The sequence below is a fragment of the Pseudophryne corroboree genome, chromosome 2 (genome assembly GCF_028390025.1).
Source record: "Pseudophryne corroboree isolate aPseCor3 chromosome 2, aPseCor3.hap2, whole genome shotgun sequence".
NCBI lineage: Eukaryota > Metazoa > Chordata > Amphibia > Anura > Myobatrachidae > Pseudophryne > Pseudophryne corroboree.
This window is the reverse complement of record NC_086445.1, coordinates 14,161,470-14,305,648: the sequence shown is the minus strand read 5'-3', so window position 1 is coordinate 14,305,648 and position 144,179 is coordinate 14,161,470. Positions and strand designations below refer to the sequence as shown.

General features: G+C 48.5%; 2 protein-coding genes across 2 annotated transcripts; both read right to left on the bottom strand.

Annotated features, from left to right (window-relative positions):
- Window positions 1-58,994: 58,994 nt before the first annotated feature.
- LOC134988935 (olfactory receptor 52B2-like) lies at window positions 58,995-94,449 on the bottom strand. The gene is made up of 3 exons (XM_063950580.1): window positions 94,352-94,449; window positions 60,170-61,106; window positions 58,995-59,078 (listed from the first exon to the last, which is right to left on the bottom strand). Exons 1-3 carry the CDS (start codon window positions 94,447-94,449, stop codon window positions 58,995-58,997), a joined length of 1,119 nt encoding a protein of 372 aa, XP_063806650.1.
- Window positions 94,450-120,544: 26,095 nt separating this feature from the next.
- Window positions 120,545-121,471, bottom strand: LOC134988919 (olfactory receptor 52B2-like). Its single transcript, XM_063950579.1, has one exon. It carries the CDS (start codon window positions 121,457-121,459, stop codon window positions 120,545-120,547), a length of 915 nt encoding a protein of 304 aa, XP_063806649.1. The 5' UTR covers window positions 121,460-121,471.
- Window positions 121,472-144,179: the final 22,708 nt, after the last annotated feature.

The following is a 144,179-nucleotide window of genomic DNA, read 5'->3' as shown; positions in this document are numbered from 1 at the left end:
GAGGGAAGAGCAGGAGCAGAGCATTGTGTCCTCCTGGAGAGGTCATGTTGGGAGGTATGACATAGGTATGAGCACTGGGTCAGTATTAGGGTACAGCACAGGTGATGGTAATCATACAGTAAGAGGGAAGTGCAGGAGCAGAGCATTGTGTCCTCCTGGAGAGGTCATGTTGGGAGGTATGACATAGGTATGAGCACTGGGTCAGTATTAGGTTACAGCACAGGTGATGGTAATCATACAGTAAGAGGGAAGAGCAGGAGCAGAGCATTGTGTCCTCCTGGAGAGGTCATGTTGGGAGGTATGACATAGGTATGAGCACTGGGTCAGTGTTAGGGTACAGCACAGGTGATGGTAATTATACAGTAAGAGGGAAGTGCAGGAGCAGACCATTGTGTCCTCCTGGAGAGGTCATGTTGGGAGGTATGACATAGGTATGAGCACTGGGTCAGTATTAGGGTACAGCACAGGTGATGGTAATCATACAGTAAGAGGGAAGTGCAGGAGCAGAGCATTGTGTCCTCCTGTAGAGGTCATGTTGGGAGGTATGACATAGGTATGAGCACTGGGTCATTATTAGGGTACAGCACAGGTGATGGTAATCATACAGTAAGAGGGAAGTGCAGGAGCAGAGCATTGTGTCCTCCTGTAGAGGTCATGTTGGGAGGTATGACATAGATATGAGCACTGGGTCAGTGTTAGGGTACAGCACAGGTGATGGTAATTATACAGTAAGAGGGAAGTGCAGGAGCAGACCATTGTGTCCTCCTGGAGAGGGTCATGTTGGGAGGTATGATATAGGTATGAGCACTGGGTCAGTATTAGGGTACAGCACAGGTGATGGTAATCATACAGTAAGAGGGAAGAGCAGGAGCAGAGCATTGTGTCCTCCTGTAGAGGTCATGTTGGGAGGTATGACATAGGTATGAGCACTGGGTCATTATTAGGGTACAGCACAGGTGATGGTAATCATACAGTAAGAGGGAAGTGCAGGAGCAGAGCATTGTGTCCTCCTGTAGAGGTCATGTTGGGAGGTATGACATAGATATGAGCACTGGGTCAGTGTTAGGGTACAGCACAGGTGATGGTAATTATACAGTAAGAGGGAAGTGCAGGAGCAGACCATTGTGTCCTCCTGGAGAGGGTCATGTTGGGAGGTATGATATAGGTATGAGCACTGGGTCAGTATTAGGGTACAGCACAGGTGATGGTAATCATACAGTAAGAGGGAAGAGCAGGAGCAGAGCATTGTGTCCTCCTGGAGAGGTCATGTTGGGAGGTATGACATAGGTATGAGCACTGGATCAGTATTAGGGTACAGCACAGGTGATGGTAATCATACAGTAAGAGGGAAGAGCAGGAGCAGAGCATTGTGTCCTCCTGGAGAGGTCATGTTTGGAGGTATGACATAGGTATGAGCACTGGGTCAGTATTAGGGTACAGCACAGGTGATGGTAATCATACAGTAAGAGGGAAGAGCAGGAGCAGAGCATTGTGTCCTCCTGGAGAGGTCATGTTGGGAGGTATGACATAGGTATGAGCACTGGGTCAGTATTAGGGTACAGCACAGGTGATGGTAATCATACAGTAAGAGGGAAGAGCAGGAGCAGAGCATTGTGTCCTCCTGGAGAGGTCATGTTGGGAGGTATGACATAGGTATGAGCACTGGGTCAGTATTAGGGTACAGCACAGGTGATGGTAATCATACAGTAAGAGGGAAGAGCAGGAGCAGAGCATTGTGTCCTCCTGGAGAGGTCATGTTGGGAGGTATGACATAGGTATGAGCACTGGGTCAGTATTAGGGTACAGCACAGGTGATGGTAATCATACAGTAAGAGGGAAGAGCAGGAGCAGAGCATTGTGTCCTCCTGGAGAGGTCATGTTGGGAGGTATGACATAGGTATGAGCACTGTGTCAGTATTAGGGTACAGCACAGGTGATGGTAATCATACAGTAAGAGGGAAGAGCAGGAGCAGAGCATTGTGTCCTCCTGGAGAGGTCATGTTTGGAGGTATGACATAGGTATGAGCACTGGGTCAGTATTAGGGTACAGCACAGGTGATGGTAATCATACAGTAAGAGGGAAGAGCAGGAGCAGAGCATTGTGTCCTCCTGGAGAGGTCATGTTGGGAGGTATGACATAGGTATGAGCACTGGGTCAGTATTAGGGTACAGCACAGGTGATGGTAATCATACAGTAAGAGGGAAGAGCAGTAGCAGAGCATTGTGTCCTCCTGGAGAGGTCATGTTGGGAGGTATGACATAGGTATGAGCACTGGGTCAGTATTAGGGTACAGCACAGGTGATGGTAATCATACAGTAAGAGGGAAGAGCAGGAGCAGAGCATTGTGTCCTCCTGGAGAGGTCATGTTGGGAGGTATGACATAGGTATGAGCACTAGGTCAGTATTAGGGTACAGCACAGGTGATGGTAATCATACAGTAAGAGGGAAGAGCAGGAGCAGAGCATTGTGTCCTCCTGGAGAGGTCATGTTGGGAGGTATGACATAGGTATGAGCACTGGGTCAGTATTAGGGTACAGCACAGGTGATGGTAATCATACAGTAAGAGGGAAGAGCAGGAGCAGAGCATTATGTCCTCCTGGAGAGGTCATGTTGGGAGGTATGACATAGGTATGAGCACTGGGTCAGTATTAGGGTACAGCACAGGTGATGGTAATCATACAGTAAGAGGGAAGAGCAGGAGCAGAGCATTGTGTCCTCCTGGAGAGGTCATGTTGGGAGGTATGACATAGGTATGAGCACTGGGTCAGTATTAGGGTACAGCACAGGTGATGGTAATCATACAGTAAGAGGGAAGAGCAGGAGCAGAGCGTTGTGTCCTCCTGGAGAGGGTCATGTTGGGAGGTATGACATAGGTATGAGCACTGGGTCAGTATTAGGGTACAGCACAGGTGATGGTAATCATACAGTAAGAGGGAAGAGCAGGAACAGAGCATTGTGTCCTCCTGGAGAGGTCATGTTGGGAGGTATGACATAGGTATGAGCACTGGGTCAGTATTAGGGTACAGCACATGTGATGGTAATCATACAGTAAGAGGGAGGAGCAGAGCATTGTGTCCTCCTGGAGAGGTCATGTTGGGAGGTATGACATAGGTATGAGCACTGGGTCAGTATTATGGTACAGCACAGGTGATGGTAATCATACAGTAAGAGGGAAGAGCAGGAGCAGAGCATTGTGTCCTCCTGGAGAGGGTCATGTTGGGAGGTATGACATAGGTATGAGCACTGGGTCAGTATTAGGATACAGCACAGGTGATGGTAATCATACAGTAAGAGGGAAGAGCAGGAGCAGAGCATTGTGTCCTCCTGGACAGGTCATGTTGGGAGGTATGACATAGGTATGAGCACTGGGTCAGTATTAGGGTACAGCACAGGTGATGGTAATCATACAGTAAGAGGGAAGAGCAGGAGCAGAGCATTGTGTCCTCCTGGAGAGGATCATGTTGGGAGGTATGACATAGGTATGAGCACTGGGTCAGTATTAGAGTACAGCACAGGTGATGGTAATCATACAGTAAGAGGGAAGTGCAGGAGCAGAGCATTGTGTCCTCCTGGAGAGGGTCATGTTGGGAGGTATGACATAGGTATGAGCACTGGGTCAGTATTAGGGTACAGCACAGGTGATGGTAATCATACAGTAAGAGGGAAGTCCAGGAGCAGAGCATTGTGTCCCTCCTGGAGAGGTCATGTTGGGAGGTATGACATAGGTATGAGCACTGGGTCAGTATTAGGGTACAGCACAGGTGATGGTAATCATACAGTAAGAGGGAAGAGCAGGAGCAGAGCATTGTGTCCTCCTGGAGAGGTCATGTTGGGAGGTATGACATAGGTATGAGCACTGGGTCAGTATTAGGGTACAGCACATGTGATGGTAATCATACAGTAAGAGGGAAGAGCAGGAGCAGAGCATTGTGTCCTCCTGGAGAGGTCATGTTGTGAGGCATGACATAGGTATGAGCACTGGGTCAGTATTAGGGTACAGCACATGTGATGGTAATCATACAGTAAGAGGGAAGAGCAGGAGCAGAGCATTGTGTCCTCCTGGAGAGGTCATGTTGTGAGGCATGACATAGGTATGAGCACTGGGTCAGTATTAGGGTACAGCACATGTGATGGTAATCATACAGTAAGAGGGAAGAGCAGGAGCAGAGCATTGTGTCCTCCTGGAGAGGTCATGTTGGGAGGTATGACATAGGTATGAGCACTGGGTCAGTATTAGAGTACAGCACAGGTGATGGTAATCATACAGTAAGAGGGAAGAGCAGTAGCAGAGCATTGTGTCCTCCTGGAGAGGTCATGTTGGGAGGTATGACATAGGTATGAGCACATGTCAGTATTAGGGTACAGCACAGGTGATGGTAATCATACAGTAAGAGGGAAGAGCAGGAGCAGAGCATTGTGTCCTCCTGGAGAGGTCATGTTGGGAGGTATGACATAGGTATGAGCACTAGGTCAGTATTAGGGTACAGCACAGGTGATGGTAATCATACAGTAAGAGGGAAGAGCAGGAGCAGAGCATTGTGTCCTCCTGGAGAGGTCATGTTGGGAGGTATGACATAGGTATGAGCACTGGGTCAGTATTAGGGTACAGCACAGGTGATGGTAATCATACAGTAAGAGGGAAGAGCAGGAGCAGAGCATTATGTCCTCCTGGAGAGGTCATGTTGGGAGGTATGACATAGGTATGAGCACTGGGTCAGTATTAGGGTACAGCACAGGTGATGGTAATCATACAGTAAGAGGGAAGAGCAGGAGCAGAGCATTGTGTCCTCCTGGAGAGGTCATGTTGGGAGGTATGACATAGGTATGAGCACTGGGTCAGTATTAGGGTACAGCACAGGTGATGGTAATCATACAGTAAGAGGGAAGAGCAGGAGCAGAGCGTTGTGTCCTCCTGGAGAGGGTCATGTTGGGAGGTATGACATAGGTATGAGCACTGGGTCAGTATTAGGGTACAGCACAGGTGATGGTAATCATACAGTAAGAGGGAAGAGCAGGAACAGAGCATTGTGTCCTCCTGGAGAGGTCATGTTGGGAGGTATGACATAGGTATGAGCACTGGGTCAGTATTAGGGTACAGCACATGTGATGGTAATCATACAGTAAGAGGGAGGAGCAGAGCATTGTGTCCTCCTGGAGAGGTCATGTTGGGAGGTATGACATAGGTATGAGCACTGGGTCAGTATTATGGTACAGCACAGGTGATGGTAATCATACAGTAAGAGGGAAGAGCAGGAGCAGAGCATTGTGTCCTCCTGGAGAGGGTCATGTTGGGAGGTATGACATAGGTATGAGCACTGGGTCAGTATTAGGATACAGCACAGGTGATGGTAATCATACAGTAAGAGGGAAGAGCAGGAGCAGAGCATTGTGTCCTCCTGGACAGGTCATGTTGGGAGGTATGACATAGGTATGAGCACTGGGTCAGTATTAGGGTACAGCACAGGTGATGGTAATCATACAGTAAGAGGGAAGAGCAGGAGCAGAGCATTGTGTCCTCCTGGAGAGGATCATGTTGGGAGGTATGACATAGGTATGAGCACTGGGTCAGTATTAGAGTACAGCACAGGTGATGGTAATCATACAGTAAGAGGGAAGAGCAGGAGCAGAGCATTGTGTCCTCCTGGAGAGGTCATGTTGGGAGGTATGACATAGGTATGTGCACTGGGTCAGTATTAGGGTACAGCACAGGTGATGGTAATCATACAGTAAGAGGGAAGTCCAGGAGCAGAGCATTGTGTCCCTCCTGGAGAGGTCATGTTGGGAGGTATGACATAGGTATGAGCACTGGGTCAGTATTAGGGTACAGCACAGGTGATGGTAATCATACAGTAAGAGGGAAGAGCAGGAGCAGAGCATTGTGTCCTCCTGGAGAGGTCATGTTGGGAGGTATGACATAGGTATGAGCACTGGGTCAGTATTAGGGTACAGCACATGTGATGGTAATCATACAGTAAGAGGGAAGAGCAGGAGCAGAGCATTGTGTCCTCCTGGAGAGGTCATGTTGTGAGGCATGACATAGGTATGAGCACTGGGTCAGTATTAGGGTACAGCACATGTGATGGTAATCATACAGTAAGAGGGAAGAGCAGGAGCAGAGCATTGTGTCCTCCTGGAGAGGTCATGTTGTGAGGCATGACATAGGTATGAGCACTGGGTCAGTATTAGGGTACAGCACATGTGATGGTAATCATACAGTAAGAGGGAAGAGCAGGAGCAGAGCATTGTGTCCTCCTGGAGAGGTCATGTTGGGAGGTATGACATAGGTATGAGCACTGGGTCAGTATTAGGGTACAGCACAGGTGATGGTAATCATACAGTAAGAGGGAAGAGCAGTAGCAGAGCATTGTGTCCTCCTGGAGAGGTCATGTTGGGAGGTATGACATAGGTATGAGCACTGGGTCAGTATTAGGGTACAGCACAGGTGATGGTAATCATACAGTAAGAGGGAAGAGCAGGAGCAGAGCATTGTGTCCTCCTGGAGAGGTCATGTTGGGAGGTATGACATAGGTATGAGCACTAGGTCAGTATTAGGGTACAGCACAGGTGATGGTAATCATACAGTAAGAGGGAAGAGCAGGAGCAGAGCATTGTGTCCTCCTGGAGAGGTCATGTTGGGAGGTATGACATAGGTATGAGCACTGGGTCAGTATTAGGGTACAGCACAGGTGATGGTAATCATACAGTAAGAGGGAAGAGCAGGAGCAGAGCATTATGTCCTCCTGGAGAGGTCATGTTGGGAGGTATGACATAGGTATGAGCACTGGGTCAGTATTAGGGTACAGCACAGGTGATGGTAATCATACAGTAAGAGGGAAGAGCAGGAGCAGAGCATTGTGTCCTCCTGGAGAGGTCATGTTGGGAGGTATGACATAGGTATGAGCACTGGGTCAGTATTAGGGTACAGCACAGGTGATGGTAATCATACAGTAAGAGGGAAGAGCAGGAGCAGAGCGTTGTGTCCTCCTGGAGAGGGTCATGTTGGGAGGTATGACATAGGTATGAGCACTGGGTCAGTATTAGGGTACAGCACAGGTGATGGTAATCATACAGTAAGAGGGAAGAGCAGGAACAGAGCATTGTGTCCTCCTGGAGAGGTCATGTTGGGAGGTATGACATAGGTATGAGCACTGGGTCAGTATTAGGGTACAGCACATGTGATGGTAATCATACAGTAAGAGGGAGGAGCAGAGCATTGTGTCCTCCTGGAGAGGTCATGTTGGGAGGTATGACATAGGTATGAGCACTGGGTCAGTATTATGGTACAGCACAGGTGATGGTAATCATACAGTAAGAGGGAAGAGCAGGAGCAGAGCATTGTGTCCTCCTGGAGAGGGTCATGTTGGGAGGTATGACATAGGTATGAGCACTGGGTCAGTATTAGGATACAGCACAGGTGATGGTAATCATACAGTAAGAGGGAAGAGCAGGAGCAGAGCATTGTGTCCTCCTGGACAGGTCATGTTGGGAGGTATGACATAGGTATGAGCACTGGGTCAGTATTAGGGTACAGCACAGGTGATGGTAATCATACAGTAAGAGGGAAGAGCAGGAGCAGAGCATTGTGTCCTCCTGGAGAGGATCATGTTGGGAGGTATGACATAGGTATGAGCACTGGGTCAGTATTAGAGTACAGCACAGGTGATGGTAATCATACAGTAAGAGGGAAGAGCAGGAGCAGAGCATTGTGTCCTCCTGGAGAGGTCATGTTGGGAGGTATGACATAGGTATGTGCACTGGGTCAGTATTAGGGTACAGCACAGGTGATGGTAATCATACAGTAAGAGGGAAGAGCAGGAGCAGAGCATTGTGTCCTCCTGGAGAGGTCATGTTGGGAGGTATGACATAGGTATGAGCACTGGGTCAGTATTAGGGTACAGCACAGGTGATGGCAATCATACAGTAAGAGGGAAGAGCAGGAGCAGAGCATTGTGTCCTCCTGGAGAGGTCATGTTGTGAGGCATGACATAGGTATGAGCACTGGGTCAGTATTAGGGTACAGCACAGGTGATGGTAATCATACAGTAAGAGGGAAGAGCAGGAGCAGAGCATTGTGTCCTCCTGGAGAGGTCATGTTGGGAGGTATGACATAGGTATGAGCACTGGGTCAGTATTAGGGTACAGCACAGGTGATGGTAATCATACAGTAAGAGGGAAGAGCAGGAGAAGAGCATTGTGTCCTCTTGGAGAGGTCATGTTGGGAGGTATGACATAGGTATGAGCACTGGGTCAGTATTAGGGTACAGCACAGGTGATGGTAATCATACAGTAAGAGGGAAGAGCAGGAGAAGAGCATTGTGTCCTCTTGGAGAGGTCATGTTGGGAGGTATGACATAGGTATGAGCACTGGGTCAGTATTAGGGTACAGCACAGGTGATGGTAATCATACAGTAAGAGGGAAGAGCAGGAGAAGAGCATTGTGTCCTCTTGGAGAGGTCATGTTGGGAGGTATGACATAGGTATGAGCACTGGGTCAGTATTAGGGTACAGCACAGGTGATGGTAATCATACAGTAAGAGGGAAGAGCAGGAGAAGAGCATTGTGTCCTCTTGGAGAGGTCATGTTGGGAGGTATGACATAGGTATGAGCACTGGGTCAGTATTAGGGTACAGCACAGGTGATGGTAATCATACAGTAAGAGGGAAGAGCAGGAGCAGAGCATTGTGTCCTCCTGGAGAGGGTCATGTTGTGAGGCATGACATAGGTATGAGCACTGGGTCAGTATTAGGGTACAGCACAGGTGATGGTATTCATACAGTAAGAGGGAAGAGCAGGAGCAGAGCATTGTATCCCTCCTGGAGAGGTCATGTTGGGAGGTATGACATAGGTATGAGCACTGGGTCAGTATTAGGGTACAGCACAGGTGATGGTAATCATACAGTAAGAGGGAAGAGCAGGAGCAGAGCATTGTGTCCTCCTGGAGAGGTCATGTTGGGAGGTATGACATAGGTATGAGCACTGGGTCAGTATTAGGGTACAGCACAGGTGATGGTAATCATACAGTAAGAGGGAAGAGCAGTAGCAGAGCATTGTGTCCTCCTGGAGAGGTCATGTTGGGAGGTATGACATAGGTATGAGCACTGGGTCAGTATTAGGGTACAGCACAGGTGATGGTAATCATACAGTAAGAGGGAAGAGCAGGAGCAGAGCATTGTGTCCTCCTGGAGAGGTCATGTTGGGAGGTATGACATAGGTATGAGCACTAGGTCAGTATTAGGGTACAGCACAGGTGATGGTAATCATACAGTAAGAGGGAAGAGCAGGAGCAGAGCATTGTGTCCTCCTGGAGAGGTCATGTTGGGAGGTATGACATAGGTATGAGCACTGGGTCAGTATTAGGGTACAGCACAGGTGATGGTAATCATACAGTAAGAGGGAAGAGCAGGAGCAGAGCATTATGTCCTCCTGGAGAGGTCATGTTGGGAGGTATGACATAGGTATGAGCACTGGGTCAGTATTAGGGTACAGCACAGGTGATGGTAATCATACAGTAAGAGGGAAGAGCAGGAGCAGAGCATTGTGTCCTCCTGGAGAGGTCATGTTGGGAGGTATGACATAGGTATGAGCACTGGGTCAGTATTAGGGTACAGCACAGGTGATGGTAATCATACAGTAAGAGGGAAGAGCAGGAGCAGAGCGTTGTGTCCTCCTGGAGAGGGTCATGTTGGGAGGTATGACATAGGTATGAGCACTGGGTCAGTATTAGGGTACAGCACAGGTGATGGTAATCATACAGTAAGAGGGAAGAGCAGGAACAGAGCATTGTGTCCTCCTGGAGAGGTCATGTTGGGAGGTATGACATAGGTATGAGCACTGGGTCAGTATTAGGGTACAGCACATGTGATGGTAATCATACAGTAAGAGGGAGGAGCAGAGCATTGTGTCCTCCTGGAGAGGTCATGTTGGGAGGTATGACATAGGTATGAGCACTGGGTCAGTATTATGGTACAGCACAGGTGATGGTAATCATACAGTAAGAGGGAAGAGCAGGAGCAGAGCATTGTGTCCTCCTGGAGAGGGTCATGTTGGGAGGTATGACATAGGTATGAGCACTGGGTCAGTATTAGGATACAGCACAGGTGATGGTAATCATACAGTAAGAGGGAAGAGCAGGAGCAGAGCATTGTGTCCTCCTGGACAGGTCATGTTGGGAGGTATGACATAGGTATGAGCACTGGGTCAGTATTAGGGTACAGCACAGGTGATGGTAATCATACAGTAAGAGGGAAGAGCAGGAGCAGAGCATTGTGTCCTCCTGGAGAGGATCATGTTGGGAGGTATGACATAGGTATGAGCACTGGGTCAGTATTAGAGTACAGCACAGGTGATGGTAATCATACAGTAAGAGGGAAGAGCAGGAGCAGAGCATTGTGTCCTCCTGGAGAGGTCATGTTGGGAGGTATGACATAGGTATGTGCACTGGGTCAGTATTAGGGTACAGCACAGGTGATGGTAATCATACAGTAAGAGGGAAGTCCAGGAGCAGAGCATTGTGTCCCTCCTGGAGAGGTCATGTTGGGAGGTATGACATAGGTATGAGCACTGGGTCAGTATTAGGGTACAGCACAGGTGATGGTAATCATACAGTAAGAGGGAAGAGCAGGAGCAGAGCATTGTGTCCTCCTGGAGAGGTCATGTTGGGAGGTATGACATAGGTATGAGCACTGGGTCAGTATTAGGGTACAGCACATGTGATGGTAATCATACAGTAAGAGGGAAGAGCAGGAGCAGAGCATTGTGTCCTCCTGGAGAGGTCATGTTGTGAGGCATGACATAGGTATGAGCACTGGGTCAGTATTAGGGTACAGCACATGTGATGGTAATCATACAGTAAGAGGGAAGAGCAGGAGCAGAGCATTGTGTCCTCCTGGAGAGGTCATGTTGTGAGGCATGACATAGGTATGAGCACTGGGTCAGTATTAGGGTACAGCACATGTGATGGTAATCATACAGTAAGAGGGAAGAGCAGGAGCAGAGCATTGTGTCCTCCTGGAGAGGTCATGTTGGGAGGTATGACATAGGTATGAGCACTGGGTCAGTATTAGGGTACAGCACAGGTGATGGTAATCATACAGTAAGAGGGAAGAGCAGTAGCAGAGCATTGTGTCCTCCTGGAGAGGTCATGTTGGGAGGTATGACATAGGTATGAGCACTGGGTCAGTATTAGGGTACAGCACAGGTGATGGTAATCATACAGTAAGAGGGAAGAGCAGGAGCAGAGCATTGTGTCCTCCTGGAGAGGTCATGTTGGGAGGTATGACATAGGTATGAGCACTAGGTCAGTATTAGGGTACAGCACAGGTGATGGTAATCATACAGTAAGAGGGAAGAGCAGGAGCAGAGCATTGTGTCCTCCTGGAGAGGTCATGTTGGGAGGTATGACATAGGTATGAGCACTGGGTCAGTATTAGGGTACAGCACAGGTGATGGTAATCATACAGTAAGAGGGAAGAGCAGGAGCAGAGCATTATGTCCTCCTGGAGAGGTCATGTTGGGAGGTATGACATAGGTATGAGCACTGGGTCAGTATTAGGGTACAGCACAGGTGATGGTAATCATACAGTAAGAGGGAAGAGCAGGAGCAGAGCATTGTGTCCTCCTGGAGAGGTCATGTTGGGAGGTATGACATAGGTATGAGCACTGGGTCAGTATTAGGGTACAGCACAGGTGATGGTAATCATACAGTAAGAGGGAAGAGCAGGAGCAGAGCGTTGTGTCCTCCTGGAGAGGGTCATGTTGGGAGGTATGACATAGGTATGAGCACTGGGTCAGTATTAGGGTACAGCACAGGTGATGGTAATCATACAGTAAGAGGGAAGAGCAGGAACAGAGCATTGTGTCCTCCTGGAGAGGTCATGTTGGGAGGTATGACATAGGTATGAGCACTGGGTCAGTATTAGGGTACAGCACATGTGATGGTAATCATACAGTAAGAGGGAGGAGCAGAGCATTGTGTCCTCCTGGAGAGGTCATGTTGGGAGGTATGACATAGGTATGAGCACTGGGTCAGTATTATGGTACAGCACAGGTGATGGTAATCATACAGTAAGAGGGAAGAGCAGGAGCAGAGCATTGTGTCCTCCTGGAGAGGGTCATGTTGGGAGGTATGACATAGGTATGAGCACTGGGTCAGTATTAGGATACAGCACAGGTGATGGTAATCATACAGTAAGAGGGAAGAGCAGGAGCAGAGCATTGTGTCCTCCTGGACAGGTCATGTTGGGAGGTATGACATAGGTATGAGCACTGGGTCAGTATTAGGGTACAGCACAGGTGATGGTAATCATACAGTAAGAGGGAAGAGCAGGAGCAGAGCATTGTGTCCTCCTGGAGAGGATCATGTTGGGAGGTATGACATAGGTATGAGCACTGGGTCAGTATTAGAGTACAGCACAGGTGATGGTAATCATACAGTAAGAGGGAAGAGCAGGAGCAGAGCATTGTGTCCTCCTGGAGAGGTCATGTTGGGAGGTATGACATAGGTATGTGCACTGGGTCAGTATTAGGGTACAGCACAGGTGATGGTAATCATACAGTAAGAGGGAAGTCCAGGAGCAGAGCATTGTGTCCCTCCTGGAGAGGTCATGTTGGGAGGTATGACATAGGTATGAGCACTGGGTCAGTATTAGGGTACAGCACAGGTGATGGTAATCATACAGTAAGAGGGAAGAGCAGGAGCAGAGCATTGTGTCCTCCTGGAGAGGTCATGTTGGGAGGTATGACATAGGTATGAGCACTGGGTCAGTATTAGGGTACAGCACATGTGATGGTAATCATACAGTAAGAGGGAAGAGCAGGAGCAGAGCATTGTGTCCTCCTGGAGAGGTCATGTTGTGAGGCATGACATAGGTATGAGCACTGGGTCAGTATTAGGGTACAGCACATGTGATGGTAATCATACAGTAAGAGGGAAGAGCAGGAGCAGAGCATTGTGTCCTCCTGGAGAGGTCATGTTGTGAGGCATGACATAGGTATGAGCACTGGGTCAGTATTAGGGTACAGCACATGTGATGGTAATCATACAGTAAGAGGGAAGAGCAGGAGCAGAGCATTGTGTCCTCCTGGAGAGGTCATGTTGGGAGGTATGAAATAGGTATGAGCACTGGGTCAGTATTAGGGTACAGCACAGGTGATGGTAATCATACAGTAAGAGGGAAGAGCAGTAGCAGAGCATTGTGTCCTCCTGGAGAGGTCATGTTGGGAGGTATGACATAGGTATGAGCACTGGGTCAGTATTAGGGTACAGCACAGGTGATGGTAATCATACAGTAAGAGGGAAGAGCAGGAGCAGAGCATTGTGTCCTCCTGGAGAGGTCATGTTGGGAGGTATGACATAGGTATGAGCACTAGGTCAGTATTAGGGTACAGCACAGGTGATGGTAATCATACAGTAAGAGGGAAGAGCAGGAGCAGAGCATTGTGTCCTCCTGGAGAGGTCATGTTGGGAGGTATGACATAGGTATGAGCACTGGGTCAGTATTAGGGTACAGCACAGGTGATGGTAATCATACAGTAAGAGGGAAGAGCAGGAGCAGAGCATTATGTCCTCCTGGAGAGGTCATGTTGGGAGGTATGACATAGGTATGAGCACTGGGTCAGTATTAGGGTACAGCACAGGTGATGGTAATCATACAGTAAGAGGGAAGAGCAGGAGCAGAGCATTGTGTCCTCCTGGAGAGGTCATGTTGGGAGGTATGACATAGGTATGAGCACTGGGTCAGTATTAGGGTACAGCACAGGTGATGGTAATCATACAGTAAGAGGGAAGAGCAGGAGCAGAGCGTTGTGTCCTCCTGGAGAGGGTCATGTTGGGAGGTATGACATAGGTATGAGCACTGGGTCAGTATTAGGGTACAGCACAGGTGATGGTAATCATACAGTAAGAGGGAAGAGCAGGAACAGAGCATTGTGTCCTCCTGGAGAGGTCATGTTGGGAGGTATGACATAGGTATGAGCACTGGGTCAGTATTAGGGTACAGCACATGTGATGGTAATCATACAGTAAGAGGGAGGAGCAGAGCATTGTGTCCTCCTGGAGAGGTCATGTTGGGAGGTATGACATAGGTATGAGCACTGGGTCAGTATTATGGTACAGCACAGGTGATGGTAATCATACAGTAAGAGGGAAGAGCAGGAGCAGAGCATTGTGTCCTCCTGGAGAGGGTCATGTTGGGAGGTATGACATAGGTATGAGCACTGGGTCAGTATTAGGATACAGCACAGGTGATGGTAATCATACAGTAAGAGGGAAGAGCAGGAGCAGAGCATTGTGTCCTCCTGGACAGGTCATGTTGGGAGGTATGACATAGGTATGAGCACTGGGTCAGTATTAGGGTACAGCACAGGTGATGGTAATCATACAGTAAGAGGGAAGAGCAGGAGCAGAGCATTGTGTCCTCCTGGAGAGGATCATGTTGGGAGGTATGACATAGGTATGAGCACTGGGTCAGTATTAGAGTACAGCACAGGTGATGGTAATCATACAGTAAGAGGGAAGAGCAGGAGCAGAGCATTGTGTCCTCCTGGAGAGGTCATGTTGGGAGGTATGACATAGGTATGTGCACTGGGTCAGTATTAGGGTACAGCACAGGTGATGGTAATCATACAGTAAGAGGGAAGAGCAGGAGCAGAGCATTGTGTCCTCCTGGAGAGGTCATGTTGGGAGGTATGACATAGGTATGAGCACTGGGTCAGTATTAGGGTACAGCACAGGTGATGGCAATCATACAGTAAGAGGGAAGAGCAGGAGCAGAGCATTGTGTCCTCCTGGAGAGGTCATGTTGTGAGGCATGACATAGGTATGAGCACTGGGTCAGTATTAGGGTACAGCACAGGTGATGGTAATCATACAGTAAGAGGGAAGAGCAGGAGCAGAGCATTGTGTCCTCCTGGAGAGGTCATGTTGGGAGGTATGACATAGGTATGAGCACTGGGTCAGTATTAGGGTACAGCACAGGTGATGGTAATCATACAGTAAGAGGGAAGAGCAGGAGAAGAGCATTGTGTCCTCTTGGAGAGGTCATGTTGGGAGGTATGACATAGGTATGAGCACTGGGTCAGTATTAGGGTACAGCACAGGTGATGGTAATCATACAGTAAGAGGGAAGAGCAGGAGAAGAGCATTGTGTCCTCTTGGAGAGGTCATGTTGGGAGGTATGACATAGGTATGAGCACTGGGTCAGTATTAGGGTACAGCACAGGTGATGGTAATCATACAGTAAGAGGGAAGAGCAGGAGAAGAGCATTGTGTCCTCTTGGAGAGGTCATGTTGGGAGGTATGACATAGGTATGAGCACTGGGTCAGTATTAGGGTACAGCACAGGTGATGGTAATCATACAGTAAGAGGGAAGAGCAGGAGAAGAGCATTGTGTCCTCTTGGAGAGGTCATGTTGGGAGGTATGACATAGGTATGAGCACTGGGTCAGTATTAGGGTACAGCACAGGTGATGGTAATCATACAGTAAGAGGGAAGAGCAGGAGCAGAGCATTGTGTCCTCCTGGAGAGGGTCATGTTGTGAGGCATGACATAGGTATGAGCACTGGGTCAGTATTAGGGTACAGCACAGGTGATGGTATTCATACAGTAAGAGGGAAGAGCAGGAGCAGAGCATTGTATCCCTCCTGGAGAGGTCATGTTGGGAGGTATGACATAGGTATGAGCACTGGGTCAGTATTAGGGTACAGCACAGGTGATGGTAATCATACAGTAAGAGGGAAGAGCAGGAGCAGAGCATTGTGTCCTCCTGGAGAGGATCATGTTGGGAGGTATGACATAGGTATGAGCACTGGGTCAGTATTAGGATACAGCACAGGTGATGGCAATCATACAGTAAGAGGGAAGAGCAGGAGCAGAGCATTGTGTCCTCCTGGAGAGGTCATGTTGGGAGGTATGACATAGGTATGAGCACTGGGTCAGTATTAGGGTACAGCACAGGTGATGGCAATCATACAGTAAGAGGGAAGAGCAGGAGCAGAGCATTGTGTCCTCCTGGAGAGGTCATGTTGGGAGGTATGACATAGGTATGAGCACTGGGTCAGTATTAGGGTACAGCACAGGTGATGGTAATTATACAGTAAGAGGGAAGAGCAGGAGCAGAGCATTGTGTCCTCCTGGAGAGGTCATGTTGGGAGGTATGACATAGGTATGAGCACTGGGTCAGTATTAGGGTACAGCACAGGTGATGGTAATCATACAGTAAGAGGGAAGAGCAGGAGCAGAGCATTGTGTCCTCCTGGAGAGGTCATGTTGGGAGGTATGACATAGGTATGAGCACTGGGTCAGTATTCGGGTACAGCACAGGTGATGGTAATCATACAGTAAGAGGGAAGAGCAGGAGCAGAGCATTGTGTCCTCCTGGAGAGGTCATGTTGGGAGGTATGACATAGGTATGAGCACTGGGTCAGTATTAGGGTACAGCACAGGTGATGGTAATCATACAGTAAGAGGGAAGAGCAGGAGCAGAGCATTGTGTCCTCCTGGAGAGGTCATGTTGGGAGGTATGACATAGGTATGAGCACTGGGTCAGTATTAGGGTACAGCACAGGTGATGGTAATCATACAGTAAGAGGGAAGAGCAGGAGCAGAGCATTGTGTTCTCCTGGAGAGGTCATGTTGGGAGGTATGACATAGGTATGAGCACTGGGTCAGTATTAGGGTACAGCACAGGTGATGGTAATCATACAGTAAGAGGGAAGAGCAGGAGCAGAGCATTGTGTCCTCCTGGAGAGGTCATGTTGGGAGGTATGACATAGGTATGAGCACTGGGTCAGTATTAGGGTACAGCACAGGTGATGGTAATCATACAGTAAGAGGGAAGAGCAGGAGCAGAGCATTGTGTCCTCCTGGAGAGGTCATGTTGGGAGGTATGACATTAGGTATGAGCACTGGGTCAGTGTTAGGGTACAGAACAGGTGATGGTAATCATACAGTAAGAGGGAAGAGCAGGAGCAGAGCATTGTGTCCTCCTGGAGAGGTCATGTTGGGAGGTATGACATAGGTATGAGCACTGGGTCAGTATTAGAGTACAGCACAGGTGATGGTAATCATACAGTAAGAGGGAAGAGCAGGAGCAGAGCATTGTGTCCTCCTGGAGAGGTCATGTTGGGAGGTATGACATAGGTATGAGCACTGTGTCAGTATTAGGGTACAGCACAGGTGATGGTAATCATACAGTAAGAGGGAAGAGCAGGAGCAGAGCATTGTGTCCTCCTGGAGAGGTCATGTTGGGAGGTATGACATAGGTATGAGCACTGGGTCAGTATTAGGGTACAGCACAGGTGATGGTAATCATACAGTAAGAGGGAAGTGCAGGAGCAGAGCATTGTGTCCTCCTGGAGAGGGTCATGTTGGGAGGTATGACATAGGTATGAGCACTGGGTCAGTATTAGGGTACAGCACAGGTGATGGTAATCATACAGTAAGAGGGAAGTGCAGGAGCAGAGCATTGTGTCCTCCTGGAGAGGGTCATGTTGGGAGGTATGACATAGGTATGAGCACTGGGTCACTATTAGGGTACAGCACAGGTGATGGTAATAATACAGTAAGAGGGAAGAGCAGAGCATTGTGTCCTCCTGGAGAGGTCATGTTGGGAGGTATGACATAGGTATGAGCACTGGGTCAGTATTAGGGTACGGCACAGGTGATGGTAATCATACAGTAAGAGGGAAGAGCAGGAGCAGAGCATCGTGTCCTCCTGGAGAGGTCATGTTGGGAGGTATGACATAGGTATGAGCACTGGGTCAGTATTAGGGTACAGCACAGGTGATGGTAATCATACAGTAAGAGGGAAGAGCAGGAGCAGAGCATTGTGTCCTCCTGGAGAGGTCATGTTGGGAGGTATGACATAGGTATGAGCACTGGGTCAGTATTAGGGTACAGCACAGGTGATGGTAATCATACAGTAAGAGGGAAGAGCAGGAGCAGAGCATTGTGTCCTCCTGGAGAGGTCATGTTGGGAGGTATGACATTAGGTATGAGCACTGGGTCAGTGTTAGGGTACAGAACAGGTGATGGTAATCATACAGTAAGAGGGAAGAGCAGGAGCAGAGCATTGTGTCCTCCTGGAGAGGTCATGTTGGGAGGTATGACATAGGTATGAGCACTGGGTCAGTATTAGAGTACAGCACAGGTGATGGTAATCATACAGTAAGAGGGAAGAGCAGGAGCAGAGCATTGTGTCCTCCTGGAGAGGTCATGTTGGGAGGTATGACATAGGTATGAGCACTGTGTCAGTATTAGGGTACAGCACAGGTGATGGTAATCATACAGTAAGAGGGAAGAGCAGGAGCAGAGCATTGTGTCCTCCTGGAGAGGTCATGTTGGGAGGTATGACATAGGTATGAGCACTGGGTCAGTATTAGGGTACAGCACAGGTGATGGTAATCATACAGTAAGAGGGAAGTGCAGGAGCAGAGCATTGTGTCCTCCTGGAGAGGGTCATGTTGGGAGGTATGACATAGGTATGAGCACTGGGTCAGTATTAGGGTACAGCACAGGTGATGGTAATCATACAGTAAGAGGGAAGTGCAGGAGCAGAGCATTGTGTCCTCCTGGAGAGGGTCATGTTGGGAGGTATGACATAGGTATGAGCACTGGGTCACTATTAGGGTACAGCACAGGTGATGGTAATAATACAGTAAGAGGGAAGAGCAGAGCATTGTGTCCTCCTGGAGAGGTCATGTTGGGAGGTATGACATAGGTATGAGCACTGGGTCAGTATTAGGGTACGGCACAGGTGATGGTAATCATACAGTAAGAGGGAAGAGCAGGAGCAGAGCATCGTGTCCTCCTGGAGAGGTCATGTTGGGAGGTATGACATAGGTATGAGCACTGGGTCAGTATTAGGGTACAGCACAGGTGATGGTAATCATACAGTAAGAGGGAAGAGCAGGAGCAGAGCATTGTGTCCTCCTGGAGAGGTCATGTTGGGAGGTATGACATAGGTATGAGCACTGGGTCAGTATTAGGGTACAGCACAGGTGATGGTAATCATACAGTAAGAGGGAAGAGCAGGAGCAGAGCATTGTGTCCTCCTGGAGAGGTCATGTTGGGAGGTATGATATAGGTATGAGCACTGGGTCAGTATTAGGGTACAGCACAGGTGATGGTAATCATACAGTAAGAGGGAAGAGCAGGAGCAGAGCATTGAGTCCTCCTGGAGAGGTCATGTTGGGAGGTATGACATAGGTATGAGCACTGGGTCAGTATTAGGGTACAGCACAGGTGATGGTAATCATACAGTAAGAGGGGAGTGCAGGAGCAGAGCATTGTGTCCTCCTGGAGAGGTCATGTTGGGAGGTATGACATAGGTATGAGCACTGGGTCAGTATTAGGGTACAGCACAGGTGATGGTAATCATACAGTAAGAGGGAAGAGCAGGAACAGAGCATTGTGTCCTCCTGGAGAGGTCATGTTGGGAGGTATGACATAGGTATGAGCACTGGGTCAGTATTGGGGTACAGCACAGGTGATGGTAATCATACAGTAAGAGGGAAGAGCAGGAGCAGAGCATTGTGTCCTCCTGGAGAGGTCATGTTGGGAGGTATGACATAGGTATGAGCACTGGGTCAGTATTAGGGTACAGCACAGGTGATGGTAATCATACAGTAAGAGGGAAGAGCAGGAGCAGAGCATTGTGTCCTCCTGGAGAGGTCATGTTGGGAGGTATGACATAGGTATGAGCACTGGGTCAGTATTAGAGTACAGCACAGGTGATGGTAATCATACAGTAAGAGGGAAGAGCAGGAGCAGAGCATTGTGTCCTCCTGGAGAGGTCATGTTGGGAGGTATGACATAGGTATGAGCACTGGGTCAGTATTAGAGTACAGCACAGGTGATGGTAATCATACAGTAAGAGGGAAGAGCAGGAGCAGAGCATTGTGTCCTCCTGGAGAGGTCATGTTGGGAGGTATGACATAGGTATGAGCACTGGGTCAGTATTAGGGTACAGCACAGGTGATGGTTATCATACAGTAAGAGGGAAGAGCAGGAGCAGAGCATTGTGTCCCTCCTGGGGAGGTCATGTTGGGAGGTATGACATAGGTATGAGCACTGGGTCAGTATTAGGATACAGCACAGGTGATGGTAATCATACAGTAAGAGGGAAGTGCAGGAGCAGAGCATTGTGTCCTCCTGGAGAGGTCATGTTGGGAGGTATGACATAGGTATGAGCACTGGGTCAGTATTAGGGTACAGCACAAGTGATGGTAATCATACAGTAAGAGAGAAGAGCAGGAGCAGAGCATTGTGTCCTCCTGGAGAGGTCATGTTGGGAGGTATGACATAGGTAGGAGCACTGGGTCAGTATTAGGGTACGGCACAGGTGATGGTAATCATACAGTAAGAGGGAAGAGCAGGAGCAGAGCATTGTGTCCTCCTGGAGAGGTCATGTTGGGAGGTATGACATAGGTATGAGCACTGGGTCAGTATTAGGGTACAGCACAGGTGATGGTAATCATACAGTAAGAGGGAAGAGCAGGAGCAGAGCATTGTGTCCTCCTGGAGAGGGTCATGTTGGGAGGTATGACATAGGTATGAGCACTGGGTCAGTATTAGGGTACAGCACAGGTGATGGTAATCATACAGTAAGAGGGAAGTGCAGGAGCAGAGCATTGTGTCCTCCTGGAGAGGTCATGTTGGGAGGTATGACATAGGTATGAGCACTGGGTCAGTATTAGGGTACAGCACAGGTGATGGTAATCATACAGTAAGAGGGAAGAGCAGGAGCAGAGCATTGTGTCCTCCTGGAGAGTTCATGTTGGGAGGTATGACATAGGTATGAGCACTGGGTCAGTATTAGGATACAGCACAGGTGATGGTAATCATACAGTAAGAGGGAAGTGCAGGAGCAGAGCATTGTGTCCTCCTGGAGAGGTCATGTTGGGAGGTATGACATAGGTATGAGCACTGGGTCAGTATTAGGGTACAGCACAGGTGATGGTAATCATACAGTAAGAGGGAAGTGCAGGAGCAGAGCATTGTGTCCCTCCTGGAGAGGTCATGTTGGGAGGTATGACATAGGTATGAGCACTGGGTCAGTATTAGGGTACAGCACAGGTGATGGTAATCATACAGTAAGAGGGAAGTGCAGGAGCAGAGCATTGTGTCCCTCCTGGAGAGTTCATGTTGGGAGGTATGACATAGGTATGAGCACTGGGTCAGTATTAGGATACAGCACAGGTGATGGTAATCATACAGTAAGAGGGAAGAGCAGGAGCAGAGCATTGTGTCCCTCCTGGAGAGGTCATGTTAGGAGGTATGACATATGTATGAGCACTGGGTCAGTATTAGGGTACAGCACAGGTGATGGTAATCATACAGTAAGAGGGAAGAGCAGGAGCAGAGCATTGTGTCCTCCTGGAGAGGTCATGTTGAGAGGTATGACATAGGTATGAGCACTGGGTCAGTATTAGGGTACAGCACAGGTGATGGTTATCATACAGTAAGAGGGAAGTCCAGGAGCAGAGCATTGTGTCCTCCTGGAGAGGTCATGTTGGGAGGTATGACATAGGTATGAGCACTGGGTCGGAATTAGGGTACAGCACAGGTGATGGTAATCATACAGTAAGAGGGAAGAGCAGAGCATTGTGTCCTCCTGGAGAGGTCATGTTGGGAGGTATGACATAGGTATGAGCACTGGGTCAGTATTAGGGTACAGCACAGGTGATGGTAATCATACAGTAAGAGGGAAGAGCAGAGCATTGTGTCCTCCTGGAGAGGTCATGTTGGGAGGTATGACATAGGTATGAGCACTGGGTCAGTATTAGGGTACAGCACAGGTGATGGTTATCATACAGTAAGAGGGAAGTCCAGGAGCAGAGCATTGTGTCCTCCTGGAGAGGTCATGTTGGGAGGTATGACATAGGTATGAGCACTGGGTCAGTATTAGGGTACAGCACAGGTGATGGTAATCATACAGTAAGAGGGAAGAGCAGGAGCAGAGCATTGTGTCCTCCTGGAGAGGTCATGTTGGGAGGTATGACATAGGTATGAGCACTGGGTCAGTATTAGGGTACAGCACAGGTGATGGTAATCATACAGTAAGAGGGAAGAGCAGAAGCAGAGCATTGTGTCCTCCTGGAGAGGTCATGTTGGGAGGTATGACATAGGTATGAGCACTGGGTCAGTATTAGGGTACAGCACAGGTGATGGTAATCATACAGTAAGAGGGAAGAGCAGGAGCAGAGCATTGTGTCCTCCTGGAGAGGTCATGTTGGGAGGTATGACATAGGTATGAGCACTGGGTCAGTATTAGGGTACAGCACAGGTGATGGTAATCATACAGTAAGAGGGAAGTGCAGGAGCAGAGCATTGTGTCCTCCTGGTGAGGTCATGTTGGGGGGTATGACATAGGTATGAGCACTGGGTCAGTATTAGGGTACAGCACAGGTGATGGTAATCATACAGTAAGAGGGGAGTGCAGGAGCAGAGCATTGTGTCCTCCTGGAGAGGTCATGTTGGGAGGTATGACATAGGTATGAGCACTGGGTCAGTATTAGGGTACAGCACAGGTGATGGTAATCATACAGTAAGAGGGGAGTGCAGGAGCAGAGCATTGTGTCCTCCTGGAGAGGTCATGTTGGGAGGTATGACATAGGTATGAGCACTGGGTCAGTATTAGGGTACAGCACAGGTGATGGTAATCATACAGTAAGAGGGGAGTGCAGGAGCAGAGCATTGTGTCCTCCTGGAGAGGTCATGTTAGGAGGTATGACATATGTATGAGCACTGGGTCAGTATTAGGGTACAGCACAGGTGATGGTAATCATACAGTAAGAGGGAAGAGCAGGAGCAGAGCATTGTGTCCTCCTGGAGAGGTCATGTTGAGAGGTATGACATAGGTATGAGCACTGGGTCAGTATTAGGGTACAGCACAGGTGATGGTTATCATACAGTAAGAGGGAAGTCCAGGAGCAGAGCATTGTGTCCTCCTGGAGAGGTCATGTTGGGAGGTATGACATAGGTATGAGCACTGGGTCGGAATTAGGGTACAGCACAGGTGATGGTAATCATACAGTAAGAGGGAAGAGCAGAGCATTGTGTCCTCCTGGAGAGGTCATGTTGGGAGGTATGACATAGGTATGAGCACTGGGTCAGTATTAGGGTACAGCACAGGTGATGGTAATCATACAGTAAGAGGGAAGAGCAGAGCATTGTGTCCTCCTGGAGAGGTCATGTTGGGAGGTATGACATAGGTATGAGCACTGGGTCAGTATTAGGGTACAGCACAGGTGATGGTTATCATACAGTAAGAGGGAAGTCCAGGAGCAGAGCATTGTGTCCTCCTGGAGAGGTCATGTTGGGAGGTATGACATAGGTATGAGCACTGGGTCAGTATTAGGGTACAGCACAGGTGATGGTAATCATACAGTAAGAGGGAAGAGCAGGAGCAGAGCATTGTGTCCTCCTGGAGAGGTCATGTTGGGAGGTATGACATAGGTATGAGCACTGGGTCAGTATTAGGGTACAGCACAGGTGATGGTAATCATACAGTAAGAGGGAAGAGCAGAAGCAGAGCATTGTGTCCTCCTGGAGAGGTCATGTTGGGAGGTATGACATAGGTATGAGCACTGGGTCAGTATTAGGGTACAGCACAGGTGATGGTAATCATACAGTAAGAGGGAAGAGCAGGAGCAGAGCATTGTGTCCTCCTGGAGAGGTCATGTTGGGAGGTATGACATAGGTATGAGCACTGGGTCAGTATTAGGGTACAGCACAGGTGATGGTAATCATACAGTAAGAGGGAAGTGCAGGAGCAGAGCATTGTGTCCTCCTGGTGAGGTCATGTTGGGGGGTATGACATAGGTATGAGCACTGGGTCAGTATTAGGGTACAGCACAGGTGATGGTAATCATACAGTCAGAGGGAAGAGCAGGAGCAGAGCATTGTGTCCTCCTGGAGAGGTCATGTTGGGAGGTATGACATAGGTATGAGCACTGGGTCAGTATTAGGGTACAGCACAGGTGATGGTAATCATACAGTAAGAGGGGAGTGCAGGAGCAGAGCATTGTGTCCTCCTGGAGAGGTCATGTTGGGAGGTATGACATAGGTATGAGCACTGGGTCAGTATTAAGGTACAGCACAGGTGATGGTAATCATACAGTAAGAGGGAAGAGCAGGAGCAGAGCATTGTGTCCTCCTGGAGAGGTCATGTTGGGAGGTATGACATAGGTATGAGCACTGGGTCAGTATTAGGGTACAGCACAGGTGATGGTAATCATACAGTAAGAGGGAAGAGCAGGAGCAGAGTATTGTGTCCTCCTGGAGAGGTCATGTTGGGAGGTATGACATAGGTATGAGCACTGGGTCAGTATTAGGGTACAGCACAGGTGATGGTAATCATACAGTAAGAGGGGAGTGCAGGAGCAGAGCATTGTGTCCTCCTGGAGAGGTCATGTTGGGAGGTATGACATAGGTATGAGCACTGGGTCAGTATTAGGGTACAGCACAGGTGATGGTAATCATACAGTAAGAGGGGAGTGCAGGAGCAGAGCATTGTGTCCTCCTGGAGAGGTCATGTTAGGAGGTATGACATATGTATGAGCACTGGGTCAGTATTAGGGTACAGCACAGGTGATGGTAATCATACAGTAAGAGGGAAGAGCAGGAGCAGAGCATTGTGTCCTCCTGGAGAGGTCATGTTGAGAGGTATGACATAGGTATGAGCACTGGGTCAGTATTAGGGTACAGCACAGGTGATGGTTATCATACAGTAAGAGGGAAGTCCAGGAGCAGAGCATTGTGTCCTCCTGGAGAGGTCATGTTGGGAGGTATGACATAGGTATGAGCACTGGGTCGGAATTAGGGTACAGCACAGGTGATGGTAATCATACAGTAAGAGGGAAGAGCAGAGCATTGTGTCCTCCTGGAGAGGTCATGTTGGGAGGTATGACATAGGTATGAGCACTGGGTCAGTATTAGGGTACAGCACAGGTGATGGTAATCATACAGTAAGAGGGAAGAGCAGAGCATTGTGTCCTCCTGGAGAGGTCATGTTGGGAGGTATGACATAGGTATGAGCACTGGGTCAGTATTAGGGTACAGCACAGGTGATGGTTATCATACAGTAAGAGGGAAGTCCAGGAGCAGAGCATTGTGTCCTCCTGGAGAGGTCATGTTGGGAGGTATGACATAGGTATGAGCACTGGGTCAGTATTAGGGTACAGCACAGGTGATGGTAATCATACAGTAAGAGGGAAGAGCAGGAGCAGAGCATTGTGTCCTCCTGGAGAGGTCATGTTGGGAGGTATGACATAGGTATGAGCACTGGGTCAGTATTAGGGTACAGCACAGGTGATGGTAATCATACAGTAAGAGGGAAGAGCAGAAGCAGAGCATTGTGTCCTCCTGGAGAGGTCATGTTGGGAGGTATGACATAGGTATGAGCACTGGGTCAGTATTAGGGTACAGCACAGGTGATGGTAATCATACAGTAAGAGGGAAGAGCAGGAGCAGAGCATTGTGTCCTCCTGGAGAGGTCATGTTGGGAGGTATGACATTAGGTATGAGCACTGGGTCAGTATTAGGGTACAGCACAGGTGATGGTAATCATACAGTAAGAGGGAAGAGCAGGAGCAGAGCATTGTGTCCTCCTGGAGAGGTCATGTTGGGGGGTATGACATAGTTATGAGCACTGGGTCAGTATTAGGGTACAGCACAGGTGATGGTAATCATACAGTCAGAGGGAAGAGCAGGAGCAGAGCATTGTGTCCTCCTGGAGAGGTCATGTTGGGAGGTATGACATAGGTATGAGCACTGGGTCAGTATTAGGGTACAGCACAGGTGATGGTAATCATACAGTAAGAGGGGAGTGCAGGAGCAGAGCATTGTGTCCTCCTGGAGAGGTCATGTTGGGAGGTATGACATAGGTATGAGCACTGGGTCAGTATTAAGGTACAGCACAGGTGATGGTAATCATACAGTAAGAGGGAAGAGCAGGAGCAGAGCATTGTGTCCTCCTGGAGAGTGTCATGTTGGGAGGTATGACATAGGTATGAGCACTGGGTCAGTATTAGGGTACAGCACAGGTGATGGTAATCATACAGTGAGAGGGAAGAGCAGGAGCAGAGCATTGTGTCCTCCTGGAGAGGATCATGTTGGGAGGAATGACATAGGTATGAGCACTGGGTCAGTATTAGCGTACAGCACAGGTGATGGTAATCATACAGTAAGAGAGAAGAGCAGGAGCAGAGCATTGTGTCATCCTGGAGAGGTCATGTTGGGAGGTATGACATAGGTATGAGCACTGGGTCAGTATTAGGGTACAGCACAGGTGATGGTAATCATACAGTAAGAGGGAAGTGCAGGAGCAGAGCATTGTGTCCTCCTGGAGAGGTCATGTTGGGTGGTATGACATAGGTATGAGCACTGGGTCAGTATTAGGGTACAGCACAGGTGATGGTAATCATACAGTAAGAGGGATGAGCAGGAACAGAGCATTGTGTCCTCCTGGAGAAGTCATGTTGGGAGGTATGACATAGGTATGAGCACTGGGTCAGTATTAGGGTACAGCACAGGTGATGGTAATCATACAGTAAGAGGGAAGAGCAGGAGCAGAGCATTGTGTCCTCCTGGAGAGGTCATGTTGGGAGGTATGATATAGGTATGAGCACTGAGTCAGTATTAGGGTACAGCACAGGTGATGGTAATCATACAGTAAGAGGGAAGAGCAGGAGCAGAGCATTGTGTCCTCCTGGAGAGGTCATGTTGGGAGGTATGACATAGGTATGAGCACTGGGTCAGTATTAGGGTACAGCACAGGTGATGGTAATCATACAGTAAGAGGGAAGAGCAGGAGCAGAGCATTGTGTCCTCCTGGAGAGGGTCATGTTGGGAGGTATGACATAGGTATGAGTACTGGGTCAGTATTAGGGTACAGCACAGGTGATGGTAATCATACAGTAAGAGGGAAGTGCAGGAGCAGAGCATTGTGTCCTCCTGGAGAGGTCATGTTGGGAGGTATGACATAGGTATGAGCACTGGGTCAGTATTAGGGTACAGCACAGGTGATGATAATCATACAGTAAGAGGGAAGTGCAGGAGCAGAGCATTGTGTCCTCCTGGAGAGGTCATGTTGGGAGGTATGACATAGGTATGAGCACTGGGTCAGTATTAGGGTACAGCACAGGTGATGGTAATCATACAGTAAGAGGGAAGAGCAGGAGCAGAGCATTGTGTCCTCCTGGAGAGGTCATGTTGGGAGGTATGACATAGGTATGAGCACTGGGTCAGTATTAGGGTACAGCACAGGTGATGGTAATCATACAGTAAGAGGGAAGAGCAGGAGCAGAGCATTGTGTCCTCCTGGAGAGGTCATGTTGGGAGGTATGACATTAGGTATGAGCACTGGGTCAGTATTAGGGTACAGCACAGGTGATGGTAATCATACAGTAAGAGGGAAGAGCAGGAGCAGAGCATTGTGTCCTCCTGGAGAGGTCATGTTGGGGGGTATGACATAGGTATGAGCACTGGGTCAGTATTAGGGTACAGCACAGGTGATGGTAATCATACAGTCAGAGGGAAGAGCAGGAGCAGAGCATTGTGTCCTCCTGGAGAGGTCATGTTGGGAGGTATGACATAGGTATGAGCACTGGGTCAGTATTAGGGTACAGCACAGGTGATGGTAATCATACAGTAAGAGGGAAGAGCAGAAGCAGAGCATTGTGTCCTCCTGGAGAGGTCATGTTGGGAGGTATGACATAGGTATGAGCACTGGGTCAGTATTAGGGTACAGCACAGGTGATGGTAATCATACAGTAAGAGGGAAGAGCAGGAGCAGAGCATTGTGTCCTCCTGGAGAGGTCATGTTGGGAGGTATGACATTAGGTATGAGCACTGGGTCAGTATTAGGGTACAGCACAGGTGATGGTAATCATACAGTAAGAGGGAAGAGCAGGAGCAGAGCATTGTGTCCTCCTGGAGAGGTCATGTTGGGGGGTATGACATAGGTATGAGCACTGGGTCAGTATTAGGGTACAGCACAGGTGATGGTAATCATACAGTCAGAGGGAAGAGCAGGAGCAGAGCATTGTGTCCTCCTGGAGAGGTCATGTTGGGAGGTATGACATAGGTATGAGCACTGGGTCAGTATTAGGGTACAGCACAGGTGATGGTAATCATACAGTAAGAGGGGAGTGCAGGAGCAGAGCATTGTGTCCTCCTGGAGAGGTCATGTTGGGAGGTATGACATAGGTATGAGCACTGGGTCAGTATTAAGGTACAGCACAGGTGATGGTAATCATACAGTAAGAGGGAAGAGCAGGAGCAGAGCATTGTGTCCTCCTGGAGAGTGTCATGTTGGGAGGTATGACATAGGTATGAGCACTGGGTCAGTATTAGGGTACAGCACAGGTGATGGTAATCATACAGTGAGAGGGAAGAGCAGGAGCAGAGCATTGTGTCCTCCTGGAGAGGATCATGTTGGGAGGAATGACATAGGTATGAGCACTGGGTCAGTATTAGGGTACAGCACAGGTGATGGTAATCATACAGTGAGAGGGAAGAGCAGGAGCAGAGCATTGTGTCCTCCTGGAGAGGTCATGTTGGGAGGTATGACATAGGTATGAGCACTGGGTCAGTATTAGCGTACAGCACAGGTGATGGTAATCATACAGTAAGAGAGAAGAGCAGGAGCAGAGCATTGTGTCATCCTGGAGAGGTCATGTTGGGAGGTATGACATAGGTATGAGCACTGGGTCAGTATTAGGGTACAGCACAGGTGATGGTAATCATACAGTAAGAGGGAAGTGCAGGAGCAGAGCATTGTGTCCTCCTGGAGAGGTCATGTTGGGTGGTATGACATAGGTATGAGCACTGGGTCAGTATTAGGGTACAGCACAGGTGATGGTAATCATACAGTAAGAGGGATGAGCAGGAACAGAGCATTGTGTCCTCCTGGAGAAGTCATGTTGGGAGGTATGACATAGGTATGAGCACTGGGTCAGTATTAGGGTACAGCACAGGTGATGGTAATCATACAGTAAGAGGGAAGAGCAGGAGCAGAGCATTGTGTCCTCCTGGAGAGGTCATGTTGGGAGGTATGATATAGGTATGAGCACTGAGTCAGTATTAGGGTACAGCACAGGTGATGGCAATCATACAGTAAGAGGGAAGAGCAGGAGAAGAGCATTGTGTCCTCCTGGAGAGGTCATGTTGGGAGGTATGACATAGGTATGAGCACTGGGTCAGTATTAGGGTACAGCACAGGTGATGGTAATCATACAGTAAGAGGGAAGAGCAGGAGCAGAGCATTGTGTCCTCCTGGAGAGGTCATGTTGGGAGGTATGACATAGGTATGAGCACTGGGTCAGTATTAGGGTACAGCACAGGTGATGGTAATCATACAGTAAGAGGGAAGAGCAGGAGCAGAGCATTGTGTCCTCCTGGAGAGGGTCATGTTGGGAGGTATGACATAGGTATGAGCACTGGGTCAGTATTAGGGTACAGCACAGGTGATGGTAATCATACAGTAAGAGGGAAGTGCAGGAGCAGAGCATTGTGTCCTCCTGGAGAGGTCATGTTGGGAGGTATGACATAGGTATGAGCACTGGGTCAGTATTAGGGTACAGCACAGGTGATGATAATCATACAGTAAGAGGGAAGTGCAGGAGCAGAGCATTGTGTCCTCCTGGAGAGGTCATGTTGGGAGGTATGACATAGGTATGAGCACTGGGTCAGTATTAGGGTACAGCACAGGTGATGGTAATCATACAGTAAGAGGGAAGAGCAGGAGCAGAGCATTGTGTCCACCTGGAGAGGGTCATGTTGGGAGGAATGACATAGGTATGAGCACTGGGTCAGTATTAGGGTACAGCACAGGTGATGGTAATCATACAGTAAGAGGGAAGAGCAGGAGCAGAGCATTGTGTCCTCCTGGAGAGGTCATGTTGGGAGGTATGACATAGGTATGAGCACTGGGTCAGTATTAGGGTACAGCACAGGTGATGGTAATCATACAGTAAGAGGGAAGAGCAGGAGCAGAGCATTGTGTCCTCCTGGAGAGGTCATGTTGGGAGGTATGACATAGGTATGAGCACTGGGTCAGTATTAGGGTACAGCACAGGTGATGGTAATCATACAGTAAGAGGGAAGAGCAGGAGCAGAGCATTGTGTCCTCCTGGAGAGGGTCATGTTGGGAGGTATGACATAGGTATGAGCACTGGGTCAGTATTAGGGTACAGCACAGGTGATGGTAATCATACAGTAAGAGGGAAGTGCAGGAGCAGAGCATTGTGTCCTCCTGGAGAGGTCATGTTGGGAGGTATGACATAGGTATGAGCACTGGGTCAGTATTAGGGTACAGCACAGGTGATGATAATCATACAGTAAGAGGGAAGTGCAGGAGCAGAGCATTGTGTCCTCCTGGAGAGGTCATGTTGGGAGGTATGACATAGGTATGAGCACTGGGTCAGTATTAGGGTACAGCACAGGTGATGGTAATCATACAGTAAGAGGGAAGAGCAGGAGCAGAGCATTGTGTCCACCTGGAGAGGGTCATGTTGGGAGGAATGACATAGGTATGAGCACTGGGTCAGTATTAGGGTACAGCACAGGTGATGGTAATCATACAGTAAGAGGGAAGAGCAGGAGCAGAGCATTGTGTCCTCCTGGAGAGGTCATGTTGGGAGGTATGACATAGGTATGAGCACTGGGTCAGTATTAGGGTACAGCACAGGTGATGGTAATCATACAGTAAGAGGGAAGAGCAGGAGCAGAGCATTGTGTCCTCCTGGAGAGGTCATGTTGGGAGGTATGACATAGGTATGAGCACTGGGTCAGTATTAGGGTACAGTACAGGTGATGGTAATCATACAGTAAGAGGGGAGTGCAGGAGCAGAGCATTGTGTCCTCCTGGAGAGGGTCATGTTGGGAGGTATGACATAGGTATGAGCACTGGGTCAGTATTTGGGTACAGCACAGGTGATGGTAATCATACAGTAAGAGGGAAGAGCAGGAGCAGAGCATTGTGTCCTCCTGGAGAGGTCATGTTGGGAGGTATGACATAGGTATGAGCACTGGGTCAGTATTAGGGTACAGCACAGGTGATGGTAATCATACAGTAAGAGGGATGAGCAGGAGCAGAGCATTGTGTCCTCCTGGAGAGGTCATGTTGGGAGGTATGACATAGGTATGAGCACTGGGTCAGTATTAGGGTACAGCACAGGTGATGGTAATCATACAGTAAGAGGGAAGAGCAGGAGCAGAGCATTGTGTCCTCCTGGAGAGGTCATGTTGGGAGGTATGACATAGGTATGAGCACTGGGTCAGTATTAGGGTACAGCACAAGTGATGGTAATCATACAGTAAGAGGGAAGAGCAGGAGCAGAGCATTGTGTCCTCCTGGAGAGGTCATGTTGGGAGGTATGACATAGGTATGAGCACTGGGTCAGTATTAGGGTACAGCACAGGTGATGGTAATCATACAGTAAGAGGGAAGAGCAGGAGCAGAGCATTGTGTCCTCCTGGAGAGGGTCATGTTGGGAGGTATGACATAGGTATGAGCACTGGGTCAGTATTAGGGTACAGCACAGGTGATGGTAATCATACAGTAAGAGGGAAGAGCAGGAGCAGAGCATTGTGTCCTCCTGGAGAGGTCATGTTGGGAGGTATGACATAGGTATGAGCACTGGGTCAGTATTAGGGTACAGCACAGGTGATGGTAATCATACAGTAAGAGGGAAGAGCAGGAGCAGAGCATTGTGTCCTCCTGGAGAGGGTCATGTTGGGAGGTATGACATAGGTATGAGCACTGGGTCAGTATTAGGGTACAGCACAGGTGATGTAATCTGACATAAGAGCATCAGGATTCCGCATGTCGCTTTATTTATATGTTTATTTGTTTATTTATTTTGTGATATATGTTTATTGTTTTCAAAGGGGGTCATTCCGAGTTGATCGCTAGCAGCATTTGTTCGCTGCACAGCAATGAGGCAGAAAAATGGCAGTTCTGCGCATGCATATACGGCACAATGCGCACGCGCGACGTACTATTACAACAAACGATGTCGTTTCGCACAGGGTCTAGCGATGCATTTCAGTCGCACTGCTGGCCGCAGAGTGATTGACATGAGGAGGGCGTTTCTAGGTGTCAACTGTCCGTTTTCAGGGAGTGTTCGAAAAAAAGCAGGCGTGCCAGGAAAAACGCAGGCGTGCCAGGAAAAACGCAGGCGTGCCAGGAAAAACGCAGGCGTGGCTGGGCGAACGCAGGGCATGTGAGTGACATCAAAAGAACTGAACAGTCTGAAGTGATCGCAAGCGCTGAGTAGGTTTTGAGCTACTCTAAAACTGCACAAAAAAACTTTGCCGCCGTTCTGCGATCCTTTCGTTTGCACTTCTGCTAAGCTAAAATACACTCCCAGTGGGCGGCGGCATAGCGTTTGCACGGCTGCTAAAAACTGCTAGCGAGCGATCAACTCGGAATGACCACCAAAATCAGTTACAAAACAACCAGACACAGTGCATGAAAATGTAACATAAAAGCCGCACACAACACACAATACTGTAGACTAATCATAAAACTAAACAGCAAAAACTCCAAAATTATCCTGTACAATATAAACTAAATATTAGGCACATACAAAAATCCAACAAAGGTACTGTAAGGACAGAGCACAAAAAGATGGGGGGGCACAGGAGGGGAGGGAAGGAGGAGGAAGGGAGATGCGCGCGACATTCTTTCACAACGGCCGATGCAGTTTCACACAGGGTCTAGCAAAGCATTTCAGTCGCGCTGCTGGCCGCAGAGTGATTGACAGGAAGTGGGCGTTTCTGGGTGTCAACTGACCGTTTCAGGGAGTGATCGAAAAAACGCAGGCGTGCCAGGAAAAACGCAGGGTGTGGCTGGTGAAATGTAGGCGTGGCTGGCCGAACGCAGGGCGTGTTTGTGACGTCAAAACAGGAACTGAACAGTCTGAAGTGATCGCAAGCGCTGAGTAGGTCTGGAGCTGCTATGAAACTGCTCAAAATTATTTTGTAGCCGCTCTGCGATCCTTTCGTTCGCACTTCTGATAAGCTAAATTACACTCCCAGTGGGCGGCGGCATAGCTTTGCACGGCTGCTAAAAGCAGCTAGCGAGCGAACAACTCGGAATGACCCCCCCTGTTCCTACTGATGAATGTCACAGGTGCAAAAGTTGTGAATTTTCTTTATATTTTGATCCTTTATATCTCAATAACTAAATGTTTTTTAAATGTGTATGTGAGACTCGCCCTTATGGTATAATGTGCGCAGAGAATAAAGGGGGGCAGTGAATGGACAGCGGATTTTCCAGTGCCCAGGGTGAGAAGTACCACACGTCATTCCTCTAATGACGCACTACGCACTCTGCTCGTGTTACATCTCCTATTTTGTCATTCTCTTTCTGTTTTCTTCTCACAGCTACTTATATAATACTCTCTGTATATGGTTCTGGATTCACATTCCCGTCCCTGAGTCTCCTACGGACTTCCCATACAGTCCTGTGCGCTGTGTGCTTACAATCTATGGCCCTCATTCTGAGTTGTTCGCTCGCTACCTACTTTTAGCAGCCGCGCAAACGCATAGTCGCCGCCCATGAGGGAGTGTATTTTTGCATAGCAGGAGTGCGATCGCTTGTGCAGCCGAGCGCCTGCAAACACATTTTGTGCAAAACAAGACCAGCCCTGTAGTTACTTATTCTGTGCGATGATTGCTGCGACGAGTGATGCGGTATTAACGTCAGATACCCGCCCGGCCACGCCTGCGTTTTTCCAAACACTCCCAGAAAACGGTCAGTTTACACCCATAAACTCCCACTTCCTGTCAATCTCCTTGCGTCTGCCACAGCGACTGAAAGCGTTGCTAGAACCTGTGCAAAACCACGTCGGCCATTGTACCCGCATTGTGGTGCATACGCATGTGCAGATTTGCCCCGTTTTGCCATGATCGCTGCGCTGCGAAAATCCGTAGCGAGTGATCAACTCGGAATGAGGGCCTATAATCCTTCAGTCTTTCCCAAGGGCGGCACCTGACACTGCTGCCAGGGCTGGATGTGTTCTAATATACTGCATTACCCTCCCTCTGGCTGACGGGCTGCGATTGCCCTGAGTGTGCAGTGCTCATGTAATATGGTATCTGTATAACGTATATGACAGTGAAAATTAAAACTGAGGGGGGGGGGTTTCTGCGATGTTTCCATTACCGTATATGTATGGCCGATATGTACACAGCCGGGCATTGCGGCGATGAATTGAATCACCATACCGACGCCGGGATCCTGACATTTAGATGGCCAGCGGGGGAGCGCAATGAAGCCCCTTGCGGGCTTGCTGCGCTCGCCCAGCAGCGGGCTCGGTGTCTTCCTGCACTCGCCACAGGTTCTAGTCATACTCTATGGGTATCGTGGACCCCAGGAGTGGGAATAGTCCCTGTTGGTTGACATGCCGACTGGTGGACTATTGAGCGTTTGGGATCCTGGCGTCGGTAATGTGACCGGTGGTCACATAACTGCATCTCGTATAATATATACGTCTGAATGACGTAGTGTATTATGGATGATTTCAAGCTGCGTGCATTTATTCATTGTATCTACACTAGATGTGCGAGGTGACTGTAACGGCGTGCTCACATAGACAATGTAACTGCGTGCCATAGAGAGTCAGACATGGGCCTATCTAAGCATATGTCCAGGTATTGCAGTACTATAGGATCAGGGTGCACTAACGAGGTTACATTTACCTACTAATTGGCACTTTAAGTCTTTCATCTGCAACAACAAAATCTCACTTCTGATCGCATCTCGCTAATGAAGCAATACAATTAGTGTCAGTGCAATCATTGGAGCGGACAAATCTTTTAATCAATTTTCTTCACTTTTCTATCTGAGTGCACATTTCTTTGACTTCTCTTTCAATTTTAACCCTATATTTCGCATATGGCCCAAATTTGGGTCTCTTAATATAATAATAAAAGTTAAATTTTAATATATTTCTGTGTGCACCTTACAGTACAACCCCATTTCCTTTTTTTGTTTAATAGGTGTTGTTTATGGTTGTCAAGGTAGCACCCCCGAAAAAAACCATTGGATTTTCCCAAATAACTTAATCGGGGTATCCTCAATTTATTGCTTAAAAAAATTTCTGAGAGTGCAGATTTCCCTTCTATTGTCTGTTGTCGCATCTCGCTAATGCCCAGATTTATCACGCCTTGGAGAGTGATAAATTGCACGGTGGTAAGGTACCAACCAATCAGCTCATAACTGCCATGTTACAGGCTGTGTTTGATAAATGACAGTTAGGAGCTGATTGGTTGATACTTTATCACTGTGCAATTTATCACTCTCCAAGGCTTGATAAATCTGGGCCAGACTATCACATTTGGGCCCATAGTCAGATTAAGGGGGGATGCAGGGCATAATGTACCCCGATCCCCCCTCTGTCAGGGGCCCCCAGCCAGAGCACACTGACATCCCTAGCTTTCCCTCTTGTGCAGCAGCAGAATTAGGCACCCAGAATGTGAGCAGGACAGTATGCAGTGCAGGTAGAGACACAGGAGTATCAGGTTTCATGAGCTACCGACAGAGCTTCCCAACCAGAGGAGAGATAGGAGGGAGGAGAGAGCTGTGACACAGGGTGGGATCACGTCACCTGGGTGTCTGAATCCTGTGTAACTTGTTATTTAATGAGGGTCTAGAGAGCGAGACACACACACACACACACACACACAGACACACACACATACACAGTCCTCCTGAGTTCTGTCCCAGTGTGTAAGTAGCACAGAGGCTGCTGCTATTTTTGCATTTGACAAGATAAATAATACATTTTCTTTTTCTATGTGTATTTTAAGGTTGTTTAAGTTGTCTTTGTTCCACTGCAAGAACATTTTATAAAATAGTTGTCTTTCAATTAGGTGTTTAGTTTAAATCTAATATTCACCATTGGGCTAAATTTAATATACACAATCCATACCTCCCAACATGACCCATTTCAGGAGGGACAATGTGCTCTCTACCTGGACTTCCTTCTTAAGTTATGATTGCAATTGCCTGTGTTCCTTTCTTAGCAATTAAATAGTTCAACACAGGTGACTACAAACAGTAAGAGGGAAGTCCATGAAAAGAGCATTTTGACCCTCCTGGAATGGGTCATGTTGGTGGGAGGTATACACAGTATTATATACACATACCTCCCAACATGACCCTCTCCCGGAGGGACACAATTCTCTGCTTCAGGACTATTCTCTACAGGTTAATGGATAAGAAAGGTGTTTCAGCACAGGTGATGGCAATCATAAATTAAAGGGGAAGCCCAGGAGCAGAGCATTGTGTCCCTCCTGGAGAGGGTCATGTTGGGGTGCATGTGTACAGCGTCCCCCCCTTCCACTGGGGCAACCCTGTCTAAAGTTCGCTGAGCACCCCCAAGGCTTAATCCGGCTCTGTTTGGGCCTCAGAGTCCTTAGAAGTGATGCAACTCAGGGATCAAACTATAATCACACATTATGTCACACGTTATGTACTAAAGTTACCTGTACTAATCTCACCTGAGCTTTCTCTGGGACACTGGGAAGCTCCAGGAACAATTTCCAGCCCAGATCAGGGCGGCATCTTCGGAAGAGCCTTTTATAGTGTCCATCTAGACAGAGGAGTCTGTTGGGAATCTGTGCAGATTCATTTGCTAATTGGTTTATTTATAATCCGTGTTGTCCATCCTTAGTCCTCTGGGTCATTATCCTGATAGAGGCTCATTCTGTCTCTAATGGACTGGTGTGAGTACAGAGATGGCGCATTAAGGGTATGATGAAACACCCAACTCCAAATAATAACTCATTTATTTACATCACAGGACATATGTATTATAATAGCAATCGCTGTATTTTCTAAGATTTACTAAGGGTACAAACAAATATCCTAAAATAATGAACACGGAAGTTGTGGGGGTAGATTAGAGAAAGTGGGAGATGCAGCGTCTTCATAGAAAAGACGTAACCATATATTTTGTGGGAAAATTATTTTAATGTGATCAAATAAAGTGTAAAATGATTTACAGGCAGAAATTCTCTGGAGACAACATCCTGGAATAAAGTTCACTTCACACAACTTTTGCAGAAAATGGCTCTTCTTAATCGCTGCACAGCCTATGGCTTATGGCTTATTCTTGTCTGGAACCAGCCATTTTAGTAGCTTGGGCAAGAGAGAGCAATTCCCAAATCTGATTTCGAAGACAGGCTGGAGAATGTTGACTGGGCAGAAATCAGGTAGAATGTTGCCTCCAATGATTCAGATGTGTGCTCAGATAGTTCTAGATTCTTCTAATCATTGACGGTGGGGTTGACCCTTAGATGTCTTGTTCATATACAGTACATTTGGTAGGACTGGCCAAAACTCTCTGGTTTCTGTCTCTTGTCTTCAGCTTCCCATCATAAACACAAAGTTATAAAAACACAAATTCTCTGCCACCACCTGCCAGCTTACTGCCAAGTGAAACAGCCAAATCCCCACAATGCCATTGACACTCAATAGGACTTGGAACGCTAGCCACACATGACTAACATCACCAGAAACTTCTCTGTATAGTTCAGTAAAACTTTGAGCCCTTTGTCACCATACTCGAATCCTACTGAAGGAGAACCCTCATGGAGAGGAGAGACTGGGACAGAGCAGATGAGATCAGTGGAGGACCTGCAGCAATGTAGGACACTGCTGTGCGGTCACAGCTTGCCTGTCACACAGGAGTGGCAGAGCAGCAACAGTGTATAACAGGGAAGGCTTCTCTACAGTCCAGCACTGTGCTGCAATGCTTGCCCTGGTCAGGAGCTCCACACCTGAATCCTGACCATAGCCCACTCTGTGGCAGGAGATCTCCTTATCTCAGGTCCCTCACACTTCATGCACCTTCTCTAGCATTTCCCAGCCCACAGTCTGTTAATTTTTCCCCCATAACCAAGGATCAGGTCTTCAGACTTATTTCTTCTCATCCCACAACCTGACCCCTCAACCCTATCCTGCCTTTACCGCTAACTAACCCTAAAAAGGTCATGTCTCTCCAACTACCCCACTAATGTAAGCCTCACTTTTACCTCCATACAACACCCACCTACTGTACCTTCTATTCTCTGCTGGTTCCTATGATAGGACAACCACCGCTACCATCCCACTGAGACTCCCCTCAATGATCTCTTATGATCACTGCTTCATACTCACCCTTCTGAATCTGCTTCCACCCTGGTGATCATCGTCTCCTGCAAAACCTTTACTATATTCGCCATTGTACCATAGGACATGATGCAGAAGTGAATGCAGTACTGATGTTTGTGCAGGCGAGCCATGTTCTGCTACTCTGCAAGTGCCCCTCCTGGGGCTTTACACACATCATGTTGTGTCAGATTACAGGGAAAAGGACACAAAGGGCGACATCTGAGTGGTTTGTACACCGGCAGCAAGTAGATGGCGCCCAATGGAGCTATTCTAATAATGTAGATCCGTTCGGGAGCGATTAGCTGCCGGCGTCTACATTTCAGCTCGCACCCTCCGGGGAGTGGCGAGCAGAAATGTGTGAATAGTGATCCAAACGGCACTTTCCCCGATCGCGCCCATTAGTGTAGCCGGGTCTACGCGGCTAAACCTGACATTAATGGGAATGATCAGCGCGATAGGGGACATCAATTATATATCACCCCCTGCGATCTTCGGTTTTGAATTCCCCCCATAGTCTTCAAACTTTTTTAAATTGTTGTCTGAAGAGAGAGGCTGATGCGGATGCACCTAGGCTAGTTTGGGTTACGTATCTTGCATTCATTTGCGCCTCGTATGTTCAGAACGTAGTGCAATGTAAGTGCGAGCTGAAGAGACAAATAATCTTCTGACACTTACACTGATGGAGCGGGAGAGGGAAGAGGTGATTTCCTGCAGCCATAGTTAAGGAGAGGAGAGTTCATGTGAATACGACCCATGCACTCCAGCCCATCAGCATATATACACCTGCCCCCGTTTTCCCAACACCACCCCTGAAACACCGCATTGTCACCCCAACAACCCCAAGAATGCCGCTCGCATCACTGAGACACGCGCAGTGCGGGTCCTGCACGTGCGCACTGCTCAGGAAACCAGGGAAATGCGAACGCATCTCAGATACGTTCACTGCTGAATAGGGCCCATCGTGCAGAAGTTCGTACACACTGGTAATGATGGGGGTCATTCCGAGTTGTTCGCTCGCAAGTGAATTTTAGCAGATTTGCTCATGCTAAGCCGCCGCCTACTGGGAGTGAATCTTAGCATCTTAAAATTGCGAACGATGTATTGCGATTACACACCTCGTAGCAGTTTCTGAGTAGCTTCAGACTTACTCGGCATCTGCGATCAGTTCAGTGCTTGTCGTTCCTGGTTTGACGTCACAAACACACCCAGCGTTCGCCCAAACACTCCCCCGTTTCTCCAGCCACTCCTGCGTTTTTTCCGGAAACGGTAGCGTTTTTTCCCACACGCCCATAAAACGGCCTGTTTCCGCCCAGTAACACCCATTTCCTGTCAATCACATTACGATCGCCAGAACGATGAAAATGCCGTGAGTAAAATTCCTAAGTGCATAGCAAATTTACTTGGCGCAGTCGCAGTGCGGACATTGCGCATGCGCATTAAGCGGAAAATCGCTGCGATGCGAAGATTTTTACCGAGCGAACAACTCGGAATGACCCCCGATGTCTTGTAATATACTAAGTGCTTATTCTGCTGATGAAGAAGCACGCGGATCCCAGGATGAAATACCCTCTTTTCCCATGTACGTTTCCCGTGAGTAGTGAACGCACATTTTTGATAACATCTCGGTACCTACCCTGTAATATTTAAAATAACATTTGAAAATTTTCAAATAAAACTCCACAGTAACATGACTGAGGAACCCGTATGGCTGGACATTAATGACAGGCACTGTATCTTATAAATAAAATGTTATAATAAATGTATTATCTATAATTATTTATTAACAGCTACTAATATAGGGGGTCATTCCGAGTTGATCGCTAGCTGCCGTTGTTCGCAGCGCAGCGATTAAGCTAAAAATCGGCACTTCTGCGCATCCGTATGCAGCTCAATGCGCACGCGCGACGTACTTTCACATAAGCCGATGCAGTTTTACACAAGGTCTAGCGACGCTTTTCAGTTGCACTGCTGGCCGCTGAGTGATTGACAGAAAGTGGGTGTTTCTGGGAGGTAACTGACCGTTTTCGGGGAGTGTGTGTAAAAATGCAGGCGTGTCAGATAAAAACACAGGAGTGGCTGGGGAAACGTAGGCGTGGCTGGGCGAACGCAGGGCGTGTTTGTGACGTCAAAACAGGAACTAAATAGTCTGAAGTGATCGCTAGCTAAGTGTAGGTCTGGAGCTGCTCAGAAACTGCTCGAAAATATTTTGTAGCCGTTCTGCGATCCTATCGTTCGCACTTCTGCTAAGCTAAGATACACTCCCAGAGGGCAGTGGCGGATTTAGCGGGGGGCGATCAGGGCGAACGCCCCCCCTACATATACCGGCAGCGGGATGGAGGCCGGGTCCCGCTGCGGTATTGGGAACGGGTTGGAGAGCTCTGCAGCGCGGCGGGGGACGAGGAGAGAGAGGAGCGTCCTGACACGCGTACAGTGACCTCTGATCTGAGCACGCCCCCTCCTTCCTGTACGCGCGTCAGGAGGACGCTCTCTCTCTGTCTTCGTCCTCCTCCTCGCTGCACCGCTCGGCACCCGTTCCCAATATCGCGGCGGGACCCGGCCTCCATCAATGATTAGGTGTGTGTGTGTCCCATTTCTCCCCCCTCCTCTCTTCTCCCGGCATTATGTCCCTGCATTCTGTTGCCTCATTCAGCGTGCTATAATGTGCACTTCGGCTCATACAGTGTGCTATAACGTGAATTTTGGCTCATACAGTGTGCTATAACGTGAATTTTGGCTCATACAGTGTGCTATAACGTGAATTTTGGCTCATACAGTGTGCTATAACGTTGGCTCATACAGTGTGCTATAAAGTGAATTTTGGCTCATACAGTGTGCTATAACATTGGCTCATACAGTGTGCTATAACGTGAATTTTGGCTCATACAGTGTGCTATAACATTGGCTCATACAGTGTGCTATAAAGTGAATTTTGGCTCATACAGTGTGCTATAAAGTGAATTTTGGCTCATACAGTGTGCTATAATGTGCACTTCGGCTCATACAGTGTGCTATAACATTGGCTCATACAGTGTGCTATAACGTTGGCTCATACAGTGTGCTATAACATTGGCTCATACAGTGTGCTATAACGTTGGCTCATACAGTGTGCTATAACATTGGCTCATACAGTGTGCTATAACGTTGGCTCATACAGTGTGCTATAACATTGGCTCATACAGTGTGCTATAACGTTGGCTCATACAGTGTGCTATAACATTGGCTCATACAGTGTGCTATAACGTGAATTTTGGCTCATACAGTGTGCTATAACATTGGCTCATACAGTGTGCTATAAAGTGAATTTTGGCTCATACAGTGTGCTATAAAGTGAATTTTGGCTCATACAGTGTGCTATAATGTGCACTTCGGCTCATACAGTGTGCTATAACATTGGCTCATACAGTGTGCTATAACGTTGGCTCATACAGTGTGCTATAACATTGGCTCATACAGTGTGCTATAACGTTGGCTCATACAGTGTGCTATAACATTGGCTCATACAGTGTGCTATAACGTTGGCTCATACAGTGTGCTATAACATTGGCTCATACAGTGTGCTATAACATTGGCTCATACAGTGTGCTATAACGTTGGCTCATACAGTGTGCTATAACATTGGCTCATACAGTGTGCTATAACGTTGGCTCATACAGTGTGCTATAACATTGGCTCATACAGTGTGCTATAATGTGCACTTCGGCTCATACAGTGTGCTATAACATTGGCTCATACAGTGTGCTATAACATTGGCTCATACAGTGTGCTATAACGTTGGCTCATACAGTGTGCTATAAAGTGAATTTTGGCTCATACAGTGTGCTATAAAGTGAATTTTGGCTCATACAGTGTGCTATAAAGTGAATTTTGGCTCATACAGTGTGCTATAATGTGCACTTCGGCTCATACAGTGTGCTATAACATTGGCTCATACAGTGTGCTATAACGTTGGCTCATACAGTGTGCTATAACGTTGGCTCATACAGTGTGCTATAAAGTGAATTTTGGCTCATACAGTGTGCTATAACGTTGGCTCATACAGTGTGCTATAACGTTGGCTCATACAGTGTGCTATAAAGTGAATTTTGGCTCATACAGTGTGCTATAAAGTGAATTTTGGCTCATACAGTGTGCTATAAAGTGAATTTCTGCTCATACAGTGTGCTATAAAGTGAATTTTGGCTCATACAGTGTGCTATAAAGTGAATTTTGGCTCATACAGTGTGCTATAAAGTGAATTTTGGCTCATACAGTGTGCTATAAAGTGAATTTTGGCTCATACAGTGTTGTATAAAGTGAATTTTGGCTCATACAGTGTGCTATAAAGTGAATTTTGGCTCATACAGTGTTGTATAAAGTGAATTTTGGCTCATACAGTGTTGTATAAAGTGAATTTTGGCTCATACAGTGTGCTATAACGTTGGCTCATACAGTGTGCTATAACGTTGGCTCATACAGTGTGCTATAAAGTGAAGTTTGGCTCATACAGTGTGCTATAACGTTGGCTCATACAGTGTGCTATAATGTGAATTTCAGCTCATACAGTGTGCTTCAATGTTGAATTTCTTTGTAAGAATATCCTTATGTCTATCCCATGCATGTTTAAATTGCCCTACTGTCTTATCCTCTACCACCCCTGATGGAAGGAATGGCGATTTGGCAGTCTGTATCACCAGTGCGCAGGGTTCTCTCCACTAACTGGCAACATTTTATTAGTAATGGCAACAATAGGAAATTTTAGAAGCGAACGGGAAGGGCATTACTAAGTGGGAGGGGCTATGATTAGGGGGAGGAGTCATAATTCTTAAACCGCCCCCCCTAAAAGTTAAGTCTAGATCCGCCACTGCCAGAGGGCGGCGGCATAGCATGTGTACTGCTGCTAAAAGCAGCTAGCGAGTGAACAACTCGGAATGAGGGCCATAGTGCAGCAAATTCCGTTGCACATTAGAATCTGAAAAAGTGATATTACAATACTGGGTAATAACAGACAAACATAGAGGTCGGAGGGCCCTGCTCACAAGCTTACAGTCTATAGGGAAATAGGCATGGATACACAAGGATAGGTGCTGTCTATTGCATAATGGTCCACAAGGTTGCAAAGGTTCTTGGTGGGCTGTATGATGTGGTTGTAAGAGACCTGGTGGGTGGGGTGCTGCCGATTGTGCGTGAGCGCAGTTACTCACCTCGCCTTCCGCTGGCTCTTACCTTCGGGTCGGTGATGGTCCCGGATCCCTCTCTCTTCCCTGTCGGCTGCATTCCCGTCTGAAAGAGAAGAGAAGTCTCTGGCAGGGGACTGGGGAAAGTCAATTTGGGCGACGCGTGCTGGACTAAAGGATGGTCATCATTGGCACTTGTGGCCTCAGACTGGTGACACCCGTGTGCGAGGCACGGTGGGTGCAACCCGGACGGAAACGCCCTATGAAGCAGGGGGAGGGTGGGGGAGGGGTCACGTACGACACAGCAAACAGACTCAACACAGATTATTCTCACCGAGTATATGCTTGTCCCCTTGATAGCCAGAGGTCTTGGTATCGGCACCTGGCACAAACTTCGAACAACAACCCAGAAACGATACCCTACCTTTGATAAGAATCTACCGGTGGAAGGCCCACGAGCAGTAACGAGCAATGCACATCGCAATATGAATCAGTACGCGACAACGCTCAATATTAGCGCACCAGCAAGACAATGTGATACAGTGGGGTAAATTTACTAAGATTCGTAATTTCCGAAAAAAGGTCAAAGTTCAATCACGAATGACATCGACAGTGTAAAACTGCAACTTTTTGAATTGATTACGATGGATTTACTAAGCTGTCGTATTCGGGTTTTTCTTTTCTTCCGATGTCGATGTCATTCGTGGTTTTTTACCTATTTTTACGGCAGTGATTAGCAAAACACTGCCGACTTTTTTTACAATCAATCTCGGCCGGATCTGTGTGATCCGTGCTGGGGTTTATTTTATTTTTTATTTTTAAATTAAACACTGTAAAATAATAAAAAAAAATGCGTGGGGTCCCCCCTCCTAAGCATAACCAGCCTCGGGCTCTTTGAGCCGATCCTGGTTGCAAAAATATGGGGTAAAAAATGACAGGGGTTCCCCCATATTTAAGCAACCAGCATCGGGCTCTGCGCCTGGTCCTGGTCCCAAAAATACGGGGGACAAAAAGAGTAGGGGTCCCCCGTATTTTTAAAACCAGCACCGGGCTCCACTAGCTGGACAGATAATGCCACAGCCGGGGGTCACTTTTATATAGTGCCCTGCGGCCGTGGCATCAAAAATCCAACTAGTCACCCCTGGCCGGGGTACCCTGGGGGAGTGGGGACCCCTTCAATCAAGGGGTCCCCCCCCCAGCCACCCAAGGGCCAGGGGTGAAGCCCGAGGCTGTCCCCCCCCATCCAATGGGCTGCGGATGGGGAGGCTGATAGCCTTTGTTGTAAAAGAAAAGATATTGTTTTTAGTAGCAGTACTACAAGGCCCAGCAAGCCTCCCCCGCATGCTGGTACTTGGAGAACCACAAGTACCAGCATGCGACGGAAAAACGGGCCCGCTGGTACCTGTAGTACTACTACTAAAAAAATACCCAAAAAAAGACAAGACACACACACCGTGAAAGTAAAGATTTATTACATACATCCACACAAACATACATACTTACCTTAAGTTCACACGCAGGTCGGTCCTCTTCTCCAGTAGAATCCAAGGGGTACCTGTTGAAGAAATTATACTCATTACTCACGAGATCCAGGGGTCCAGGCTCCTCGGGAAATCCAGGGGTAATCCACGTACTTGCATAAAATAAGAAAACGGAAAGCCGAGCCACGAACTGAAAGGGGCCCCATGTTTTCACATGGGACTCCTTTCCACGAATGCCAGAAACCCACTCTGACTGATGTCTAAGTGGGTTTCTTCAGCCAATCAGGGAGTGCCACGTTGTAGCACTCTCCTGATCGGCTGTGTGCTCCTGTACTGAGTGACAGGCGGCACACGGCAGTGTTACAATGTAGCGCCTATGCGCTACATTGTAACCAATGATGGGAACTTTCTGCCCTGCGGTTGACCTAAAGTGACGTCACCGCTGAGCTGAAAGTTCCCATCATTGGTTACAATGTAGCGCATAGGCGCTACATTGTAACACTGCCGTGTGCTGCCTGTCAGACAGTACAGGAGCACACAGCCGATCAGGAGGGTGCTACAACGTGGCGCTCCCTGATTGGCTGCAGAAACCCACTTAGACAGAAGTCAAAGTGGGTTTCTGGCATTCGTGGAAAGGTGACCCATGTGCAAACATGGGTCCCCTTTCAGTTCGTGGTTGGGACACCGTTTTATTTTTTTTTTCAAGTACGTGGATTAACCCTGGATTTGCCGAGGAGCCTGGACCCCTGGATCTCGTGAGCATAATTTCTTCAACAGGTACCCCTTGGATTCTACTGGAGAAGAGGACCGACCTGCGTGGGAACTTAAGGTAAGTATGTATGTATGTGTGTATGTATGTAATAAAATTATACTTTCACGGTGTGTGTGTCTTGTCTTTTTTTGGGTATTTTTTTAGTAGTAGTACTACAGGTACCAGCGGGCCCGTTTTTCCGTCGCATGCTGGTACTTGTGGTTCACCAAGTACCAGCATGCGGGGGAGGCTTGCTGGGCCTTGTAGTACTGCTACTAAAAACAATATCTTTTCTTTTACAACAAAGGCTATCAGCCTCCCCATCCGCAGCCCATTGGATGGGGGGGGACAGCCTCGGGCTTCACCCCTGGCCCTTGGGTGGCTGGGGGGGGGGACCCCTTGATTGAAGGGGTCCCCACTCCCCCAGGGTACCCCGGCCAGGGGTGACTAGTTGGATTTTTGATGCCACGGCCGCAGGGCACTATATAAAAGTGACCCCCGGCTGTGGCATTATCTGTCCAGCTAGTGGAGCCCGGTGCTGGTTTTAAAAATACGGGGGACCCCTACTCTTTTTGTCCCCCGTATTTTTGGAACCAGGACCAGGCGCAGAGCCCGATGCTGGTTGCTTAAATATGGGGGAACCCCTGTCATTTTTTTCCCCATATTTCTGCAACCAGGATCGGCTCAAAGAGCCCGAGGCTGGTTATGCTTAGGAGGGGGGACCCCACGCAATTTTTTTTGAAAAAATAAGCACTTTCCCACCCCTTCCCACTGATATACATGCACGGATCTCATGGATCCGTGCATGCCTATCCAATCACGAATAAAAAAAGCAGGTCTGTTTTTTTTTAGCACTTTTTTACGAGTTGTAATTTTTCACGGCAGTGTTTGTTCTTTTTTTGCTTTGCACTTCTTAGTAAATGACCGAGATTCATACTTAAACAGCCGCGTTTTGACCGATGGTGTATTCATTCGTAATTTTTTACCTGAACTTGCAAAAAATTACGAATGCCCTCATCACTGCCGTGATTAGTGCTTAGTAAATTACCGAGATGACACTTTGATGAAAAAACGGCATCTCGGTCAAAATCGGGAGCTTAGTAAATTTCCCCCAGTGTATGACAAGGTGAATGGTGTACAATAATAACAAACACGGAGGTACAATATAAAACAGTGTGCAACGACGTGTGTAATGCACACCCAAAGAACCACTGGCGGGCCTAGCGCCCTCTGCAGCTCAGGCCTGGGGCCTGCCTAACCGTGGTGGAACAATGGGGGGCTTAGCGCCCTCTGCAGCTCAGGCCTAGGGCCTGCCTAACCATGGGGGAACAATGGGGGGCCTCGGCCTAGCGCCGACATTGGTGGTGCGGTGGGAGAAGAGGAGAGGAAACACAGATGCAGGCTGTGGAAGGAAAAGGGGCCCCACTGAGGGCTTACCTGGTCCACCGACGTCCGGATGTTCGACTCCAGTCCCAGGTTCTCCGCAGGGTCGCCTCCGCTGACCGCGCCGATGTCCTCCATCTGGTTCCCGCGACGCCGCTTGCCGTCCGGATCTCTCCCTTTCCCGCCACGTGCGGGCGTTTAAAAACCCCACCGCGCAGCCCTCTGGGATGGGTGACACGGCAGGTCCTCATTGGCCCGCCACGTCGCCGAGTGATGACGCGCCACAGCACGTGCGCGCGCCTGCTAATGCGGCAGCCGGTAGCGGGGGTGCGAGGCTCCGGAATGGCAGCCGGGGGCGAAGTTGGTCTCGCCAGTACTCCCACACGGTCACACAGCAATGATGAACCAGGATCAGGAGGAAGGGAGAGTGAAGAAAGAAAATATTTGAGGATATGAATGGACTGTAGAGAGGAGATGTAATTGGATAGGAAGGTTTATGAAGGTTATGTGAGCGGTTCTGGAATGTGATACGCTGCCTGGAGAGGGTAGTTTTCAGGGAACGCTTGAACATTTGGAGACTAGGGGAGAGTCTTATTGTGCGTGGGAGGGCATTCCACAGAGTGGGTGCAGCCCAGAGAAAGTCCTTTAATCGTGCATGGGAGCGAGTAATGACTGTGGACGAGAGACACAGATCTTGTGCAGAGCGGAGAGGTCAGGTTGGGAGATATTATGAGATAAGGGAAGAGATGTATGTTGGTGTAGTTTGGTTAATGGCCTTGTGTGTCAGTAACAGTATTTTATATTGAATGCGATAGAATACCGGTAACCAATGGAGGGACTGACAGAGCGGATCTGCAGACGATGAACGTCTAGTGAGGAAGATTAGCCTCGCAGCTGCATTCAAAATGGATTGTAGAGCAGTGGTCAGAGGGGGTGATGCAGAGTCCATTGTAGATGTGCTAAATTTAGCACAGTTATGATCAGTCACACTGACATGTGGGGGGACGCCCAGCACAGGGCTAGCCCACCCCACATGTCAGTCTCTGCCCCGTCGCTCAAGTACAAAAGCGCTTTTGTACTTGAAGAGTAGCTCCCAGCCAGCGCAGCTCCTGTGCCGTGGCCCGCCCCCCCAACGGTCCGGGCATGCCTGCATTGCCCGGACCATGCCCCCTAAACAGTGGACAAATGCTGCCGGCCCACCCACTCCCACCCAGCAACCGCCTCTGCCTGTCGATTAAGCAGAGGCGATTGCTAGCTAAAGACAGCGGTCAGCTGTCTGGCATGTGCAGGTGCACTGCGGTGCCGATGCATGCTCAGTTCAGACCCGTTCAGGCTGCTGTGTGAAAATGTACAGCAGCGATCGGGTCTGAATGACCCCCAGAGTCTCTTTTTGGTAAGACCAGTAAGAAGACTATTACAATAATCAGTGCGGGAGATAATGAGAGCGTGGATTAGAGTGTTTGCTGTGTCTTGTGTAAGATATGGTCGTATTTTGGATATGTTTCTTAGATATATGTAACATGATCTTGAGACAGATTGAATGTGGGGATAAAGGACAGATCAGAGTCAGGGATGACACCTAGGCAGCGAGCTTGTGGGGTAGGGATGATTGTTGAGTTCTCAACAGTGATAGAGATATCAGGTTGGTAACTACTGTTGATTGGTTGAAAATATTATGTTTGAGGTGACACTACAAGAGGAAATTGCAGAAAGGCATTAAGTGACCGGCCCAATACAGATGGTGACATACAGTATATATAGGCAGATTTGAGTATCATCCACATACAGATGATACTGAAATCCAATAGAGCTGTGTAGCTGGCCAAGAGATGAGGTATAGATAGAGGAAAGCAGAGGGCATGAGACTGAGCCTCGTGGTACTCCATCTGATAGAGGTAGCAAAGAGGAGGTGGATTCAGAGAAACGGACACTGACATAACTATTAGATAGGTTGGATGAGAACCAAAAAAAGGCCGTGTCCTGGAGACCTAGGGATTGTAGTGTCTGTATGAGAAGAGAGTGGTCAACTGTGTCAAAAGCAGCAGAGAGATCTAGAATACTAAGAAGTGAGCAATGCTCACTTGCCCGTGCTGCACCCCTTCAGTGGTACGCGCTCCCCCACTCCATTAGACTCTCCCCTACCTTGCAAAGCTTCAAACGGGCACTGAAAACCCACCTATTTATCAAAGCGTACCCCTCCGATGCATAACCCAGTCCTGAGGCTGTTCCTCCATCCCCCTGCCTCATGCCGTGAACATCTCAGCTTTGCTTACACCCTGCCATCAGGCTATCTTCCGCTTGCCTGCACCTCTTGTCATCTGTCTGTCACCCCTCCCCACTAGATTGTTAGCTCTTCTGAACAGGGCCCTCTTTCCTCTTGTTATCTAAGCCCTCTTCTCAACACATATCACTCACAGCTCTCACCTGCTCAGCGACCATCTTTACCGCTTTTTCTCCTGCTGGTAAAGGCTCATCTCTATCTATGGCCGCCAGCCTCTAGTAGTACGCTGACCACTCCCTCACTACTTACACCTTAGCTGTATTATGTCTTGAGAATGTGTGGTGCTCTGTGTTACCTGTACTCTATTTCTGTTATTTATTTACTGTAATGCTAAGTTTTGTCTCCCTGTACTGACCTTTGTACGGCGCTGCGAAACACTTGTGGCGCCTTATAAATAAAATGTAATAATAAAGTCCCTTTAGCCTTAGCAGCAACCAGATCATTCACTACTTTAGTCAGTGCTGTCTCTGTGGAGTGCTGGGAACGAAAGCCTGACTGAAGTGGGTCCAATAAGTTGTGTGAGTTAAGAAAGTGTGTGAGGTGAGTGTAGGCAAGTGTCTCAAGTAGCTTGGTGGGGCATGGGAGCTCAGAGATGGGATGGTAAATTGAGAGAGAGTTTGGGTCAGAACTTAGTTTTTTTTCAGAATGGGAGTAATCACTGCATGCTTGAGTAATAAAGGAAAGATACCCGTAGATAGATGTTAGTTAGGGTTGGGATGAACCACCAGCTTTTGTCATATATAAATATGCAAAAAAAATTGTGTAAATTGGAGTTTGTATGTACTCCCTTTTTATTTTATTTTATCACTTTCCTTGAAAGTTTGAGGTGATGTATGTGTTTCCATCCAAAGGAAGCAAAGGATCGACGACCCAGCAATGCCGGACCGCGCACTGCCCAGGAGGAGGGACAGTTTGTCGAGCTTGTTCACTAGTGAGCGCACATTTGAGAGCAGGATCATGGGGAGTGCTGACTGGAGCCCCTTCTGCCGCCACTTCACAAGGGCGCCCACGCGATGCCCTCTCATTCTAGCCCATGGTCTCCTGCAAGGGCCAATGTTGGGACTTCCATGGCGGTGACAGGGGATGCGTGCCACGGGGCAATCGCCAGGACATTCATGCAGGGATTGTCTACTTGGGGGCTGTAGTCGCTGTGGCATTTGGGCCCTCCTCTACTAACCCGGGTGTCGCCTCTGTCTGCGCAGCCGCGGAGTGCACCTCTATGGGATCTTCTGCATGGGCAACGGAAGGTCGTGACATCAAGTCTGAGGGGTGCGGAGAGGGGCTCTGCCGCATCGGGGGGCTGCTGTCGTGCCGGCATAGGGTCAGGACTCACTGGGGCATTGACCATGTTGGCCAGGTGAAGCGCCATGGCGAGGGGGGGCCGTGGCCAAGTCGGCAGTAGGCTGGAGCCTATTTTGGCTGCTAGATTGGGGAGTGCGCAGCCGGACTGGTACAAAGCCTTCACTCACCGGGGAATACATGCTGTCCGCATTGGCTGGGGGAAGCGCAGTGGCTAGTGCTCTCACTACCATGCCTGCAGTCCATCCATCGGAGGCCGCATGAGGGGTTGCCGGATGCTGGGTCACCTGGGGGCCAGATTGACCAAGGAGTCATGGCTTGCAGGGGGATCACTGCCCCGCCGCATCTCCGGACGGTTTGTCTGGGATGATGTTCAGACCTTCAGCTGGAGAGTGCTGTGTGCTGTGCTGCATGGTCACCAGCATCCTCTGCAGTGGGAGCCACCGATCCACCCGCCGGTGGCTTCGACGGGCTTAGCCGGGAGGTGGTCAGCAGAGCAGGGTGCTAGGGGCCGCGTGGAGGATCGTATGCAGCGGGAGCAGCCGGGCTTCGGGAGGTGAGCAGCAGGGCTGGGTGCTGGTGGCCGTGCGGGAAATCCTCTGCATTGGGAACCATCGGGCTTAGACGGGAGGTGAGCAGCAGGGCTGGGTGCTGGTGGCCATGCAGGGAATTCTCTGTAGCGGGAGCCGCCGGGCTTAGCTGGGAGGAGAGCAGCAGGGCTGGCTGCAGGGGCCGTGCTTGGGATCGCCGGGAGCAGGTTCGTCTGGGGGCCAGGATGGACCAGCCAGCGGGTACCGCCACCCGAGCAGCCTGGATGTTGTGTGCTGCAGGGGCTGCAGCTGGGCCGTGTCGCAGCCAGGGACTGCCACGCTGCCCGAAGGGATCATCCCGTTGCCACCAGCTCTTTGATCACCTCACCGGGGAGCCGATCCGCCTGCCCGCCGCAGCACGAATTCCCGGGGGCCTTGGCAGCCGCTTGGCCGGCTACATCTCCTGGCTCATTAGCGACCAGGGCAGCAATGGCAGCATGGGCTGCGAGGGCCGCCGATCCACCCGCCAGCTTCTCCGGGGACAGCCAGGAGGTAGGCAGCGGGGCTGAGCTCCAGCTCAGGAGGACATCTCTGTTGTGCTTAGTTATTCCTTTCGCAGGGAGGGTAGACAAGGGCTGGGGGAGACAAGAGGGTCTGAGAGTGGAGAGTTTGGTGGAGCTGCACTGTTCTGAGGCAGCCATCTGCGGTGCCATCTTGAGTAGCCAAACTCATACGTACGTTTTGCTAGCTGGAGCTTGATCACTGTCGCCTAGTGACAGACCTCCTGGCATCAGTATAAATGTATCTCGGCAGTCATTTTGGCTGTAATTACTGCATATTACACAGACTGTTTCTTATCCTTATTTTGTACTTCTAGTGAATGTTAGTGTTATTGTACTAATACACTGAAAAAAACCATACCTTATCATCTGTTCTATTAGGACGTAAGCAGATTTAATTAGGCTACATTGAATGTTTTTGTTTATTTACCACCAGACTGAGAAAAGAGTTTTTAAGGTTTATATAAAATGAAAAAATATAATAAATAAGGAAGGGCAAAACAAGGCGCTCAAAGAAGAAGAGGAAGGGAAAAATGGGGCTCCCTTTCACTAAATCCGTGCCCGTCTCGCAGGAACAGATAACAGGTTCAGACACCACAAAATTAAAAATAATTAACCTATGAAAGCATTCCCTTATGGCTGATTAGGAGAATGTCAAGCAAAGGGTCTAACATTTCACCAACAAAACATTTTGACATCTTCAAATGGCAAACAAATTTGCAGCTATTTGGTAGAAAGTTATTACTGTCAAAATATTATTCTAAGGCTAACATTGAAGCAACCACAATAGAGGGTGTAGATGATGCACCACAATCTGTTTCTGCAGAAGATGCACTGAGAGATGCATTACAATTGGATGTAGCTTCAACTCAGGAAGAGAAAGCCCTAAGAACTTAGAAGAACTATCAGCATTAGGAACAACTGCAGTCAATAATACCAGTAGACCGCAGTGCAAAAAACCTCAATGTTCTTTCCCAATGATAACATCTGTCCAGACGTCAGAGTTTTATTCATTTAGTATCACAAGATTTTGACAAATTATATAAAAAAAACTCTATACCAACGAACACAAAAGCAATTTACCATATTTGGAGAGGATGGCACTTAAAGAAATTAAGTCTTGACATGACATAGTGGTCAAACCGTCAGATAAGGGCTGCAACATAGTCATCTGGCCAAAGTAGCAATATTTAAAAGAAGCTCGCAGACAACTGAATGACCATGATTGTTATACCAAGAGTTTGTTTGAGATCCAACACAATGCTATTTATTTCAATATATGTCTTTGATCAACGGGGCATACCAACAGGGAACAATTACCAAAGCAGAACATAAATATTCGGAAGTCACAAATCCAACTACACCAACATTCTACATGCTACCGAAGGTGCATAAAAACATCTTATGCCCACCCGGCAGACCAATAGTTTCGGGCAATGGAGGACTGTTGGAGAAAACCAGTATTTTTCTGGATCTGCACCTTAGGGACTATGTGTTACAATTACCATCGTACACAAGGTACACTACTGATGTCCTAAGAAAAATAAATGGTATACATTTGGATGATGGCCATATCTTGGTGAGTCTGGATGTGGAAGCCCTCTATTCCAGTATTGATCATAATCAGGGCATCCAAGCTGTAAAGTACTTTGCTGAAACAGGAGAAGTGGAGAACTTTAAAAATTTCCTTTTCAAACTTTTGAATATAGTAATTCACAAAAACGACTTCATATTCGAAAACCATTTTTATACCCAGGTAAGAGGTACAGCGATGGGGGCGGCATGTGCCCCCACTTATGCAAACCTCTTCCTGGGTTGGTGGGAGAAGGAAGTAGTTTTCCAGGATAATTTGGAGAACTACAACAGACATGTCTGTTTGTGGACACAGTACACTGATGACATATTGGTCATCTGGGATGGTACACCAGAAAATCTCTCTGAATTCATTGCTGTCCTGAATGTAAACAATTTAAATCTAAGATTTACATGAATGGAGCAGAGACAGCATATCCTTTTTAGATCTGAGGATCTATAGAAGTACCAACAATCTTCTGGCCACAGAGATTTTTAGAAAAAGTACCTCCACTAATACTCTTTTACATTGTCAAAATTTTCACTTTCCTCCCACAATTCAAAACATACCTAAAGACAAATTTCTAAGATTGAGAAGAAATTGCTCCAATGACGAGATCTATGAAGCAAGGAGCAAAGAGCTGATTACCAGACTCAAAGAAAGAGGTTACAGCTCTAGAATGATTAAAAAAGCTTGGAATGCTCTCAATCATGTTACACGAGAATCTCTTATTTTTAAGGACAGACCTGATAGACAAGCAGACAACACAATTAGATTTGTGGGAGATTTTTGTACTGAATGGAGGACAATCAAATCCATCATACAGAAACATTGGCCAGTAGTTCTCTCAGACCAAGATTTGAGCGCACAACTCTAAACAAATGTGGACATGAGTTGGCGACGTGCCCCCAATATAAAGGATCAATTGGTAAAGAGCCATTTCAGCATGAAACCTCCGAAGGAACCAACATTGACAGGCAGTTTTTTCTGTGGGAACTGCAAGATTTGCTCACATATATCCCAGTAGCAAACGCAGGATTTCTAGAGGGGGGTTTCCAAATGTAATTCACAATTTCTCATTCTCCGAAACATTGGAGCAAGTGCAGGACTCTGGGGGAGCGGCAGAAGACCATAGTAACAACCCTGGCTATTAATGTAAACAATGGTCTTTTTATACACAGGATACTGTATGGAATACTGTGTAAATATTTAACACTATTGATTGGTCTCTATTATAGGCTGTAGCAAACATATTTAAATAATATAACTGAGTGGTCAGAAAAAGGTTAAACATACCATAATAAAAAAATACACAAAGATAATAGAACTAGTACTACACTTTCTAAGCACACATTCTCCCATCACCTAGTAAGGCTCCTGTCTCTTCTTTCTGGCAGCTACTCTCTGGTCCAGTGCACTGATTGAGGACTCAGATCCACACACACAGCAAACTTGGAAGAAAAAACTGCTACCATTGGGCATGAAAGTAGGGGGGTTTCTGAGCAACCGGAACTCCCCCCCCCCCCCCCGCCCCTTTCTACAAAAAAAAAGAAAAAATCACAACGATGGCTCAACATTTTTGGAAACAACATTCTCTCTCACATGAAAGTTTTAGGATCTTTGGACTCGAACAAGTGAGCCTGGGCTTTAGAGGTGGGGATACAACAAGAGCCCTACTTAAGAAAGAGTGTGAGTGGACATTCAAACTCAATACGGTTGTTCCAAAGGACATGAATGAACACATAAATTACAGTGTATTTTTACCTTAAACAATTTTCTCCTCTCCGTACATAAATAAGTATTCTCTTCTGTGAACAATGCTACTGTATACTTGTTCTAATACAGTGGTTTCCTGACACCCTTTTTTTCCCCTTCTTATTTTAAATATAATCAATAATTCTTTTAGTAGCTCATCTTATAACCAATTAATTTTCTCCCAATACAAATTTTCTACATGATTTCAGACACAAGACTTAATTCACAACATATACATCACCATCACTACTATTCAGTTCACATGCATTTATTCACACCCTCTTTCACAATTCACATTCACTATATACATTTGCATACCGGAGATTAAACATGCACAACCAACATCCGTAACAAACACTTCCCCTTAACCCCCCACCCCCCATTTTTTCACTCCCGTTTTTCCTTTCCCTTTTTCATCAGGTCCCACACAATTATCAATTTACACATAATTGTTCACCACACAATAATTCCCCCATAATTTGCATATTATTTTGCAAAATGTATTCACACAGCACTTTCACTTATGTTTATATATTCTTTTCAAATCTTTTGTCACCACTTTTCAACACTGATACAGGGATTTCTAGAACCACATTTTTTGTCTTTCTCACCTTTGCACATAACTCACACTATCAGCATACCTTTCTGTACACACACCATTCAATAACCATATCCAACACTGACCTTATATGCTATATACACCCATCAGTCAACTATCTACATCACGATATATTTATAATATCAACTTATTGATCAAGATGGCATGAATCCCAAATTCTTTAGTCACAGCTACAAATGGGATTTACATCTAGCCTACAATGACAAGCGCCAAGAATGACATTATAAGGAGAAACAAACTCCCGTTGTTCCACATTTGTATGTGCATTCACACATATGGATATATAATGTGAATCAATGGTTTTGCAAAGTTGTATACTTACAGTACCTCTTTTTCCCAGAAATGCCTCTACAAATTACTTTTTGAACCCAGATCCGGGTGTGGTTGTGCCAATACAGGTAAAATTACAATCTGTTCTCCAGGGATTTATTGTATCTTTATTGTGGTTTTAATTTCAATTTAACGTCCTTTATTATATTTTTTTATATTGTATAAACCTTAAAAAAAAAAATCTCAGTCTGGTGGTAAATAAACAAAAACAGCCAATTAAATCTGCTTACGTCCTAATAGGACAGATAATAAGGTATGGGCTTCTTTTCAGTGTATTAGTACAATAACGCTAACATTCACTAGAAGTACAAAATAAGGATAAATAACAGTCTGTGTAATATGCAAGAATCACAGCCAAAATGGCTGCCGAGATACATTTAAACTGATGCCAGGAGGTCTGTCACTAGGCGACAGTGATAAAGCTCCAGCTAGCGAAACGTACGTCACTTCTGGTTCCAACTGCTGGTCATCGGAGACACGGACGCCGGCGGTCGCTCCTCTCACCACCATGACTCAGTAACCCCTCTCACTTCAGACATGGCGGTATCATTTACAAAAGCTATTCAAACTCAATGTGTTTAACATTATTGCACTTGTGTTATACTCTCTTTTTTTCATACAGGAGTGGGCTCTCTCATCTTAGCAGCCGGGATACCTTGAACTGCAAATTTTAGCATCAGAGTTCCCAGTGCAGCACTATAAGAAAGAAGAATCAAGCTCCTCTCTTTTATTTCAAAAAAGGGTGGCAGTTTTGTTGTCTCTCCCATCCTGGATTCGATGCTACGGCAGATACAGGACAGCAGAAGACTCATCACTTCCATATACCCGAGTTTCTATTGTCCAATCTTAAACACCCAAGCTGCATCACGCACACTATGTTTAGTGCAATTTAGAAGGTATTCCCAGTGAGTTCCATGTGTTTTTAATAGAGACAAACCATTAGCAACATTTCTACCACATTGAATGAATTGAGGATTATTATCAAACCAATGTTGCCATATTTTCATCATTTCATTTTTTTCTGAGTGAATATTTGCCGATGAGATCTCAGTATATAACTGCACCATTTATGTTCTATTTAAAGCATATTTAATGTTTACACCTTTGACACTTATGTTGCTGTCTGGCAAACTACAATCTCAGATAGTGGTTTGCTGTTGTGGTGCTGATTAGACTGCAGGATTTTTTGAGGTGCTTGGTGGCAGCTTCTGTTGATCAGATCTCAGTTAGCAGTGTATAGTTGCACTATTCATGCTGTATTTAATACAGGTTTAATGTTCCATTCAATGCATATTCAATGCAATAGCTGCACCTTTTACTATCTATCAAATGCACGTCTAAAGAACTGATGTTTTTGCTGTCTACTATCTAATGAATGTGGTTACAATTGCACCTTCGACATTAATTTTGTAGTCTGGGAAATTACAATCTCAGATAGCTTTTGTGACTGTTGTGCTGCAGATTAGACTGCAGGAACTTTGGGAGTGCACAACTGTACTATTGTATCCAATGGATCACCAGGGCATGTTTGAATAATTTATGTTGTATTGTATACCAAACTTGTTTTGACAGGGGTTATTTTTAGTCTATTTGTTATATATAAAGGTGGTGTACCATCCACACGACTTACAGGTGGTGTGTTTTGAATGGAAACACATACATCACCTCAAACTTTCAAGGAAAGTGATAACATTTAAAAAGGGAGTACATACAAACTCCAATTTTCACATTTTTTTTTTGCATATCTATATATGACAAAAGGTGGTAGTTATAGCATCCATATTTCCCCCTATAAAACTATTAACAGTGCAATTTGGGGGAATTTACCTTCCGAATACCTAATCTTCATATTTTCGCTACTTTATGAAGCAATTTTGATGCTAGATGTGTTAATTGTAGTAGTATAAACTTCTATATGTTGTATAAAGCCTAGTATTTTAAATGAAACTATCAAAAGTTAATTATTAACAAAATAATTTACAAATGTGCCCCAGAACAGGCATATAGTCTCTTTTGTTTTTACATCCCTGTAAAAAAAACTTTTTCTATTTTCATAGAGTCGGTTTGACTATTTATCTGGGAGCACCACCAACCTAGTGTCATAAAGAATTTCTATCTATATATAGACCTCATGTTGATTTATAATATTACTCAATAATATTACTCAAGGGTCCTGTGCGGTCTCAAAATACTTTTGTTGTTTTTAATAAACTTAGCATAGTCTGGTGAATTCAAGATCAAGGCAGTGGCCCTCCTGATGAGTGGAGGAGTCAGTCCATTAGGAGAAGCTGAGAGAGGAGGTTAAAGAGAGTAGTTTGGAGGCAGGAACAACAGATTTTGGACTATAAATAATGATATTGAAATCACCCATGATTATGGTGGAGATGTCAAAGGATAGGAACTGAGGGAGCAAGGCAGAATTTTTATTTTACAATTGTTTGGGTTGCCCAGGTGGGCAATATAGAGATTTGCAACATGCAGAGAGAAAGGAGTGTACATTCTGATAGAATTTACTTCAAATGATGTGAATGTGAGTGACCGAACCTGTGGTAGAAGTGTGTGTGTGTGTGTGTGTGTGTGTGTGTGTGTGTGTGTGTGTGTTTGTGTGTGTGTGTGAGTGAAAGATTGGGAATTTAAAATTCCAACCCCACCTCCTTTACTGTTACTGGGCTTGGAGGTGTGTGTGCAGTGGATGTTACTGTCAATGTATAAAGATAAGTAACAAACTTATGAGTGTTAATAACACGGGAGTGGATAATTGAGGAGATAATGTGTACAGATGGGTGAGTTGCAGGGAGAGTGAATGATGTAATTGTTTTGGAGAAAATACCATGGTGCATTATGAAGAAAAGTGTTGGAGATAAGCCTCCTCTAGCAAGTCCCTTCAATCATCTGTATGATACCGGTTGGTTACCAATGCATTGGGAATCCCAGGATGTAGACAACACACGTAGTTATGTCCACCAAATGAGACTGGCTTCACTTTATTTAGCATGACATTATATAGAGAAAAAAGGTACTTGCACGAACACTTGATAAACGTCACATTTCAAAAACAATAATGCATCTCTTCTCATAACTCCTCTCAGGCTGACACCCTCCTACATGTCCTTCAGAAGAAGTCTAAACACACAGAGACTAATAACATGTTTTCAAGACTTATAGCTACGACCTTGCTTCGCACAGAACGTACTAACTGTGAAATGTCAGCATTATTATGATTTACTCAGCAAAGCATACTTCTTATTCACTACATCATGGCTGCTACTAGACAAAATGGATGACATGATTAAGCTAAATACATCTATCTTCCTCAAAAGCAATTTGTGGTAAATGGTATGTTTGAAGGAAAACTATAGTTATTTAGACTTAGAGCATAACGAAGTTTCAATTGTTAAAGTTAAATGTTTAAATACTTGTTTACAGATGTTGTATAGCTGTTCATTTTCAAACGCTTAGTATTATGAACGCTTTGTGTATGTGACTGCACATTGAGCAGCACAGCTGTCCCTAGATCTAAAGGAATACTATTGCAAATGAATAAAGTCTACCAGTGATGCAAATGGTTAGCTGAGGAAAGGTGATAAATTATACTGTATATGATTATGCAAACACTATGTCTTCATGTAACCTAGCATCACTGAGCAAAATTCCAAACACAGGTATTTACAATTGCAAGCAAATCATGATATTACAACTGTTTTTTCATATATACAAATTGGTTGCATAGCGTTCTCAGACAGCGTGAGGATTTCAGATCGAAAGATATAAACATACATTTGCATACACAGATGAGTTTGCATGAGGGAGAAAGGCAGGTTGATTTTCTGATAATTCCTTAGCTGCCAAGATGATTGCATTTATATTTCCATCTTATTTAATTTGGATTAAGTCATGAATAAGTCTTACATTTATGTAATATTTCATAACCCTTTAAAAAAAACAAAAACCCTTATCATAAAAACCCCTAGCCAGCCAAACAGCTGACCGGACTAGCAGTTCTCCTTAATAATGAAACAATATAAGCTAAATATATCCCCCGAAAATAAGCCGTTTAATTGCTGTATAACTGCAGATATGTCACTTTACCATATAGCAGCAATAAAGTCTCAGGTATTAGTATGTCATGCCCCGCTCCAGAGTTGTAATGGCCTATTATCCCCACAGAGTCCCTGGCATTTGGAAATACGGTCAGTCACTCATGGAATGACGCATCATCACAATGTATGGACCAAAGTAAGTGAGATCTCTACTCTATCCTTGTTAGCAAGAGAGCATCATTGACACCCTTTGTTTAATTTCCTTTGTCCTAATACCATAAATTAATGGGTTCATCATGGGAGGGACGATGACATAGATATTGGCCAACAGTATATAGACGTATGATGGGATGCTGCTGTGGGAGGTCCTGTGTGTCATTATGAATGAGAAGAAGGCCGGAACGTAGAGCAAGGTTATCACACAGATGTGGGACACGCAGGTACTGAACGTCTTATGGCGAGCGTGCACAGAGGAGAGTCTGAATACGGCCCGTACAATGGAATAATAGGACATCCCAATAAGCACTAGGTCTATTACAGAGGTAAGAATGATAATAGCCAAGCCATACACAACATTAGCCAGTATGTCTGCCGTAGCCAGCCGGGCCATCCCCATATGTTCGCAGTATGTGTGCTCTATGACATTGCTCTGCTGGTATGGCAGCCTCCTGAGGAGTAGAATGATTGTGGTTATAAGAATGAGGCTCCTAGCCACAGAAATAGATGTGACTGCTCTTATAAAAGGTGCAGTGAGCGTTGTGACGTATGTCAGAGGGAAGCAGATGGCGATGTATCTGTCATACGCCATGGAGAGCAGGATCCCTGACTCGGTCATACAGATAAAGTGAATGAAGAATATCTGTGTGAGACACCCATCAAAGGAGATTGCATGTGCATTGAACCAGAAAATGCAGAGGGTCTTTGGCGCAGAAGAAGAGCTCAGGATGACGTCACAGGCTGCCAGCATGGAGAGGAAAATATACATGGGCTGGTGAAGGCTGCTGGTTCCGGCAATGACATAGAACAAGATAACGTTTCCCATGAGAGCCAGGATGTATATGATGCAGATTAGAATGGAGAGCAGCAGATAATAGCTCTCCAGACCTGGGATTCCCATCAGCAGGAAGTAATCCGGGTGCATCTTGGTGGCATTTGATGTCCTGCAGGAAACATTTAGTCTGGAACTGGAATTATAAACACAAGAGGTCAGTGACAGCAGACTACAGTAGCTCTATGCTCCAGTTAAACACGGCATGGGGACCGTCGTACTTCTAATGCTCAGACTATTGACTGATAGAGTGTTACATTGGAGTGGATTCTTCTACTAATCAGTGTGGGAACACACATCCAAATGGAGAAATCCATATATTAGGACTCCCTGTATTCATCAAAAGTTAGGATTCTACATCCATTGTGATGGTAAAATGCATATTAATGAGTTCATAACATTTGTTAGATAATGCATTAGATATATAGAAAGTATTAACCTAATTTAGAGTATTTCCACCGATAGACATTTTCGGTAAATGCAGTGCGGTTTACATACAAAAAAGGAAATCAAGAAAACATATATGTAGGCCCCGTACTGATAAAAAGCCTTTCAGGTGCCCTTGTTAGAATTCAGTGCACTCCTGCACATCTTCCTAATGTGAATACATGCTGGGCACTAGGACCCAGGGATGTCTGTCCTCCATTCTGTTGTACTGATGCACCATGCAACTGCGGCCGTCTTTTAGATCCTTACATATTACAGTGAGTCTGTAATGTGATAATGGTGGAAACACAAGCCTCCACACTTACAGTAGCTCAAGAGAGACCTGCAATATAAAGTTGTTCCAGCATCCCTGTACCACTACTTGCAAGCAGCACTCACCAGCGGGTGAGCTGTATAGAACCACACTTTGCTGAAGCTCCACACCGCCAGTATGTATACAATAGTGAGTACGTCTGTACACACACATTTTCCAAAAGGACCCAATGCTTTTTCATATTCATTGATTTATGGCATATTAAATATGTTTTTTGCTAAAGTTTTGCTCAAGGTTGGTTCCTATGGATATGGCTAATTTACTGATTATTTATATATGAACTACTATACTGAGAGATAAATGGCCTTTCATTGTGAGAGTAACTGGTCAAAGGGTCTCCATCCACTTTACCTCTCTCCACAGCTTAGTACATAGACCCCTGAGTCTGTATACGAACAGTAGCGGCTCTTGCCACGGGCAAGCAAGCTTTTTGCCCGGGGCGCAGCTACCCTGAGGGCGCCGCCTTGGCAAGAGCCGCTACTGCTCCTCCTTCCCTCCCCGCTCCATGGCTGCAGCGAGCGCTGTGTCCGCCCGCTACAGCCGGCATCACTGACTGACGCTAGAGGTCAAAATTGACCTCTAGTGTCAGTGCGGCGCTGCTATGGGAGAGACGTCATTACATCTCTCCCATAAAGCGGAGCTGGTGCCCGGAGACAGCAGCAGCGGCAACAGCGGCCCCGAAACAGGAGCGAGGCTGGTAAGTATTTTCTTTTTTCTTTTAGGTGTTGAAAGCGTCGCTACTACTGGGGGCACATATAGGGGGCAGAGCTACAAGGGGCCCTATCACTGGGGGCACAGCTACAAGGGGCACATACTGGGGGCACTGCAACAGGGGGAACAGCCACTGGGGGCAGTACTACAGGAGGCACATACTGGGGGCACTACTACAGGGGGCACATTCTGGGGGCACTACTACAGGGGGTACAGCTACAAAGGGCACAGCTACTGGGGGCACTACTACAGGGGGAACAGCTACAGAGGGCACATACGGGGGGCACAGCTACTGGGGGCATATCTACAGGGGGCACATGCTGGGGCACTGCTACAGGGGTAACAGATACTGGGGGCACAACTACAGGGGGACCAGCTACTGGGGGCAAATCAACTGGGGGGCACAACTACTTGGGGCAAATCTGGGGGCACAGCTACTGGGGGCATAACTGTGGCCACGACCCTCCCCTAGGAAGCCACGCCCCTATTTTTTGCAAAGTAACTTTTGCCACGGTGGGGGGGGGGGGGGCGCCAGTGGAAACTTTCGCACTGGGCGCCGCAAGGTGTAGAACCGGCCCTGTATGCGAGGCAGATCAGAACTTGTATGAGACAAAACCTGCACTTTGCAAAGATGTACGAGGACATATCTGTATGGCAGAGAGACGCTAGTAGTATGACAGTACCAATGGGAAGAGATCTAAGGGGCACTGTACGTCACAGCAACGCTAGGCCCACACATCTGTGTTGCTGAAACAAGCGGTAACGCCTCCCGAGTGCAGCCAAACACAGCGACTGAACCGTATAATAGCAAATTCTAATGTATAGGAGCAATAGGTCACCCCAGAAGCACTATCTCCCGTCACAGGATAAATGACACCGTAAGGTCAAAAGGGTAGAAATATGTTGAAAAAATTAACTCAAAATGTTGACACCAGTAAGTGTGGGGGCCGGTAACGCAAACGTCACGTTACAGACCTGAGTGACTACATCGTAACACAAATATGTGGAGCGAATATACTTAAAATACAATGATATAGGGTTAATGCGCTTAATATAGCTATTACAAAATCAACCCGCTCAATGGACTCCCTGACGAGTACGATTATGAAATGTACACAGACAAGTGACGGAGCAACGTGGCGACAGAAAAATATGCGATTAATATTAACTCAAGAGACGCCACCAAGACGTGAACGGGCGCGAGAAGGAAAGGCGATGTTATAAACTATAGAGGGTTAGTCTGATCACTATTATGTAGAGCGGGGGTCAGGGAACTTTTTTACCTTTTACCCCCAAATATATTTAGAAACGCCGACGTTACCCCCTTAATTTGAAAGGAAGGAAATCCTAAATTATTGTGCATATATACTGGTTATCACTGTTTATACGGCATCTCTGAGATACTGTGTGTGTGTGTGTGTGTATATATATATATATATATATATATAATTATTATTTTTTTTGAATTTTTTTATTATTTTCGTCAATTATTTTTTGGCAATGAATGGGTTAATTAACACTTTCTCCCCAAAGCACCAGAATGAATGAGGGGGGGAGGGAGTGGGGGACACGACTTATAGGAGACAGATGGTCACATCCTCACCTCAGTAATGTCAGTGGAAATGTCCCACTGTTATGTGGCCACTGTCTGATCCTGCGGAACTCCCGTCAGCGGTCAGCCACAGAACACTTCAAGTTCTGTGTGTGGGTTGGTGGGCCGCGGGCGGGAGGATAGGACGCGCAGGACGGGCGGGCGTGAGGGAGCGCGGTGTGACGTCAGCACGTCACACCGTGGCCAGGAACACAGCACAGGGCGTGCAGGAGCACAGCGCAGGGCGGGCAGGAGGGAGCGCGGTGTGACGTCAGCACATCACACTGCGGCCAGGAACACAGCACAGGGCAGCCAGGAGCACAGCGCAGGGCGGGCAGGAGGGAGCGCGGTGTGACGTCAGCACCTCACATCGCGGCCAGGAACACAGCACAGGGCAGCCAGGAGCACAGCGCAGGGCGGGCAGGAGGGAGCGCGGTGTGACATCAGCACCTCACATCGCGGCCAGGAACACAGCACAGGGCGGGCAGGAGGGAGCGGTGTGTGACGTCAGCACCTCACATCGCGGCCAGGAACACAGCACAGGGCAGCCAGGAACACAGCACAGGGCGGCCAGGAGCACAGCACAGGGCGGCCAAGAACACAGCACAGGGCGGCCAGGAACACAGCACAGGGCAGCCAGGAGCACAGCACAGGACGGCCAAGAACACAGCACAGGGCGGCCAAGAGTACAGCACAGGGCGGCCAGGAGCACAGCACAGGGCGGCCAAGAACACAGCACAGGGCAGCCAGGAGCACAGCGCAGGGCAGCCAGGAACACAGCACAGGGCAGCCAGGAGCACAGTGCAGGGCGGGCAGGAGGGAGCGCGGTGTAACATCAGCACCTCACATCGCGGCCAGGAACACAGCACAGGGCAGCCAGGAACACAGCGCAGGGCAGCCAGGAACACAGCACAGGGCAGCCAGGAGCACAGCGCAGGGCGGGCAGGAGGGAGCGCGGTGTGACGTCAGCACCTCACATCGCGGCCAGGAACACAGCACAGGGCAGCCAGGAGCACAGCGCAGGGCGGGCAGGAGGGAGCGCGGTGTAACATCAGCACCTCACATCGCGGCCAGGAACACAGCACAGGGCAGCCAGGAACACAGCGCAGGGCAGCCAGGAGCACAGCACAGGGCAGCCAGGAGCACAGCGCAGGGCGGGCAGGAGGGAGCGCGGTGTGACGTCAGCACCTCACATCGCGGCCAGGAACACAGCACAGGGCAGCCAGGAGCACAGCGCAGGGCGGGCAGGAGGGAGCGCGGTGTGACATCAGCACCTCACATCGCGGCCAGGGACACAGCACAGGGCGGGCAGGAGGGAGCGGTGTGTGACGTCAGCACCTCACATCGCGGCCAGGAACACAGCACAGGGCAGCCAGGAACACAGCACAGGGCGGCCAGGAGCACAGCACAGGGCGGCCAAGAACACAGCACAGGGCGGCCAGGAACACAGCACAGGGCAGCCAGGAGCACAGCACAGGACTGCCAAGAACACAGCACAGGGCGGCCAAGAACACAGCACAGGGCGGCCAGGAGCACAGCACAGGGCGGCCAAGAACACAGCACAGGGCAGCCAGGAGCACAGCGCAGGGCAGCCAGGAACACAGCACAGGGCAGCCAGGAGCACAGTGCAGGGCGGGCAGGAGGGAGCGCGGTGTGACGTCAGCACCTCACATCGCGGCCAGGAACACAGCACAGGGCAGCCAGGAGCACAGCGCAGGGCGGGCAGGAGGGAGCGCGGTGTGACATCAGCACCTCACATCGCGGCCAGGAACACAGCACAGGGCGGGCAGGAGGGAGCGGTGTGTGACGTCAGCACCTCACATCGCGGCCAGGAACACAGCACAGGGCAGCCAGGAACACAGCACAGGGCGGCCAGGAGCACAGCACAGGGCGGCCAAGAACACAGCACAGGGCGGCCAGGAACACAGCACAGGGCAGCCAGGAGCACAGCACAGGACGGCCAAGAACACAGCACAGGGCGGCCAAGAGTACAGCACAGGGCGGCCAGGAGCACAGCACAGGGCGGCCAAGAACACAGCACAGGGCAGCCAGGAGCACAGCGCAGGGCAGCCAGGAACACAGCACAGGGCAGCCAGGAGCACAGTGCAGGGCGGGCAGGAGGGAGCGCGGTGTAACATCAGCACCTCACATCGCGGCCAGGAACACAGCACAGGGCAGCCAGGAACACAGCGCAGGGCAGCCAGGAACACAGCACAGGGCAGCCAGGAGCACAGCGCAGGGCGGGCAGGAGGGAGCGCGGTGTGACGTCAGCACCTCACATCGCGGCCAGGAACACAGCACAGGGCAGCCAGGAGCACAGCGCAGGGCGGGCAGGAGGGAGCGCGGTGTAACATCAGCACCTCACATCGCGGCCAGGAACACAGCACAGGGCAGCCAGGAACACAGCGCAGGGCAGCCAGGAGCACAGCACAGGGCAGCCAGGAGCACAGCGCAGGGCGGGCAGGAGGGAGCGCGGTGTGACGTCAGCACCTCACATCGCGGCCAGGAACACAGCACAGGGCAGCCAGGAGCACAGCGCAGGGCGGGCAGGAGGGAGCGCGGTGTGACATCAGCACCTCACATCGCGGCCAGGGACACAGCACAGGGCGGGCAGGAGGGAGCGGTGTGTGACGTCAGCACCTCACATCGCGGCCAGGAACACAGCACAGGGCAGCCAGGAACACAGCACAGGGCGGCCAGGAGCACAGCACAGGGCGGCCAAGAACACAGCACAGGGCGGCCAGGAACACAGCACAGGGCAGCCAGGAGCACAGCACAGGACTGCCAAGAACACAGCACAGGGCGGCCAAGAACACAGCACAGGGCGGCCAGGAGCACAGCACAGGGCGGCCAAGAACACAGCACAGGGCAGCCAGGAGCACAGCGCAGGGCAGCCAGGAACACAGCACAGGGCAGCCAGGAGCACAGTGCAGGGCGGGCAGGAGGGAGCGCGGTGTAACATCAGCACCTCACATCGCGGCCAGGAACACAGCACAGGGCAGCCAGGAACACAGCGCAGGGCAGCCAGGAACACAGCACAGGGCAGCCAGGAGCACAGCGCAGGGCGGGCAGGAGGGAGCGCGGTGTGACGTCAGCACCTCACATCGCGGCCAGGAACACAGCACAGGGCAGCCAGGAGCACAGCACAGGGCAGCCAGGAGCACAGCGCAGGGCGGGCAGGAGGGAGCGCGGTGTAACATCAGCACCTCACATCGCGGCCAGGAACACAGCACAGGGCAGCCAGGAACACAGCGCAGGGCAGCCAGGAACACAGCACAGGGCAGCCAGGAGCACAGCGCAGGGCGGGCAGGAGGGAGCGCGGTGTGACGTCAGCACCTCACATCGCGGCCAGGAACACAGCACAGGGCAGCCAGGAGCACAGCACAGGGCAGCCAGGAGCACAGCGCAGGGCGGGCAGGAGGGAGCGCGGTGTAACATCAGCACCTCACATCGCGGCCAGGAACACAGCACAGGGCAGCCAGGAACACAGCGCAGGGCAGCCAGGAACACAGCACAGGGCAGCCAGGAGCACAGCGCAGGGCGGGCAGGAGGGAGCGCGGTGTGACGTCAGCACCTCACATCGCGGCCAGGAACACAGCACAGGGCAGCCAGGAGCACAGCGCAGGGCGGGCAGGAGGGAGCGCGGTGTGACATCAGCACCTCACATCGCGGCCAGGAACACAGCACAGGGCAGCTAGGAGCACAGCGCAGGGTGGGCAGGAGGGAGCGGTGTGTGACGTCAGCACCTCACATCGCGGCCAGGAACACAGCACAGGGCAGCCAGGAACACAGCACAGGGCGGCCAAGAACACAGCACAGGGCGGCCAGGAACACAGCACAGGGCAGCCAGGAGCACAGCACAGGGCGGCCAAGAACACAGCACAGGGCGGCCAGGAACACAGCACAGGGCAGCCAGGAGCACAGCACAGGGCGGCCAAGAACACAGCACAGGGCGGCCAAGAACACAGCACAGGGCGGCCAAGAACACAGCACAGGGCAGCCAGGAGCACAGCGCAGGGCAGCCAGGAACACAGCACAGGGCAGCCAGGAGCACAGTGCAGGGCGGCCAGGAGCACAGCGCAGGGCAGCCAGGAGCACAGCGCAGGGCGGGCAGGAGGGAGCGCGGTGTGACATCAGCACCTCACATCGTGGCCAGGAACACAGCACAGGGCAGCCAGGAGCACAGCACAGGGCGGGCAGGAGGGAGCGCGGTGTGACGTCAGCACCTCACATCGCGGGCAGGAACACAGCACAGGGCGGCCAGGAACACAGCACAGGGCGGCCAGGAACACAGCACAGGGCGGCCAGGAGCACAGCACAGGGCGGCCAGGAACACAGCACAGGGCAGCCAGGAGCACAGCGCAGGGCGGGCAGGAGGGAGCGGTGTGTGACGTCAGCACCTCACATCGCGGCCAGGAACACAGCACAGGGCAGCCAGGAACACAGCACAGGGCGGGCAGGAGGGAGCGCAGTGTGTGACGTCAGCATGTACCACTGTGGCCAGGAACACAGCACAGGGCGTCCAGGAGCACAGCGCAGGGCGGGCAGGAGGGAGCGGTGTGTGACGTCAGCACCTCACATCGCGGCCAGGAACACAGCACAGGGCGGGCAGGAGGGAGCGCAGTGTGTGACGTCAGCATGTAACGTTGTGGCCAGGAACACAGCACAGGGCAGCCAGGAACACAGCACAGGGCGGGCAGGAGGGAGCGCAGTGTGTGACGTCAGCATGTAACACTGTGGCCAGGAACACAGCACAGGGCGGCCAGGAGCACAGCACAGGGCGGCCAGGAGCACAGCACAGGGCGGCCAAGAACACAGCACAGGGCGGCCAGGAGCACAGCACAGGGCGGCCAGGAGCACAGCACAGGGCGGCCAGGAGCACAGCACAGGGCGGCCAGGAACACAGCACAGGGCAGCCAGGAGCACAGCGCAGGACAGCCAGGAACACAAAACAGGGCAGCCAGGAGCACAGTGCAGGGCAGCCAGGAGCATAGCGCAGGGCGGGCAGGAGGGAGCGGTGTGTGACGTCAGCACCTCACATCGCGGCCAGGAACACAGCACAGGGCAGCCAGGAGCACAGCACAGGGCAGCCAGGAACACAGTGCAGGGCGGCCAGGAGCACAGCGCTGGGCAGCCAGGAGCACAGCACAGGGCAGCCAGGAACACAGTGCAGGGCAGCCAGGAGCACAGCGCAGGGCGGGCAGGAGGGAGCGGTGTGTGACGTCAGCACCTCACATCGCGGCCAGGAACACAGCACAGGGCAGCCAGGAACACAGCGCAGGGCGGCCAGGAGCACAGCGCAGGGTGGGCAGGAGGGAGCGCGGTGTGTGACGTCAGCACCTCACATCGCGGCTAGGAACACAGCACAGGGCGGCCAGGAGCACAGCACAGGGCGGCCAGGAACACAGCACAGGGCGGCCAGGAGCACAGCACAGGGCGGCCAAGAACACAGCACAGGGCGGCCAGGAGCACAGCACAGGGCGGCCAGGAGCACAGCACAGGGCAGCCAGGAGCACAGCGCAGGGCAGCCAGGAACACAGCACAGGGCAGCCAGGAGCACAGTGCAGGGCGGCCAGGAGCACAGCGCAGGGCGGGCAGGAGGGAGTGCGGTGTGACATCAGCACCTCACATCGCGGCCAGGAACACAGCACAGGGCAGCCAGGAGCACAGCGCAGGGCGGGCAGGAGGGAGCGCGGTGTGACGTCAGCACCTCACATCGCGGCCAGGAACACAGCACAGGGCAGCCAGGAGCACAGCACAGGGCAGCCAGGAGCACAGCGCAGGGCGGGCAGGAGGGAGCGGTGTGTGACGTCAGCACCTCACATCGCGGCCAGGAACACAGCACAGGGCAGCCAGGAACACAGCACAGGGCAGGCAGGAGGGAGCGCGGTGTGACGTCAGCACCTCACATCGCGGCCAGGAACACAGCACAGGGCGGCCAGGAGCACAGCACAGGGCGGCCAGGAGCACAGCACAGGGCGGCCAAGAACACAGCACAGGGCGGCCAGGAGCACAGCACAGGGAGGCCAGGAGCACAGCACAGGGCGGCCAAGAACACAGCACAGGGCTGCCAGGAGCACAGCGCAGGGCAGCCAGGAACACAAAACAGGGCAGCCAGGAGCACAGTGCAGGGCAGCCAGGAGCATAGCGCAGGGCGGGCAGGAGGGAGCGGTGTGTGACGTCAGCACCTCACATCGCGGCCAGGAACACAGCACAGGGCAGCCAGGAGCACAGCACAGGGCAGCCAGGAACACAGTGCAGGGCAGCCAAGAGCACAGCGCAGGGCAGCCAGGAGCACAGCACAGGGCAGCCAGGAACACAGTGCAGGGCAACCAGGAGCACAGCGCAGAGCGGGCAGGAGGGAGCGGTGTGTGACGTCAGCACCTCACATCGCTGCCAGGAACACAGCACAGGGCAGCCAGGAACACAGCGCAGGGCGGCCAGGAGCACAGCGCAGGGCGGGCAGGAGGGAGCGCGGTGTGTGACGTCAGCACCTCACATCGCGGCCAGGAACACAGCACAGGGCAGCCAGGAGCACAGCGCAGGGCGGCCAGGAACACAGCACAGGGCAGCCAGGAGCACAGCACAGGGCAGCCAGGAGCACAGCACAGGGCGGCCAGGAACACAGCACAGGGCAGCCAGGAGCACAGCGCAGGGCGGCCAGGAACATAGCACAGGGCAGCCAGGAGCACTGCGCAGGGCGGCCAGGAACACAGCACAGGGCAGCCAGGAGCACAGCGCAGGGCGGCCAGGAACACAGCACAGGGCAGCCAGGGGCACAGCGCAGGGCAGCCAGGAACACAGCACAGGGCAGCCAGGAGCACAGCGCAGGGCGGCCAGGAACACAGCACAGGGCAGCCAGGAGCACAGCGCAGGGCGGCCAGGAACACAGCACAGGGCAGCCAGGAGCACAGCGCAGGGCGGCCAGGAACACAGCACAGGGCAGCCAGGAGCACAGCGCAGGGCAGCCAGGAACACAGCACAGGGCGGCCAGGAGCACAGCGCAGGGCGGGCAGGAGGGAGCGGTGTGTGACGTCAGCACCTCACATCGCGGCCAGGAACACAGCACAGGGCAGCCAGGAGCACAGCACAGGGCAGCCAGGAACACAGTGCAGGGCGGCCAGGAGCACAGCGCTTGGCAGCCAGGAGCACAGCACAGGGCAGCCAGGAACACAGTGCAGGGCAGCCAGGAGCACAGCGCAGGGCGGGCAGGAGGGAGCGGTGTGTGACGTCAGCACCTCACATCGCGGCCAGGAACACAGCACAGGGCAGCCAGGAACACAGCGCAGGGCGGCCAGGAGCACAGCGCAGGGTGGGCAGGAGGGAGCGCGGTGTGTGACGTCAGCACCTCACATCGCGGCTAGGAACACAGCACAGGGCGGCCAGGAGCACAGCACAGGGCGGCCAGGAACACAGCACAGGGCAGCCAGGAGCACAGCGCAGGGCAGCCAGGAACACAGCACAGGGCAGCCAGGAGCACAGTGCAGGGCGGCCAGGAGCACAGCGCAGGGCGGGCAGGAGGGAGTGCGGTGTGACATCAGCACCTCACATCGCGGCCAGGAACACAGCACAGGGCAGCCAGGAGCACAGCGCAGGGCGGGCAGGAGGGAGCGCGGTGTGACGTCAGCACCTCACATCGCGGCCAGGAACACAGCACAGGGCAGCCAGGAGCACAGCACAGGGCAGCCAGGAGCACAGCGCAGGGCGGGCAGGAGGGAGCGGTGTGTGACGTCAGCACCTCACATCGCGGCCAGGAACACAGCACAGGGCAGCCAGGAACACAGCACAGGGCAGGCAGGAGGGAGCGCGGTGTGACGTCAGCACCTCACATCGCGGCCAGGAACACAGCACAGGGCGGCCAGGAGCACAGCACAGGGCGGCCAGGAGCACAGCACAGGGCGGCCAAGAACACAGCACAGGGCGGCCAGGAGCACAGCACAGGGAGGCCAGGAGCACAGCACAGGGCGGCCAGGAACACAGCACAGGGCAGCCAGGAGCACAGCGCAGGGCAGCCAGGAACACAAAACAGGGCAGCCAGGAGCACAGTGCAGGGCAGCCAGGAGCATAGCGCAGGGCGGGCAGGAGGGAGCGGTGTGTGACGTCAGCACCTCACATCGCGGCCAGGAACACAGCACAGGGCAGCCAGGAACACAGCGCAGGGCAGCCAGGAGCACAGCGCAGGGCAGCCAGGAGCACAGCACAGGGCAGCCAGGAACACAGTGCAGGGCAACCAGGAGCACAGCGCAGAGCGGGCAGGAGGGAGCGGTGTGTGACGTCAGCACCTCACATCGCGGCCAGGAACACAGCACAGGGCAGCCAGGAACACAGCGCAGGGCGGCCAGGAGCACAGCGCAGGGCGGGCAGGAGGGAGCGGTGTGTGACGTCAGCACCTCACATCGCGGCCAGGAACACAGCACAGGGCAGCCAGGAACACAGTGCAGGGCAACCAGGAGCACAGCGCAGAGCGGGCAGGAGGGAGCGGTGTGTGACGTCAGCACCTCACATCGCGGCCAGGAACACAGCACAGGGCAGCCAGGAGCACAGCGCAGGGCGGCCAGGAACACAGCACAGGGCAGCCAGGAGCACAGCACAGGGCAGCCAGGAGCACAGCACAGGGCGGCCAGGAACACAGCACAGGGCAGCCAGGAGCACAGCGCAGGGCGGCCAGGAACACAGCACAGGGCAGCCAGGAGCACTGCGCAGGGCGGCCAGGAACACAGCACAGGGCAGCCAGGAGCACAGCGCAGGGCGGCCAGGAACACAGCACAGGGCAGCCAGGGGCACAGCGCAGGGCAGCCAGGAACACAGCACAGGGCAGCCAGGAGCACAGCGCAGGGCGGCCAGGAACACAGCACAGGGCAGCCAGGAGCACAGCGCAGGGCGGCCAGGAACACAGCACAGGGCAGCCAGGAGCACAGCGCAGGGCAGCCAGGAACACAGCACAGGGCAGCCAGGAGCACAGCGCAGGGTGGGCAGGAGGGAGCGCGGTGTGACGTCAGCACCTCACATCGCGGCCAGGAACACAGCACAGGGCAGCCAGGAACACAGCACAGGGCGGCCAGGAGCACAGTACAGGGCGGCCAGGAACACAGCACAGGGCAGCCAGGAACACAGCACAGGGCAGCCAGGAGCACAGCACAGGGCGGCCAGGAGCACAGCGCAGGGCGGGCAGGAGGGAGCTGTGTGTGACGTCAGCACCTCACATCGCGGCCAGGAACACAGCACAGGGCAGCCAGGAACACAGCACAGGGCGGCCAGGAGCACAGCGCAGGGCGGGCAGGAGGGAGCGGTGTGTGACGTCAGCACCTCATATCGCGGCCAGGAACACAGCACAGGGCAGCCAGGAACACAGCGCAGGGCGGCCAGGAACACAGCACAGGGCGGCCAGGAACACAGCACAGGGCAGCCAGGAGCACAGCGCAGGGCGGGCAGGAACACAGCACAGGGCAGCCAGGAGCACAGCACAGGGCAGCCAGGAGCACAGCACAGGGCGGCCAGGAGCACAGCGCAGGGCGGGCAGGAGGGAGCGGTGTGTGACGTCAGCACCTCACATCGCGGCCAGGAACACAGCACAGGGCAGCCAGGAGCACAGCACAGGGCAGCCAGGAGCACAGCGCAGGGCGGGCAGGAGGGAGCGGTGTGTGACGTCAGCACCTCACATCGCGGCCAGGAACACAGCACAGGGCAGCCAGGAACACAGCACAGGGCAGGCAGGAGGGAGCGCGGTGTGACGTCAGCACCTCACATCGCGGACAGGAACACAGCACAGGGCGGCCAGGAGCACAGCACAGGGCGGCCTGGAGCACAGCACAGGGCGGCCAAGAACACAGCACAGGGCGGCCAGGAGCACAGCACAGGGCGGCCAGGAGCACAGCACAGGGCGGCCAGGAACACAGCACAGGGCAGCCAGGAACACAAAACAGGGCAGCCAGGAGCACAGTGCAGGGCAGCCAGGAGCATAGCGCAGGGCGGGCAGGAGGGAGCGGTGTGTGACGTCAGCACCTCACATCGCGGCCAGGAACACAGCACAGGGCAGCCAGGAGCACAGCGCAGGGCGGCCAGGAACACAGCACAGGGCAGCCAGGAGCACAGCACAGGGCAGCCAGGAGCACAGCACAGGGCGGCCAGGAACACAGCACAGGGCAGCCAGGAGCACAGCGCAGGGCGGCCAGGAACACAGCACAGGGCAGCCAGGAGCACTGCGCAGGGCGGCCAGGAACACAGCACAGGGCAGCCAGGAGCACAGCGCAGGGCGGCCAGGAACACAGCACAGGGCAGCCAGGGGCACAGCGCAGGGCAGCCAGGAACACAGCACAGGGCAGCCAGGAGCACAGCGCAGGGCGGCCAGGAACACAGCACAGGGCAGCCAGGAGCACAGCGCAGGGCGGCCAGGAACACAGCACAGGGCAGCCAGGAGCACAGCGCAGGGCAGCCAGGAACACAGCACAGGGCGGCCAGGAGCACAGCGCAGGGCGGGCAGGAGGGAGCGGTGTGTGACGTCAGCACCTCACATCGCGGCCAGGAACACAGCACAGGGCAGCCAGGAACACAGCACAGGGCGGCCAGGAGCACAGCACAGGGTGGGCAGGAGGGAGCGGTGTGTGACGTCAGCACCTCACATCGCGGCCAGGAACACAGCACAGGGCAGCCAGGAACACAGCGCAGGGCGGCCAGGAACACAGCACAGGGCGGCCAGGAACACAGCACAGGGCGGCCAGGAACACAGCACAGGGCAGCAAGGAGCACAGCGCAGGGCGGCCAGGAACACAGCACAGGGCAGCCAGGAGCACAGCGCAGGGCGGGCAGGAGGGAGCGCGGTGTGTGACGTCAGCACCTCACATCGCGGCCAGGAACACAGCACAGGGCAGCCAGGAGCACAGCACAGGGCGGGCAGGAGGGAGCGCGGTGTGACGTCAGCACCTCACATCGTGGCCAGGAACACAGCACAGGGCAGCCAGGAACACAGCACAGGGCGGCCAGGAGCACAGCACAGGGCGGCCAGGAACACAGCACAGGGCGGCCAGGAACACAGCACAGGGCGGCCAGGAACACAGCACAGGGCAGCCAGGAGCACAGCGCAGGGCAGCCAGGAACACAGCACAGGGCAGCCAGGAGCACAGCGCAGGGCGGCCAGGACCACAGCGCAGGGCGGCCAGGAGCACAGCGCAGGGCAGCCAGGAGCACAGCGCAGGGCAGCCAGGAACACAGTGCAGGGCGGCCAGGAACACAGCACAGGGCAGCCAGGAGCACAGCGCAGGGCGGGCAGGAGGGAGCGGTGTGTGACGTCAGCACCTCACATCGCGGCCAGGAACACAGCACAGGGCAGCCAGGAGCACAGCACAGGGCGGGCAGGAGGGAGCGCGGTATGACATCAGCACATCACACTGCGGCCAGGAACACAGCACAGGGTGTCCAGGAGCACAGTGCAGGGCGGGCAGAAGGGAGCGCGGTATGACATCAGCACCTCACATCGCAAGCCGGCTTGTGCTGGACGGGGCTGTGTCTCTGCAGCGCGACCGTCCATTACCCCCAGGAATTTCATTTTTACCCCATTTGGGGTAATTTACCCCTGTTCCCCGACCACTGATGTCGAGGGATTACAGGGAAATACAGTGCTACAGATTTAAGGGTTCCAATGTTTAGATAGACAATGTCTAGGTCGACAAGAAATAGGTCGCCCCCATATGGTCAACATGTAACACTGACTAAAGGTCAACACTGCGAAAGGTTGACAGGCAAAAAAAAGGTTGACCGGTTCAAATGGTCGACATAGCAATGGTTGACATACTGACAGCCGACACGTGTTGACACAACTTTTTACGTTTTTTTTTAAACAGACTGTACCATCCAGGTGGACTACGATAGGGAATAGAAACCATGCGAGGGGATGCGGTACACTAATTGTGGTTCCCTATGTTATGGGGTGAAAACTACACAAACCTGTCGACCTTTCCCTGTGTCGATCTTCTATACTTAAATGGAAGTAATGCAATTACAGAATGAATCCACTAGGTGGCCTATGTGGCTGAGAATTTACCAATAATACTGCAACACCACAAAATGACACAACACACTGCTCCTAAAAGGCTGTAAAAAAATGAAATATACAGAATAGTGGCGCTTTAAAAAGAAGACACAGTGCCCCAATAGCATTTTTTATTTATTTAAACAGTGCCCCTCGAACACAGTGCTCCTTTGTAGTAAATATTATTATTACATGGCACATCACCCTGCCTCTCCTGGCTTTCGGCCCACTGTGCAGTATAAAATGGGTCAGGGCTTTTAAGTTACATTTTTTTAGCTGGTAGTGCTGGTAACCAGAAAACCCTGAGCCCTGACCAATCGGTCTCCGACGGATCTCCTGTGTGAAATGGCGTCCGAATCCACGCAGGAGGGACTTTTATAGAATCCAAAACATGCTCGTTTCCGTATCCGAGTCCGACGTCACGACTCAGATCCCCTCGATAAGCTGAAATTATATATATATATATATATATATATATATACACACACTATCTATCTATCTATCTATCTATCTACATTGATTATATATATAATACAGACCCCCGCGCACACACCTGGGACTTGAGGGGGGAGATGCAGCAGCAGGACCCATCACCTTAATGCAGCACATGCGCAGCTGGTCCTGCCAAGCTCTCTCATCCCTCTCCGGCCTCATCTGAAGTCGGGTGATGCGTCCGACCCAGCCGGCGCGTGCACAGAGGAGAATAACCTCAGTTCGGAGAATTGAGGCTGATCTGCAGGAACGTTGCTGGGACAGACCTTTACTGCAAACTCTGTCCAGAAAGAAGTTACATGCAGTAATTGTCACTATGTCTGTGTACTTTACTAAACAGAGCCCTTTCCCCTGTCGTACCCGCTGTCAGTGATGACGGTAATGACCGTGCACATGCTGGTAATTTAAGGACCGAAGCATGTCCTGCTGACAGTTGTCACATGCAAACCGGTAGCGCTCCGTCAGTGGGCCTAATTCAGACCTGGTCGCTAGGCTGCGTTTCCTCACAGCCTGCAACCTGGTCCGAACTGCGCATGCGTATACACCGCAATGCGCAGGCGGGGCGGCTGGCAACAAAGGGGATCGTGCCTCTGCGATCGGATTCTGCGAGGAGTCCGATCGCAAGGGTGTTCGCAAGGAGACTGACAGGAAGAAGGCGTTTGTGGGTGGCAACTGACCGTTTTCTGGGAGTGGTTGGAAAAACGCAGGCGTGTCCAAGCGTTTGCAGGGCGGGTGTCTGACGTCAGTTCCGGTCCTGTACAGGCTGAAGCGATCACATCGGCTAAGTCCTGGGCTGCGCAGACACTGCACAAAACCTGTTTGCACAGCTCCGCTGCACATGCGATCGCACACTTGCACAACCCCCATAGGCGGCGACTATCTGATCGTAGCAGTGCAAAAATTGCCTGCGAGTGATCAGGTCACTTCATTCTTGTAATAACTCCAAACCAGCCACAGCTATGGCACCATCCTAATTCCCTGAGATACTGGGTACAACAACTCCGCAACAGCTGTGACAGGAACCGACAACTCCCTACAAACAACAACAACACGCAGAACAATCACAGAGCTGCTGAAATCTAAAGGGCACATTTATCACATACTGTAATAATTGCGGCATATCCCCCGAATGCAGCAAGGAGGGACCGCAGCGGGTATATCCATATAAGCCACCGGCCCTCCATTCCGTCTTAGCTGCTCAGAAATGTACTAGAGCTGCCGGGCTGTGACAGTAACCGCACCGCAACTGGTATAACACACGTACATGTGGCAGATGAAGCACAGCGGAACTTGGCGTGACATAAAGCCGCAGCCGCTCACACCGGAGGCATCTTACACAGATTCAGACGCCACCGCTCACAAGTGTACAAATGTTGCACATTTTGAGCGCAAAAGATGCTCAGTACGGCCGAGTCGCACGGTACCTGGTGCGCCGAGAGTTGTTGTTTGGCGCGACGGAAGCAGCAGTAAGGGCTCATTGGTATGCTTCCGTTACATAAATATCGCAGTAGCTGTTCTGCATATCATCATAATATATTTAACGTCATATATATCAACTGCTGAATTTCTGGAACCTGCTTGCAATGCTTATAATATACAGTACTGTAGCTGTGGTTCACATTATTTCCTTATAATTGTACTGGTGACATAAGACCCTCACCTGTTCCTATAGAGCCACGTTTGCACTGAAATAAGTGGCAGAAGTTTTGTAGGAAATTATTCTAAGCTTATCAATATCCTCAATACATATAATCTGTGAGGTGTAAAAACAAAGCCAGACTTACCTATGAGATGTGACACAGCCCGGTACTGCCACCCCTACCCCTCCGACGGACGCCATTATCCCTGGTAAGATCAGTCATATTGTGCACAATAAACTGTCGGCTGTGTGTGAGCCCTTATATAAAGCAGTAACCTACCTACGTATTACCCACATGAGACGTACTGGCTGCTGGCTGCGTTCCCTGACCTGAGTCCCCAGGAAATCACAGGAATAGATGGATAAATTAAAACATTTGCAGCCTTTATTATAGGAAAATGATGTAACAATTGGTGCAGAAATGATACCGTTTTTCATCTATTGGATTTATTCCTACTGAATGTTCACTCAAATTGGGGCTCAGATGAAGGTAAGTGGGCGGTTGGGGAGCAAGGACAGCAGTTTGCAGAGTGGCAGGAGAGCAGTGTCATACAGTAGCCGGCTTCTGACGCAAAAATAGGCCTCAGAGTACAGGTGGAGAGTCGGAATCTGAGGTGGTAGAGGCTAAGACAGTAGAGCAATATAAACATGCATGGGATAGACATAAGGATATCCTTACAAAGAAATAAGGATCAAACAAGGTTAGAGTAAAAAATAATGTAAAAAAAAAAAAAAAAAAGGGGGCAGACTAGATGGGCCAAGTGGTTTTTATCTGCCGTCACATTCTATGTTTCAGATCATCTTCTCAACATGGCAACCAGCATCTATCCACCTCTCTGGGTCTAAGACAATAAATGATGGAGTTCATCATTGGAGGGAGAAGGACTTAGAGGTTGGCCAGAAGGGTGTGGACACCAAGTGGTATTTACCTTGACCTACTGTACTTGATGCGCTATGAAAGAAAAAAATGGCTGAATGTAGAGAAGCAATATGAGACTTCTGTGGGACCTACGTGTAATGAAGGGTTTGGTCCAAGTTCCTGAAGACATGAAACTTAGAACTGCCCAAATAATATATGAAGGGGGGGGGGTGCGTGGACTGCACACCCTAATTCGAAACATAATGAGAGTTGCTAAAATGCTGAGATTTGTAGTTCTACACAAAACAAGAGAGAAAATGCCGGTGCACACTCTAAAAGCTAAGAACTGACAATCAGAACAATTATAATAAACTCTGCAATTTAACATGGAGTAAACTTGAGGTTCTTAGCATAATTTTGAACTAAAAAATATGGGTCCCACCAACCATAACCAGGTGACCTCATCAGGTGGGGTTTCTAACACTAAAATTCAAGTCCAGGGCATGGGGCTCTCCAGGCCAGCACAAGCCAACCTCCACAAGGCATCACACTAGTGAGAGATTTAAGTGTTACAAAATGTTACATTAGTAAGAAGCTATGTGTTGAGAGTGTTATATAGGTGAGAGTTAATAATTGCCCTGGACTTGAACCTTCATCAGCCGTATCCAAGAGGATCGGTGACTCAATCACAAAGAGCCAATGAATGGGGAAGACCTGGTTGTGGCAGCAATACAAGAGCATTTCATCAGAATTATAGCAGAATATACTTGGGGCCACTGACACAGCGGAGGAGGTCTGTCACCATCAGTGTTACTAAGAAGATCTACATGGGCTGGTGGAGGACCTCACTGGCTGCGATGACCAAAATCAAACTTAATTTTCCAAACACTGGCAAAACAGACATAATGCCGAACATAGAGCACGGGGTGTGAGCCCCCCAGGCCAGAAATGTGCTGGTCACAGGGTCGGACTGCCCATCTTGCACTTCTGGCAAATGGCAAAAGGGCCGATGGGCTGGTGGGCCAGTCCAGTCAACAGAGAAACGAGAAGGCCACGCACAGCACAGCTTTCGGCTCCCTGGTTTTTCCGACGCTGCTGCCGCCCCTAGTGCCCCGTTGCTAAGCAATATGGGGGCGTGCCACGAGTCCATGCCCCCTAACTCGCAAATGCCAAAAGCGCAGATGGGCCAGTCCAGTCAACAGAGAGCTGGGAAGGCCACGCAAAGCACAGCTTCCGGCTCTCTGGTTGGCCCCACGCTGCCGCTGCCCGTAGTGCCCTGTTGCCAAGCAATATGGGGCATGCCGCGAGTCCACGCCCCCAACTCACGGCATGCCGCCATTTGTAGTGTCCGCGTCATGCATGCCCCCTTTTACAAGCCGCATACGGATGCCAGGACTGAAAATGTCTGTGATCGCACTGGTAATATTATTGTATATATTATATTCATATGGTGCGATATGTGTAGCATCCATTAAAAACAAAAAGATTTAATTAGCCAGAAGTAGAGATGAGCGGGTTCGGTTCCTCGGAATCCGAACCCGCCCGAACTTCATTTTTTTTTACACGGGGCCGAGCGACTCGGATCTTCCCGCCTTGCTCGGTTAACCCGAGCGCGCCCGAACGTCATCATCCCGCTGTCGGATTCTCGCGAGGCTCGGATTCTATCGCGAGACTCGGATTCTATATAAGGAGCTGCGCGTCGCCGCCATTTTCACACGTGCATTGAGATTCATAGGGAGAGGACGTGGCTGGCGTCCTCTCCGTTTATAGAGAAGAGAGTGAGACTAGAGTAGAGAGAGACACAGTAGTAATTTTGGGGAGCATTAGGAGGAGTACTACTACTTGCTGAAGTGATAGATAGATAGTGTGACTGTATAATGTATATCTGACTTGTGGGGGAGACACTGACAGTGGGGAGCAGTTAGAGTCTGAGAGCAGGACTCAGGAGTACATATAACGTACAGTGCACACTTTTGCTGCCAGAGTGCCACACTGCCATTGTGACCACACTGACCACCAGTATAATATATATGATGATTGTCTGCTTAGGAGTACTACTTGCAAGTTGCTGATAGTGTGACCAGTGACCTGACCACCAGTTTAATAATCACCACCAGTTTAATATATATATATATATATAATTGTATATAATATATATATAATATTGTATACCACCTACCCGTTTTTTTTTTCTTTCTTCTTCTTTATACATACTACTATAGTAGCTTACTGTAGCAGTCTGCGGTGCTGCTGAGCTGACAGTGTCCAGCAGGTCCGTCATCAGTCATTACATAATAAATATATATACCTGTCCGGCTGCAGTACTAGTGATATTATATATATATATATATTAATTTCATCTCATTATCATCCAGTCTATATTAGCAGCAGACACAGTACGGTAGTCCACGGCTGTAGCTACCTCTGTGTCGGCAGTCGCTGGTCCATCCATAATTGTATACCACCTACCCGTGTTTTTTTTTTTCTTTCTTCTTGATACATACTACTATAGTAGCTTACTGTAGCAGTCTGCGGTGCTGCTGAGCTGACAGTGTCCAGCAGGTCCGTCATCAGTCATTACATAATAAATATATATACCTGTCCGGCTGCAGTACTAGTGATATTATATATATATATATATATATATTAATTTCATCTCATTATCATCCAGTCTATATTAGCAGCAGACACAGTACGGTAGTCCACGGCTGTAGCTACCTCTGTGTCGGCAGTCGCTGGTCCATCCATAATTGTATACCACCTACCCGTGTTTTTTTTTTTTCTTTCTTCTTGATACATACTACTATAGTAGCTTACTGTAGCAGTCTGCGGTGCTGCTGAGCTGACAGTGTCCAGCAGGTCCGTCATCAGTCATTACATAATAAATATATATACCTGTCCGGCTGCAGTACTAGTGATATTATATATATATATATTAATTTCATCTCATTATCATCCAGTCTATATTAGCAGCAGACACAGTACGGTAGTCCACGGCTGTAGCTACCTCTGTGTCGGCAGTCGCTGGTCCATCCATAATTGTATACCACCTACCCGTGTTTTTTTTTTTTTTCTTTCTTCTTGATACATACTACTATAGTAGCTTACTGTAGCAGTCTGCGGTGCTGCTGAGCTGACAGTGTCCAGCAGGTCCGTCATCAGTCATTACATAATAAATATATATACCTGTCCGGCTGCAGTACTAGTGATATTATATATATATATATATATATATTAATTTCATCTCATTATCATCCAGTCTATATTAGCAGCAGACACAGTACGGTAGTCCACGGCTGTAGCTACCTCTGTGTCGGCAGTCGCTGGTCCATCCATAATTGTATACCACCTACCCGTGTTTTTTTTTTTCTTTCTTCTTGATACATACTACTATAGTAGCTTACTGTAGCAGTCTGCGGTGCTGCTGAGCTGACAGTGTCCAGCAGGTCCGTCATCAGTCATTACATAATAAATATATATACCTGTCCGGCTGCAGTACTAGTGATATTATATATATATATATATATATATTAATTTCATCTCATTATCATCCAGTCTATATTAGCAGCAGACACAGTACGGTAGTCCGCGGCTGTAGCTACCTCTGTGTCGGCAGTCGCTGGTCCATCTATAATTGTATACCACCTACCCGTGGTTTTTTTTTTTTTCTTTCTTCTTGATACATACTACTATAGTAGCTTACTGTAGCAGTCTGCGGTGCTGCTGAGCTGACAGTGTCCAGCAGGTCCGTCATCAGTCATTACATAATAAATATATATACCTGTCCGGCTGCAGTACTAGTGATATTATATATATATATATATATATATATTAATTTCATCTCATTATCATCCAGTCTATATTAGCAGCAGACACAGTACGGTAGTCCACGGCTGTAGCTACCTCTGTGTCGGCAGTCGCTGGTCCATCCATAATTGTATACCACCTACCCGTGTTTTTTTCTTTTTTCTTTCTTCTTGATACATACTAATATAGAAGCTTACTGTAGCAGTCTGCGGTGCTGCTGAGCTGACAGTGTCCAGCAGGTCCGTCATCAGTCATTACATAATAAATATATATACCTGTCCGGCTGCAGTACTAGTGATATTATATATATATATATATATTAATTTCATCTCATTATCATCCAGTCTATATTAGCAGCAGACACAGTACGGTAGTCCACGGCTGTAGCTACCTCTGTGTCGGCAGTCGCTGGTCCATCCATAAGTATACTAGTATTCATCCATCTCCATTGTTTACCTGAGGTGCCTTTTAGTTGTGCCTATTAAAATATGGAGAACAAAAATGTTGAGGTTCCAAAATTAGGGAAAGATCAAGATCCACTTCCACCTCGTGCTGAAGCTGCTGCCACTAGTCATGGCCGAGACGATGAAATGCCAGCAACGTCGTCTGCCAAGGCCGATGCCCAATGTCATAGTACAGAGCATGTAAAATCCAAAACACCAAATATCAGTAAAAAAAGGACTCCAAAATCTAAAATAAAATTGTCGGAGGAGAAGCGTAAACTTGCCAATATGCCATTTACCACACGGAGTGGCAAGGAACGGCTGAGGCCCTGGCCTATGTTCATGGCTAGTGGTTCAGCTTCACATGAGGATGGAAGCACTCAGCCTCTCGCTAGAAAAATGAAAAGACTCAAGCTGGCAAAAGCACCGCAAAGAACTGTGTGTTCTTCGAAATCCCAAATCCACAAGGAGAGTCCAATTGTGTCGTTTGCGATGCCTGACCTTCCCAACACTGGACGGGAAGAGCATGCGCCTTCCACCATTTGCACGCCCCCTGCAAGTGCTGGAAGGAGCACCCGCAGTCCAGTTCCTGATAGTCAGATTGAAGATGTCAGTGTTGAAGTACACCAGGATGAGGAGGATATGGGTGTTGCTGGCGCTGGGGAGGAAATTGACCAGGAGGATTCTGATGGTGAGGTGGTTTGTTTAAGTCAGGCACCCGGGGAGACACCTGTTGTCCGTGGGAGGAATAGGGCCGTTGACATGCCTGGTGAAAATACCAAAAAAATCAGCTCTTCGGTGTGGAAGTATTTCAACAGAAATGCGGACAACATTTGTCAAGCTGTGTGTTGCCTTTGTCAAGCTGTAATAAGTAGGGGTAAGGACGTTAACCACCTCGGAACATCCTCCCTTATACGTCACCTGCAGCGCATTCATAATAAGTCAGTGACAAGTTCAAAAACTTTGGGCGACAGCGGAAGCAGTCCACTGACCAGTAAATCCCTTCCTCTTGTAACCAAGCTCACGCAAACCACCCCACCAACTCCCTCAGTGTCAATTTCCTCCTTCCCCAGGAATGCCAATAGTCCTGCAGGCCATGTCACTGGCAATTCTGACGAGTCCTCTCCTGCCTGGGATTCCTCCGATGCATCCTTGCGTGTAACGCCTACTGCTGCTGGCGCTGCTGTTGTTGCTGCTGGGAGTCGATGGTCATCCCAGAGGGGAAGTCGTAAGCCCACTTTTACTACTTCCACCAAGCAATTGACTGTCCAACAGTCCTTTGCGAGGAAGATGAAATATCACAGCAGTCATCCTGTTGCAAAGCGGATAACTGAGGCCTTGACAACTATGTTGGTGTTAGACGTGCGTCCGGTATCCGCCGTTAGTTCACAGGGAACTAGACAATTTCTTGAGGTAGTGTGCCCCCGTTACCAAATACCATCTAGGTTCCACTTCTCTAGGCAGGCGATACCGAGAATGTACACGGACGTCAGAAAAAGACTCACCAGTGTCCTAAAAAATGCAGTTGTACCCAATGTCCACTTAACCACGGACATGTGGACAAGTGGAGCAGGGCAGGGTCAGGACTATATGACTGTGACAGCCCACTGGGTAGATGTATGGACTCCCGCCGCAAGAACAGCAGCGGCGGCACCAGTAGCAGCATCTCGCAAAGGCCAACTCTTTCCTAGGCAGGCTACGCTTTGTATCACCGGTTTCCAGAATACGCACACAGCTGAAAACCTCTTACGGCAACTGAGGAAGATCATCGCGGAATGGCTTACCCCAATTGGACTCTCCTGTGGATTTGTGGCATCGGACAACGCCAGCAATATTGTGTGTGCATTAAATATGGGCAAATTCCAGCACGTCCCATGTTTTGCACATACCTTGAATTTGGTGGTGCAGAATTTTTTAAAAAACGACAGGGGCGTGCAAGAGATGCTGTCGGTGGCCAGAAGAATTGCGGGACACTTTCGGAGGACAGGCACCACGTACAGAAGACTGGAGCACCACCAAAAACGCCTGAACCTGCTCTGCCATCATCTGAAGCAAGAAGTGGTAACGAGGTGGAATTCAACCCTATATATGCTTCAGAGGTTGGAGGAGCAGCAAAAGGCCATTCAAGCCTATACAATTGAGCACGATATAGGAGGTGGAATGTACCTGTCTCAAGCGCAGTGGAGAATGATTTCAACGTTGTGCAAGGTTCTGCAACCTTTTGAACTTGCCACACGTGAAGTCAGTTCAGACACTGCCAGCCTGAGTCAGGTCATTCCCCTCATCAGGCTTTTGCAGAAGAAGCTGGAGGCATTGAAGGAGGAGCTAAAAGGGAGCGATTCCGCTAGGCATGTGGGACTTGTGGATGGAGCCCTTAATTCGCTTAACAAGGATTCACGGGTGGTCAATCTGTTGAAATCAGAGCACTACATTTTGGCCACCGTGCTCGATCCTAGATTTAAAACCTACCTTGGATCTCTCTTTCCGGCAGACACAAGTCTGCTGGGGTTCAAAGACCTGCTGGTGACAAAATTGTCAAGTCAAGCGGAACGCGACCTGTCAACATCTCCTCCTTCACATTCTCCCGCAACTGGGGGTGCGAGGAAAAGGCTCAGAATTCCGAGCCCACCCGCTGGCGGTGATGCAGGGCAGTCTGGAGCGACTGCTGATGCTGACATCTGGTCCGGACTGAAGGACCTGACAACGATTACGGACATGTCGTCTACTGTCACTGCATCTGATTCTCTCCCCATTGAAAGAATGGTGGAGGATTATATGAGTGACCGCATCCAAGTAGGCACGTCAGACAGTCCGTACTTATACTGGCAGGAAAAAGAGGCAATTTGGAGGCCCTTGCACAAACTGGCTTTATTCTACCTAAGTTGCCCTCCCACAAGTGTGTACTCCGAAAGAGTGTTTAGTGCCGCCGCTCACCTTGTCTGCAATCGGCGTACGATGTTACTTCCAGAAAATGTGGAGAAGATGATTATCACTGACCTGGTTTGGGAGTGTTGTGGACTCGGGGCTTCTTCCGATGACCGGGAAGAGGAACCGCCACTGGGTCGCAGTAGGGATGGCCGGATGTAGGTCTTCCTCATGCAGGACTACGTCGGCAGGCGGGAGGCACAGAGGAGTTCTTGACGGTCTCCTGTAAGACAAGACTCGTAGAAATACTGAAGGCTGGGGTACTGAGATATTAGAGGTACCGTGATGTCGGAGGCTCCGCGGTATTGGGGTTCTGAGGTGCTGGAAGGACAGGGCGTGCTAGGAGGCCCCTGGAGGTACGGAGATGCTTGGAGGCACGAGGTGCTTGGAGGCACGGAGGTGCTTGGAGGCACGGAGGTGCTTGGAGGCACGAGGTGCTTGGAGGCACGGAGGTGCTTGAAGGCACGAGGGTACTTGGAGGCACGGAGGTACTTGGAGGCACGGAGGTGCTTGGAGGCACGGAGGTGCTTGGAGGCACGGAGGTGCTTGGAGGCACGAGGTGCTTGGAGGCACGGGGTGCTTGGAGGCACGGAGGTGCTTGGAGGCACGGAGGTGCTTGGAGGCACGGAGGTGCTTGGAGGCACGGGATGCTTGGAGGTACAGGATGCTTGGAGGCACAGGACGAGCTTGGAGGCACAGGATGCTTGGAGGCACAGGACGAGGGAGCTCTGGAATCACAGCTTCCGAAGGAGAAACGAAGATACTCAGGCACCGGATCTCTGCCTGGTATCCGCTTTTAAACTCCCCGCCCCAGCCTGATTGACGGAGCAGGCAGGTGACGTCAGACCTGCTCCGCCTGCTTGCCCTCACTTGCGATGGCGGCGTCCCTGCTTCCGGGAAGCCGCCGGGGAGCAGCGCCGACCCGCCACTGAATCCGGAGACCGCCAGGGGGAACGAGGCGCCGGGCAGACCAGACCACCCGTAGGGACAAGCGCGGCCGCCGCGGCCGCTGCAGGTTTGTAACAGTACCCCCTCCTCCAGGAGTGGCCCCTGGACACTTCCCGGGCTTAGTCGGATGTTTGGAGTGGAAGATCCGAATCAGACGAGGAGCCATTACTTCAGTAGCTCCAATCCAACTTCTTTCCTCAGGACCGTAACCCTTCCAGTCCACCAAGTACTGTAATTTTTTATGAAGATAACGGGAGTCAAGAATAGCTTTGATTTCAAACTCTGCTCCGGCTTCTGCCACTACTGACGTTGACCTAGGGAGTGCTGAGTGGAACCGATTCAGAACGAGGGGACGGAGTAGAGAAACATGAAAGGCGTTAGGTACTCGAAGATGGGCAGGCAAACCCAGTTTACAGACCACAGGATTTAAGACTTTTAGCACAGGGTAGGGCCCGATGAACCTTGGAGCGAATTTCATGGTAGGCACCTTCAGCCGGAGGTTCCGTGTGGACAGCCATACCCTGTCCCCAACTTTATATTGAGGTGCAGCTCGCCGTTTCTTATCTGCGAAGAACTTGTACCGAGCCGAAACCTGCTTAAGATTGGCATGAACCTTCCTCCAAATTTGTCCAAAGTGTCGTAGAGTGGATACTACAGCAGGAACCTCTACTAACGGAAGGCTTGGAAATTCCGGAACACGGGGATGGAACCCGTAATTGACGAAAAATGGTGATTCCCCAGTGGAAGAATGAAACAAATGGTTGTGGGCAAACTCCGCCCAAGGCAGCAACTCCACCCAATTGTCCTGTGAAGGAGAGAGGTACAGACGAAGAAAAGTCTCTAGATCCTGATTGACACGTTCCGTTTGTCCATTTGTTTGGGGATGATAAGCAGACGAAAACTTAAGTTTGATTTGCAGAGTCGAACAAAGGGCTTTCCAAAACCTGGCGGTGAACTGTACTCCTCGGTCAGAAACAATCTCTTGTGGCAACCCATGCAAACGAAAATGTTCTCGGATAAACAGTAGTGCCAGTTTCGGTGCTGTTGGAAGACCAGTCAAGGGCACAAAGTGTGCCATCTTCGAAAAACGGTCAACGATAACCCAAACGGTGTTGAAACCTTTGGAACAGGGCAGGTCAGTGACGAAGTCCATGGAAATGTGAGTCCAGGGTCTCACAGGGATAGGCAGAGGACGAAGTAACCCTGCAGGAGGCAAACGAGGAGATTTGTGTTGTGTACATTGGGGACAGGAATTAACGCAATCTTGTACATCCTTCCTCATGGTGTTCCACCAGTAAGATCTTTGCAGAAACTTGTACATCTTCTGAGCGCCGGGATGACCGGAAAACTTGGAGTTATGGACCCACAGTAGTATCCTTGAGCGGAATCTAGCTGGTACGGACATTCTTCCAGGAGGAGGAGCTGGAGTAGTTAAAGCAACAGAGACAGAAACTGGATTCAGAATTAAACCCCGCTCCGGAGGTTCATCCTCGTCAGAGGAAACTTGTGAACGAGAAAGTGCATCTGCTTTAATATTGAGACTCCCGGCCCGGTACTTGATAATGAACGAGAATCGGGAAAAGAAAAGTGCCCATCTTGCCTGGCGAGGATTCAAGCACTGTGCGGATTTGATGTACAGCAAATTCTTGTGATCTGTGTAGATAGTAAACACGTGTTTAGCCCCTTCCAGAAGATATCTCCATTCTTCCAAGGCAGACTTGATTGCCAAGAGTTCCTGGTCTCCAATAGTGTAGTTCCGTTCGGCCGGAGAGAACTTACGAGAATGGAAGCCACACGGATGTAGTTTCTTATCAGAGGAATACTGGGAGAGAACAGCCCCAACTCCGACTGAAGACGCATCAACTTCTAAGAAGAAGGGTTCATCGAAATCTGGTTGTTTGAGAACTGGAGCCGTCATGAAGGCTAATTTTAAACGAGAAAAAGCTAAAATGGCTTCCGGGGACCACAGACTAGGATTGGAACTCTTCCTCGTCAGGGCAGTAATGGGCGCAACAATGGTGGAGAAACCCTTAATGAATTTCCTGTAGTAGTTCGCAAAGCCCAGGAATCTTTGTATTGCTTTCAGGGAAAGAGGTTGAGTCCAGTCACGAATGGCAGATAACTTTTCCGGATCCATGCGAAGCTCCGTCCCCGAGATGACATAACCGAGGAACGGAATAGATGTTACTTCAAATGTACACTTGGAGAGCTTGGCGTAGAGATGATTCTCTCGTAAACGGTGTAGTACTTCTTTGACTTGTAACCTGTGTTCGACAAGATTCTTGGAAAAAATCAATATGTCGTCCAAATATACCACAACGCTCTGATACAGCATATCACGAAAGATTTCATTGACGAATCCCTGGAAAACCGCGGGAGCATTACTAAGACCAAATGGCATCACCAAGTATTCGTAATGCCCATCTCGGGTATTAAAGGCAGTCTTCCATTCATCCCCCTCTCGGATGCGTATAAGATTATAAGCTCCTCTCAAGTCGAGTTTGGAAAAAATGCGGGCCCCACGAACCCTATCAAATAACTCTGTGATTAGTGGCAAAGGGTACTTATTCTTAATAGTAATGTCATTTAGGCCGCGGTAGTCGATGCATGGTCTCAACCCTCCGTCTTTTTTCTTCACAAAAAAGAAGCCTGCACCAGCAGGGGAGGAAGAGGGGCGAATGAATCCTTTGAGCAGATTGGACTTAATATACTCCGACATGGCTTGGGTCTCAGGAAGAGACAGAGGATATGTGCGACCACGGGGTGGCGTCTTCCCTGGGACAAGGTCAATAGAGCAGTCCCAAGGCCTGTGAGGTGGTAATAGGTCCGCAGCTTGTTCCGAAAACACGTCCTTGTACCCTTGATATGCCTCCGGAATGTGCTCTTCATCCGTCTTGGAAGTGACACGGAGCGGACAGACAGGAGTAAGACAATTAGTGTGACAAAAGGAACTCCAGGACAGAATTTGTGACGACTTCCAGTCGATGTGGGGATTATGACTTTTTAGCCAAGGTATTCCAAGAACCAGATCATGGGACATTTCTGGGATTACCAAGAGTTCCAAATCTTCCTGATGTAGAGCCCCGACCTGCAGCTTAACTGGCCCCGTGCGCCACCTTATAAGACCTTTGGCAATTCTAGTCCCATTGATAGCCGTCAGTGAGATTGGCCGCTCGATAGGCCGTAACTTCAAACCCAAACTTTGGGCACAGATGGAAGAAACGAAGTTCCCCGCAGCTCCGGAGTCCAATAGGGCTTCACAAGACTTGGAGACTGAGTTGGAGACTAGAGTTACTGGAAGCAAACAGTCCGAAGTTGGAGAAGCTTTTGTCGCAACTCCCAGCTTGACTCCTCCGGAACAAGCTAGGACTGCCCGTTTCCCGGACGGACTTTACAAGATTTAAGAAAATGATCTGCGGCTCCACAGTAAAGGCAGAGTTTACCCTCACGACGACGCTGTCGTTCTTCTGGAGACAGTCGGGAGCGGTTAATTTGCATGGGCTCATCTGAGCTAGGTGAGGCCACCGGCCTAGGAGTAGGATTCCGGAGCCTGGGACGATCTGAATGGCTACGTTCTCTTCCACGCTCTTGCATCCGAAGATCCACCTTGACGCACAGAGAAATCAAATCTTCTAATGGATCCGGCAGATCTCTAGTAACCAGCTCATCTTTCAGCCGGTCGGAAAGACCGTTCCAGAAGGCAGCTCTCAGGGCGTCATTATTCCAGCGTAGTTCGGAAGCAATGGTCTGGAAATGAACCACATACTGGCCCACGGAACGGGCGCCTTGCCGAACATGGAGCAAATCGGAAGAAGCCGTGGTCATTCTGCCGGGTTCGTCGAAAATCCTTCGAAAGGACGAGATGAAGTTGGTATAGTTGGAAACCATGGGATCGGACCGTTCCCATAGTGGAGACACCCAATCCAGAGCAGAACCTTCCAATAAAGAAATGATATATGCTACCTTGGACCGGTCTGTAGGAAAGTTGTGTGCAAGTAGCTCGAAATGTACCTCGCATTGGTTCAAGAAACCGCGGCAATTTTTGGGATTCCCATTATAGCGGGACGGAGTAGGCAACTGAAGACGTGGAGTGATACCAGCCGATGGTTGAACATTACTGGCAACGACAACTGGTGCGACCACTGGAGCAGGAGCCGGAATTACTGAGGCCAGAGACGCCTGGATCTGATCCAGACGTCCGGACAACTGCTGGAGGTACTGCATCACCTGGCCTTGCGCCGCCTCCTGACTTTGTACTCGGGAAGCCAGGTTCTGGATGGCACTCGAGTCCGTGTTCCGAATCCCCGAGTCCATTAGGCCTGAGTATACTATCACTGACCTGGTTTGGGAGTGTTGTGGACTCGGGGCTTCTTCCGATGACCGGGAAGAGGAACCGCCACTGGGTCGCAGTAGGGATGGCCGGATGTAGGTCTTCCTCATGCAGGACTACGTCGGCAGGCGGGAGGCACAGAGGAGTTCTTGACGGTCTCCTGTAAGACAAGACTCGTAGAAATACTGAAGGCTGGGGTACTGAGATATTAGAGGTACCGTGATGTCGGAGGCTCCGCGGTATTGGGGTTCTGAGGTGCTGGAAGGACAGGGCGTGCTAGGAGGCCCCTGGAGGTACGGAGATGCTTGGAGGCACGAGGTGCTTGGAGGCACGGAGGTGCTTGGAGGCACGGAGGTGCTTGGAGGCACGGAGGTGCTTGGAGGCACGGAGGTGCTTGGAGGCACGAGGTGCTTGGAGGCACGGAGGTGCTTGAAGGCACGAGGGTACTTGGAGGCACGGAGGTACTTGGAGGCACGGAGGTGCTTGGAGGCACGAGGTGCTTGGAGGCACGGAGGTGCTTGGAGGCACGGAGGTGCTTGGAGGCACGGAGGTGCTTGGAGGCACGAGGTGCTTGGAGGCACGGGGTGCTTGGAGGCACGGAGGTGCTTGGAGGCACGGAGGTGCTTGGAGGCACGGAGGTGCTTGGAGGCACGGGATGCTTGGAGGTACAGGATGCTTGGAGGCACAGGACGAGCTTGGAGGCACAGGATGCTTGGAGGCACAGGACGAGGGAGCTCTGGAATCACAGCTTCCGAAGGAGAAACGAAGATACTCAGGCACCGGATCTCTGCCTGGTATCCGCTTTTAAACTCCCCGCCCCAGCCTGATTGACGGAGCAGGCAGGTGACGTCAGACCTGCTCCGCCTGCTTGCCCTCACTTGCGATGGCGGCGTCCCTGCTTCCGGGAAGCCGCCGGGGAGCAGCGCCGACCCGCCACTGAATCCGGAGACCGCCAGGGGGAACGAGGCGCCGGGCAGACCAGACCACCCGTAGGGACAAGCGCGGCCGCCGCGGCCGCTGCAGGTTTGTAACAATGATGTTCATTAAAATGAATTATAATCAATTCCTCCGTGGAGACATTGACCAGCAGCAATTGCCTCCACAAAGTAGTACACAGGGAGCTGAGATGGTGGATTCCAGTGGGGACAAATTGATAATCTGTGAGGAGCGGGATGTACACGGTGATATATCGGAGGATGATGATGAGGTGGACATCTTGCCTCTGTAGAGCCAGTTTGTGCAAGGAGAGATTAATTGCTTCTTTTTCGGTGGGGGTCCAAACCAACCCGTCATTTCAGTCACAGTCGTGTGGCAGACCCTGTCACTGAAATGATGGGTTGGTTAAAGTGTGCATGTCCTGTTTATACAACATAAGGGTGGGTGGGAGGGCCCAAGGACAATTCCATCTTGCACCTCTTTTTTCTTTCATTTTTATTTGCGTCATGTGCTGTTTGGGGAGTGTTTTTTGGAAGGGCCATCCTGCGTGACACTGCAGTGCCACTCCTAGATGGGCCAGGTGTTTGTGTCGGCCACTAGGGTCGCTTAGCTTACTCACACAGCTACCTCATTGCGCCTCTTTTTTTCTTCTTTGCGTCATGTGCTGTTTGGGGAGTGTTTTTTGGAAGGGCCATCCTGCGTGACACTGCAGTGCCACTCCTAGATGGGCCAGGTGTTTGTGTCGGCCACTAGGGTCGCTTAGCTTACTCACACAGCTACCTCATTGCGCCTCTTTTTTTCTTCTTTGCGTCATGTGCTGTTTGGGGAGTGTTTTTTGGAAGGGCCATCCTGCGTGACACTGCAGTGCCACTCCTAGATGGGCCAGGTGTTTGTGTCGGCCACTAGGGTCGCTTATCTTACTCACACAGCTACCTCATTGCGTCTCTTTTTTTCTTTGCGTCATGTGCTGTTTGGGGAGTGTTTTTTGGAAGGGCCATCCTGCGTGACACTGCAGTGCCACTCCTAGATGGGCCAGGTGTTTGTGTCGGCCACTAGGGTCGCTTATCTTACTCACACAGCTACCTCATTGCGCCTCTTTTTTTCTTTGCGTCATGTGCTGTTTGGGGAGTGTTTTTTGGAAGGGCCATCCTGCGTGACACTGCAGTGCCACTCCTAGATGGGCCAGGTGTTTGTGTCGGCCACTAGGGTCGCTTATCTTACTCACACAGCTACCTCATTGCGCCTCTTTTTTTCTTTGCGTCATGTGCTGTTTGGGGAGTGTTTTTTGGAAGGGCCATCCTGCGTGACACTGCAGTGCCACTCCTAGATGGGCCAGGTGTTTGTGTCGGCCACTAGGGTCGCTTAGCTTAGTCATCCAGCGACCTCGGTGCAAATTTTAGGACTAAAAATAATATTGTGAGGTGTGAGGTATTCAGAATAGACTGAAAATGAGTGGAAATTATGGTTTTTGAGGTTAATAATAGAATTGAAAAAACATACCCTCCAAGATATAATCTTGGGAGTATACCAAGAGCGCTGTTTCCACCACAATTCCTACTATATTATTTCACAACCGGTTTATATTCAATACTTTTTTATTTTAAAAAGAATGTTTATATAAACATAATACTTTAAATAGACACAAAGAAATTCATCACATACAATACATGCTGCAGCATAACAATTAATATTTAAAAAAACAAAACAAAAAGACCTAAGAGGCTTATTTGTATCCAAATGAGGCTTGTAATAAAATCAATTTAGCTGGGTAATATCTACATTAAATCAATATGTCCCAGTAGAATGTAGAAACTTTTCATTTCACAGTGATCCAAGATTTGATTAAGTTGATACGTGTGTTATCTTCAAAAGTGTCCCAATTTACTTGGATTCCTAATAATGTGTGCACACATACAGTTCTTTATATTCACTGGTGTTTACCATACAGCTGTTGATTTCACCTCCAATACTGGACTCCTTGCTGTTACGGCTCTTTTGGTAGTCGCAAACCATCAGTCATCATCTGTTTCTACTCACAGTGCTCAGGCTCCCTCCGCTGGTATAAGCCCGTATTGCAATTTGCACTGTATGATGCTGTTGCCAACCCCGTATTTCAGCGTTCCGGAGGTAGAAATCAGTTACCACGGTCACTCGAAAACGCGTTTCTCCGCCTTGATGCTCCCTCAGCGGCTTCCTCAGCTCAGGAGCTGAGGAAGCCGCTGAGGGAGCATCAAGGCGACTACCAAAAGAGCCGTAACAGCAAGGAGTCCAGTATTGGAGGTGAAATCAACAGCTGTATGGTAAACACCAGTGAATATAAAGAACTGTATGTGTGCACACATTATTAGGAATCCAAGTAAATTGGGACACTTTTGAAGATAACACACGTATCAACTTAATCAAATCTTGGATCACTATGAAATGAAAAGTTTCTACATTCTACTGGGACATATTGATTTAATGTAGATATTACCCAGCTAAATTGATTTTATTACAAGCCTCATTTGGATACAAATAAGCCTCTTAGGTCTTTTTGTTTTGTTTTTTTAAATATTAATTGTTATGCTGCAGCATGTATTGTATGTGATGAATTTCTTTGTGTCTATTTAAAGTATTATGTTTATATAAACATTCTTTTTAAAATAAAAAAGTATTGAATATAAACCGGTTGTGAAATAATATAGTAGGAATTGTGGTGGAAACAGCGCTCTTGGTATACTCCCAAGATTATATCTTGGAGGGTATGTTTTTATAATTCTGTCTTGTATAAGGAATGCAATTATCCTTAACCAAAGAGCAGCAGTATCCACTTAGTATAGGGGTAGAAATCTCCTCCATAAGGTAAATCCAGCGCCCTTTCTTTGTATACACCGGAGTCCTTGTGCAATATCGGGGAATACGGTGTGTGCAAATATATGTGTTTTGAGGTTAATAATACTTTGGGATCAAAATGACCCCCAAATTCTATGATTTAAGCTGTTTTTTAGTGTTTTTTGAAAAAAACACCCGAATCCAAAACACACCCGAATCCGACAAAAAAAATTCGGTGAGGTTTTGCCAAAACGCGGTCGAACCCAAAACACGGCCGCGGAACCGAACCCAAAACCAAAACACAAAACCCGAAAAATTTCAAGTGCACATCTCTAGCCAGAAGTATAAAGTATGATGATGAGTAATAAGTATAAATGTGCGCCGGCCCAAATCTTGGGTTTTTGTTTTGGATCTGTATCTTCTGCATGTTTTGGATCTGTATTGGTTTTGCCAAAACCCCCTTTGCAGGTTTTGGTATTGGATCTTTATTTTTTTTAGAAAAAAATCATAAAAACAGCTAAAATCACAGAATGTTGGCATGTTTTTGTTCCTACAGTATTATTGACCTCAATAACATTCATTTGGGTCTTGTAGGTTTTGGATTCCATATACCGGGCCCACAGCCGGTACTCGGCACAATTTCACTCTCTTTCTGCCAGAATGTCTGCAATAAATGGAAATATGTTGAATTAATACAAAAATTAGTTGTGTATATTGGTCAAAAACATTTATTTACCTGGTACTACTGTACATACCTTGCATAAAGCTGGATGAAGTGGTTGCCTTCTCCAGGTCAAACATAACTTTCAGGAACTGATCCTACATTGAGGCTGAAAATAATCTGTACAGATGATTACAGCATCTAAAAATATATATTCTACAATATATATTTTTTCATTGTTTGTACTGTGGTCAAAATTGCCTGTAGGCTGTAAATGCCTGGAAATAAATGTTATTGGGGTTAATAATACTCTAGGAACAAAAAAAAAATCCCAAATCACGTGATTTTAGCTGTTTTTGTAAAAATAAAAAAATAAAAAATATATAATTTATAATATCATTTAATTTGTTTGATTTTAAAAATGTAATTTAATCATTGGGACATTGGATACGGGGTTTATTGCCTAGACAACTATTTTTATTGGTTATTATTGCACTAATACGACTTTTTTTTATATGCCCTGATTTAAGCCGTCTATGCCTCTCCTCTCAATTGTTTGTCCTCCATATCTATCAACAATCATGAACCAAGTGGGGTACAGCACACACCACAATTTGTACAAAATATGTACCACCTACAGTGTCACACAATACGTGTATGAGTCAGAAATAGTAATCAAACACTGCGGTTTAATTCCACCAACAGTGTCGCACAATACGTGCTTGAGTGAGAAATAATAATATACTGCGGTCTGACCGGCAGTGTCACAGTACTTATGAAAATAAAATTAAAATTATATAGTACACTGGGTTACAGCACAAACAAAAAAATAGATATATTTGTATAATTAGATTTTGGTCTTTTTAACATTTATTATTTTAATTTTAAACTGGGGTGGAGCCCCTGGATGGATCGACAGATCACCCCTAGGTGGACAGATCACCTCTTGTTGTCATATACACCAGCAGACGACAGACAGATCATCCCTAGGTGGACAGATCAAGATGATAGACAGAGCACCCCTGGACTGATACATCAGCCCTAGAGCACCCACCCCTCGCCCCATAACCCAGCACTGAGACAGACCCGTCTATTTAGTGCACTCTCCACCGGCGGAGAGAAAATGTCACTGATCACAGGGACCTTTATTGAATCCAAGACCCTGTGAGAATCCGACAGTGGGATGATGAAGTTTTGCCTCGTTTTGGGATCGGAGTCTGGCAGGAAAGCCAGAGCCGGACTTGGATCTGGACTCTGATCGGAAAGTTCGGGTGGGTCTGGTACTCGGAGAACCGGAACTGCTCTTCTCTAGGAACAAGAAATAATAATAGTGATTAGTAATAAAGCTGAACGGCCACTTACAGTTCTATTCAACTTTTTAAATGAGTGCGTGATCCTGTTACAAAGAGGGGAAGGAATATGTGGTGGTCAGTGTAATCTATCATTTATTTTATGTTGCTGAACATAACAGCGGCAATACAAATACAGCTGGATAATACAGTAGATACATCAGTATTACCATACGGTGGTGATAACATCTTCTTGTATTAGATCAGTTATAGAAAATCTTATCAGGAAGTGAAGCTATTAGGTTGAAATACAGTAGTCACATAATTATTGTTACAAACTGAGTGCCTGGAACTTGGGAGTATGGGTGGCAACTGGGGAGTTCCTGGACCTCACGTGTGAGCTGCAGCTGGGAAAGGGAAATGGCTGCAACACCGACTCTACTCCTAACTCTGTTATTTCTCCCAGTAGTCGGTTGGCGCCTGAAGAGCTAGTCTTCTCCTTTCGCAGCCACGTTTGAATTAGGTCTGCCCAGACTCCGATGCCCCCAGGTCTTACGAGGTAACAAGGCACCAACTGAGACTGAGGGAGAATAAGGGGACAACTAGCTAAGACTAACGAGACTACCAATGGGAGAGAATACAGACAGGACAATGAACTGATTATATGCGGTGTGGCCACCAAAATACCAACATAGGAACCAAGGCACAGAGAGTTGAAAGCTAGGACACTGAATACTGTATTTGAGTGATTGTAAATGCGTAATATGTAACAACTAAATAAACTGTGGGAGCAACAATGCTCTAAGATGTTATAATACAGAAATATAAGCCAGGCAGTATCTGTGTGGAAACACCACACACTGCTTAGTAAAACCCTGAATAGAAAGCTGGCTGGATCTTGTCAGGTTATCAATCTGGCAAGGTCTCCGGGTCACGGATTCAACACAGGCAGACAGGATCTAACAAGTAGTTTTACAGCACCAAATGCATATGTAAAAGATTCCACCATAGGAGAAGACCTGGACACGAGTACAGACAGGAACATGTATCTATTACCGGCTTCAGGTGAAAGGCAGGCTGGGTAATAAAGGAAGCACGCCCCAATCAGGATGGCTGGAAGCCAGACACAAGGTAATCGCCTATTAAACTGACAGGTGAGACAGCACAGGTCACACATACAAGAGATAGGCTGAAGTTACACAGACTCACCACATAATGGCCTAATTATCTGACAGGTGAGGCTGCACAGGCCATACATACAGGAGACACACCCTGACTCACCAACATTGGCCCCAGAGCTGGCCCTAACCAATATGAAGCCCAAGGCAAGATATTGGCTGGTGCCCCCTTGCACCGCCGCTAGTTCTGCAGGAGATGCCTGGCATGAGTCAGCTGGCAGCTCTGCTAACGTCGGGTGCCTTTTGTTTATGAAAATGCATCATATTATTTGCATTACTATGTGTCTAGGATGCACAAGCAGCTTCTGCTGATTAAAATGATATGCAGCATGCCTATATTCTGTGTGCGACTGCGGCTGTATCTGCATACGAAATGCTACATTACAGTGATTTCCAGGAATACACTGGAACGTAGCATTTCGTATGCAGATACAGCCGCGTCACACACAGAATATAGGCATGCTGCATATCATTAGAATCAGCAGAAGCTGCTGGTGCCCCTAAGCATACCAAATGCTCTAGGCATTTGCCTAGTTTGCCTATGCCTAAGGCCGGCTCTGGGTGGCCCACAACAGTACTCTAAACAAGTACATGAGAAAACCTGGCATGAAAACAGAAATATAACATAAAATACATAAACAGAATGTAAACAGGAATGAGCCACCACAGTGGCTCATGACAGTACCCCCCTTCCCTTGAGGGCGGACTCCGGACACCCCATCAGGGCCAAGGGGAACTGAAAACACCACAGCTACACTCAAGATCTCCAACGAGACTTCTTTTTCTTCTTTTTTCAACATGACTCTAGTGGTCTGACCAAGGTTAGTCCCCAAACATTATCTGAACTGATGGTACCTTCCAGCAAAGGATTTTTCCTAGCTTCAGAGTCATAATCTGAGTTAGAGTCTGGGTTCAATCCCGAAATTGGGGGCTGAAATTTCAGAAGAAATACTGCAGGCAGAAGGGAAAAAAGCACTTCCTACCGTCAAGGCTATGGCTTGAGGATTTCGGGCTGATTCTGCAGACAGAGAAAGATTCTTGGCATGTAAAACAGGAAACTTAGAGGAATCCGAAGGGTGCTCTCTGGGACCAAATTCCTTGACAACAGAAAATGCTGAAAGATTTTGAATTATGGTATCCTCTGCTTTCATGAGTCTACAGGCCCATTCAAAAGGTCTCCCCTTAAAGGAGTAGATGAGAAGTAAAACAATGTTAGCTGAAGTAACCCCCAAGGAAGGTCTTGATTTCATAATGGTGACAAAATGATTAATTAGAGCAAGAAATTGGATTAAGTCCCCATCAAAAACCAAAGATGTAGATCTATACTAAAGAGTCAGGATCCGCTTCATTCCCATCTGACTGGCTGGAGTGCATTACTGGGACAAAGTCACTACAGACCTCACTAGAGGCTGTGACTTTCCGAACCCCATCAGGGACTGTGGCTTTCAGGACCCCCTCTGGGACTGTGGCTTTTGGGACCCCCTCTGGGGAAGTGGCCCTCTGGACCCCCTCTGGAGCTGTGGCCCTTGGGACCCCCTCTGGGGCTGTGGCCCTTGGGACCCCCTCTGGAACTGTATCCCTCGAGTCCCCTACTGGGGTAGGCACCTTGAACTCCCCTCCTGGGGTCGGCACCTCGGACTCCCTTGCTGGGACTGAATCATTAGACTCTCTCTCTGGGACTAGACCATCGGACTCTCTCTCTGGGACTGGACCTTCGGAATCTCTCTCTGGGACCGGACCATCAGATTCTCTCTCTGGGGCCAGACCATCGGACTCTCTCTCTTGAAATTGCGCCTCTTGAGTGCCCTCCTGGAGATGCAGGTTCAAAGACCTCCCCTGGGACAGTGCCTCTGGAGTCCCCTCCTGAGAATTTGGTATTAGAAACCCATCCTGGGCTTGGCAACTCAGGCACCCCTCTTTGGGGTTTTGCCTCCCAGGAACCCTCCTGGGGTTTTACTACTCAAGACCCCTCCTAGGTCTTTGGCAATGGCGACATCTACAGAATCCAGGACATCAGATTTCCCTCCTGTGATCCAAACATCGGGCACCGCTCCTGGACCCTGGGCATCAGGCACCGCTCCTGGAACCGAGCATCAGGCACTGCTCCTGGACCCTGAGCCTCGGGCACCGCTCCTAGACACTGAGCATTGGGCACCGCTCCTAGACCTTAAGCATTGGGCACTGCTCCTGGACCCTAAGTATCGGGCACGGCTCCTGGATCTTGCGCTTTGGGCACCGCTTCTTGACCCTGAGAATTTGGCACTGCTATTGGACCCTGACCATCGAGCACTGCTCCTGGACCCTGAGCATCAGGCACTGCTCCTAGACCCTGAGAATCGGGCACTGCAGTGCTCCTGGACCCTGAGCATTGAGAACACCGCTCCAGGATCCTGAGCATCGGGCATCGCTCCTGGATACTGAGCATCGAGCATCGCTCCTGGATCCTGAGCATCGGGTATCGCTCCTGGATCCTGAACATTGAGCATCAGAGGCAGAAACATCAGATTCTATTTTCTCTGTATTGAGTGAGGTAAACACCCTTTTCTGAGTCCCACACCTAGAATATGGCATTCTAGTGATAGGACCCCAATTCTGACTCTACTCCTAACTTCGTTATTTCTCCCAGTAGACGGTTGGCGTCTGCAGAGCTAGTCTTCTCCTTTCGCAGCCGCGTTTGAACAGACGTATTAGGTCCGCCCGACTCCGATGCCCCCAGGTCTTTTTCGAGGTAACAAGGCACCAACCGAGACTGAGGGAGAATAAGGGGAAAACTAGCTAAGACTAACAAGACTACCAATGGGAGAGAATACAGACAGGACAATGGACTGATTATATGCGGCGCAGCTGCCGAAATCCCAACATAGGAACCAAGGCACAGAGTATTGAAAGCAAAGACACTGAATATTTGAGTAATTGTAAATGTGTAAGATGTAATAGGCAACTAAATAAACTGTGGGAGCAACAATGCTCTAAGATGTTATAATACAGAAATATAAGCCAGGCAGTGTCTGTGTGGAAACACCACACACTGCTTAGCAAAACCCTGAATACAAAGCTGGCTGGATCTTGTCAGGTTATCAATCTGGCAAGGTCTCCGGGTCACGGATTCAACACAGGCAGACAGGATCTAACAAGTAGTTTTACAACACCGAATGCACAGGGAAAAGATTCCACCCTAGGACAAGACCTGGACACAAGTACAGACAGGAACATGTATCTATCACCTGCTTCAGGTGAAAGGCAGGCTGGGTAATAAAGGAAGCACACCCCAATCAGGATGGTTGGAAGCCAGACACAAGGTAATTGCCTAATTATCTGACAGGTGAGACAGCACAGGTCACACATACAAGAGACAGGATGCAGTTACACAGACTCACCACGTAATGGCCTAATTATCTGACAGGTGAGACAGCACAAGCCACACATACAAGAGACAGGCTGCAGTTGCACAGGCTCACCACATAATGGCCTAATTATCTGACAGGTAAGGCTGCACAGGCATACATACAGGAGACACACCGGCTCACCAAAGGGGCCCGCAACAGTACTCTAAACAAGTACATGAGAAAACCTGGCATACAAACAGAAATATAACATAAAATATATAAACAGAATGCAAACAGGAATGAGCCACCACAGTGGCTCATGACAATTATATACACTTTTCAGTACTTAAAATAAAAATATAACCATTAAAATACATACAATACTCACATACTGCACACTACTCCAATCAGAATAACATTGTTCAATATAATACAAATCTAGTTGACCAATTTTGTATAATCATATGGCGTGTTGGGTTTGTGTGACCGGCGGTTGGGAGATCGCCGGTCACCATACCGATGGCGGGATCCCGGCTTTTAGATTGCTGGCGGGTGGGGTGAGCGCAACAAAAGCCCTGCAGGGCAGCAGGCTCGGTCGCTTGCTGAGCTTGCCACAGGTTCAATTATCACTCTATGGGTGTCGTGGACAACCACGCGTGACCGGCGGTCACATAACCACATCCCCATATGACTATGTTTTACATAACCTGCACCATTAATATCAGTATTATCACAGCAATACAGTATTTATATTTATAATATACTTCAATGAAATCTTGCTCCACACATATCGTGCTGCACTCTGTGGCTGTAATGTCAGATAAAATAAAAGGTTTATGTGACACAATCACAGATAACTTGATCGTAGTACCGCCGCTCCCGTGGGGAGAGTTTCACATTCACTTGTCTCCCTGTAAATGAGTAATTCACTTTTCATTCAAAGGGACATGTACTGTAACACTTTATCTCAGATTCTTATCACAGATTGTTAGACACATTCTGTGTCTACCAATCTGATGATAATTTCATCCTTTTGCCACTCCCTATTTTCGTGGGACTGTCCTGCAGTCCCATCCACGTGCCGCAGTGTCCCGCGGTGGGGGTGGGGGGCAGTCGGGAGGTTTCACCTTTTTCTATAGGCCCTGACCCCTTGTCAGTCATGCGCAGTGAGTTACTCTTTTTTTTTTCGTGATGTTGTGAGGTATGGGACTATGGGGGTCATTCCGAGTTGTTCGCTCGTTATTTTTTTTTCGCAACGGAGCGATTAGTCGCTAATGCGCATGCGCAATGTCCGCAGACCAAGGTATTTTACTCACGGCATTACAAGGTTTTTTTTTCTTCGTTCTGGTGATCGTAATGTGATTGACAGGAAGTGGGTGTTTCTGGGCGGAAACTGGCCGTTTTATGAGTGTGTGTGAAAAAACGCTACCGTTTCTGGGAAAAAACGCGGGAGTGTCTGGAGAAACGGAGGAGTGTCTGGGCGAACGCTGGGTGTGTTTATGACGTCAAACCAGGAACGAAACTGACTGAACTGATCGCAGTGTAGGAGTAAGTGTGGAGCTACTCAGAAACTGCTAAGAAGTGTCTATTCGCAATTCTGCTAATCTTTCGTTCGCAATTTTGATAAGCTAAGATTCACTCCCAGTAGGCGGCGGCTTAGCATGTGCCAAGCTGCTAAAAGCAGCTTGCGAGCGAACAACTCGGAATGACCCCCTATATCTGATTATGCAGAGCAGTTTAGATATTCATACTCACTAGGAGTCCTGCTGTAAAAGCCCCAATGGTGGCAGAGCAATTGTAGCAGTGTCCTTTCCCAGAATGTAGTTAAAAGTAATGCGATTTGGACCTGCGGCTGCACCGGAGTGTGAAGCCACAGCGGGAGAAGACACCCCGTGCCGTGCCGTGTAAGGGGGACGGGATGCTTGTTGGGACGGAGCCGTGTCTCCAGAATTGCATCACTGCCGTGCTGGTGCTTTGTGGCGGCCTGTGCGTTTCTCTGGGTGATAAGGGGAACGACGCTCCACGGACCACCTGCGGGGGACACCGTGCCTCTACCTTAGTGGACTGGCGTCTGAGCGGCAGCTGGAAAACAGACCTACTCCTTCATGGTCCAGAGACCTAGTGCTGTGCAACCGCACACCACACTTCATTTGTTACAAAGGATATGTTCCTGTCTGGCTCATCTAATCTGCAGTCGGTATGGTGAAAGACCCTGAAGCCTTTTCCAACCTGTGACAGTCTCCTGACACTACATCAACACGGCTCCCGTTTGCTTACATAGGATGGCGTGCTCTCCCTCCCCCAGGTACTAACATTGTGTGTCTACCCCCTTTCTCCTTTACTAACAGGCTCTGACATTTGTTCTCTCCCTGTACTTTAATCCATTCCCTCCTAGTGTGTTTCCCTTGGGTGTGGTTCATCAAATCGACAGTGTCTAGGTCGACAATGTTTAGGTCAACCACTATAGGTCGACATTCACTAGGTCGACATGGATGGAAGGTCGACAGGGTTTCTAGGTCGACATGTACTAGGTCGACAGGTCTAAAAGTCGACATGAGGATTTTTTTTTGTGTGTCGTTTTCTTCGTAGAGTGACCGGGATCCCAAATTAGTGCACCGCATCCCCTCACATGGCTCGCTTCGCTCGCCATGCTTCGGGCATGGTGCCTTCGCTCCGCTACCGCTTCGCTCGGCACACTTTACCGTTCCAATCGTAGTCCACGTGGATCGTTAAGTATGAAAAAATTCAAAAAAATAAAAAAAATGTGAAAAACTCATGTCGACCTTTAGACCTGTCGACCTAGCACATGTCGACCTAGAAACCCTGTCGACCTTCCATCCATGTCGACCTAGTGACTGTCGACCTATAGTGGTCGACCTAAACATTGTCGACCTAGACACTGTCGATCTTCAGACCGGATCCCGTTTCCCTTCCCCACATTGCCTTTCCTCCCTACCCATTCCATTTTCCTCCTCTCTACGCTGATTCTACTTCTCTCCCTGCATGAACCTGATAAGTTGCGTTTGGGGGTACTCGTACTCAAACTTAGCTCACTGATTAGACGGGTGAGGTAGCTGTTATGGACTTGGCTGCATGATTTGTCCCTGAACTGTTTCTGCTGTGTTTAAAGGGAGCTGCAGGGTAGCCATCCTTGGGTTGCTTATGAACTGTTCCCAAAGGGACTTCGGTCTTATCATTCACCCACCCAAGCACGTCTCTCACACGAGCAGGTCCTCCGGTATTTTGGAGAAAACTCCTGTGTTCTACTAAATCGGACATCTATGGTGCCTTCTTTTCCTGCAAAATGTATTCATATTACAGTGACTTTTATTATTTGCTTTTCTACGCGTATATTCCCTTTCTTCAGGAATCTAGGGATTTTCTATATGTAACTACACTGCCACCTTGTGGTTAGATTGTAAAAATATTATTTTTATTTTTTTATCAACATCTCATTTAGGTATTAACTGACCTTATTTGACAACGAATACCTATTACAAGCATTATTGAATAGTGTTACTGAATTAGGGTTTTTAGTTCCTAAGAGGAGATCTATTCGTCTTATCTGTACTAATTATTTACTTTTACACGGCTACTTTTTACTCTGGGAGAGGTGTACCAACCTCCCCATTGACCTCAGTTGCATGTCAAATGTTGGTATCGACCACCTTTTTCCTGTTTAATATTAACCTTTCCACCGTATTTTGTTTTTTATGAATTGATTGCTAATGTCATCATTGGTGTGTTAATAGAGTACCATGTTTCAGTGAGATACATTTGATGGTGTGTTGAGTTATCTGCAACCCTTGCTGTGTTCTGAAGAGCTGTAGTTTGCCCCCCCCCCCCTTCCACTTAAAATCTTCAACAAGGTACCGCTCACTGACAACTCAATATTTTATGTGAAATGTAAGTGTTAAGGTAAATTCAGGGTCTAGTCTGCACACTTCAGTAAGACTATAACACATTTTCATGGGGTTCCCTTAGATAAGCGTACATGTGTGCTTGTCCCGCATCTCTTCTATATATTGGCCCATAGTGTTATGGACACATTTCTGGAAAAACATCAGAGTTCCTCAGCAGACATTCCTTCTTCCAATGCGAAATCAGCCTATAAACGTCAAACTGCCCAAAAAGTAAATGCATCCCATCCCCCAAGTCCTCCCTCTCCATCATCTGGAGGGGAGGACTCTGCTTCCCAGTCATATCCTCGCAATATAGCATTTCCGTCGCCTGCTGAAAATGCCAAAGAAGTCAGCAACATGTTAATGCCTCTCATAGATAAGAAGTTTGAGGACTTACATGCTAGGCTGGATACGTCTCTAGCTAAGATAGAATCAAACACAGCTAGACTTGACACTTTGGAACAGAGAACCAGTGACGCCGAAGACTCAGTACATATTTTGCAGCAGGAACTTGCCACTAATGTGGTCATTCCGAGTTGTTAGCTCATTGCCGATTTTCGCTATGCTGCGATTTGTTGCTAAATGCGCATGCGCATGGTATGCAGCGCGCATGCGCTTAGTTATTTAACTAAAACTTAGCAGTTTTGCTGTTGTTCATGTGGCGCTTTTCAGTCGCACTGCTGATCAGTGAGTGATTGACAAGAAGTGGGCGTTTCTGGGTGGATACTGAGCGATTCCAGAGAGTGTGCTAAAAACCGCAGGTGTGCCAGGGAAAAACGCGGGAGTGTCTGGAGAAATGGGGGAGTGGCTGGCCGAACGCAGGGCGCGTTTGTGACGTCAAACCAGGAACTAAACGGACCGAGCTGATTGCAATCTAGGAGTAGGTCTGGAGCTACTCAGAAACTGCAAGAAAATATTTAGTAGCAATTCTGTTACTCTTTCGTTCACTATTCTGCTAAGCTAAGATACACTCCCAGAGGGCGGCGGCCTAGCGTGTGCAATGCTGCTAAAAGCAGCTAGCGAGCGAACATCTCGGAATGAGGGCCTAAATCTCAAACTATCCACATCATGATGGAGAAACTTGACGATTTAGAAAATAGAAATAAAGATGTAATTTGCGCTTTATAGGCATACCTGAGTCGGTTTCGGATACACAGCTGCAGGTTTACGTCAGCACTCTAATTCCAGTAGCATAGAGATTTCCAGATACAGACCTCCCACTGCCGGTGGAAAGGGCACACAGATTAGGTGCCTCACGCAGGGACAGGGATGCCCAGCCTAGACCGACTATTCCTAAATTCCTCGATTATAGGGATAAAGAGAAATTGTTGCAGGCATATCGCGCTGCCCCTGAACTTAGGGTGGAGGGCCAAAAACTCTTTGTGTTCCAGGACTTTTCGGTCATGGTCTCTCAAAAACGCAAGGCCTTCTCGGAGGTCTGTAGGTTTTTGGTAAATAAAAAGATATAATTTGCATTGCTCTACCCAGCTAAATTGAGGGTTATTGAAAATGGCCATACTCGGTAATTTACTGACCCTCAACAAGCAAAATCACATTTCTTAAGAAATGGCCCTCCTTCACCAGTCCGCTCTAACGCTGGTGACGAAATTTAATTTCATGTGCCTTCCATGTCCCACGGGAACATTACATAAGGAGGGGGTCTGGGCGCATTTTGGCCACCCACTCGGGGGAGTCTACCCTCACCATTGTCACCGGTGTGATGCTGATGGGTCAGGGGGGATCGCTGGGAGGTGTCCGGATATTCCACCGGACCCCTGTTTATGAGTCTTCTTATACGGCTAAACTACAATACTAGACCTTGTTTGTTTTTATTTTTCTTTCTTCTTTCCACCTTAAATTGATAATATTTTGTAAGTTGTATGAAGAATTGATGTGGTTCTTGTTACTTATGTTTTGTTTTTTGACAAAGCGGAGTATCCCCCACGATGGAGTTGGGGATCCTCAGTTATTTCTTTTGGGTCTGTTGGACGGTCCAAATTTAAATGTTTATATAAAAAATGTTGATGTATTGCTTCAATTTCAAAGTAAAATGACCTGCTTTGTTTGTATGACAGGGACACAGAGATGTGAGGCAGGAGGAGGAGGCTGGGGCTCGGGACTCACAGTATTTAGGACTCTCCCAGAACCCCTCCTGGAGGTAGGGAAATCTTTCCTTCTGATTGTGGTACAGGGGTTGGGCTGGTGCTATTCTCTCCTATTTCTTTAATTAATGGCGGACGGTATTGATGGCATCCCTAGTGTTCGGGATAATTCCCACTGTTCCATACTGTCCTGGAATGTAGTGGGATTAAACACCCCGATTAAGAGGAAGAAAATCTTCACCAACAGCAGACCCGTTGGAGACAGGGTGATGATTCAACGTTACGTGCCCCCTGGATAGCAGAGTGTATGGAAGCCTCTTACTCTTCTAAGTCTAGAGGGGTGGCAATTGTATTCCACAGACACCTGAGATATGAAATCTTACACTCAATAGCAGATCCTGAGGGTCGCTATTTAATTTTGGATACACTGATTGAGGGTAAATAATTTACGCTAGTAAACTTATATGCACCCAATGCGGCAACTGGAGAGTTTTTGCGCCGGCTCACTCAGGTCTTGGCTAGCAGAGTTAATTACACCCTGGTGGTGGGCGGGGATTTCAACATGGTAGACGATCCCACACTAAATAAATCATCCCACACCGTGAGGCCTTCCTCCCCATGCTGGAAATACATACAGGAAATGAAGGACATTTTACACTTAAGTGACCCGTGGCGCTTACTCAGGCCCGGCGCTACCCGCTCAGCAAAGGGATGCAGTGCAGGTAGGCGCCGGGCAGGAGAGGCGACTTCACTGCTCTGCATCCCTGCTGAAGCGCCGTCCTGTCCCCCCTGCTGCTGGCTGCTGCTCCTGCCCTGTCACACTGACAGGCAGCCGCATCAGCGCCGGCAGCAGGACTCCTTCTCCTCTGTCCCCTGTGACAGTGAGAGGAGTGTCAGTTTTCAGTCTGATGAAAGAGGGCGGAGCTACAGGGACCAAGGGGCGGAGCTACAGGGACCAGGCTAGCAGACTGTGGAAGATCTGGCCAGCAAGATTGTGGTAAGGGGATGTAAAGAGAGTGTGAGAGAGAAAGTGTGTGTGTGTGTGTGTGTGTGTGTGTGTGTGTGTGTGTGTGTGTGTGTGTGTGTGTGTGTGTTTGTGTATATGTATGTGTGTGTTTGTATTTAAAAAGTGGACGCTGTCTGCCGTAATGTGTAAAAAGGGGGACGCTGTCTGCCGTAATGTGTAAAAAGGGGGGACGCTGGCTGCCGTAATGTGTAAAAAGGGGGACGCTGGCTGCCGTAATGTGTAAAAAGGGGGACGCTGGCTGCCGTAATGTGTAAAAAGGGGGAGCTGTCTGCCGTAATGTGTAAAAAGGGGACTCTGTCCGCCATAATGTGTAAAAAGGGGACTCTGTCCGCCGTAATGTGTAAAAAGGGGACGCTGTCTGCCATAATGCGTAAAAAGGGGACACTGCCGTAATGTGTAAAAAGGGGGACGCTGTCCGCCGTAATGTATAAAAAGGGGATGCTGTCTGCCGTAATGTGTAAAAAGGGGGATGCTGTCTGCTGTAATGTGTAAAAAGGGAGACGCTGTCTGCTGTAATGTGTAAAAAGGGGAATCTGTCGGCCGTAATGTGTAAAAGGGGCTCTACCTGGTGTAGTGGCGCTACTGTGCGGCGTAGTTTGAATAATGGAGACTACTATAATATGTAATATGAATTGGTATTATTTTGTGTCCACACCCCTTTCCCACGAAGCCACGCCCCTATATTTTTTGCACGCGCCTGCGGTGCGCACTGCCCCTATTTTATATACAGGGGGGGCCATGCCCTCTCTTGCACATAGCTGTAAAATGTCTAGTTACGGCACTGTCTGTGTGCAGAGCCGTAACTAGCGCTGCACAGAGTGTGTGTTGGCAGAGAGTTCACATAAATAGGCTTGCACGGATCTCCTGCAGCTCAGGGGCCCAAGAGGCCATGGTAACCCCCCGGCCTTGCATGTAAAGTATGGGAGGGCGCAAATTTATATTTTGCAGGAGGGCGCCGAACACCCTAGCACCGGCCCTGCGCTTACTGCATCAGACTGACAGAACTTATAGCCATTTGTCCAGGGTGCACGGTTCCTTGTCACGGATAGACTATATCTTGTTAGCAGACCACTTTTTGGACCAGATCAAAAAGGCTACTCTAGACAACATAATTATTTCAGACCATGCTCCCGTGGGATTGGAGATATATGCTGGTTCCCGGGTGGGTGCGGACTGCCTTTGGCGTTTCCCTGACTACCTGTCTACCTCGGAGGATTTCAAGAAATTCCTACTATATTCTTGGACTAATTTTGTGGACGATAACATAGAGCATTGGGATAACTCGGTACTGTTCTGGAAGATGTCAACGGCAGTGTTACGAGGTCATATAATTGGGTATGTAGCAAAAAAACGGAAAGACAACACAAAAAAATATCATGAGTTGCACGCAGCTATGTCCCATAGTTTTAATGCATACAAAGTTAACCCCTCTGAGGATCTCCTGGAGACATACTTACGAGACAAAAAGTTACATGACGCTTTTTTAATGGCTCAGGCACAACAACGTTTAGATTATACTAAATTTCATTACAGGTTGAGTATCCCATATCCAAATATTCCAAAATACGGAATATTTCGAAATACGGAATTTTTTTGAGTGAGATAGTGAAACATTTGTTTTCTGATGGCTCAATGTGCACAAACTTTGTTTAATACACAAAGTTATTAAAAATATTGTATTTAATCAAATGACCTTCAGGTTGTGTGTATAAGGTGTATATGAAACATAAATGAATTGTGTGAATGTACACACACTTTGTTTAATGCACAAATTTATTGAAAATATTGGCTAAAATTACCTTCAGGCTGTGTGTATACGGTGTATATGAAACATAAATGCATTCTGTGCTCAGATTTAGGTCCCATCACCATGATATCTCATTATAGTATGCAATTATTCCAAAATATGGAAAAATCCCATATCCAAAATACTTCTGGTCCCAAGCATTTTGGATAAGGGATACTCAACCTGTATTACAAATGGGGAAATAAAACAGGGAAATTGTCGGCCACTATGTCCAAAGCGAGAAAAAAACGTTCCTTTATTGCGGCCCTGAGGGATGTTACCCGAAATAAAACCTACATTAAGACAAACGATATTTTGACACATTTTAGTAATTTTTACACTGAACTCTATAATCCTATCTCTCCACAAGAGGAGTTGCAGAGGGATTTTCTGTCTATGGCAAACCTGCCTACACTTGGTTTAGAACAACAAGAAATGCTGGATGGGGATATTCGGGAAGAAGAAATTAGAGCAGTTATAATATCATTGCAACCACATAAATTGCCGGGACCTGATGGGTTCACCGGGACCTATTATAAATTACTGCAGCAAAAGCTGATGCCGACACTAATAGAACTTTATAACAAACTTTATCGAGAACACCCCATTTATCCATCATTCTCCCAGGCGTTCACTACTCTAATTCCTAAGCCGGATAAGGATCCACTATTATCGGATTCATATAGACCCATCTCCCTCTTAAATTCTGATTTTAAAATTTTCACAAAAATCATAGCGAACTGATTACAGTTGATCCTCGACGATTTATCAGGGTATTCCAATTGGGGAAAAATTATCAGCATTCGCTGATGATGTGCTTGTGTGTATTGGGAACCCCAAAGACTCACTACGAGACATTTTGGATTTATTAGACAACTTTGGGAAAATTTCGGGTTTTCAAGTTAACCTTGCTAAATCTATAGGGCTCTATTTAAAAAACTGTGTAAAACGTCCGGGATGGGGTAGACAGATACCTATAAATTGGGCCAATACATATATAACATATTTGGGCATTAAACTTCCAAAATACCCCTCGGATTTATATAGGTTAAATGTAATAGCGGCGATAATCTCTATAACAAAAGAACTGGAAGGATGGAACCATTTAATGCTCTCATATTTAGGGAGGGCCAATTTGATAAAATGTGTACGTTTCCACGACTGTTATACATTTTACAATCTCCCCGTACTACTCAGTAGATCGGATCTAACACACATAACTAAATTGTTTCGGCGGTTTATATGGAAGGGAAAGAGGCCCCGCATTGCCATGAATAAGTTGCAGCAGCCAAAAGCCAATGGCAGAATTAATCTCCCAAACATACTACTTTATAACCAAGATTTCTGAGAGACTGGTGAAATGATACAGCCACATATGTAAACACACAACTAGAGGCACAATTCTTAAAAACTAAAAGTTTGATAAATTTTCTCCACTATATAGAGGCGGACTGCGACCAGGATTTGAAGGATAAACCCCTTCTGTGGTCGATATATCGCCTCTGGCACTCTCTTAGACGTTCCAGAAATTTAGGGGGCCACAAATCCCTGTACCTGAAATTTCTAGGTAATCCTGACTTCCAGCGTGGGGAGGCGGGATTCCCATTCCCGATGTTTCACAATGAAGGCCTGCGGGATATAAGACAAATGGTTGATAAAAAACATGGGAAACCGCTCACATATGCCCGTTCACAGGAAATTTATCCATTCACATGCGATTATCCATTGGCATTTCTCCAGTTGCAACATTATACCAGTCAGGTGCTTAGATCCTGTTCAAGGGCAGATTTGAACAATGACCTGGATACCCTTTTACGAACCCCACCAACCGTGAAGAAAGCCCTATCTATAAACTATAAAAAACTACTCACTCAGCTGGATTACTCTCAATCAAACTCAGGAATACAAAAATGGCTGTCGGACTTTCCTGAGCTGACTTGTGAGGCGTTATTGAAAAATTTGCAACATTTTTGCAAATTGTTGCCCTCGGCACAATACCAAGAGATGTTTTATAATATAGTTCACAGAGCTTACTTCTGCCCATATAGACAATACAGGACGGTTATGACAGACTCGGACAATTGTCTAAAATGTCATACGCCTAAGGCGGACCTATTACATTGTTTCTGGTTGTGTCCATTACTCTGCCGTTTTTGGCTTCAGGTACGACAATATGTCATGGAATATTTGATAAATTTCATCCCCTTCACGGCAGAATGGGCAATTTTTGGAATAATCCCGACTGGGCAAAGAATAACAAAGGGGTGTAGGAGGTTGCCGATGGCAATCAGTGCAGCTGCATGTAAGTCAGTCTTGCAGTCCTGGATACATAAGGATCCTCCTACTTTATCTCTGTTTAAAGGGAAACTGCATCATCTATTTCAAATGCACTGGATAGAAACGACTTTACAAAAAGATAAACTGGCGGGACAATATTTTGAGTCTTGGGAAAGTTACATAGCCACCCTTCCAGTAGACTACCGAACTAGAATTCAGAATTCACTAAAGAATACTGAGTGGTTTGAGACACGATTGGCAATTGGGGTTCCCCCCATAGTACTGGCAGACTGAATATCGGGGGTGTCACGGGGCCCCGGCCTCCTCATATCTCTGCAGTAGATAGACTAGCGTATAGCGGAAGTAGTGCCTATATTCAAAAAGGTAAGTAAAGCTGAACCAGGTAATTATAGACCAGTTAGACTTACATCTATAGTGGGGAAAGTATTGGAAGGTATTCTAAGAGATAGTATTCAGAAGTTCCTTGAAGTCAATAAGGTCATTAAAAGGAATCAACATGGGTTTATGACGGACAGATCCTGTCAAACCAACTTACTTGGCTTTTATGAAACAGTAAGCGCAAACCTAGATCAGGGTAAAGACGTGGATGTAATCTTTTTAGACTTTGCCAAAGCGTTCGATACTGTACCACACATGAGACTTATCTACAAGCTACAAGAATCAGGGCTAGGAAGCACAATATGCACTTGGGTCAAAAACTGGTTAGATAATAGGGAGCAGCGCGTTGTGGTTAATGGATCTTTTTCAACTTGGACTGAAGTGCTAAGTGGTGTGCCGCAAGGCTCGGTATTAGGACCGCTATTGTTCAATATTTTCATTAACGACCTAACAGAAGGTCTAGAGAGCATGGTGTCAATTTTTGCAGATGATACCAAATTGTGTAAGGCTATAAATACAGAGGAGGATGCCGAGTCTCTTCAGAACGACTTAGTTAAATTAGAAGCATGGGCAGCCAAATGGAGAATGCGCTTCAACACAGACAAGTGTAAGGTAATGCACTGTGGTAACAAGAACAAAAATTACACCTACCTACTAAATGGGGTAAAATTAAGGGATTCTGTACTGGAAAAGGACTTAGGTGTCCTCATAGATAGCAAGCTAAGCAGTAGTACCCAAAGTAGGACTGCAGCAAAGAAGGCTAATAAGATATTAGCATGCATAAAATGGGGTATTGATGCTAGGGACGAGAGTATTATACTCCCGTTATATAAATCACTAGTGAGGCCACACCTTGAATACTGTGTACAATTCTGGGCACCGTACTACAAAAAGGATATCCTGGAGCTAGAAAAGGTACAGAGGAGGGCGACCAAACTAATTAAGGGCATGGAGACGATGGAATACAAGGAAAGGCTTGAAAGACTAGGCATGTTTACATTGGAAAAGCGGAGACTAAGAGGGGATATGATCAACATCTACAAATATATAAGGGGACAATACACAGAGCTTGCGCGGGACCTGTTTTTGGTTAGATCAACACAGAGGACTCGTGGACACTAGCTCAGGTTAGAGGAGAGGAGATTCCACACAATACGGCGTAAAGGTTTTTTCACGGTAAGGACAATATGTGTTTGGAATTCCCTGCTCGAGGGAGTTGTAATGGCGGAATCTGTCAACACCTTTAAGAATGGGTTAGATAAATTCCTAATGGATAAGGATATCCCGGGGTATGGTGCATAGTCATGCATTATAGTTACTATAAATAGGGATAAAATGCAACGGCTGACAGCAGCATCAGTCAGAAATTTTAGTCAAATCATCATGCATAGGAGACCACAAATAGGTTGAACTCGATGGACAATTGTCTTTTTTCAACCTCAAATACTATGTTACTATGTTACTAGCAGGTCATTTATTATATAATCTGTTTTGCACCTTCTTTGAGAAGATTTTTGTGAGCATGCGCAATGTATTTGATGATGTTATCTCACAAGATCTCATGATACAACCTTTAATTTGTCATTTGTCGCTCTTTGTATGTGCCTGTTCCTTAATAGTGCAATCATCATTGTAACATGAAGCAATGCCTTAATAAAAAATGTTATACCTTAAAAAAAAAAAGTAATGTGATTCCCCGTCTCTCTGTGCATCTCAGCTGCTTCCTCAGACAGAATACTCCCCATGAGTTTGTGGGCACCTTTTAAACCAACTTGATTGCTTCCATTATTGCATAATAAGGTGTAGCTGTGTATAACTGAATTGCACACTTTTTTACCGCTACTTCCAGATTTTGCATTCCAGATGATGTCCTAATGTGTTCCAGCGGCCATTTTTAATGACCACTTCCTGTTTCTCAATGCCCACATACAAAATATGCATTCCAGCAGCTATTTTATGCATTCCAGGACCTCATACCTTCTCTGCCCCTCCTCCTACTGTTCCCCTGTCGGACATCATCCTTTCTCTGCCCCCTCCTCCTTCGGTTCCCCTGCCGGACCGCATCCCTACTCTGCCCCCTCCTCCTGCTGTTCCCCTGCAGGACCACATCCTTTCTCTGCCCCCTCCTCCTGCTGTTCCCCTGTCGGACGTCATCCCTTCTCTGCCCCCTCCTCCTGCTGTTCCCCTGTCGGACATAATACCTTCTCTGCCCCCTTCTCCTTCTGTTCTCCTGCAGGAACACATCTTTTCTCTGCCCCTCCTCCTGCTGTTCCCCCTGCTGGACCGCATCCTTTCTCTGCCCCCTCCTCCTGCTGTTCCCCTGCCGGACCACATCCCTTCTCTGCCCCCTCCTCCTGCTGTCCCCCTGCCAGACTGCATCCCTTCTCTGCCCCCTCCTCCTGCTGTTCCCCTGCCGGACCACATCCCTTCTCTGCCTCTACGCCTGCTGTTCCCCTGCAGGACCGCATCCTTTCTCTGCCCCCTCCTCCTTCTACTCTCCTGACGGACGGCATCCCTTCTCTGCCCCCTCCTCCTGCTGTTCCCCTGCTGGACCACATCCCTTCTCTGCCCCCTCCTCCTGCTGTCCCCCTGCCAGACTGCATCCCTTCTCTGCCCCCTCCTCCTGTTGTTCCCCTGCCGGACCGCATCCTTTTCCTTCCCCTCCTCCTGCTGGTCCCCTGTCAGACATCATCCCTTCTCTGCCCCCTCCTCCTTCTGCTCTCCTGACGGACGGCATCCCTTCTCTGCCCCCTCCTCCTGCTGTTCCCCTGCTGGACCACATCCCTTCTCTGCCCCCTCCTCCTGCTGTTCCACTGCCGGACCGCATCCTTTTCCTTCCCTTCCTCCTGCTGGTCCCCTGCCGGACCACATTTCTTCTCTGCCCCCTCCTCCTGCTGTCCCCCTGCCAGACTGCATCCCTTCTCTGCCCCCTCCTCCTGCTGTTCCCCTGCCGGACCACATCCCTTCTCTGCCTCTACGCCTGCTGTTCCCCTGCAGGACCACATCCTTTCTCTGCCCCCTCCTCCTGCTGTTCCCCTGCCAGACCGCATCCTTTTCCTTCCCCTCCTCCTGCTGGTCCCCTGTCAGACATCATCCCTTCTCTGCCCCCTCCTCCTTCTACTCTCCTGACGGACGGCATCCCTTCTCTGCCCCCTCCTCCTGCTGTTAACCTGCTGGACCACATCCCTTCTCTGCCCCCTCCTCCTGCTGTCCCCCTGCCAGACTGCATCCCTTCTCTGCCCCCTCCTCCTGCTGTTCCCCTGCCGGACCGCATCCTTTTCCTTCCCCTCCTCCTGCTGGTCCCCTGTCAGACATCATCCCTTCTCTGCCCCCTCCTCCTTCTGCTCTCCTGACGGATGGCATCCCTTCTCTGCCCCCTCCTCCTGCTGTTGCCCTGCTGGACCACATCCCTTCTCTGCCCCCTCCTCCTGCTATTCCCCTGCTGGACCACATCCCTTCTCTGCCCCCTCCTCCTGCTGTTCCCCTGCCGGACCGCATCCTTTTCCTTCCCTTCCTCCTGCTGGTCCCCTGCCTGACCACATTTCTTCTCTGCCCCCTCCTCCTGCTGTTCCCCTGCTGGACTGCATCCCTTCTCTGCCCCCTCCTCCTGCTCTTCCCCTGCCAGACCGCATCCCTTCTCTGCCTCCTCCTGCTGCTGTTCCCCTGTCGGACATCATCCTTTCTCTGCCCCCTTCTCCTGCTGTTCCCCTGCTGGACCATATCCCTTCTTTGCTACTGCCCACACTATAATGAGGTAATCTGACTCATTTTAGTGCTGGAGGCGGCGGACCCCTGTATTGTGGTGGACGCTAGTACGGCCACTGCCTGCATTGTTCACCTCCTGTGGCTGCTCTGTTCTGTACGCACAGTGGCTACAGCACAGATCAGCTCCCGAGTGCCCTCATTAGCGACACCAACCTGATGTGTCATGCAGCGCTGATGAGGACACCCGGAGCCACTCTGCGATGTATGCAGCACTGACTGTGCATATATTGCACCGAGCAGAGGCAGATCCAATCCAAAAACAGGTGCCGCTGGGCACCTCTTTTCACCAATCACAGGTGAGGTGGCCCGGGACGAACGTCTCTGTCGCCACTCCCTGTATCCAGCCCTGCTTAATTCCCTCCAAAGATCTACCTAAAGTCATGCATACATTTGTATCATCTCTCCTTGACTACTGGAATGCCCTCTACCTGGGTCTCCCAGCACAAGAGTTGCACCGCTTACAGCTGGTACAAGATGCAGCTGCCAGGCTATTAACCAACCAGACCCATTGCAGCCACATAACACCCATCCTCTAATCCCTTCACTAACAGCCTTTAAGGAGTAGAGATGAGTGGGCTCAGTTTTCTGAAAACCGAGCCCATCCGAACTTCATGGATCCGGGTGGTGGTTTGGGTTTTCCCACCAGACTCTGATTCCAAATTGAGGCAAAATGTCATCATCCCAGCATCAAATTCTCGTGAGTCTTGGATTCTCTATCAGTGCTTGCAGTGGTGATTTGGTGTCATTTCACAGCAGACCGTAAAGAGAGTTATGTTGTCTGATGTGGATGTAGTTATGCGACCAGCGGTCAGGAGACCTCAGCCTACATCCTGAACGCTGAAAATCCTGACAGTCGGCATGCCAACTAAAAGGGACTATTCTCACTCGAAGGTGTGCATGACATCCATAGAGTGGGAATAGAACCTGTGGCGAGCACAGCTCGCCACCGAACCCGCAAGAGGCTTTATTGTGCTTGACACCCCCCCCCCCCCCACTGGCATTCTGCGGCCGGGATCCCGGCAACCACTAACACAGCCCCAACCCGTCTGATGGCCTGTGCTTACTCCATACTGCTGAGCTGACCTATTTATATGTCCACTGTGTCCCTTCACTCCAGTGGTTAAGCTGACCTATCTGTGTCCACTGTGTCCATTCCCTCCACTGCTGCTTAGTGTTAACATTGGCAAAGCTAGATTACAGTAGAGGCAGTTAGCAAGGTCACTGTTTATTTTTTATAGTGCAGGAATTAAGTTACATCTATTGTGTAAGTGTGTCACACTAGTGCTGTACTGTGAGTCCGCAGGCCATTCCTCACTGCGCCTTTGTTGACCTAATATATTTAAATGCATTTGTTGACGTAATAATATATAAGTGGTGTGATTTGCCGCTGTGAGTGGTCATTTTCAAAAAAGTAAAAAATAATTGTTCTTTTTTTATTGTGCAATCTGTGGGTGCTGTACCCCACTGCGACATTAGTCACGTAAATATAAGCAGTGTGACTCCTCACTGTGTGAGTTGTCATTTGCAAATAAAAAAGAATGACTCTTTTTTATTGTACAACTTGTGTGTGTTGAGTGTATGCGTTGAATTCATCAATGAGTTCATGATAGTTCAGCATCTACTAAAGGTGGTACAGGGGACAGGAAGTTTAGGAAGAGACAGTGAAATCGAAATCTTTCACAATGTTAAATAAAAAGGGTGTAGAGGTGTCACTTAAAAAAAGTGACAAATCAGTGCCTCCGCAAAAAAAGAACACTGCGGGGTAAATTTACTAAGGTGTAGGTTTTTAGGAGTGGATATGTTGCCCATAGCAACCAATCAGATTCTACTTGTCATTTATCTAGCACCTTCTAGAACATAATAGGTAGAATATGATTGGTTGCTATTGGCAACATCTTCACTTCTAAATAACTGCACTTCAGTAAATATACCCCTAAGGCTCAAACTGTGTGTGTGAGAGTCTAGTGGTATCCACTTTAGCTATGTGTGAATCTGACATTTCTCACATTGTCCTCTTACAGAAGCCTCTTTCTTCTCCATCCACCATTTCTGCACCATCTGCACATGTGGGAGGCAGTGCAAGTAAAGATGGTGAGGAGGACATAAAATAAATTGAAGATGCTTGTGTGGAAGTGGAACAGGATGAGGGGGGCTAATTGTGTACTAATACTATATGACACAGAAGATGAGGTTGTTGTTTGTATAAGTCAGCCACCAGTGGCTGCAGTTCTTGCCCATCATAAAAATAAAGTGATTATGATGCCTGGGTATAAGAACAGAAAAGCCACCGCTTGCAAGTAGAGGTGGGGATGTTAGCAATCTAGGCACCTCCTCCATGCTATGTCATTTGTAGTAAATTCATGAAATTTATTTTTATAAGATTATAATGTAGTTAACCCCTCAACATCAACTTCCTCATTAGTGACTAGAGGTAGTTTTTCCTAGAAAATTGGTTTGTGGGACCAAAACAAACCAAGAACTTCAGCCACAAAAGTGGCAGTCCCTGTCGCCGAAATGCTTGTTTTGTTAAACGGTAGATTCTTTTTAATATCCAACACAATAGTGGATTGGAGGGCCCAAGGACAATCCCATCTTGCACCACTTTTCCTTTCATAATGGCTGGGGACAGTCGTTACTAATTTGCAAAACATCTTTACACAGAAATAATTGCAGTGTGTTTGTGTCGCTGTCTTGTTGCTTCACTTAGTCTGCCAGCCTTTGGCCAAAATTGGTAAATAATATTGTGAGCTTTGAGGTGGTCAGAATTGACTGTAAATGCATGTTATTGAGGATAAAAATAGTGTAGGAAGAAAAAAGACCCAAATTATGTTGTTTTTGTTGTTTTTATAATTTTTTTGGGGGAAAATACAGATCCAAAACCAAAACACGTGAGGGCACTTTTGACAAAACCAAAACACAAGACTTAACTTTATACTAACACATTTCACTAATATCCCTTGTTAAGCTTGTTTGTATTTTGGTGGTCATTCCGAGTTGTTCGCTCGGTAATTTTCTTCGCATCGCAGCGATTTTCCGCTTATTGTGCATGCGCAATGATCGCACTGCGACTGCGCCAAGTAAATTTGCTATGCAGTTAGGTATTTTACTCACGGCATTACGAGGTTTTTTCTTCGTTCTGGTGATCGTAATGTGATTGACAGGAAGTGGGTGTTTCTGGGCGGAAACTGGCCGTTTTATGGGAGTGTGTGAAAAAACGCTGCCGTTTCTGGGAAAAACGCGGGAGTGGCTGGAGAAACGGAGGAGTGTCTGGGCGAACGCTGGGTGTGTTTGTGACGTCAAACCAGGAACGACAAGCACTGAACTGATCGCAGTGTAGGAGTAAGTCTCGAGCTACTCAGAAACTGCACAGAGAGGTCTTTTCGCAATATTGCGAATCTTTCGTTCACAATTTTGATAAGCTAAGATTCACTCCCAGTAGGCGGCGGCTTAGCGTGTGCAAAGCTGCTAAAAGCAGCTTGCATTAAACAACTCGGAATCACCCCATTTGTTCTGTAAATGCAAATCTAAAGCACTTTGAGTCCTTGAGTCCTATCGGACATATAAATATTATTATTATTATTATTATTACCAAGAGAGCATAATCCAGATTCTTTGTTTTATTTCCTTTGTCCTAACACCATATATTAGTGGGTTCATCATGGGAGGGACAATGACATAGAGATTGGCCACCAGTATATGGATGTATGGTGGGATGTTACTGTGGGAGATCCTGTGTACGATGAATGAGAAGAAGGCTGGAACGTAGAGCAAGGTTATCACACAGATGTGGGACACGCAGGTACTGAACGTCTTATGGCGAGCGTGCACAGAGGAGAGTCTGAATACGGCCCGTACAATGGAATAATAGGACATCCCAATAAGCACTAGGTCTACGACAGAGGTAAGAATGATATTAGCCAAGCCATACACAACATTGGCCAGTATGTCTGCCGTAGCCAGCCGGGCCATCCCCATATGTTCGCAGTATGTGTGCTCTATGACATTGCTCTGCTGGTATGGCAGCCTCCAGAGGAGTAAAATGATTGGGGTCATAAAAATGAGGCTCCTAGCCACAGAAATAGATGTGACTGCTCTTATAAAAGGTGCAGTGAGCGTTGTGACGTATGTCAGAGGGAAGCAGATGGCGATGTATCTGTCGTACGCCATGGAGAGCAGGATCCCTGACTCGGTCATACAGATAAAGTGAATGAAGAATATCTGTGTGAGACACCCATCAAAGGAGATTGCATGTGCATTGAACCAGAAAATGCAGAGGGTCTTTGGCGCAGAAGAAGAGCTCAGGATGACGTCACAGGCTGCCAGCATGGAGAGGAAAACATACATGGGCTGGTGCAGGCTGCTAGTTCCGGCAATGACATAGAACAAGATAACGTTTCCCATGAGAGCCAGGATGTACATGATGCAGATTAGAATGGAGAGCAGCAGATAATAGCTCTCCAGACCTGGGATTCCCATCAGCAGGAAGTAATCCGGGTGCATCTTGGTGGCATTTGATGTCCTGCAGGAAACATTGTGGCTGGAACTGGAATTATAATCAGAAGAGGTCAGGGACAGCAGAATAGCTCTATGCTTCATGCTTATGCTGCATAACATTTGTTAGATAATACATCTATATAATAAGCAAGAAAGTGTGTTTGTCTGTCCTTTCTGCATGGCAAGAGTTTTGTACCTATTTCGTCCAAATTTGGCTTGGTGGTGTAGTTTGACCAGGATAAGGTTTTTGCCTAGGTTTTAACTTCGTCAGGGCCACACACTGTCACACTCTCATACATAGTATGTACATACTTTCACACTCTCATACAGATGTAGCCATGCTCATCCTTGCTGTAGTTTCCCCATACTTGCATCTTAGTCATGGCATAAACATTGCACATGTTGGCATTGTAAGGCATGGTAAGGCGTACCAAGGCACAAGAGGATCCACAGCATGCAATACACAGCATCAACACAGGGTGGCGATTGATTCACTAATGAAAACAACAGTCCAGAAAACAATAGTAGCGCATGGATATGGCACCACAGAATACTTCTGCAAGTGGGCCAGTCACTTACAGTAATGTAAAGCTTTACAGTGTAAATAAAGTAAATTTCTTTATGCACAGTAATACAGGTTACACGTGCAGTTTTGACAGTTATGCTGTATGTAGCTGCAGAGATGCAGTGAAATCATCACTTTGTGTCAGGGCAGAAAGGGAACTTTTTGCATTGAGCTGACTGCATCTTTTATCCAAAAAAAAGAAAAAAATCCCTGCAAACATTGACATTACTAAGGACGGTTATTTGGCATCCAGGAACTTAGAGAGGAGCTTTTATCTCTCTTCTTTATACATAGAAAGATTAAACTTGCCGCTGTACGTTACAAGCTGTTCGTGCTAATTAGTACACTAATAGAATATACTGTACAGAGATACTAAGGACGGTTATTTGGCATCCAGGAACTTAGGGAGGAGCTTTTATCTCTCTTCATTATACATAGAAAGATTAAACTTGCCGCTGTACGTTACAAGCTGTTCGTGCTAATTAGTACACTAATAGAATATACTGTACAGAGATACTAAGGACGGTGATTTGGCATCCAGGAACTTAGGGAGAAGCTTTTATCGCTCTCCATTATACATAGAATGATTAATATTGCCACTGTACGTTACAAGCTGTTCGTGCTAATAAGTACACTAATAGAACATACTGTACAGATATACTAAGGACGGTGATTTGGCATCCAGGAACTTAGGGAGGAGCGTTTATCTCTCTCCATTGTAATCTTTATAAGTGTAACAGAGAGAGATAAAAGCTCCTCCCTAAGTTACTGGATGCCAAATCACCCTCCTTAGTATCTCTGTACAGTATTTTATATTAGAGTACTAATTAGCACTACTTATACGGATATTATGAGGGTGGCAGCAGTACGTGAGTGAGGCTAAACCCAAAAGCCTCCAGAAGGTTAATAAATGACGTTTATCAAGGTTACACAACTGCGCCTGTGTGCAAAAATGTTATGGATATTGTGTTGAAAGAACAAAGGGAAAAGGAAAATAGTACGAATAATAAATTATAGTTTATTAGCATAAGTATTGTAAAGTCAAAATTTGCATAATGCAACTAAGAGGGGCAGAAAAAGAGAAAAAATATTAATAAAAATAAAAATTTGTATGCCACGATTAAATGTCAAATAAAAATTGAAAATTGAAAAAGTTGTGAGTCCTAAACGTGTGGTGTGGATAGAGTGTGGCGTCCCACCTCTTTTCCATCTTAATGTGGTTCTGTACTGTATAGAGTAACACAGTGGAAATTGAAATTCTGGAATGACAGGGGAATTCTGGATTGGAGAGTCCGTCACAGATATAGTAAAGTTCTCCTCTTTCAGAGGCAGATTCTGGTCCGGGTAAGATGACGTTTATTAAGGGGTACCCCAAATGGATAACAGTGGGACAAGGTAACCAGGGAAAAAAGGTAACTGCAAGCTCCGGACTCCCCGCTTGTCACCTCTGCCGCGAACGGCGGAAGGCGCCCGTAGCCACAGACGTCCACCGCCCGCCGAGTCAGAGGGATGCGGTCATGTCTCTGGGGGGAAGGTATCACTGGCTTCGGGACCCACAAGGGGACTGTCCGCCGTGAACCCTCCCTCCTACGGAGTGTATTACCTTCTCTCCTGTGCTTGATCCCGGCAACCGCTTCCACGGCTTCTGTCGATCTTCTCTGTGCCTGATGATCGGTGCTCTGCTCGCTGGTCTTTCCCCTCTCGGCCGTGCGGCTCAGTTTTCCTCCACAGTGTCTCCTGTGTCCTTGGTGTGTTCCGTCCAAAAGTATTTCAAGATGCCACTGTGTTCTGTATTGGTATTGAAAAAAACTGAAGGTGCAATGTTTCTTTTGCTCTCCAACGCGTATCGACCCAAGTGGGTGTGTTCATTTTGGTTCTCTACATGAACTACACAGATACATTGTATCGACGGAAGTATAGAGTGTTTTAACAGAAGTGCATAATAGACACTGAGCACTATATTTAAATATATGGAATATGAGAAAATAGAATAGAATAAACATAATTGTATGTTTAGAGTTACTGTATGGAAAATTAAAAGTGTTATATCAAATGGATTGGTCTAACAGTGTATTTCCAATCGGACAAAATAAATTCATAAATTTTGATTTATGTTACAGCTTGTAACGTACAACACAGATTCTCACAACACAGATTCTCTAACACTGATGATCTACAGTACTGTGTTGCTCAAACAGTTAGTTGTGTCAGAATACACTAATTTATATTTACTGGTACTGTATTTCTACGGGTGCTCATTACTGCTGTGTATTGTACAGTATATAACGGAATGAGTCGCTCCTGCAGATTTACTCTGATTTATGTGAAACCTGTGTACACCCTTCCATTGATTGTATTACAAAGAAAAAAAATAATAAAGTGAATGACGGGAACACAAAAAAAAAGATTGGCACTTTGGGAATAGAACCCAGGACTCTCAGCGTGGCAGTCGAGAACCTTCATCGCTAGCCCACGATGCTGCATGGAAGATTTACAAGATCATGTGTTAAAGTACTGCAAATAGTGATTCCTTCCCATTAGTGTTGGTTTATGCCTTAGGGGACTCGGACGCTCATACTGTATTTCAAAAGCATGGTATTTTCCACTTCCTCCCCCTACCCCCATCACCCTTCCCCCCTGGGAGCCTGCACAGTTCATGCAGTAGACAGGTCAGGTTACAAGACATGTGCAACAGTATACTGTGTATGAAAATCACATAGAGAACTGCAGTCGCGTTGATACTGTAGATGTGTAAATGGTACAGTAGCAGTGATCCCTTCTCATTAAGTACAACACAGATTCTCACAACACAGATTCTCTAACACCGACGGTCTACAGTACTGTGTTGCTCGAACAGTTACTTGCGTCAGAATACACTTGTTTATATTTACTGGTACTGTATGTCTACAGGTGCTCAATACAGCTGTGTATTGTATATAGCGGAATGAGTCGCTCCTGCATATATACTCTGATTTATGTGAAACCTGTGAGCACCCTTCCATTGAATGTATTACAAAGAAAAAAAATAATAATAAAGTGAATGTCACGGGAACACAAAAAAAAGGCACTTTGGGAATCGAACCCGGGACTCTCAGCATGGCAGGTGGGCGCCATCAGCGCTAGCCCACGACACTGTATGGAAGCTTTGCAAGTTCATGTGTAAAAGTACTGCCAAGAGCGATTCCTTCCCATTGGTGTTCGTTTATGCCGTTAGGGGACTCGGACGCTTATTTAGTGCACTATACATACTGTAAAGTCAATGAGCTACATTATTCCTTTCACACATTAGTTGCGTCTGCATACACAATCTTTAGTTGCATCTGCGTACACAAATGTTTTAACATGTTCGTTTGTATCTGTATAAACAATTTATTTTTTTAACTCTCTCTGTCTGACCATTGGTCACCATCTGTGTGTACAGTATGCAGTACAGCACTGTATATTAACATTACAGTCGTCACTGACCATTTGCCAGAGCCTGTAGATCAATCCGCCGCTATTCGATCTAAAATACTGGATTAGTGGAACGTTAGCCACCCAGTGGTGGAGATGTGTATTGCATGCTGAGTATCTAGTCGCGCCTCAACGTGCCTGTCCATGATTAAACTGAGCAACCTAAGTTATCGCCTAGGCGTGACTAAACCTCCATCTAGGTGCAGAAAGAGCCAAGATAATGGAGGACCCATCTGTATGTCTATGAATGCACAGTGAAAATTGCACTACACTGCCACACAGATACATAGCTCCAGGGGGGCTTGCTTCTTACTTCCAGTTGTGCTCTCTGGGTCCCTTCCCCCAAACCAAAGCCAGCATGAGACATTAATCACAAATCTCACAGGGGATGTGGGGGCAGGGAGACTGCCTACAGTATGAACGTGTTACACACTGCAATTTACAGTATGCCATGCTCATAGTCATTGCAATTTCGGCAGTGAAATGTGTTAGAGATGAAATTATACTGTAGCATGTCTTAGAAATAAATGTTTGCCTCCAGGGTTGCAGCTCGAAATGATTACTTTGTGGCCAAGACCGAAAAAGGACTTTAATGTTTGCATTGAGCTGACTGCATCTTTTTTCCCAACTAAGAAAAAAACATCACAATGTCACTGCGGGTGTGCTAGAGTTGACAGTATGTCTTCTTTTGTCTGTACAACTTGTGTGCACTGTACCTCACTGCAGTTGAGTTGTCATTTGTGAGAAAAAAAAAATAAAACAAAAAATAAAACAAAAAATAAACAATAATCTTTTGTTTGTACAACCTGTATGTGCTCTATACCCACTGCAACTTTGTTCATGTAATTGTAAGCATTGTCACTCCCCGCAGCATGAGTGTCATTTGTGAAAAAATATAAAAATTTCTTTGGTGGTACCGGTAGTCACTGTAAGTGAATGTGAGCGCAGCAGCTATGTACTGTATAAGAAGCAGTACTGAAACTGCTTGTTTGCTTGTGGCAATATATGTACACTCAGCTTGACAGGACCAGTCTTTTTCATGTTATGACATATGTAAAGCGATGACAGTATATGATAGCGCGCCCCTGTAGCCCACCGGTTATTTATTAGGCATGCTGCAGTATCAATGTGTCTTTGCCGCACATCACTGCTAAAATTGTAAAGTCCATGAGCACGGCACAAGTGGCAGTGTATAAATAACATGAGATTTGCAATGTAAAATATACAGTACTTTATATCCAGCATAATACTGATAACATCAGAATTCGAAATTGTTTTAAAAAGTGTAAGCATTTGTCTTATCCAGGAATTAAACCTGGATGCATCAGTATTGTAGGCAGTCACACTACTGCTAGACCAAAGTAGCCATGGAGTCAGCTTTTGTGCACCAGCAGTGACATACAGTAGTGAATGCAAGCACACTAGCCATGTCAGAGACGTGCGGTGAGTCCCTGGCTGATTGCGGTGGCACCCACCCCCAAAAGAAAAAAAAGAAAAAAACAAGCATAGGGTTCCCCCTATTTAACCAAAACCAGCACTAGGCTGAACCAGCTGGGGGGGGGGATAATGCCATAGCAGGGGAGATGCTCAGTGTGGGGTCCCCCTGCCATAGCATTAAACCCCCCCAAACCAGTCAGCCCAGGGTTGGCATTCCTCAGAAAGTGGGGACCCCAAAAATGTAAATGGGGTCCCCCCCTCCTGAGCAACAACCAGCACTGGGCTGATAGCCCAGTGTTATGCCCCGCACCCCTGATGGTGGTGGTTGCGGGGTTCATGACATACTAATGTTCTTTACAGTCGGCCTACAGGTACCAGCAAGCCTGCCCCAGCATGCCGGCTCTTGGAGAACCACAAGTGCCAGCATGCCCGGACATTAAGGGCCCGCTAGCACCCGTAGTCCGCCTGTAAAGAAAATATTAAAATAAAAACACAACACCTAAAGTTTCAATTGTTTATTAAGCTGCACCTTCACCTGGGGGCGGCGGCCTTTAAGCTCTTTTTCATGGCCGTCGCCTACTCAGGGCTTCTGGCGTCTTCACCTGGAGGGCGGGCAGCCATATAGCTCTTTTTCATGAACGCCGCCTCTCCAGGGCTTCCCGCGTCTTCACCTGTGGGGCGGCGGCCTTTAAGCTTTTTTTCATAGCCGCTGCCACCCCAGGGCTTCCGGCGTCTTCTGTCTTTGGGAGCTCTTGCCTGCTCCCTCCCCACTACCGGACTGACTGCCACTGCCTCGCCGCTGGCTTATATAAGCCAGTTTAGGGAGTGGGGCGATGACACGACGAGCAGTGATTGGCTCGCTGCGGCCATCTTGAAATTCAAAAATGACGCTGAGGCGCCATTTTTGAAATGGGATGCCGGCTCTCCGCTGCCGAACTCTGCAAAATGGCTGGCAAGGACTGGATCCTCTCAGATCCAGGACTGCCACCAGCCACCCTTTCTCCGCCGGGTCCCGACGCCATGAATGTCAGCCATGTCATGCCGCCGCATGTGCCCGCTGGCCAGCGGATCCACTGATCCAATCGCATCTGTGGGACTGACAGGGGCGTGCATTCACTTGGGTTAAATGCACGCCCCTGTCATTGAGAAACATATACTGGTGCCACTTCCCCGTACTTTTTCAATGGGCTTTGACAGCCCATGGCTTGGCCCTGCCCCCTGCCCGCCCCCCACTACTCAAACTTTAGTGTTAGCAGCGGGAGGCACCTCTCCCGCTTCCTCCCACCCCAAGATGCAGGGATTTTCTATGGGGGTAAATGATTACAATAATAAAATAAGATATCTATCACAGAATCTGTGTTATAAATAACTTCTTTGTATTATTTTACTCATAATGACAGGGGAGGCACTGCATCCTACCTCTACGCCTCCTACCTCCCCTGCCTCCCCTGACTGCACGTCCCTGAGCCATATACTGTGTACGCAGTAGTACCACCTTGTTTGCTTGCGTCAATAGCCGTCAGCTCTTCATAGAAGCAGTCCTTCAGATGTGTCCTTTTGCGCTGTTCAGAGGCATAACTCTGGGGGGCAATGGAGTCATCTGCCGCCGGGCTCCTGCTCTGTAGGGGGGCACCTCTCCTCCCATTCTGTGACACCATTGAATTAAGTCAATAGATAGCTGCCGCTATCTCTTCAGAGGCCGACTTCCTCACTGGTCCCTGCACCTTACACGCCACATCCTTTTTCATTACCGGGATTAGAAACCACAACCTATTACACTGATGGAGACCAGACACCTAACTGCTGGAGCTATTTGTTCCTATATAGGAAATATGAGAATTCGAACTATAGGAAGTTACTTCTCTGACAATTACACATAACTTCATATAGTTAGAATTCTCATGCTTCCTGTACAGGAGCAAATAGCTCCATCAGTAAAGTGTCTGCTGTCAGTGTAACAGGTCGTGGGTTCTAAACCTGGGTATGACTGCTAAGAAATTTGTGCTTTAAATTAAGACAATGAAATGTATATATACATTTTTTTCAGAACACACACACACACACACACACACACACACACACTATATATTAGAGATGTGCACCGGACATTTTTCGGGTTTTGTGTTTTGGTTTTGGATTCGGTTCCGCGGCCGTGTTTTGGATTCGGACGCGTTTTGGCAAAATCTCACCGAAATTTTTTTGTCGGATTCGGGTGTATTTTGGATTTGGGTGTTTTTTTCAAAACCCCCTCAAAAACAGCTTAAATCATAGAATTTGGGGGTCATTTTGATCTTATAGTATTATTAACCTCAATAACCATAATTTCCACTCATTTTCAGTCTATTCTGAACACCTCACAATATTATTTTTAGTCCTAAAATTTGCACAGAGGTCGCTGGATGTCTAAGCTAAGCGACCCAAGTGGCCGACACAAACACCTGGCCCATCTAGGAGTGGCACTGCAGTGTCAGACAGGATGGCACTTCAAAAAAATAGTCCCCAAGCAGAACATGATGCAAAGAAAAAAGAGGCGCAATGAGGTAGCTTTGTGACTAAGCTAAGCGACCCAAGTGGCCGACACAAACACCTAGCCCATCTAGGAGGGGCACTGCAGTGTCAGACAGGATGGCACTTCAAAAAAATAGTCCCCAAGCAGCACATGATGCAAAGAAAAAAGAGGCGCAATGAGATAGCTGTGTGACTAAGCTAAGCGACCCAAGTGGCCGACACAAACACCTGGCCCATCTAGGAGTGGCACTGCAGTGTCAGACAGGATGGCAGATTTAAAAAATAGTCCCAAACCAGCACATGATGCAAAGTAAAAAAGAGGTGCACCAAGGTCGCTGGATGGCTAAGCTAAGCGACCCAAGTGGCCGAAACAAACACCTGGCCCATCTAGGAGTGGCACTGCAGTGTCAGACAGGATGGCAGATTTAAAAAATAGTCCCCAAACAGCACATGATGCAAAGAAAAAAAGAGGCGCAATGAGGTAGCTATGTGACTAAGCTAAGTGACCCAAGTGGCCGACACAAACACCTGGCCCATCTAGGAGTGGCACTGCAGTGTCAGACAGGATGGCAGATTTAAAAAATAGTCCCCAAACAGCACATGATGCAAAGAAAAAAAGAGGGTGCACCAAGGTCGCTGGATGGCTAAGCTAAGCGACACAAGTGGCCGACACAAACACCTGGCCCATCTAGGAGTGGCACTGCAGTGTCAGACAGGATGGCACTTCAAAAAAATAGTCCCCAAACAGCACATGATGCAAAGAAAAAAAGAGGCGCAATGAGGTAGCTGTGTGACTAAGCTAAGCGACCCAAGTGGCCGACACAAACACCTGGCCCATCTAGGAGTGGCACTGCAGTGTCAGACAGGATGGCAGATTTAAAAAATAGTTCCCGAACAGCACATGATGCAAAGAAAAAAAGAGGTGCACCAAGGTCGCTGGATGGCTAAGCTAAGCGACACAAGTGGCCGACACAAACACCTGGCCCATCTAGGAGTGGCACTGCAGTGTCAGGCAGGATGGCACTTCAAAAAAATAGTCCCCAAACAGCACATGATGCAAAAAAAAAATATTGGCGCAATGAGGTAGCTGTGTGACAAATGCTAAGCGACCCAAGTGGCCGACACAAACACCTGGCCCATCTAGGAGTGGCACTGCAGTGTCAGACAGGATGGCAGATATAAAAAATAGTCCCCAAACAGCACATGATGCAAAGAAAAAAGAGGCGCAATGAGGTAGCTGTGTGACTAAGCTAAGCGACCCAAGTGGCCGACACAAACACCTGGCCCATCTAGGAGTGGCACTGCAGTGTCAGACAGGATGGCAGATTTAAAAAATAGTCCCCAAACAGCACATGATGCAAAGAAAAAAAGAGGTGCACCAAGGTCGCTGGATGGCTAAGCTAAGCGACACAAGTGGCCGACACAAACACCTGGCCCATCTAGGAGTGGCACTGCAGTGTCATGCAGGATGGCACTTCAAAAAAATAGTCCCCAAACAGCACATGATGCAAAGAAAAAAAGAGGCGCAATGAGGTAGCTGTGTGACTAAGCTAAGCAACACAATTGGCCGACACAAACACCTGGCCCATCTAGGAGTGGCACTGCAGTGTCAGACAGGATGGCACTTCAAAAAAATAGTCCCCAAACAGCACATGATGCAAAGAAAAAAAGAGGTGCACCAAGGTCGCTTGATGGCTAAGCTAAGCGACACAAGTGGCCGTCACAAACACCTGGCCCATCTAGGAGTGGCACTGCAGTGTCAGACAGGATGGCAGATTTAAAAAATAGTCCCCAAACAGCACATGATGCAAAGAAAAAAAGAGGTGCACCAAGGTCGCTGGATGGCTAAGCTAAGCGACACAAGTGGCCGACACAAACACCTGGCATATCTAGGAGTGGCACTGCAGTGTCAGACAGGATGGCACTTCAAAAAAATAGTCCCCAAACAGCACATGATGCAAAGAAAAAAAGAGGCGCAATGAGGTAGCTCTGTGACTAAGCTAAGCGACCCAAGTAGCCGACACAAACACCTGGCCCATCTAGGAGTGGCACTGCAGTATCAGACAGGATGGCACTTCAAAACAATAGTCCCCAAACAGCACATGATGCAAAGAAAAAAAGAGGTGCACCAAGGTCGCTGGATGGCTAAGCTAAGCGACACAAGTGGCCGACACAAACACCTGGCATATCTAGGAGTGGCACTGCAGTGTCAGACAGGATGGCACTTCAAAAAAATAGTCCCCAAACAGCACATGATGCAAAGAAAAAAAGAGGCGCAATGAGGTAGCTCTGTGACTAAGCTAAGCGACCCAAGTAGCCGACACAAACACCTGGCCCATCTAGGAGTGGCACTGCAGTATCAGACAGGATGGCACTTCAAAAAAATAGTCCCCAAACAGCACATGATGCAAAGAAAAAAAGAGGCGCAATGAGGTAGCTGTGTGACTAAGCTAAGCGACCCAAGTGGCCGACACAAACATCTGGCCCATCTAGGAGTGGCACTGCAGTGTCAGACAGGATGGCAGATTTAAAAAATGGTCCCCAAACAGCACATGATGCAAAGAAAAAAAGAGGCGCAATGAGGTAGCTATGTGACTAAGCTAAGCGACCCAAGTGGCCGACACAAACACCTGGCCCATCTAGGAGTGGCACTGCAGTGTCAGACAGGATGGCAGATTTACAAAATAGTCCCCAAACAGCACATGATGCAAAGAAAAAAAGAGGTGCACCAAGGTCGCTGGATGGCTAAGCTAAGCGACCCAAGTGGCCGACACAAACACCTGGCCCATCTAGGAGTGGCACTGCAGTGTCAGGCAGAATAGCACTTCAAAAAAATAGTCCCCAAACAGCACATGATGCATAGAAAAAAAAGACGCAATGAGGTAGCTGTGTGACTAAGCTAAGCGACCCAAGTGGCCGACACAAACACCTGGCCCATCTAGGAGTGGCACTGCAGTTTTCTAGCGAGAGGATGAGTGCTTCCATCCTCATGTGAATCTGAACCAATAGCCATGAACATATACCAGAGCCTCAGCCGTTCCTTGCCACTCCGTGTCGTAAATGGCATATTGGCAAGTTTACGCTTCTCCTCAGACGCTTTTAATTTTGATTTTTGGGTCATTTTACTGAACTTTTGTTTTTTGGAATTTACATGCTCTCTGCTATGACATTGGGCATCGGCCTTGGCAGACGACGTTGATGGCATTTCATCGTCTCGGCCATGACTAGTGGCAGCAGCTTCAGCACGAGGTGGAAGTGGATCTTGATCTTTCCCTATTTTACCCTCCACATTTTTGTTCTCCATTTATTAATGTGTGGAATTATATGCCAGTATCAATAGCAATGGCCTACTACTATATATACTGCGCACAACTGAAATGCACCACAGGTATGGATGGATAGTAAACTTGACGACACAGAGGTAGGTAGAGCAGTGGCCTTCTATACCGTACTCCTATATATTATATACTGGTGGTCAGCAAAATTATGCACTGTACTCCTACTATATACTACAATGCAGCACAGATATGGAGCGTTTTTCAGGCAGAGAACGTATAATACTGGTGGTCACTGGTCAGCAAAACTCTGCACTGTACGCCTCCTATATAATACTGCTGGTCCCCAGTCCCCACAATAAAGCAGTGTGAGCACAGATATATGCAGCACACTGAGCACAGATATGGAGCGTTTTTCAGGCAGACAACGTATACTGGTGGTCACTGGTCAGCAAAACTCTGCACTGTACTCCTCCTATATAATACTGCTGGTCCCCAGTCCCCACAATAAAGCAGTGTGAGCACAGATATATGCAGCACACTGAGCACAGATATGGAGCGTTTTTCAGGCAGACAACGTATACTGGTGGTGACTGGTCAGCAAAACTCTGCACTGTACTCCTCCTATATAATACTGCTGGTCCCCAGTCCCCACAATAAAGCACTGTGAGCACAGATATATGCAGCACACTGAGCACAGATATGGAGCGTTTTTCAGGCAGACAACGTATAATACTGGTGGTCACTGGTCAGCAAAACTCTGCACTGTACTCCTCCTATAATACTGCTGGTCCCCAGAATAAAGATATTTGCACTGCAGCCCCCTGAAACAAAGTGAGAGGACGCCAGCCACGTCCTCTCACTATCATTTCCAATGCGCGAGTGAAAAATGGCGGCGACGCGCAGCTCCTTATATAGAATCCGAATCTCGCGAGAATCCGACAGCGGGATGATGACGTTCGGGCGCGCTCGGGTTAACCGAGCCATACGGGAGAATCCGAGTATGCCTCAGACCCGTGTAAAATGGGTGAAGTTCGGGGGGGGTTCGGATTCCGAGGAATCGAACCCGCTCCTCACTAATATATATATATATATATATATATATATATATACACTCCTACAATGGCACGGCCAGTGGTGCAAGTAGAAAAAATGTCTTACGGGTACTGTGTGCGCTCGCCGAAGGCGCGCGTAAAAAATGGGTGTGGACAAATGCCACATGGGGCGTGGCCAATGAAAATGGGGGCGTGGTACACATATGGGGGAGGGGCAGATACACGTATGACCCCAATAGTGCCAGATACACGTTGCCCCACAGTGCCAGATATACATTGCCCCACAGTGCCAGATACACATTGACTAACAGTGCCAGATACACATTGCCCCACAGTGCCAGATACAGAAATACCCCCAGAGTGCCAGATATACATTGCCTCGCAGTGTCAGATACACGTTGCCCCACAGTGCCAGATATACATTGCCCCACAGTGCCAGATACACATTGCCCCACAGTGCCAGATACACAAATGCTCCCACTGTGTCAGATATACATTGCCCCCCGTGCCAGATACAGAAATGCCCCTACAGTGCCAGATATGCCCCCAGTGCCAGATATCCCCCAGTGCCAGGTATACATGCCCCCCCCCCCAGTGCCAGATATCCCCCAGTGCCAGGTATACATGCCCCCCTGTGCCAGATATCCCCCAGTGCCAGGTATATATGCCCCCCAATGCCAAATATCCCCCAGTGCCAGGTATATATGCCCCCCAGTGCCAGATATCCCCCAGTGCCAGATAGAAATGCCCCCCCAGTGCCAGATATCCCCCAGTGCCAGATAGAAATGCCCCCCCAGTGCCAGATATCCCCCAGTGCCAGGTATAACATGCCCCCCCTCCCCCTCCCCCCCCTTCCCTGCTCACCGCTGCCGCTGGCCGCTGCCGTCCTCTGTGAGGGAAGGAGAGCGCAGCCTGTGCCTCTCCTTCCCCTCAGTCTCCGGCGGGTGTCTCACAGTTTAATTCAGCGCCGATCCGTGAGCCAATCAGAGCTCGCACCGCGAGCTCTGATTGGCTCACGGATCGGCGCTGAATTAAACTATGACACCCGCCGGAGACTGAGGGGAAGGAGAGGCACAGGCTGCGCTCTCCTTCCCTCACATCAGCGGCGGTGCGAGGAGCGGCGGCCCGTCGGTGTGGGTACGGCGTACCCACGGCTAAATTCTTACGGGTACGCCGTACCCGCCCACTTGCACCACTGGGCACGGCACTCCAAGGGACTCGTCTCAAATATAATTTATTCATGGTGTAAATATCAACATGTTTCAAGGCAACAGCCTCTTCCTCAGGACTCACCGACAGACAAACAACAAACACACAAATAGACATTTAAATACCTGATGCCTCTCGTGTCCTCCCGCCGCCATAATCGTCCACAGCTGCAGCCGCCGAGTGTCCATGGGTGCCTCACTTCCGGATAGAGGCATGCGGATGTTGCCAAGCAACCTCCTGCTTGCGTTCCAGCATGGGGAAACCAGTCATTACATCATCGAGCGGCGCTGTCAGCGGACAAGGCTAGGGGAGAAGAGACATATACAACAATAATACAACATATACATAAAAGATAGCGTTCTTTACAATCACATTCAGCTATATCATATACTGCTCTATCACATGTACGTGAACCCTAGCTACAAGGACTACCTCCCCAAATACTCCAGAAGTAACTAAACGTGCACTGCCCAGTACATTCAATTATAGGGCTCATCACCCCATATATTACATCATATTTTGCGGAGCCTACACACCCCTAGATAATTCTACATGAGACTATTCCAATTGATTTTATCGTTTAGTCCTTTTGGGGCAATGGTGTTGAGACGAACAATCCATCTCGCCTCTGTGACAATTAAAGATTTCACACGATCTCCTTCCCCCCCCCCCCCTCCCGGGGTGAATCTGGTACATGGTCAATTACAAAATATTTTAGATCAGCCAAAGAGTGACCCATCAGTCTAAAATGGCGGGCCACTGGTTGATCATTAGATTTTCCTTCTGATGACAAATGAATTGCCGACCTATGTAGGGCCATTCTCTCGCGGAATTTCCGAGAGGTCTGGCCCACATAATACAGACCACAAGGGCATGTAATCACGTATACGACAAAGGATGAGGTACACGTGAGTACATGCCGAATGTCATACCTTTTTTGTGAATGAGGGTGCTGGAAGGTTTTGCACGTTACCATAAATCTACAGGTAGTACAGTTATGACAGATGTAGCAACCAGCTGGTTTAACATATACATTAGGCATCCGAGGGATACCTCTCCCAGTAATATCAGTGATCATCAGCCTATCCTTTAGATTACGGCCTCTCCTAAATGCTGCAAGGGGGCGTACATCCCTAAAACATGACAAATCACTATCTGTAGCCACAATCGGCCATAAAGCCTTTGTTGCATGTTTAATTACCGGACTGGCTGTGGAAAAACTACTGGCCCATGGTAGAACTTTTTCAGGCCTTCTACTCCGAGGTTGCATCAATCGTGATCGCGGCATACTCAATACTTGTTGTTTATTTGCCAAGAGCATCTTAGGGTCATATCCTCTAATCTTAAATTTAACTATCAGATCATCAATGGTGGCGGCAGCTTTTTATGTATCACTAGTTATTCTAGCCACCCCCATCATTTGGGATAGAGGCAAACCCTGTTTAAGGGGTAATGCATGATGGCTAGATGCCAATAGAAAAATATTTCTATCCACATCTTTATTGAATACTGCCGTTTCAATAATGCCATCTTGAATAGTAACCTGTACGTCTAAGAAATGTGCCTGCACTTCACTACATACATAGGTAAATTTAATAGCAGACGTACTACTGCTTATCTCCTCCATTACAGCCGTAAATCTCTCCACACTACCCGACCACAACAGGAAAATATCATCGATGTATCTGGTATATAGTTTAATACACCCCGATACCATCGGATGATTCAGGAACAATTTTTCTTCTTGCTCAAACATGTAGACGTTAGCATACGATGGGGCTACAGGTGACCCCATCGCACCCCCGTTGCTGTAAATATTAATGACCATCATACAGAAAATGGTTCCTGTGCAGAGTTAATTCCAAAAGCTTTAGAAACAAGTCATGATCAAACACACAGAAATTGTTGTAAAAAATTCCTCATCGATGCCACCCCTCCCTCATGGGGGATTGATGTATATAAACTACATACATCCAGGTAACACATCAGTATGCCTTTAGGGACTTCAGGGATGTTCCGTAACAGCTTCAGGAATTCGGTTGTATTTTTCAGGAAAGCGTCTTTTCTTAGTAATAAAGGTTCCCTGAAGTCCCTAAAGGCACACTGATGTGTTGCCTGGATGTATGTAGTTTATATACATCAATCCCCCATGAGGGAGGTGTGGCATCGATGAGGAATTTTTTACAACAATTTCTCGATCCGAGTGTGTTTGATCATGACTTGTTTCTAAAGCTTTTGGAATTAACTCTGCACAGGAACTATTTTCTCTATGACGGTCATTAATATTTACAGCAACGGGGGGGGGGGGGGGTGCAATGGGGTCACCTGTGGCCCCATCGTACGCCAACGTCTACATGTTTGAGCAAGAAGAAAAATTGTTCCTGAATCATCCGATGGTATCGGGGTGTATTAAACTATATACCAGATACATCGATGATATTTTCCTGTTGTGGTCAAGTAGTGTGGAAAGATTTACGGCTGTAATGGAGGAGATAAACAGTAGTACGTCTGCTATTAAATTTACCTATGTATGTAGTGAAGTGCAGGCACATTTCTTAGACGTACAGGTTACTATTCAAGATGGCATTATTGAAACGGCAGTATTCAATAAAGATGTGGATAGAAATATTTTTCTATTGGCATCTAGCCATCATCCATTACCCCTTAAACAGGGTTTGCCTCTATCCCAAATGATGAGGGTGGCTAGAATAACTAGTGATACATAAAAAGCTCCCGCCACCATTGATGATCTGATAGTTAAATTTAAGATTAGAGGATATGACCCTAAGATGTTCTTGGCAAATAAACAACAAGTATTGAGTATGCCGCGATCACGATTGATGCAACCTCGGAGTAGAAGGCCTGAAAAAGTTCTACCATGGGCCAGTAGTTTTTCCACAGCCAGTCCGGTAATTAAACATGCAACAAAGGCTTTATGGCCGATTGTGTCTACAGATAGTGATTTGTCATATTTTAGGGATGTACGCCCCCTTGCAGCATTTAGGAGAGGCCGTAATCTAAAGGATAGGCTGATGATCACTGATATTACTGGGAGAGGTATCCCTCGGATGCCTAATGTATATGTTAAACCAGCTGGTTGCTACATCTGTCATAACTGTACTACCTGTAGATTTATGGTAACGTGCAAAACCTTCCAGCACCCTCATTCACAAAAAAGGTATGACATTTGGCATGTACTCACGTGTACCTCATCCTTTGTCATATACGTGATTACATGCCCTTGTGGTCTGTATTATGTGGGCCAGACCTCTCGGAAATTCCGCGAGAGAATGGCCCTACATAGGTCGGCAATTCATTTGTCATCAGAAGGAAAATCTAATGATCAACCAGTGGCCCGCCATTTTAGACTGATGGGTAAGGGTGTATCTACCCATTGGCCAGGATGGCTCTCGCCAGGGGTGCCAGCCGAGCAGGGGACGCCGTCTGACGGTGCCACCCTCGGCCAATGGTGGAATCCCTTCAGCTTTAGTTTCTGGCAATACCTGCTGTGCCGAGCTACCAGTGCATTGCCTGGGATGGGGGGCACAGGATCGCACAGCAGGCAGGAGCTAGCGCCGGTGTCCGGCACTGCAATGCACTACAGGGAAGAAACTGGAAATAAACTACAACTCCCAGCAACCCTTGCTGTTGGGAGCTACTGGTGGCAAGGGCTGCTGGAAGCTGTAGTTTATTTTCAGTTTCTTAACATAGTTTGGTACGGTGCCGGACACCGGCGCCAGCTCCTGCCTGCAGAGCGAACCTCCGCCCTCCATCCCAGGCGGCACGGCACAGCAGGTATTACCAGACACTACGGCTATCTGTTGGGATGTTGTGAGCTGGGGACTAGGGCTATGTGCTGAGTGGGGAGGCTATGTATGTGCTGGGAGTGGGGGAGACTACTACTATGTGCTAAGGGTGGACTACAGCTATGTGCTGGGAGGCGGATGAGGACTATGGCTATGTGCTGGGAGGGGATGGGGACTACAGCTATGTGCTGGGAGGCCGATGAGGACTCTGGCTATGTGCTTGGGGAGGTGAGGGGCTATGTGCAGGGAGGAAAACTATGGCGATCTATGCTGGCCAGGAACTATTGTTATGTGATGGGAGGGGGGTGGGGACTACTGTATGACTGTGTTGGGATAGGTGGAGACTACGGCTATGTGTTGGGGGGGACTACGGCCAGGGGCGTAGGGAGGGTGGTTCCAGTGGAGCTCAAGCTCCAGGCGCCCAAGACAGTAGAGGGCGCCGCATCTCGACTCCGCCGAAACCGCTCCTGGCTGCTCGCAGCCGCCAGTCACTGACAGCTGACAGCTCGAGCAGCAACTTTCTCCCTCCTCCGCTCCCGTCCGCTCACCTCCCTCCACTCCGCGTCTGGCTTGCGTCTGACGTCTGACGCACGGGCGTCTGACGTCATGATGTCAGTGACGTCAGATGGGCAGGGACGCGGCGCCGGCCAGACATAGAGGGACGGACTGGAGTCCATCCTCTGCCTGGCTGAGAGAGGGTGAGAATAGAGTGGGGCTGAGGGTGCCGGGCGGCACACTGACTGACACTATATAATTATTGCGTGCAGTAAATGGTCATTAGGATTTTCAAAAGATAATATATATATATATATATATATATATAGCACGCACAGACATGCAGCGCTCACGGCTGAGTCAAAAAAGAAGACAAACGTTGAAAACTCTGTGAGCTTTTGTCTTCTTTTTTGACTCAGATGTGAGTGCCGCATGTCTTTGCATTCTATAATATTCATTAATTGGGGCACCCGGCACCTGTAATACTATTTGAGGGGTGAGTGCCAATCTCGAAATTGGTTTTATATATATATATATATATATATATATATTATATATATATATATATGCATTTCCTTTAGTGTCATTTATTTCAGTTACTGTCAGTCACATGTTGGTCACGTCCCCAATTCAGTAAAGGGGAGGGGGGCGCCAAAACATACCTTGCTCCAGGCACCATGACACTTTGCTACACCTCGGACTATGGTTATTGCTTGGGAAGGTGGGGGCTATGGCTATTTCCTGGGAGGAGACTATGGCTATGTGCTGGGAGGGGGATGGGGACTATGACTATATGACTGTGGGGGCTTATCTGGCACTGTGGGTGCATATGTGTATCTGGCACCGTGGGGGCATATCTGGCACTATGAGGGCATATCTGGCACCGTGGGGGCATGTGTATCTAGCAATGTGGGGGCATATCTGACAACATGGGGGCATATCTGGCACTGTGGGGGCATATCTAGCACTGTTGGGTCATATGTGTATATGGCACTGTGGGGGCATATCTGGCACTGTGGGGTCATATGTGTATCTGGCACCATGGGGGCATATCTAGCATTGTGGGGGCATATCTGGCACTGTGGGGGCATATCTGTATCTGGCACTGTGGGGGCATGTGTGTATCTGGCACTGTGGGGCATATGTGTATTTGACACTATTGGGGTCATATGTTTATCACACCCCCATTTTCATTGGCCACGCCCCATGTGGCATATGGTCACACCCATTTTTTGGCGTGTGTGCACCAAAGGTGCGCACACACAGTACCACTAAGTATTTTTTTCTACTTGCACCACTGGGTAGTGCACTGCACTGCACTTCTTTGCAAAACTATTTTACTACCTGGTCTTGGGTGGCTTTGCCTCCTCAGCCAGGCCAGGCACTGCTGATGTCTACTCAGTGTTATAAGAATTACTGTGTGGGCATAATGTGTAAAGGGAACGGCTACTGTGTGGGCATAATGTGTATAAGGGTTACTACTGTGTAGCGCAGGCATTCCCAACCACGGTCCTCAAGGCACACTAACAGTGCAGGTTTTAGTGATATCCAGGCTTCAGCACAGGTGATTTAATTAGTAGCTCAGTTATTTTGATTTAACCATCTGTGCTGAAGCCTGGATATCACTAAAACCTGCACTGTTGGTGTGCCTTGAGGACCGTGGTTGGGAATGCCTGGTGTAGCGTAATTTGAATTGGGGGATCTATTGTATGGTTATGCCCCTTTCCAACAAGATCATGTCCCTTTTTTGCACATGCACCTTCCCTACTTCAAATATGGGGGGCGCCAGTCCCTTACTTTGCCAGGGGCGCCTGGACCCCTAGATACACCCCTGCTGATGGGTCACTCTTTGGCTGATCTAAAATATTTTGTAATTGACCACGTACCAGATTCACCCCGGGGGCGAGATCGTGTGAAATCTTTAATTGTCACAGAGGCGAGATGGATTGTTCGTCTCGACACCATTGCCCCAAAAGGACTAAACGATAATATCAATTGGAATAGTCTCATGTAGAATTATCTAGGGGTGTGTAGGCTCCGCAAAATTTGATGTGATATATGGGGTGATGAGCCCTATAATTGAATGTACTGGGCAGTGCACGTTTAGTTACTTCTGGAGTATTTGGGGAGGTAGTCCTTGTAGCTAGGGTTCACGTACATGTGATAGAGCAGTATATGATATAGCTGAATGTGATTGTAAAGAACGCAATCTTTTGTGTATATGTTGTTTTATTGTTGTATATGTCTCTTCTCCCCTAGCCTTGTCCGCTGACAGCGCCACTCGATGATGTAATGACTGGTTTCCCCATGCTGGAACGCAAGCAGGAGGTTGCTTGGCAACATCCGCCTGCGTCTATACGGAAGTGAGGCACCCACGGACACTCGGCGGCTGCAGCTGTGGACGATTACGGCGGCGGGAGGACACGAGAGACATCAGGTATTTAAATGTCTATTTGTGTGTTTGTTGTTTGTCTGTCGGTGAGTCCTGAGGAAGAGGCTTTTGCCTAGAATCATGTTGATATTTACACCGTGAATAAATTATATTTGAGACGAGTCCCTTGGAGTGCCGTGCCATTGTTGGAGAAGTATGTGTATTTGTACGTGGGCACCGGGATCAGATGTGGAGAAGCGTGGCGTGCCGGCTGAATTGGAAAGTTATATATATATATATATATATATATAAATATATTTATATTTATCCATCATCCAACAAAGGACACCAGAGCAAATACCATTTACAGGAGGAGTGCTGGCCTTTTTCTATGATATATGTATACACCAAACTACACCAACGTACATCACTTCACTTATCTCAAAATATCTCCCAACCCGACCTCCTCGCTCTTCATGACCTGCGTTCCCTGAAAACTCACCTCTTCAGGCAAGCCTATCAAATTCCAGAACCGGCCACTTAACTTTATAAACCTTCCTATCAAATTGCATCCACACTGCACAGTCCTCACATGTCTTCTCATTCTTCACTTTCTCTTCCTCTTGAACCCGGTTCATCATTTCTGTATGACCATATCATACAGCCCACCAAGAGCCTTTGCAATCTGGTGGACAACTATGCACCTATCCCTGTGTACAGAGCCGGCCATAGGCATAGGCAAACTAGGCAATTGCCTAGGGCATTTGATATGCCTAGGGGCATCAGCAGCTTCTGCTGATTAAAATGATATGCGGCATGCCTATATTCTGTGTGTAGCATTTCATATGCAGATACAGCCACAGTCTCACACAGTATATAGGCATGCTGCATATCATTTTAATCAGCAGAAGCTGCTTGTGCATCCTAGTGACATAGCAATGCAAATAAGATGCATTTTCATTAAAAAAGGTGCCCGACGTTAGCATTGAGGCAAGATTTATGATGACACATCTGTATCCAAGCAGCGGCAGAGGTCTCAGTGTTAGTGGCAGTGTGAGTGCTGTGTGCATGTGAGTGGGTTGGTTGTGCAGTAGTGTACAGAATATGTGTAAGGAGCATTATGTGTGTCATGTAAAAATCCATTAATAATGTGCAACATATGTGTAAGGGACCACTATGTGTGTAATTATGTGTATAAGGGCATTAATAATGTGCGGCATATGTGTAACAGGGTACTACTGTATGTGTGTCATTATGTGTATAAGGGCATTAATAATGTGTGGCATATGTGTAAGAGGGTACTACTGTATGTGTCATTATGTGTATAGGGGCACTAATAATGTGCAGCAAATGTGTAACAGGGTACTATGTGTGTCATTATGTGTATAAGGGCATTAATAATGTGCGGCATATGTGTAAGGGACATTATGTGTAAAAGGGCATTAATAAAGGTTGTCATAATGTGTAAGGCACATTATGTTTATAAGGACATTAATAATGTGTCCCATATGTGTAAGGGGCATTACTCTGTGGCATTATGTGTATAAGGTGCTCTACAATGTGGCATTGCGTATAGAAAGGGCACTACTGTGTCGTCTAATGTGAATAAAGAGCAATAAGGTGTGGTGTAATGTGAATAAGGTGCAATTAAGTGAGATGTAATGTGAATAAGGGGCTCTAATGTGAGGAGAAATGTTTATAAGGTAAAGTGATACTACTGTGGGATGTAATATGAATTATGGACACTATCACATGATCAAATGTGAATAAAGTTGCAGTACTGTGTGGCGTAATTGGAATTGGGGTTACTATTGTGTGGCCATGCCCCTTGCCAGCAAAAACACACCCTTTTTTGGGCTGAGCGCCAAATGTGCGAACTGTTCCTATTTAAAATATAGGGGGTACAAACACCAAAGTAAGGACTGCTATGGGTGAGGGGTGATGGTGCTGGGAAAGAGGTGCAAGGTCAGAGGCCGAACCAGTGGTGGTGCTTGGGGGCACCAGCCAAAATCTTGCCTAGGGCATCATATTGGTTAGGGCCGGCTCTGCCTGTGTATCCATGCCTATTTCCCTATAGATTGCAAGCTTGCGAGCAGGGCCTTCCTACCTCTGTGACTGTTTGTTATCACCCAGTTCGTTATATCATTGTTATTTCCAATTGTAAAGCGCAACGAAATTTGCTGCGCTATATAAGAAACTGTTAATAAATAATAATAATAATAATAATAATAAATATATATACAGGGTGATTCAAAGTCGCAGTACACAATTTTGTTTCAAAAACTTTGCAGGAAATGGGAAAACTGCAAGGTATGGGTGAGGTGGGCTATCTTTTAGGGCAGGGGTGGGGAACCTCCGGCACGCGGGCCATATAAGGCCCGCGAAGCCGTTTGCTCCGGCCCACCCGCTTCTCCCAGTGAGACACGCCGCCGCTCAGTCCGGCGGCAGCGTGTCTCAGCTGTCAGTGTCAGGACAGGGAGGAGAGCGTGGCGGCGGCGTGTAGAACTTGAAACCAGCCGCCGGTTCGTGAGCCAATCAGAGCTCGCGGACCG

Bases quoted from the DNA above. Each gene is read 5' to 3' on its own strand.
- LOC134988919 (XM_063950579.1), bottom strand. From the start codon at position 121,459: ATGCACCCGGATTACTTCCTGCTGATGGGAATCCCAGGTCTGGAGAGC.
- LOC134988935 (XM_063950580.1), bottom strand. From the start codon at position 94,449: ATGGTTTGCGACTACCAAAAGAGCCGTAACAGCAAGGAGTCCAGTATT. The intron at 61,107-94,351 runs GTATGTGTGCAC...TTATAATTCCAG, and splicing joins ACCAGTGAATATAAAGAACT to TTCCAGACTAAATGTTTCCT. The intron at 59,079-60,169 runs GTGTCAATGATG...GACATTTCACAG, and splicing joins CAAAGGAAATTAAACAAAGG to TTAGTACGTTCTGTGCGAAG.